Source organism: Schistocerca gregaria, chromosome 6 (assembly GCF_023897955.1).
Source record: "Schistocerca gregaria isolate iqSchGreg1 chromosome 6, iqSchGreg1.2, whole genome shotgun sequence".
Lineage (NCBI taxonomy): Eukaryota > Metazoa > Arthropoda > Insecta > Orthoptera > Acrididae > Schistocerca > Schistocerca gregaria.
The window spans coordinates 201,580,632-201,724,810 of NC_064925.1; the positions used below are offsets into that span (position 1 = coordinate 201,580,632).

The 144,179-nt window shown below is 40.3% G+C and overlaps 1 protein-coding gene across 4 annotated transcripts; it reads left to right on the forward strand.

The window, feature by feature from the left end:
- Positions 1-12,698: 12,698 nt before the first annotated feature.
- On the forward strand, positions 12,699-96,963 carry LOC126278370 (ribosomal oxygenase 1). 4 transcript variants are annotated; one of them, XM_049978441.1, is made up of 10 exons: positions 13,613-13,698; positions 13,856-13,934; positions 14,679-14,793; positions 39,672-39,906; positions 39,989-40,417; positions 40,499-40,712; positions 71,083-71,332; positions 96,201-96,321; positions 96,434-96,647; positions 96,745-96,963. In XM_049978441.1, the coding sequence occupies exons 2-10, from the start codon at positions 13,893-13,895 to the stop codon at positions 96,796-96,798; spliced, it is 1,674 nt and encodes a 557-aa protein (XP_049834398.1). In that variant the 5' UTR covers positions 13,613-13,698; positions 13,856-13,892; the 3' UTR covers positions 96,799-96,963. The 4 variants fall into 4 exon arrangements, with proteins under 4 accessions (XP_049834397.1, XP_049834396.1, XP_049834398.1 ...); XM_049978440.1 differs by lacking the exons at positions 13,613-13,698; positions 13,856-13,934 and adding an exon at positions 12,699-12,927; XM_049978439.1 differs by lacking the exons at positions 13,613-13,698; positions 13,856-13,934 and adding an exon at positions 12,867-13,342.
- Positions 96,964-144,179: the final 47,216 nt, after the last annotated feature.

Below are 144,179 nucleotides of genomic sequence, written 5' to 3' on the forward strand. Positions count from 1 at the left end.
TTATGTAGAGATTTGATGGTTGTAACCGGGGCAGAGGTTATATTTTTATTTATTTTTTCGATTTCACCCAACGTTACCATTTTTAGATTTTTTCTCGTTTCTTGGCGGCTGTATCTCCTTTCGTTACCCTTAAAATTTCTCATTGCGTCGTTCTGCTACCGTTAGTCGTCGTTAAAATGTGAATCCTCGTCATAAACCCCAAATCACCAGAATTACTTGTCGCTACATCGTCGCAGGCGAAACGGCGCTCAGAAAAGTTTGTCGTAAATGTCGTAGATTTTGCAGGAAAACTGCGTCGTCACGTCCCAGGCGTGTCCCCAAAATTTTTAGGGAAAACGTTTGCTGATGTTCATGAAGAACTATTTATTAATCTCCAAATTACAAAATTTAGTACTGAACTGTCAAAGAAACAAAAGAAATTAATCGACAAACTCGTTTTTTTACATGAGTATTGTTTCTCGATGAACATACAAAATTTTCGTTCAATATTCAGCTTCTCTGTCGTGTCACTAATCTCGTCAGCAGGTAATTCATTAAACCATTGATCTGGATCTCACATTAGTAATATGACTGTAGACTTTTTGTCTAATACAGGATGGAGAGGGAATTATGCCTAATTTTAAATTGGTACTGCAGAGAAAGAGACGGCAATGGAAGTGCGGAGATGGACTTTAAGTTCAGGGTGGCAGTGGAAGTACACGTTAGTGTCGTTGTCAGGTCAGTATTACACTATCATATTTCTATCACAAAGAAATATCATCAAATATTAGTCAAATTTCTTTGACAAAGATATTTGACGTGGCGCTAAAAAGGGGTATTACACCATCATCATATTTTTTGTCTTATTTCAAGATGGCGGATAATAACCTGTTATGCACTGCAGTTGCTAGTACTGCAATTGCATTGTGTGTGTATTTGGAAGAAAAACGGGGGAAAAAAGCAAACAACCTTGGATGAAGCCATTGGCGTTACATCGAGATAGTAAAAGCATCCAGCAAAATTTGATGTGAGAGCTGCGAGTGAAAGATATCAACTCTTATATGTAAATTACTTACGAAAGGATGACAGTGTGTTTCATTATTTAATCAGTAAAGCGGCTTTCCGTATTACAAAACAGAATACTCTCTTGAGAAACATTATATCTGCAGGACACAGGCAAACTGTGACCCCTGTATTTTTTGATACAGGAGAGAGCTACTCTAGTTTACAACACAGCACTCGAACATCACATTGCACATTAACCAAAATAATTCCATAAACGTGTGAAGCAATTTATAAAGCGCTGAAAGGGGAATATGTGAAGGTAAATAAATGTTTAGTACACTATATTGGCAATAAGAACTATTTTTATTTTTGAATAATTTAATTAATGGGGTTAGTGTTCCACAACTTCGAAATTAATAAAAAGTACAAAACAGATGAAGCGCTTTTTAACTTGTGGCCCCCAGAGTTCAAAAATAGACAAGTAGGAAGGAAAGCTAGAAAGAATTTCCTATTTTACAGAGTGACCGCATATTCTATTCAGGCTTGCTGGAAAGGTGACCGAATGTTTCCAGATGTGGAGTTGGATGGCAGTAACTGTGCTTGCGGATATATGTTGCCTGCAACATATTCCACCTGCCCATGAACACACAATTAATAGCATACACTGTGCCCCTTGCTCACCTCTCTACCCTAGTAGAAGCAAGTTTGAGTCGAAGGAGCACACCAACTTTGAATCCATGTTTACGAACTCACTACAGATACGTCAGATAGTTGTAGCGACACCGACGCTCTAAGAGGTTACATTTCACGTTGCAGTGAAAAGAAGACGAACGACTTTTATCATCAAATCTACGGCGAGGCCCTATATTTGATCATATTTATTTGGCGACAGGCGAGATTTGACAACGTTCCCTACTACGGCATCAGATTTATTTGACATAAATATTTGACATATCAACTTTGACAGATATGACAGTGTAATATCGGCCTTAGTAGCAAACATAGTGTTGTGGAACAGACAATGTGGTTTTACTCTCTAAACCTATATATCCGAAAACTGGTCCATAAATCGATTCTGTCATTGGTAGAGAATGTTCGTCGATGTGGCTATGTTATGAAAAAGAGATCTGGGGCGCGGAGGACCGCAGAACTCCTGAAAACATGACGTGTAAGAAGGTCTGTATTTCGGTTCCCTAAACGTCCTGCTCACAAACGTCTGTCTTTGCTTGCACATTCTAGTCGTACTGTGCGTCGGATTCTCTGCAAAGACCTCCAATTTAATCCGTATAAAATGGTTATCGCTTAAGAATTGTCACAACAGGACTGGCAAAATCGACGTTCAGCTTGTGAAGATTTGACTGAAAACGTTCTTCAAGATTCGCACATTTTCTTCGGTGATGATGCACACTTTCACCTTCCTGGGTGTGATAATAAACAGAATATGTTTTATTGGAGTTGTGTTAATCCTGGGTAAATTCATGAGAGATCTCGTCACAGTGATGGTGTCACAGTCTGGTGTGCAATTAGTGCTGAGGAAATCAGTGGAGCTTATTTTTTTTAGGAGAACAACCATGCTATTACCGTCAATAGTGGATAGTTTGTGAACTTGATCAAAAACGTTTTTGACCCACAATTTCAAGAAATGCATATGAAACTCGTTTCATTTCAGCAAGATGGTGCCACCGCCGATCTTTTGAAGAAAATCTTTGTCACTCATTTGCTCTCTGTTTGACGACATTACATGTCTTTATGCTCGCCTGATTTAAATCTGTAGTATTACACTACTGACCACGAAGATGACGGGCTACAGACGCGAAATTTAACCGACAGGAACAATATGCTGTGATATGCAAATGGTTAGCTTTTCAGAGCATTCAAACAAGGTTGGCGTCACCTTCAACATGCTGACATGAGGAAAGTTTCCAACCGATTTCTCATACACAAACAGCAGTTGACCAGCGTTGCCTAGTTAAACGTTGTTGTGATGCCTCGTGTAAGGAGAAGAAATGTGTGCCATCACGTTTCCTGCTTTGATAAAGGTCGGATTGTAGCCTGTCGCGATTGCGGTTTATCGTATCGCGACGTTGCTGCTCGCGTTGGTCGAAATCCAATGACTGTTAGCAGAATATGGAATCCGTGGGTTGAGGAGAGTAATACGGAACGCCGTGCTGGATCCCAACGGCCTCATATCACTAGCATTCGAGATGACAGGCATCTTTTCACATGGCTGTAACGGATCGTGCAGACACGTCTCGATCCCTGAGACAACAGATGGGGACGTTTGCAAGACAACAACCATCTGCACGAACAGTTTGACGACGTTTGCAGCAACATGGACTATCAGCTCGGAGACCGTGGGTGCGGTTACCCTTGCCGCTGCATCACAGACAGGAGTGCCTGCAATGGTGTACTCAACGATGAACCTGAGTCCACGAATGGCGAAACGTCATTCTGTCGGATGAATTCCGGTTCTGTTTACAGCATCATGATGGTCGCATCGTTGATTGGCGACAGCGCGGTGAACGCACATTGGAAGCTTGTATTCGTCATCGCCATACTGGCGCATCACTCGGCGTGATGGTATGGGGTGCCATTGGTTACACGTCTCGGTCACCTCTTGTTCGCATTGACGGCACTTTGAACAGTGGACGTTACATTTCACGTGTGTTACGACCCGTGGCTCTACCCTTCATTCGATCCCTGTGAAAGCCTACATTTCAGCAGGATAATGCACGACCGCATGTTGCAGGTCCTGTACGGGCCTTTCTGGATACAGAAAATGTTCGACTGCTGCCCTGGCCAGCACATTCTCCAGATCTCTCACCCATTGGAAACGTCTGGTCAATGGTGGCCGAGCAACTGGCTCGTCCCAATACGCCAGTCACTACTCTCGATGAACTGTGGTATCGTGTTGAAACTGCATGGGCAGTTGTACCTATATACGCCATCCAAGCTCTGTTTGACTCAATGCCCAGGCGTATCAAGGCCGTTATTACGGCCAGAGGTGGTTGTTCTGGGTACTGATTTCTCAGGATCTATGCACCTAAATTGCGTGAAAATGTAATCACATGTCAGTTCTAGTATAATATATTTGTCCAATGAATATCCGTTTATCATCTGCATTTCTTCTTGTTGTAGCAATTTCAATGGCCAGTAGTGCAAATTCCAACTAATTTGCAAGCTGAAGGCTCCATGTATAGAGCTGAAATGATGGCTGAATGCATTGGCAATCCATTGATGTCAAAATACCAACAGATATACTTCTAGGTAATGGATAATACAGGGTGTACATGAAGTCTGGGAACACTTTCAGTTATTTATTGCACAAGAGTTGAACATTGTACAGATGTCATACATATTGCACTTTGAACAGACATTCGATATGCGAACCATGAGTAACCCGGCAGATGTCAATACGGTAATCGAATTCTTGCTATATCCGTCCCAGCAAGGTATCGTCGACTGTAGCACTCGCTTCCCATATTCCCACCCAGAGCTCTGCACCATCATGTGGTAGAGGTGGTACATACACCAGATCTTTAATGTGTTCCCACAGAAAAAGTCACACAGAGTGAGATCTGGTGATTGGGGAGGCCATTTCACGAAACAGCTGACTCCGCTGAGTCAGTGTTGATCTGAGGTAAATTTTAAGTCATCTCAAGGCGCTGAATGACCTCCCAGAGGATGCTGACGATACTGGAACTGTAAGAATCAGAATGATAAGGTGAATACCTTCTTGAAAGACTACTATAACCCTACCAGGATCAGCAATAAGTTTCTTCCAATACAGGATACATTATATAGTTGCATATCAGTAGCAAGGTTTAGCAGCATTTCGAATTGTGCATGAAGCCTGTCCAAGTTAGAATCTGTTGTATGTACTCCAAGCAATTCTTTCAAACGTCATGTAGGTGAAGGATGTGTTTGGAGGGCGTAATAAGTGTCTCTTCAAGATGGGATAGTCGCTTTACATCGTCTTGGTTGAACCTTCAATCAGTCTCATTCAGAAGATCAGGAATTTCAAACAAATCTTTCCTAAATTTTCGTTCTTGAGACAATACTTTGGGAACAAATGGTGTTTCTGTATGTTACAATTTCGCTAGCAATTTTCTTGGGCTTGAGATATTTGGGTCTTTCGTATTTAGGTTCTTATAATAATCTTTGGGTTTCTGTTACAGCATATCAAATGCTTCTGTAGTCCTAAGATTTGAGAGAACTAATTTTAGAAGGTCTAAAGAATGTTTCACTCCCGCTGATTTAAAATTCGGATTACCTAGGCATCCGGCCAGTTTCTCGCACGGCCCAAACACTTCAGTTGCTGCTGTCATAAAGAAAATAATTTCAAACTTTTTGAGCCAATTCGCATAGCCCCGCAGGACTGACCTTTCGTCTCTAACTGAGCTTGGTAATTTCAGTATTGTAGTAACCGTTATCTGGACCCGCTCGTAGTTTTCCCTGAAACGTGTCAAAGATTTTATTCTTACAGTCCATTGGATGGTCCACATTGGACTCAGTCACTGAGCTTTGGGGGTTTGGATTTGTATCATCGACACCAGATAGTAGCACAGTATCTGCATACAAGTTTTTCCTTTTAACAAGTTCCAGAATTATGCTTGAAACGCTTTTCACAGTTGCCAGAACATCGCACAATGGATCACAGCTCCTTGAAATTTCCTGTAGCTCAAGATCCAAACAAAGAATAGTGCAGTGGATGAAGCAATTCTTTGGCTGGTCTTGAAGAAAGATTTCCTTCACACCTTTCTTCCGCCTAGACATATTAGCTGCACCATCGAAACAGAGGGCGTGTAGAAACTCAATTTCTGGTTAGAGTCTTAGAAGGATGTCTTTAATGGTAATTGCCAGCGTTTGCGCCTTAGAGTCCTGCGGACTAAAATAAACACAGAAAAAAATCTTTTATTTCTAGGGCCTCAGGGTCAACACAACGTACACAATGAGTGAACTATTCCTAGCTAGCCACCTCCGTCGTTGAATCTTCCATAATTCTGTAAAATGGGGACGTTTTTATTTGCTGCAAAATTTCTCGCTGGATCATGTGAACCATAATTTCCAGTACTTCGTTTTGTATCTCTGGTGCCAACCAATGTCACGGCGTTCCAGACATATCTTCAGTTCTGGCACATCGTTCTTCCTCTCATCGAGAAGTGTCATGCGATTCCCAGATACCATTTCATGACCTCTCAGCGCATTTTCTGTTCGGCTCAAGAACCTGAGTGAACTTACAATTATTAGCAAAGCGGTTCTAGCTTTCTCCTGATCGATCAGCAGATATCGCACGACTTGGACAATCACAGGTGTGCTACTTCCACGTTGCTGAATAAATGCGAGAGATTCTCGATGAAAAAGACTGTCTCGTGTATCTTTAAACTTTTCCGTAGTTTTTTTACAGTTGCAGAAACTTTCTTTGAGAAAAGCAGGCTTTTTCTATGCTGTTCTATTCTTCACTAAGTGCATGGATCGAATGCAGTCTTAGCAGAAAACATCACCACTCTTTTCATCGTAATGTAGCCATGGATAAGCCACAAAACATTCCAATTTACAGGATCTTCTTTCGTGGAAACTTATGCTTCTCTGATGAGTGAAATTTTGTATCAAAAATAGGAATACTTGAAGTAGAGCCCATTGTGTTTTCAAATGAGAATGCGATGTTTACATGCTTTGACAGTTCTATGCCACAACTTTGATGTCCATCGCCACTACCTGAAATCGTTAAGTATAGAAACGTGCAACATGACGTATCTCGCACACATCATACAAACTTAAAATTGCTTTCAACAATCCAGGTATGTTAATGGTGAGCATATAGTATAATAGCACAAGCATAGGAAGAAAAATCCATAGTTGACCATAAAATATTAAGCTTAAAAGTATCAATGCTTGTGCTTTCTTGTATCTTTGGCTAGTATTGCTGCTATCAGACTGAGACTGGCCACTCTCATGAGTAACTCTAATACAAATGATATGATATTTTTAGTACTACTACCACCTCCAAAAAATTCCTTGATACATTTTTGTGACATTGTGCAGTACCACACCTAAAACAACAAAATAGTAATAATCGTATATAAATATTAGCCATGACCCATGGATCGATATATACATAAAAAGGGAACTAAAAGTTACATACTGAAATTTAAAAATAACACTATAACTCACCAACTATATGTGTTGCAAGTAAGAGGAATCACTGTAAACATTGTTGAACATCTATACAATGAATTACAAAAGTAGGTGCAAATCAGACCTTAAAGTGCTGCTGTGTAAATGGAAAAACATTAACATCAAACGTGACAAACAAACTTTCACAATTCGTACCAAATCGATTGCAACTCATGATTTATTAAAAGGAAACTCACGTGGTAAATAAAGGATTTTCAGCTGTAAAGATAATGTGTGCTACCATATTTCTTTGATAATAAACTGCCATGTAAAGCATTGCATTTTTGTGTTTATTTGACATTAAACTTTCAGTTGTTAAATCAATTTAAGTAAACTGAACAACGTTTGTAATGTTACATGGAATATTCGTGATGAAACTTATATGAAATACAGAGAACTCAAATCTCGTTTTCTGTGTACAAATGATTTTCTCAATTGCTGTATAAGAGGCAGGAATGAAGCCGCACTCACACTATATTAAAATTTCTAGCCAGAGGTGAGTGTATATTTTTATATGATGGTGTTTTTGCGAAAAGTTTTATAGCAAACATTGATTTGCATTATAGCACTGTACTTTTCCTTTCATAAGCTAATGAACAGCATAAATATACTTCCACATTATGATAGATAAAAACATCTCAATATTTATTGTACAGAGAACTTCTCATCTCTTTGTGTACTATTATTTGCTGAAAACCTTGTTTCAGTATGCTGACCTGTTTATGAGTAGTGACTTGTCTCTAAGCTCTCTGTGTGACGTGCAGGAACTTGTCATATTCAGCATATCACCAACACATACAATCCATTTACTCGTCACTGGAAGGAGTCAGCTTTCTTACGATGATAAAAGACTACTTCGGTAAGTTAGTTACATTTGGTACGGTGGTATACACTACCTAAAGTGAAATAGCCAGTAAGGTCATTCTTCACTGCAAATTCTTCGAATTACGTTCAATAAGTTATGGTACTTCGTTTTTCAACATCGTAAAAACTGTGACTAATAATGAAAAGGTAGCCACTTCACTGCCAAGCACGAATGTTCGGCTTTAATATATCAGATTTTTTTATGAAATCACATGAGAAACTTTGCACAGTAAAAAAATCATGCAAATGCAAAAAAAGTATTTTCTTAATTTTTGTGTGCAAATAGTAAAACGATTTCGTAACTAACTAATTTCAGAAAAGAAGTAACTTTGCCTCATTTATATAAAACAGTGATCCACATGGCTGAAAATTCGGTTTCTTCTTCGACTCTTTTGTGTAGCAGTGTGGGAAAGTTTTCCACAGTTCGCGACAGTAATACCGCGTCTATGAGCCGTGGATAATGAATTGCAATAATGAGCCTGGATAATAAAGCATACGCCACGATAAAATTATCTACAATGCCTTAGTAAACTGAGGGCTGCTTTTAGCATGAAAGGCATTACCTAAGCAATAGCTGCCACGACTTATTGAGTGAATTGAGTAGCTACTATCGCAGAGCTGACTATGAGAAATTTATCCCCCAAACAAAGTGGCATGTGTCAAATCATAAATGTATTATGTATTCCTATGACATATAAATGGGAGATATCATGATTAGCAAAATTAATTAAAATTTTCATACTGAAATGTGGATGTAGTGAGTGTCAGAACTATGTACTTCATAACAGCTTGCTACATATTAATGTTTTGGAACATACATTTTACTTTTCTGATCCTGCTGCAGCAGTGGACTTTATCTTGCTGTGGCATAAAAGGATGGTGTGAATATATGCCTAATTTAATACAATCTGCAAGGAGTTATGGAAGGATTTTCTTGTAATACTACACCTAGCTCAAACGCATGCGTCCAGTTACTAGTTTTCGTGCAACTTTCAAGAATTATTACTTCGTAGTTCTCAATACAATGTTATATGTACTTAGTTTGCACCTTTCTGTACGAGTTTACCCTATATTGTTACATAGTTACCATCAACACCTTTGCTGATTGAGCCTCTACTTGCTTTGTTGTAGTGGTAGGGAATGCTTTTTCACCGATGTTTGTTAATTATTTGTTAAACATTTCTTCGCTTTTTCCTGCATGAATCCTTGAGGCTGACCTATTTCCCACTGATATGGATAGTCAAGCGAGTTCTGAGTATTCTAGATGGAGAAATTTTTCTGTCGTTTTTGCATTGAGGTTTGGTGCCCCCTTTAAGTCAAAAGCATTTCCACTGTATCGAAAATAACTGACATCTTTCTACAAATACTTTCGGGTTCGCCATAGCCCTCCACTCCCACCTTCCCATAAAAGTCTTAAGGAGGAATGTGGGAATATAATTAAACTTCCAATCTTGAATGAGCTACTGAGAACAATCAATATTGAGCTAGGAGATTTATGACAAATAAATCACATAAAATAATATATTTTACCACAAAGGATCACTCATATCAACTCGAAACTGCACATCAAATGTGTCTATCTCTATCTTTGTACGGAAAACTGGAGAAAAATCAATGGCTACACTGTACACGTTTCACGCTTATTACCAGAGCAACAATGCATTTCGATGTAGCTACGGCATGAAGCTATGGTCGTCAGTAAGGAAGGGAAAAAGGGGAGAGTGTTAGAATACCGCCTCTCCTCACATTTAGATTATCAAGTTGTTTCTATTTCCTTAAATGTTGAATTATTCGTAGATTCCGGTAGACATAGTCGTAGCGGCAATCTAGGTCAGGCGTACAGACTGCTGTTTGGACATTGTTGGCCGGTGTTTGTCATTTTCGATAGCACCGCACGTGGCTTGTGCCTGCTCGGCCACGAGACTAAACTGATCAAAAAAAGCTCTGCACCAGCTGCAGATCTGCGAGCGTATGTGGGCTTAGATTAAAGGGGAACTGAACAGTAAGTAAAGAGGGTTGCAGCAACACTTGTTTTGGACAGTATATTACACTACTGGCCACTAAAATTGCTACACCAAGAAGAAATGCAGATGATAAACGGATATTCATTGGACAAATATATTATACTAGAACTGACATGTGATTACTTTTTCGCGCAATTTCGGTGCATAGATCCTGAGAAATCAGTACCCAGAAGAAGCACCTCTAGCCGTAATAACGGCCTTGATACGCCTGAGCATTGAGTCAAACAGAGCTTGGATGGCATGTACAGGTACAGCTGCCCATGCAGCTTCAACACAATACCACAGTTTATCAAGAGTAGTGACTGACATACTGTAACGAGCCAGTTACTCTGCCACCATTGACCACACGTTTTCAATTGGTGAGAGATCTGGAGAATGTGCTGGCCAGGGCAGCAGTCGAACATTTTCTGTATCCAGAAAGGCCCGTACAGGACCTGTGACATGCAGTAGTGCATTATCCTGCTGAAATGTAGGCTTTCGCAGGGTAGAGCCATGGGTCGTAACACTTCTGAAATGTAATGTCCACTGTTCAAAGTACCGTCAATGCGAACAAGAGGTGACCGAGACGTGTAACCAATGGCGCCCCATACCATCACACCGAGTTATGCGCCAGTATGGCGATGACGGATACACGCTTCCAATGTGCGTTCACCGCGATTTCAGCAATCAAGGATGCTGTAAACAGAACCTGGATTCATCCAAAATAATGACGTTTTCCCATTTGTGCATCCATGTTCGTCATTGAGTACACCATCGCAGGCGCTCCTGTCTGTGATGTTGCGTCAAGAGTAACAGCAGCCATGGTCTCCGAGCTGATAGTCCATGCTGCTGCTAACGTAGTCGAAATGTTCGTGCAGATGGTTTTTGTCTTACAAACGCCCTATCTGTTGACTCAGGGATCGAGACGTGGCTGCACGATTCGTTACAGCCATGCGGATAAGATGCTTGTCATCTCGACTGCTAGTGATACGAGGCCGTTGGGATCCATCACGGCGTTCCGTGTTACCCTCCTGAACCCACTGATTCAATATTCTGCTATAACAGTCATTGGATCTCGACCAACGCCAGCAGCAATGTCGCGATACGATAAACCGCAATCGCAATAGGCTAAAATCCGACCTTCATCAAAGTTGGAAACATGATGGCATCACATCAACCTCTCACCAGGCAACGCCGGTCAGCTGCTGTTTGTGTATGAGAAATCGGTTGGAAACTTTCCTCAAGTCAGGAGGTTGTAGGTGTCGTCACCGGCGCCAAACTTGTGTGAATGCTCTGAAATGTTAATCATATGTATATCACAGCATCTTCTTCCTGTCGTTAAATTTCGCGTCTGTAGCACGTCATCATCGTGGTGCAGCAATTGTAATGGACAGTTTTGTATTAAACAGGTGCAAAGGATAACTGTTAACAACGTAAAGAGACAGCAAAACCAGTTTTTTTACAGTCAAGATTTCTGCCTTAAGTGTGGCGCTCCTCTCCTAAAATCGCTGCACTGGCTAGTCTGTAGTTCACACATACGATTTAAGCCTTACGGCTATACGACCCGAGGACTGTATCATCTCAACTATTGTTCGAAAGTGCTGTGCAGAATTTGTTACACAATCATACAGAGGTCCCATTAGGAGCCAGACTGAAAAATGGGACGAAGGGAGAGTACAAAACGTAGTAGACGTTATAAGATGCTTCAGTCAAAAGCAAAAATTGTGCCAACAAAAATAATGGTCCTGCGTTTCTTGACGGCAACAGTTTATTCACTGGCTCTGCCTATAGATCTAAGAAAACTCCAAATTAATTATTAATTTTGAGGGGGGGGGGGGCAGAAACAGTATCTCACTCTCCAGAGAGTGGTTTCACTCTCTCAGTTTGGGAAACATTATCAAACGAAATTTCATTATTAAAAGACTGATTGTGAATGAAATGGACCAAATTCTTCCAGAAGCTTTCAAACTATTTGCCTAATTGTTACCATTCCTTCAACAAGTGTTTCAGTTCAAAGGAGTTTTGCTTATCTAAAACATGTAAAAACTTATTTGAGCAACAGTGTTCCCTAGAATTGCTGATCAGCTCTTGTGTGTACTTCCACTGGAAAGTCAGTACTGAAATGCTTGAAGACCAAGGCACATGGTATGACGATGTCATCAAAAGATTCGAGAAGAAGAAGGACTAATGAGTTAACTTGTTTTACAAGTAAAAGTGCTTAAACACCCAATCTGCCAGTAGTAGTGGTGGTGGGGATGGTCGTTATAAACGCTAGGTATGCACATTTTAAAAGAGAAAAAAGGCGATTTTCCAACTTGTTTCTCCAGAATGTAGGCCCATGATCCGCTACTAGAGGGACGTCACTTGCCCTTGCCGCATTTGGTCTTCAGAATCAAAACTTAATAAAATTAAACTTCTAATGAACTTTATTGAGGTAATAAATACATTTTTCTAGCATTTTTCGTTTTTGTTTTATTAACTTTTAGCGTTAGGGGTAATTCCCTACCGCTCGGGGTACCACACCTCATATTTTTATTCAAATAGTCTTTAGAAGCTGCATTCCATATACTTTTATTAGTCTGTAATCATCTATAAAAGTTAGCGAGCTTCCTTTGGAGTCAACAGTCTTTATTGCACATAGATTGCTTCACAGCATAACCTCGATACGGTACACTGCAAAATCACACATGGGCCCCATCTGCCTGTCGTATGCTAAAATGCGCAAAAATTTTCACCGACAGAGGGAAGCTAGGCGTTTCACGCATGGTCTCCGTTTGCAGAAAAGCACAAATGCGCATGTGTTGTTCCACTCCTGGAAATTTATGCGCATGTGCACAGTTAAACACGAAAGATGCGTCGTGCGGACGAACCTATGAACCGCTTACAAACTGAATATGAGGTATGATACAAACAATGGTAAATTAAAAATTTAAACAGTGCACAGCACACTAATGCCGTGTGGCTGGTTCATGAGAGTCTGTCAACATCTAAATGGAAAATATTATCAGACCGTCAATACTTGACTTCACACGTTCAGCATGAATTTCTAGTATTGGCAACAAGTAAATTAAGCTCCATCCGACGGTCAGTACATTGACAGTTTTACAATATTATTGAACGTGAGAGGACCCCTGATGTGTATTGGTTTCGACCATTTAGTATCTATGGTCGAAGTGTCCTAGCTATTTTTGAAGATCTTAGGACATTTGTTTGCACACTACAAGAGCAGGAGCGCGTGTTGTTATGGTTTGGAGATGGCACCTGTGAACGTGAAGAGAGCGGTGTCAGCTTTTTCTGTTTACTCCAAAAAAAATGTAGGTTACTTAGATGAATGTGAAAGGCTGTTGTTTATATGACTGGATTTTTCAAGCCAGTGGATAGTTCTGTAAATAATTTTGAAGCTTATAACTTTCCTGTTTATGCGTTCAAGTGATCACAGAAATAATACCACAAATTTAGAACCAATAACAATGCCATTAACGATCATTCAGTGGTAATTAAGCAAAACTTGTATCGTGAATGCATTTCAAAATTCTACCTGTCGTACAGAATAATTCCGCAGAGAACTCTGTGCTAGTTGTCAATTGTTCACCTCTCGAAGATTTTATTTAAATTTACAGTCAGGGCGCACATGATTTGAGTAGATATCAGGCTTGTTTACATAATCGTGGTACGCATTTATTGTCTGTTTTATTTCCCACTACCTTTAATGAAGCACCACAATTCATATCCGTTTGTAATAGAGGCTGTTAGTGAATGATACAGTATGTGATTTCAAAGTGAAACTAGTTTATTCTATATCTAATTAGTTGGAATAATTTTTTTAGATGGGGAGCCTACAGAGATAAACCTGGTATTCTAGAAATGCCTCGTGAACAACTGTTTGCAGGTAGATTACATATCATGGTTAGTTTCATTTTTCTTCACAAATATTTCTCATTTTTAAAGAAATGTCTGCAGCGGCCTCAAGGGATTAAGAATAAATGGGTACACATCTATTCAACAACTTTCCAGATGTGTTATAGTGATGTGATCAAATTTAAGATTAAAAAGACGTTGTTGGGCAACTCTAGTGAAGGGTATCTTCACAGAAACTCTTACTTTTAGTTTATTATATTATAAATTTTAGCCCTGTAATACAGTTATGTGTTTTAATGTTAAGTCTTTGCATCGTACATAAAGAATGAGCATAGAACCTGTGGAATATGATTGATGTAATGTAAAATATTATCATGATATTCTTCATAATGTGTTTTATTGACTGTAATACAATAGTGTGATGTCAACTAGGGTAGTGGAAAAGTCAGTTTTCATTGAAACATTCCCAGGATATGAATTCACCTTTCTTACCTCATGTAACTGTATTACAGGCAATGGTATTGGCTTCACATGAAAGTTTATTTTCTTTGCTGTAATGCCATCCCTTTTTTGGGGTGTGTGGGGAGGGGGACATAGATTTCCATCTATGTGTATTCTCTCTTCCCTCAAACTTTCACAAGGAACTTGGACTTAGTACAGGAAATAACATATTTACGTGGGAACATTTCTTTGATGACCTGATTTATCCAGTATAGAACTGTGGGATTTGTTGCATTTCTTACTGGCACTTACTCCCAATTTCTATAAAACATATAAGTTTTCAAATTTCAGGTTGTGAAAAAGAAGAAGAAACTAGATGTACTTAAGAAAGACAACAAAAGACTAGAAGTGCCAATTCAAGGTACCTTGGAAGACATCTCCGTAATCACTAAGAGGCCATCTGCTGGTAGGTATGAAATGCATTTGTGTATATTTAAGCGCCACCATGAATTTGAATTTAAAGTTCTGATAGCACAGTAAATTGAAAAAGTGACTGCCGAGATTGCTCGAACCACAACAGTAAGGTACTTGAGCCGTATTAGGCATGGTTCTGTGAGAGGTGGTATGCCCTTTCCTTCTCTGACATGAAAAATTAGCTAACACATCCACTGTTTGTCTGAATTGTCTAACTTGGAACTTCAATCATATGTTGAGCAAGCTAGTGCAGTAGTTGCCTCTGTATATGTCATAGACGAGTGAGTTTAAACCCTCTTCTAGTTTTCTAGGTTTTTGTGGTTTACTGGACAAGACAAGAACCAATTTTCCATTCCAAGTTTGTGCTGTGATGATATCATTGCTGAGACATTACAATCTTACTTCCTTTGTAGTGTCATTTAATATTTTTTGTAACTTAAGTTAAGAATAGGGCTGTGCAGCCTGGGCACTTTTCTTGTATATTACGTAAGTCTGCAGTGTGTCAGTTTTGTATAACTAATGTGAGGATAGTTTTAGGCAAGAAAGTGGGCAAGATATATTCTTTATGACTCGATGAAATGCATCTGTAAACTTTTTATTGCTTCAGATTGTTATTGTTGAGCAATTTACAGTGTAATGGGAATACAGTGGATTAATATATGCAGCCTGTATTTATCAGAAACAAGTGAAAGTGTGGCAAGTACACTGCAAACAGTTAACAGTTTGATGATGTTGTTCTGTTTCACACAATAGAACTAAAAAAATGGTACAAATGGTTGTGAGCACTATGGCACTTAACATCTGAGATCATCACTCCCTTAGACCTTAGAACTACTTAAACTTAACTAACCTAAGGACATCACATACATCCATGCCCAAGGCAGGATTCAAACATGCGACCGTAACAGTCACGTGGTTCCAAACTGAAGCGCCTAGAACCGCTCGGCCACCGCGGCTGGCCACAATGGAACTGATATGTAGTGAAAGGTGTGAGGTTAGTTGTGTATTGTTTAAGCTAGTCAATTTACTATCATGAGAAACAACTTCGCTACAGTTAGTGAATAGTTCAAGTAGTGATTCAAAGGAAAGTCAGTATCAGGGGTTACATACATTTCTTGTTGCTCTCCATTGCATGTTTGGCTTTATATACCATGTGACATAATTATATTCAATGCAGTGACAACATGCACTATGTGATCAAAGGTATCCAGACACCTGGCTGAAAATGACTTAAAAGTTCGTGGTGCCCTCCATCGGTAATTCTAGAGTTCGATGTGGTGTTGGCCACCCTTAGCCTTGATGACAGCTTCCACTCTCACAGTCATATGTTCAGTCAGGTTTCTTGGGGAAAACAGCCCATTCTTCATGGAGTGCTACACTGAGGAGAGGTATCAGTGTCAGTTGGTGAGGCCTGGCATGAAGTCGGCGTTTCAAAACATCCCAAAGCTGTTCAGTAGGATTCAGGTCAGGAGTCTGCGCAGACCAGTCCATTACAGGGATGTTATTGTCGTGTAACCACTCTGCCACAGGCCATGCATTATGAACAGGTGCTTGATCATGGTGAAAGATGCGGTTGCCATCCTCGAATTTTTCTTCAACAGTGGGAAGCAAGAAGGTGTTTAAAACATCACTGTAGGCCTGTGCTGTGATAGTGCCATGCAAAACAACAAGGAATATGACAAACATATGTTTTTGGCGATGTCCAGGTACTTTTAATCACATAGTGTATATCTTGTGAACTACCGGGATTTTGACTGCCATTTATTTGAATAAATGGAAATATGGAAGCGTCCGATCCCGCCTGTCTGCTTTGACCCATGACATCACAAATATGGCAGGAACGACAATAAACTACTATTCCAATATGGTGCATATAAAGTTGGTACGTACACATTATGAGGACGAAAATACATTGAAAAACACACACACTTTCCACAAAAAGCCTAATGACACTAACGGGACAAGCACGGGAAATAAGGTGTTTTGGGTGGGGGCAAACTAAATGTAAACAAATTTAGACACCCATCCCATACAAAACCACACAAAATGACGAAAATAACGGACATCACAAAACTCCACAAATACCACTAAATACAATATCATCTGGAATCTTACACTTCCCTTGGCCTATATAGCTCAAAAACATCTCCTGATACCAGTATCAACATACACAGCTGCATATTGGGATCGAACTCTTCCCTTGACCTGCGCACTGTTAATTTTATCCGTCATATCCATTCCTGAACAAAAACAACAACCGAATAATTTTACTAAAATTACCACACGATGTACAGCGAACAACACTAAATTAACCTTCACACAAAATCGTTAACTCACTGAAACGAATTCCACTACAAACAGAACCGACACTTTAACAATTCTGGATAATGAACAAAAGCAAACTGAGCCCATTACACCACACAAATGAAAACCCTGAACATAACACGTGAGAGCACAACACAACGACATCTAGAAACACGCCACACTCACAAACCAAACTCCGCACTGTCATGACATCACACACGACAGCACCCTTACGTCACGGGTCAAAGCCGACGCGTGGGATCGGACATTTCTGTCAACCCGAATATATTGTGCATTCCATGGTTATTTTCCAGTCAATATTTGCTACATCAGAACTGGCCACTCCTGGACTACTTACAACTGCTGGTTGACACAAACGGTTGTTCATATCACATTTCATGTTGGGTGCTATCAACACTGCTGTGCAAAAAATGTGGTAGAACTGTCCCTATTCTAACCTCTTACTGTTATTAATTATGAAAAGTTCAGTCCAAAGATGAAAGTCACTTTATAATTTCACAATCAGGTATGTGCTAGCCATCGGCAGGATTACACTGTTGTGTAATGAAAGTAAACAACTGCAATAATCTGTGTGCACCATGAAGTCAAATGTGTAACAAAACAATATATATAACTACTTACTCGATATTCATTTCCACACAGAAGAAGGAAAATGAGAAAATAAAAGTCAGAAGTGCTCTGAATTTCCTAGATCTCATGTAATTCCTCAGTGTACCATTGTTCTCCAAAGTAAACACTTCAGTTATCAAACTGTGTGTTAGGTTATATCCTTGGACAGAATAAGGATTGATCCTAAAACCATTTGTGTGTTTGGATCAACTTTGTCCCACCAACTCACATCACTGAAATATTTTTCGCGAAGTGCATAACAAGCACTATATTTTAAGTTGTCAAAAACAAATCTGCCATCAAACCACACTGGTTTCTCTTTTGATTAGATTAGATTAAGATTTGTTCCATAGATCATGAATACGACACTTCATAATTATGTGGAACACGTTAGTTTAACAAAAGGTTTCTTTACATGTCCCAATTCAATTTTTTCATTATTGCAAAATTATAAATTTATATCAAAAAGTTTGTCTATTGAGTAGAAGGAGTTGCCATTCAGAAATTCTTTTAATTTGTTTTTAAATTCTGGTTGGTTATGCAACAGATTGGTAAATGAATAAAAACTTTTGTGGCAGTATAATTCACCACTTTCTGTGCCAAAGGTAGACTGAACACATACTAGTAAAGATCAGCCTTTCTCCTAGTTGTAGTTACGTGCATTGCTATTGTTTTTGAACAAGCAGTGATCTCGTAAGTGAATATTATATTTCAAAGCTCCTGTGAATACCCCGTGTACATGTTTGCAAGATGATCTTGGGTCAGCTCCAGCTGTTATCTGATTATATGCTTTTGTGTGGTGGGTTACCCCAAGATCTATTGCCATACGAAAGCAGTGAGGCATAATAAGCCAATTTACTGGTATGTTTATCTCCAAAATTTGCAATAATCCTAAAAGTAGCTGAACTCAAATGTTTCAATAAATCATCAGTGTTTCTTCCAGTTCAATCTCTCATCAGTACACACACAAAAAAATTTTGAATATTCTACCTTAGCTACAGACTCGTGCGCAAAGTTTATGTTTATTAATGGTGTTGTTCCATTTAATGTACATAACTGTATGTGCTGTGTTTTATCAAAATTTAGTGAAATATATTGCTTACAATTTCCTCAGTTATTTTTTGTTGTTGGCTGTGGTCAATATATTTGTAACATCAGCAAAAAGAATTAGCTTTGAATCTTTGTGTGGGGTTTCTCCAGGAACGTCATGTAGAAAATTCTTCACACAGTTAGGAATACTGACAGCAAGAAGTCAGTACATACACTCTCTGATGAATTTTGTCATTAAAAACTATGCTCATCATGAAATAAATTGTTCATACCACAACTATAACAGTAGGGGTAAAGATGATCTCAATTTTGAACTAAAAAATTGTCACTTGTACAGAAGAGAGTAATGGATGCTGCTATTAAGACTTTTAATGCACTGCCTAATTATACTAGGCCTAAATGTGCAAGGGAAAATGGAAATGTTATTCAGATGTATGTTAAAAAATCCTGCTTAACCATCCACTGTACTCCTTGGATGAATTCTTTTCCAGAAATAGTTAAAAGTTCCGATATACACTTTTAACGCACTCCTTGAAGAAAAAGATATACCTTGTTATTTAGGTATTAGATAAAAGATACTATACTGTGTTAATCTTAGACAGTGAATTACAATACTAGATAAATGTTAGCTAGTAAATAAGAAAAAGCTATACTTATATTATCCTACCAAGTTGTTGTTATTTTGTAGTATTAATTGTATTGACATGCTCCACATCCAAGTGAATTACTCGCATGTACGGATCTGTGAAATATGCATACTAATTACATAAATAAAAATATAATTTAGCAAGTCATTAATGTATGCACTGATGGGGAAAAAGTCCCCAACACTAAAAAGTAATTAATGCTGTAATGAAACGCCAGGAATACAGTTGACTAGATGACGTATTTAAATGAGCCATAAAATTTCTGGCATGCAGCCGTATAAATTTGACTTCTTCTTCTGGTTTTCATACACCCACACTTGGCTTCATTTGTAATGCCCAAGTGCTGTGGAGAGTACCTGTTGGCTTCAAAAACTCTTCTCAAGTGTAGAAGCTCTTCCTCCAAACTACTCCCGTCAACAATGATGTGTGCTCTGTGTACCAGAGTTTTGAGTACACTCATCGTCTGCAAAGGTTGGTGGCAGCTATTTGCACATAAATATAAATCCTCATGGAACGGTTTTCGATATACTGCATGTCCCAAAGTGCCATCATCTTTGCACTGTAGCAACACATCCAAAAATGGAAGGCACCCATCTTTTTCGATTTCCATCGTGAATTGAATTGGTTGTGAATGGAATTCAGATAATTTAAAAATTCTTTTAACTTGTCTTCACCATGGGGCCACACTACAAATGTCATGAGCATACCTCCAAGACAGGGTATACTTCAAGCTAGCAGATTCCAGCGTCTTCTCTTCAAAGTCCTCCCTAAGAAAGTTGGCTAGCAAAGGCGACAAGGGACTACCCATGGCAATGACGTCAGTCTGTTCATAAAATTCGTTATAGAATAAAAAATATGTTGAGGTCAAAACATGTTCAAACAAAGCTGAAATCTCATTATTGAGAGTTTTTTCAATGAGAAACAGTGATGCTACATTGAAACTGATGAACATATCAGAATTGCTCCGTTTGAGTGATTTCAGTTTGCCAATGAAATGAAAGATTGCCAGTTGCAAGTCTTTTGAGGTTACGCCACTTTTGTGACTTGTGTGTCAATGAGAATGAAAGAATGATGATGAACACGACACAAACACCCAGCCCCTGAGTGGAGAAAATCTCCAACCCAGCCGGGACTCAAACCCAGGCCCACTGGCATTAAAAGCTGGTGCGCTGTCCCCTCAGCTACATTGGCAGACAGTTTACCAATAATTCCACAGAGGTATGTATGTCATGAATGCATTTTCCCCATCATGGAAATTAATAATGATGCTAAGTGTTTGCACAATCATAGGTATGAGAGCCAATGTTACTCACTATCGGATGCAGAGGAACACCATTCTTGTTGATCTTAGGAAGTCCATAAAGTCTTAGAGGAACCACACAACTTGGTTTCAATCTTCGCACAACTTCTGGTGCAAGGGAGGAGGTGTTCAGAAACAAAGCAGTCTTCGTTACCACCTGGTTGGTGGGGTCTTTACTGATCTTCCAGTAAACTGTTCATTTTATCATAATAGTCATCATGTGACATTAAAACAATGGCATTACCTTTATCAACTGGAAGAGCTACCATCATGGTATCTTGGCAAATTTCACGTAGTGCAGCCCTCTCTGCCAGATATATTACTCCTTTGTGGGCGAGCCTTCATAACTGCTAGTCAAGATTTGCATCCTATTTCTTATGCTGATTCCATAGAAAGAGGATGAACAGCTTCTAGAACAACATTGATGAAATCTGGTATTGGTAAAACCTTCGGTGTGAGTGCAAAGTTCAGTCCTTTATTTAAAACGATCATCTTATTGTCATCCAAATATTTATCCATCATACTAATGACGGAGTGTCAAATAACAGTTTCTTGCTGTGAAGATGTCTCATACCGGCTAAACTTTTCCTTCTGTCTCGATGTGTGTACCTCACAAACCCAGTCTGACTTGGCCCACGTTGTACCATCAATTCAGTTCCATGAATTGTAGGTTAACTCCACAGATAACCTTAGATGTAGGTGATAAAGTTGTTTCATAACCAGGTTCTGTTAAAGATGATTTGGAGCTTTGGAAGCTTGGGGTTTACAAGATCCCCTGTGAATGCAACCGTTCATACATCAGACATACGACACGTACTGTCCAGGAGAGATGCATGTACACCTGACTCTTACAACCTAATAAATCAGCGGTTTTGGAGCACTGTATTGACACTGGGCACTCTACGGTGTACAGTAGTGTCACAATTTTAGCCTCAACTTCATCTTTCTGGGACTTAGTTGTGAAGGAAGCAATTGAAAATCGGTTGTCAATCAATTTAATTAATAGAGATAGTGGCTTCAGCTTGGACAAGTCATGGACTCTGGTAATTTCTGTAATAAAATCACAAAGACATCGTGACAGTGCAGCTCACGGTGATACATCGATGCCACCTTGTGGATCAACTGCACAGCAATAGTCTAATTCCATGCATATGTCATACCTCTTTGCCACTGATCAATGTCTCTGGTGCCTCGTGCACCTTTGGCCGCATGTGTAGTGGTGCAGTCTGCTGGTTTAAAAGGATGGAGCAAGTGTTGGAGCGTCAGTCACCTCGGCTAACACTGAAGAAGGCTGGACGGTATTCACCCAAAATATTAGAAGAAGAAGAAGTGAAGAAGTCAAATTTATGCAACTGCACCCCCAAAATTTTATGGATCAGTCTTTGCCATATGAAAATATGAAGACATATTTTAAATGATCAACATTGCAAGATCGCAGGTTAATGTAAGAGCAAGATAAGCCATTGCAAATTTGAAATGTTGGTATACTAGTAACTGGTATAACCACTAGAATGTCGAATGCAAGCATGCAAATGTACGTGCATTATGTTGTACAGTTGTCAGATGCCAGCTTGTATAGTGGCGTTCAACACCTGTTGCACTTGGTCGACCAATAAAGGGATGGTTAATGCAGTTTGTGGATGACACTGGAGTTGTCACCTCATGATGTCCCACATGTGCTCAACTGGAGACAGATTTGGAGTTAGAGCAAGCCAAGGCAACATGTCGACACTTTAGAGCATGTTGGGTTACAATAGCGGATTGTGGGCAAGCGTTTTTCTGTAGGAAAACAGCCCCTGGAATGCTGTTCATAAATGGCAGGTTGAACTACCAGACTGCCGTACAGATTTGCAGTGAGAGTGCATGGGATAACCATGAACATGCTTCTGCTGTCGTACAAAATCGCACCCCTGACTGTAACTCCATGTGTAGGTCCAATATGTCTAGCACGCAGACAGGCTGGTTGCAGACCCTCAGCTGGCCTCCTTCCAACCAACACATGGCCATCACTGGCACTGAAGCAGGACCAGCTTTCTTCAGAAAACACAATAGACCTCCACCTTGCCTTTCTATGAGCTCTCGTTTGACACCACTGGAGTCACAAATAGCAGTGGTTTGGGGTCAGTGGAATGCACGTGACAGGGTGTCTGCCTCAGAGGTGATCTTGAAGTAACCAATTTGTGACAGTTCATTGTGTCACTGTGGTGCCAACAGCTGCATAGTTGCTGCTGCAGATGTGATATGATGCACCAGAATGATATACCGAACACAATGGTCTTCCCTCTCAATATTGCCACGTGGCCATCTGGAGCCTGATCTTCTTGGGACTGCACGTTCTCATAATCACCGGTGCCAGCAGTCATATTCAATGGCTGCATTTCTGCCAAGTCTTTCTGTAGTATCGCAGAATGAATATTGTCTCGTAGCCCTATTACACAACCTCATTCAAACTCGGTGAGGTGTTGATAATGGCATCTTTGTCACCGTAAATGCATTCTTGACTAATATCAACTCACCACATCCAATCTCAGAGGTACGTAACACTCTCTACTGTTACAACGTATATTTAAAGGTAACCTGATTTGCATCCTCATAGTGGTGCTACTAGTGCCACTCTTATGCGTTTGGCACTAAATTTTGAACGATGTAGGAAAAGACTGATTGCTACTTACCATAAAGAAGACATGTGAAGTTGCATACAGGCACAATTAAGACACTTGATGTGTCTTATTTACGATATATAGCAAATTGTCTTTTCATACATTGTTTATATTCTCACCTGTAGTTTCCATGTTTTGATTGGCTTAAAATTTGAATGGATATCATCTTTTGGATGTAGAAATACACCTAACAACACAACTTCATCTTGGCGCTGCAATATAATTTATTGACTTTTCTGTCAGTCTGTTAAGTACAATAAGGGACCAAAGACTAATTCATGTGGGACCCCATTCTTGATACCTCCCCAGCTTGAGGAATCTGCAGATCTTTGCAGATTAAATGAACTTTCTATTTCAATATTGTACACTCTCCCAGTTAAATATGAATTATACTGTTTAGGCACTGTCCCAATTGGATCACAATGTTTAAGCTTATCTAGCAGAATTTCATGATTTACACAATCAAAAGTTGTCGAGAGATCACAAAAAATCCCAATGGGCGATGTTCAGTTATTCAGAGCATTTAATTTTTGATCAGTGAAAGCATACATAGCATTTTCTATTAAAAAGCTTTTCTGAAAGCCAAATTGATATTTTGTTAGTAACTTATTTTTATGGATTTTTTAACTAGTCTTGAATACATTACTTTTTCAAAAAATTTGGTTAAAGCTGTGAGAAGTGGGACAGAGTGGTAGTTGGCATCAGTCCACTTCCACTTTCTATGCAATGGTTTCAAAATAGCATATTTCAGTCTATCAGGGAAAATTCCCTCTTTCAGTGAGCTATTATGTACACTGATAAGCCAAACGTTATGATCACATACGTAATAGCTGGTATGTCCACCTTTAGCACAGATAACAGCTGTGACATGTCATGACATGGATGCAGTGTGTCATTGGTAGGTACTTGGAGAGAGCTGGTACCACATTTGCACACGCAAGACACCTAATTCATGTAAATTCAGTGGAGGGGGCAATAATCTCTGATTTCACATTCAATCACATCCCAGATGTATTTGGTCAGTTCCACATCTTGCGAATTGGGGAGCCAGCACAACAATTGGAAGTTACCACTGTGTTCCTCGAACCACACCAAGACACTCCTGGCCTTCTGACAAGGCACATAATGTTTAAAAATGCCACAGCCATCGGGAAACAAGCTTGTCATGAAAGGGTGTATGTGGTCTGCAACCAGCATACAATACTCATTTGCCGTCATGGTGCCAAGCGCGAGCTCCACTGGAACCATGGACGCCCACATGAATGTTTCCAAGAGCATAATGAAGCCACTGCCAACTTGTCTCTGTCCTGCAGTACAGGTGTCAAGAAGCTGTTCCCCTGTAAGAAAACAGATTCGCATCCTCACATCAGCATGATGATGAAGTTATCAGGATCCATCAGACCTTGCAGCACTCTGCCAATGCACCAACATCCAGTGACAACAGTCACATGCTCATTTCAGTCAAAGTTGCCAAGTGGTGTTAACATTGGCACAAGCATGGGTCATTGGCTGTGGAGGCCTATTGTTAGGCGTTTTCAGTGTATTGTGTGTTCAAACTCTTTTGTGCTCTGACCAGCATTAAAGTCTGACGTTATTTCTGTCACATTTCACCACCTGTCCTGTTTTACCAATCTGTCCAGCCAACAACATCTGACATATGTAATGAGGGGTGGCCGCCCAACCCCATGACCTCTGGACTTGATTTTACCATGTGTTGAAGACACTCACCACAGCACTCTTCAAATACCCAACTTGCCGTGCACTTTCCAAAAATGTATGTTCTGCCCTCAGTCAAACTCAGATAGGTCACACACCTTCCGCATTCGAGACACGGACAGCATGCTCCCTGATACTACTTGCACCATGCGTGTGTGTGACTAGCAGTCATTCCTCACCAGGTGACGCTGCTGTTGCCTGGGCAGAGTTATATCGATAGTAGGTCAGTGGTCATAATGCTCTGGCTGATCCGTGTATGTGGCTGAGAATGCTACTTGTCTGTTTGGAACAAGCTTTTAGTACTCTGTTGGAATTACTGTCAATTCCATGCAAGCTTTTGCTTTTGAATGAGCTTATTAAGTTTATTATTTTCCTAAATGGAAAAGGAGATGTGGGTAGAATTTCAGTTTTATCAAATTGCATAGGTATTGCCTCTTTCATACAGAGCCTTGCCTTTTGTAATGAACATTTGGACCCCATTTTCTCCACAACATTTTATAAAGGATTATGAAAAGTATTTTCAACTTTTGACTTTTTATTGATAAACTTTTCATTCATTTTGTTGATAATTCAATTTTCATGCGCTTTTGGTTGCCCTATTTCCCTTTCAACAATGTTCCAGATTGTTTTAATTTTATCAGAGGTGCTAATCTCAGACATAATATGCGTACATGCAGACGTAATACGCGTGCCTCTGACCATCTTAATGTAGTACAGAAGTTTTTATAATATTTGAGTCTTTCCGAGTCATCATACTTCTTTGCTATTAGATACATTTCCAGTTACAACATTGTTTGTCCCTTTAGTAACCCATGGGTTTTACATGGTTCATTACAATTACATTTCACTGTTTTGTTAGGGAACCTGTTTCCAAATATACCCAAAAATGTGACATGAAGTGAGTTTATTTAAAATTGGTGTCAGGCTCCTGGTACTCCTAATCCCAATCTAACTGCTGCAAGCTCTTCTGAAAATTTGCAATAGTTAAATCATTAATTGAATGCAACATTTTAGAGAACTGTTTCTCATTACTGTATGGAGCCATATCATGCACTGTAATTAGCTGTGTGTTGTGATCAGAAAGACCCTTCTTAATCCTAGTTGATTAAATTTATCTTGGTCTATGAAAATATTATCTATCAGTGTGCTGCTTTTCTGTACTACTGGACTAGGAAAATCAATAACTGATGTCAAATCTGAAGAACCATGTAATACTTCAAGGTATCAGACTCTTTCAGAAAATCTGCACTGAAATCCCAACAAATAATAATTTGCTTCCCATGTCTGACAGATAGCCCAACAAAGAATCCAAGTTTTCAGAAATAGCTAAAAAATTCCCAGTAGGGACCTGTATGTAGTTACAATTATAAAAGTACCATTATTTTGTTTAAACTCACAGGCATCTGCTTCTAAATGTTCCTACACTTTTTTTTCCATAACATTTAACATAACATATAACAAGTCATCCTTCATCCATATTCTCTCTTCTTATACGTACCATATGATGTTCAAGGCCCCCTACAAAACCTTTCACCTGACTCCATCAAACTCCTGACCCCACCGACACCTCGCACTCCTACCTTCTACCTACTTCCTAAAATTCACAAACCCAAACATCCTGGCCGCCCCATTGTAGCTGGTTACCAAGCCCCCGCAGAATGTATCTCTGCCTATGTACATCAACACCTTGAACTCATTACATGCAGTCTCCCATCCTTCATCAAAGACACCAACCACTTTCTCGAACGCCTGGAATCCGTACCCAGTCTGTTACCCCCGGAAACCATCCTTGTAACCATTGATGCCACTTCCCTATACACAAATATCCCGCACGCCCAGGGCCTCGCTGCAATGGAGCACTTCCTTTCACGCCGATCACCTGCCACCCTATCTAAAACCTCTTTCCTCATCACCTTAGCCAGCTTCATCCTGACCCACAACTTCTTCACTTTTGAAGGCCAGACATACCAACAATTAAAGGGAAAAGCCATAAGTGCCAGGATGGCCTCCTCGTATGCCAACCTATTTATGGGTTGCTTAGAGGAAGCCTTCTTGGTTACCCAAGCCTGCCAACCCAAAGTTTGGTACAGATTTATTGATGACATCTTCATGATCTGGACTCACAGTGAAGAACAACTCCAGAATTTCCTCTCCAACCTCAACTCCTTTAGTTCCATCGGATTCACCTGGTCCTACTCCAAATCCCATGCCACTTTCCTTGACGTTGACCTCCATCTGTCCAATGGCCAGCTTCACACATCCGTCCACATCAAACCCACCAACAAGCAACAGTACCTCCATTATGACAGCTGCCACCCATTCCACATCAAACGGTCCCTTCCCTACAGTCTAGGCCTTCGTGGCAAACGAATCTGCTCCAGTCCTGAATCCCTCGACCATTACACCAACAACCTGAAAACAGCTTTCGCATCCCGCAACTACCCTCCGACCTGGTACAGAAGCAGATAACCAGAGCCACTTCCTCATCCCCTCAAACCCAGAACCTCTCACAGAAGAACCACAAAGTGCCCCACTTGTGACAGGTTACTTCCCGGGACTGGATCAGACTCTGAATGTGGCTCTCCAGCAGGGATACGACTTCCTAAAATCCTGCCCCGAAATGAGATCCATCCTTCATGAAATCTTCCCCACTCCACCAAGAGTGTCTTTTCGCCATCCACCTAACCTTCGTAACCTCTTGGTTCATCCCTATGAAATCCCCAAACCACCTTCCCTACCCTCTGGCTCCTACCCTTGCAACGGCCCCGGTGTAAAACCTGTCTTATGCACCCTCCCACCACCACCTACTCCAGTCCTGTAACCCGGAAGGTGTACACGATCAAAGGGAGAGCCACGTGTGAAAGCACCCACGTGATTTACCAACTGACGTGCCTACACTGTGACGCTTTCTATGTGGGAATGACCAGCAACAAACTGTCCATTCGCATGAATGGACACAGGCAGACAGTGTTTGTTGGTAATGAGGATCACCCTGTGGCTAAACATGCCTTGGTGCACGGCCAGCACATCTTGGCACAGTGTTACACCGTCAGAGTTATCTGGATACTTCCCACCAACACCAACCTATCCGAACTCCGGAGATGGGAACTCGCCCTTCAGTGTATCCTCTCTTCTCGATATCCGCCAGGCCTCAACCTCCGCTAAGTTCAAGTTGCCGCCGCTCATACCTCACCTGTCTTTCAACAACTTCTTTGCCTTTAAATATGTCTGCTTGTGTCTGTGTATGTGCGGATGGATATGTGTGTGGGTGGGTGGGTGGGTGGGTGTGCACGCGCGCGCGCGCATGCGCGCTTTCCCCCTAAGGGAAGTCTTTCCGCTCCCGGGATTGGAATGACTCCTTACCCTCTCCCTTAAAACCCACATCCTTTCGTCTTTCCATCTCCTTCCCTCTTTCCTGAATAAGCAACCACCGGTTACGAAAGCTAGTAATTCTGTGTGTGTGTTTGTGTGTTTTGTTCATTGTGCCTGTCTGCCGGCGCTTTCCTACTTGGTAAGTCTTGGAATCTTTGTTTTTAATATATTTTTCCCATGTGGAAGTTTCTTTCTATTTTATTTACACCATATGATGTTCATATAGACATAGTATATTTGTTACATCCTCAGTTTCTAAATCTTCTGAACAAACCAGAACCTCATCTACTTTGTTTTTTAAACCTCTTACAAGAGTCTTGTAATGTTTTAAGATTACCTGCTTGCCTGAGCTTCGTATTAAGCTTAAATTCTTTTCAATGTTGAATCTCTAAAAATTTTGCTATCACCCAGCCAATAAACCCTTTCCTTTCCTGTTGAGAAGCAGGCCATGCCTAGGGAAATCCCATCTACCAATAGTATCAGCAGAAACCAAACCAATATCGGTTTATACTTCTTAATTATTCCTCGAGTGCTGGCAGCCTAGACTTTAACTGGGTACTGAATTCATGATTAATTGCAGGTGGATGTTCAGGAACATGTAAGAGGAGACCATCTCAATGAAGTTTGGGAAGGTAATAACTGTGTGTAAGGGGGTGATGCATCTAATCATCCATACTTAGGTCTCATTGCTCTTGCCAAGTTGCAGAAAAATTAAATGTAGAGATTGTTAAATGTAGACATTGTTTTAAAAATGAAGCAGCTAATTTAATAAGCTGTTATTGTCCTACACAACTTGACTAGAAGAAGGGATCGGTTGGTAGGACATGTTTTGAGGCTTCAAGGGATCACAAATTTAGCATTGGAGGGCAGCATGGAGGGTAAAAATCGTAGAGGGAGACCAAGGGATGAGTACACAAAGCAGATTCAGAAGGATGTTGGCTGCAGTATGTACTCGGAGATGAAGAAGCTTGCACAGGATAGAGTAGCATGGAGAGCTGCATCAAACCAGTCTCAGGACTGAAGACAACAACATTGTCCTACTCATGTTTGTGCTCCTTCTTTAATGACACCTTCATTGGCATTATGTTGAACTACAATCTTCTTTCAATTAAACAATGTGTACATAGTTTAGTTGTACACCATGATTTGGATTTCCTGTTATGCCACCAACAATGTAGCCATGGCCACTTTCTATGCTCATAAAAACTTGGTGTTCAGAGTTATGCAATATTAACGTAGTCACCACCCCAAGCTTTACTAGCCACTGTAGGAGACTAGAATTAGTTGATCCGAAAATCTCACTAAATGAGGGTGTGAGAAAATGACAATTGTCCAACCATAAAGAACATATGTTTCAGAGATGATTATCAGTTGATACTTGTGTCTGCTTGAATTGTAATTGATTGAGTGCAGCTGGCATCTGACCTCGCAGCATTCTCTGCGCATTTTGTAACAGGGCAAACTTTGTACAGAAGGCTTCGGCAGAGTGAGCTTTACTGTCACAGACTTGCTGTATGTGTACCTCTGTCACATCTGCACAGAAGTCAATGTCTGGAGTGGAGCTGTCAACAATTCAGCTGCACAGTTGAACATTAGGCCAATGTTCTTTCGACTGATGAGTCCCAGTTTGGTCTTAGGAGTGGTTCTTGATGTATTTGCATCTGGAGGGAACATAGAACACAATTTTGGGACCCAAACATTGTGGAAAGAGACTGACATAAAGGAGGATCATTAATAGTGTGTGCAGGGATTGTGTTGACCACTCAAACACCTCTTCTTGAAATTGTACACGTCAATCAGCAAGACTAAACTGCTGTAAGGTATCAAGACTTCCCAGGAACTCGCATGCAGTTGTTGTGAGGTACTGTGGGTCCAGTCTTAGAGCTGGTGGGCAATAACGCTCAACCTCGTAAAGCACAGGTGGTTGATGTTTTCTTGCTAACTTAATATATTGCACACATGGTGTGGCCTGATTGCTCTCCCGATTCAAATCCCATAGAGCATGTTGAGGGATGCACTAGGCAGACAGGTTTCATCTCATCAGCATCCTCCACCTGCGCTTAAAGACTTGTGAGCAACTCTGCAGGAAGAATTGCTGTTATTGGATCAACATGAGATTGATGACGTCATTCACAGCATGCCCTGTCGACGTAAGGTCTGTATTGCCGCCAGAGGTGGTCACAGCCCATACTACTGAGCACATTAACCAGTTGTCAGAATGTGTGTGCAGTCTGTTAAGTTGGGGAAAAAAAGAACAAAATTTTTGTGTACTATTATGCATGTCACAGTTGCTTATGTTCTATGTTCTTCATTTCTGCTTCACCATCACCCATTTATACTATTTTGTGGCAAAATAAATGCAACCTTCAAAATTTCTGTTTGTTGCTTTAGTATTGGATGCCAGTGTATATTGATGATTGGCAAATCCATTTACAAACAAAAACTGGCTATTATTTCCTCTTAATAGAGCTCACTGCACAGCAACTCTACCCCCTCCACAGCACTGTATTACCTCTTGGCTGCCCCCTTTATGTAAAATGTTCCCATCATCTGCTGTGGCAGACTTATCAAGTCATATCATCAACTACAAAGTGTGGTGTCGTGTCCTTGATTATACACTACTGGCTATTAAAAATGCTACACCACGAAGATGGCATGCTACAGACACGAAATTTAACCAACAAGAACAAAATGCTGTGATATGCAAATGATTAGCTTTTCAGAGCATTCACACAAGGTTGGCGCTGGTGGCAACACCTACAACGTGCTGACATGAGGAAAGTTTCCAACCAATTTCTCACACACAAACAGCAGTTGACCAGTGTTGCCTAGTTAAATGTTGTTGTGATGCCTCATGTAAGGAGGAGAAATGCGTGCCATCATGTTTCCTACTTTGATAAAGGTCAGATTGTAGCCTATTGCAATTGTGGTTTATCGTATCGTGCCATTGCTGCTCGCGTTGATAGAGATCCAATGACTGTTAGCAAAATATGGAATCGGTGGGTTCAGGAGTGTAATATGGAATGCCGTGCTGGATCCCAATGCCTCGTATCACTGCCAGTCGAGATGACAGGCATCTTATCCGCATGGCTGGAACAGATCGTGCAGCCGCATCTCGATCCCTGAGTCAACAGATGGGGGACGTTTGCAAGACAATAACCATCTGCATGAACAGTTCGATGAAGTTTGCACCAGCATGGACTATCAGCTCGGAGATCATGGCTGCGGTTACCCTTGACGCTGCATCACAGACAGGAGCACCTGCGATGGTGTACTCAACAACGAACCTGGGTGCACGAATGGCAAAATGTCATTTTCTCAGATGAATCCAGGTTCTGTTTACAGCATCACGATGGTCACATCCGTGTTTGGCGACATTGCGGTGAACGAACATTTTACAGGCATTTCTGGATACAAAAAATGTTCGACTGCTGCCATGGCCAGCACATTCTCCAGATCTCTCGCCAATTGAAAACGTCTGGTCAATGGTGGCCAAGCACCTGGCTCGTCACAATACTCCAGTCACTACTCTTGATGAACTGTGGTATCGTGTTGAAGCTGCATGGGCAGCTGTATCTCTACACGCATTCCAAGCTCTGTTTGACTCAATGCCCAGTCGTATCAAGGCCATTATTATGGCCAGAAGTGGTTGTTCTGGGTACTGATTTCTCATGATCTATGCACCCAAATTGCATGAAAATGTAATCACATGTCAGTTCTAGTATAATATATTTGTCCAATGAATACCCGTTTATCATATGCATTTCCTCTTGATGTAGCAATTTTATTGGCCAGTAGTGTATGTGTGGGGTGTTTCCAGCAATTACAATCTTTTTAATTTCTCATATTCCTGTATTTCATTCTTTTACAGGTTCCTCTTTTTTAGCTTGTCATATATATTTGTGTTGTATCAGTTCTGCTCGCATTCATCACGTAAATTATGTCATACATTGCATTCTACTGTGAAAGTTATCTGTAAAAGATACAAAAATAGTTTTTTTAAGCAGTAAATGATGCACTAATGTGCTAATATTTATCATGATGTGTGGAAGGTGTCCATGATCATTGATCAAGCTGTTGTTATTCTCATTTGCTACCCCCTCTGCAGGAAGTACAGTATCTGTCTTTACCCATCTACCTGACTGCGAGTGGCATGTGAATGGTAGATCTAGGTGTCCTGGGGGGCCAAGGAGGACTGAGGATATTGTACCGATCCCCGTAACCAAAGAGTTTGAGGTGTTGTCTTACTCACTTCAGCTATTCTGGGGAAACCTGTTTTGTCAGGAGGAGGGAAACACACAAGGGTCGGGGTCTATTAATCATCAATAGGTCAAATGTATAGTGACTGTTCAACCACTTAGGGAAATGGCAGAAGGGACAGGAAAAGACACTGGGCACACTCAGTGTGTATGCCTGGGGACCTCATACAACTTGTCGAAGAGGCTGTTCTGGAAGCCACTAAGGGAAAGGATGCTCCAACTGCAGTTTGTGGCAGATGTCAGAAAAAATTATGCTTGTCATGTGGGCTCCAAAGTCAATCATGCATCATTCCAGCGACTGGCAGAGAATGAGGAGACCAGTCTTGCATGTGGAGTTTCAACAAAGTTCACAATTTTCAGTATTGTCCCCAGAACTAATCATGGTCCTTAAGTTCTGAGTCAAGTGGAAGGACTGAACCAGAGGCTTCTAAGGTTCTGCAACATGCTAGACTGTGACTTCCTGGACTTGCACCATAGGGTTGAGAACTGTAGTGTCCCCCTAAATAGGTCAGGTGTGCGCTACACAGCAGAGGCTGCATTTCGGATAGCTGACTGTTTGTGGAGAGCACACAAGGTTTTTCATATTAGATGGCTCTCCATCCAATCCAGACAACAATAGCTGTAGGAAACCTAGAAGTATCAGTGTAAGATAGAAATAAATTCCTCCCACAGGTGAAAGTACTAAAATCCTAATGGTAAACTGTTGAAGCATTGGCAACAAAGTGCCATAGTTTGAATCACTCCCCAAAAGGAGTGAATACTAGGTACAGAAAGCTGGTTGAACCCTGAAATTGATATCTGTGGTACCGCGCGCCGCGGAATTTGAATCCGCGCCAGACGTCATGGACGTTGAAGACCCATAGAGATCTCTGCACCATAAGCTGTGGCGGCGCGCACCTCCTGGCCCGCTTTTAGTGTGGGGGTGCCACAGTGGAACACGTGGTCCCAGTGGCCAATAGCGGCGCCCCTGAGAGCGTACTTAAGCGCCGGCCACTCGCTCATCCAGTCAGCCTAATCTCTTACGTCGGTTTACACCTTGCTTGTGTTAGACTGCTTTCTTCCTGGTTCATGTATGAGTTTGTTTCCTGGTGACTCTGTTGTTCGATCTTGTCGTATTCGTTCTGTCCTAGGTTGGTCATATTCGTCCTTTTCCGTTGTGTTGTTGTTCGCAGGCCTCTCTGCGGGTCCCGCTGCGCCTTCCTTCAGTGCTACCCCGCGACCGTCCTGGTCGCAATTACAACAACAACAGTGAGATTTTTTGGGAAAATTTAAGCATATATTGAAAGGACAGGCAAATGGGAAATGGAGGTGGTATTTTTGTCACAGTGGACAAGAAACTCAAATCCACAGAGGTAGAAAATGAAGCAGCATGTGATATTGTTTAGGCAGGAATTAGTATTAGGTGTGGGCACAAAATCAAAATTGGATCCTTCTGTCACCCACGAGACACCTCTCCTGATGTAACCGAAAACTTTAGAGAGAACCTCAGTTCACTTGTATGTAAGTTCCCCAATCCTACTATAATCATTGTTGGAGACTTTAATCATGCAACAGTTTATTGGAAAAATTACAGTTTTGTTATTGGTGAGCATGATAAAACAACTAAATGCCTTCTCAGAAAACTACATAGAATAGATAGTTGGGAACCTCACTCATGATGGAAATATATTGGATGATCTAATGGCAACAAACAGACCTGACATCCTTGATGATGTCCACATCAAAACCAGTACCAGTGGCCATGACATCATTGTGCCAGCAATGATTACCAAAGGACAACTAAAACAAGCAGAAAGATGTATATGTCAGTAAGCTAGATAAAAAATCAGTAATGTCATGTCTCAGTGAGGAACTTGAAACTTACACCACAGGTTGGGAGCACGTACAACAACTCTGGCTCAAGTTTAAAAGAATAGTTGACCACATACTGGATACATTTGTACCCAGTAGAATAGTTCATAATGAGAGAGAACCTACATGGTATACACTCACTGTAAAGAAACTTCTAAAGAAATAGAGATTACTGTGTAACAGGTGTAAAATAAAGTGTAGGGCCATAGATAAAGAGGTGATGAATAAAACACTTTTGGCTATCAAGGGAGCTATGCGTGATGCCTTCAGTGACTACCATAACAGAGTATTGTCAGTGATCTTTCGCTTTTGCAGAACCCAAAGATATTCTGGTCATATGTAAAGGCTATTAGTGGCATCACAGTTAGTGTCCAGACTCTGGTGAATGAGACAGGAACTGAAACTGAAAGTATTAAGCAAAATCTGAAATGCTTAACTCCATTTTCAAATGTTCATCTACAAAGGAAAACCCAGGAGACTTGCTTCCAATTAATCCTCCTCCTGCTAAAAAGACAAATGAAATAAATATTAGTGTCAGTGGCATTGAGAAATAGTTGAAATCATTAGTATTGAACAAAGCTGCAGGTCCCAATGGAATCTCACTCAGATTCTATACTGAATTTGCAACTGAGTTAATCCATCTTCTAACTATAATTTATTGTAGATCATTCTAACAAAAAATTGTGCCCATCTCTTGGAAAAAGGACAGGTCACACCACTCTGCAAGAAAGGTAGTAGAAGTGATCAACAAAACAACCGTCCAATATCCTTGGCATCTATTTGTTATAGAATCTTGGAACATATTCTGAGCTCAAACAGAATGAGGTATCTTGAACAGAATAACCTCCTCTCTGCCAGCCAGCATGGATTTCTAAACCATTGATCATATGAAACCCAACTCGCACTTTTCTCACATCACATACTAGAAGGCAACCAGGTAGATGCAGTGTTTCTTTATTTTCATAAAACATTTGATTCAGTACCCACTTTTGCTTATTGTCAAAAGTACAGTCATATGGAGTATCAAGTGAGGAACTTTTGGTAGGGAGGACATAGCATGTTATATGATGGAGTCATCATCAGATGTAGAAGTAACTTTGGGTGTGCCCCAGGAGAGTGTTGGGACCCTTGCTGTTCTTATTGTATATTAATGACTATGCAGACAATATTAACAGTAAAATCAGACCTCTTGCAGATGATGCAGTAGTCTATAATCAAGTTCTGTCTGAGAGAACCTATGTAAATATTTAGTCAGATCTTGATAAGATTTCAACATGGTGCAGAAATTGGAAATTTGCTCTAAATGTTCAGAAATATAAAATTATACACTTCACAAAATGAAAAAAAAAGTAATATCCTGTTGCTGTTGTTGTTGTTGTTGTTGTCTTCAGTCCTGAGACTGGTTTGATGCAGCTCTGCATGCTACTCTGTCATGTGCAAGCTTCTTCATCTCCCAGGACCTACTGCAACCTACATTCTTCTGAATCTGCTTAGTGTACTCATCTCTCGGTCTCCCTCTACGATTTTTACCCTCCACGCTGCCCTCCAATGCTAAATTTGTGATCCCTTGATGCCTCAAAACATGTCCTACCAACCGATCCCTTCTTCTAGTCAAGTTGTGCCACAAACTTCTCTTCTCCCCAATCCTATTCAATACCTCCTCATTAGTTACGTGATCTATCCACCTTATCTTCAGTATTCTTCTGTAGCACCACATTTCGAAAGCTTCTATTCTCTTCTTGTAAAAACTAGTTATCGTCCATGTTTCACTTCCATACATGGCTACACTCCAAACAAATACTTTCAGAAACGACTTCCTGATACATAAATCTATATTCGATGTTAACAAATTTCTCTTCTTCAGAAACGCTTTCCTTGCCATTGCCAGTCTACATTTTATATCCTCTCTACTTCGACCATCATCAGTTATTTTACTTCCTAAATAGCAAAACTCCTTTACTACTTTAAGTGTCTCATTTCCTCATCTAATTCCCTCAGCATCACCCAATTTAATTTGACTACATTCCATTATCCTTGTTTTGCTTTTGTTGATGTTCATCTTATATCCTCCTTTCAAGACACTGTCCATTCCGTTCAACTGCTCTTCCAAGTCCTTTGCCGTCTCTGACAGAATTACAATGTCATCGGCGAACCTCAAAGTTTTTACTTCTTCTCCATGAATTTTAATACCTACTCCAAATTTTTCTTTTGTTTCCTTTACTGCTTGCTCAATATACAGATTGAATAACATCGGGGAGAGGCTACAACCCTGTCTCACTCCTTTCCCAACCACTGCTTCCCTTTCATGCCCCTCGACTCTTATGACTGCCATCTGGTTTCTGTACAAATTGTAAATAGCCTTTCGCTCCCTGTATTTTACCCCTGCCACCTTTAGAATTTGAAAGAGAGTATTCCAGTCAACATCGTCAAAAGCTTTCTCCAAGTCTACAAATGCTAGAAACATAGGTTTGCCTTTTCTCAATCTTTCTTCTAAGATAAGTCGTAAGGTCAGTATTGCCTCACGTGTTCCAACATTTCTACGGGATCCAAACTGATCCTCCCTGAGGTCCGCATCTACCAGTTTTTCCATTCGTCTGTAAAGAATTCGCATTAGTATTCTGCAGCTGTGATTTATTAAACTGATAGTTCGGTAATTTTCACATCTGTCAGCACCTGCTTTCTTTGGGATTGGAATTATTATATTCTTCTTAAAGTCTGAGGGTATTTCGCCTGTCTCATACATCTTGCTCACCAGCTGGTAGAGTTTTGTCATGACTGGCTCTCCCAAGGCCGTCAGTAGTTCTAATGGAATGTTGTCTACTCCAGGGGCCTTGTTTCGACTCAGGTCTTTCAGTGCTCTGTCAAACTCTTCACGCAGTATCGTATCTCCCATTTCGTCTTCATCTACATCCTCTTCCATTTCCATAATATTGTCCTCAAGTACATCGTCCTTGTATAAAACTTCTATATACTCCTTCCACCTTTCTGCCTTCCCTTCTTTGCTTAGAACTGGGTTGCCATCTGAGCTGTTGATATTCATACACGTGGTTCTCTTCTCTCCAAAGGTCTCTTTAATTTTCCTGTAGGCGGTATCTATCTTACCCCTAGTGAGATAAGCTTCTACATCCTTACATTTGTCCTCTACCCATCCCTGTTTAGCCATTTTGCACTTCCTATCGATCTCATTTTTGAGACGTTTGTATTCCTTTTTGCCTGCTTCATTTACTGCATTTTTATATTTTCTCCTTTCATAAATTAAATTCAATATTTCTTCTGTTACCCAAGGATTTCTAGCAGCCCTCGTCATTTTACCTACTTTATCCTCTGCTGCCATCACTACTTCATCCCTCAGAGCTACCCATTCTTCTTCTACTGTATTTCTTTCCCCTATTCCTGTCAATTGTTCCCCTATGCTCTCCCTGTAACTCTGTACAACCTCTGGTTCTTTCAGTTTATCCAGGTCCCATCTCCTTAATTTCCCACATTTTTGCAGTTTCTTCAGTTTTAATTTACAGGTCATAACCAATAGATTGTGGTCAGAGTCCACATCTGCCCCTGGAAATGTCTTACAACTTAAAATCTGGTTCCTAAATCTCTGTCTTACCATTATATAATCTATCTGATACCTTTTAGTATCCTATGACTGTGACTATGACTATAATATCAGTGAGTCACTGCTGGAATTGGCGACTCATACAAATGCCTGGGTGTAATGATTTGTAGGGATATAAAATGAAATGATCACATAAAATCAGTAGTGGGTAAAGCAGGTGGTAGACTTTGGTTTATTGGTAGAATACTGGGTAAGAGCAATCAGTCTAAAAAAGATATTTCTTACAAATCACTCGTCTGACTGATTCTAGAATATTGCTCAAGTGTGTGGGATCGATTCCAGGTAGAAATAACAAAGGATATTGAATGTATATGGAGAAGGGCAGCACGAATGGTCACTGGTTTGTTTAGTCCATGGGAGGGAACTGCACTGGCAGATTCTTCAAGGTTGACATAAAATATCCCTAGAAAGTCTATTAATGAAGTTTCAAGAACCGGCTTTAAATGATTACTGTGGGGATGTGCTACAACCCCCTAAGTATCGCTCACATAGGAACTGTGAGGATAAGATTAAAGTAATTACTGCACACACGGAGACATTCAAGCAATCCATTCTTCCCAAACTCCATTCATGAATGGAACAGGAAGAAACTCAGATAACTGGTACAATGGGGCATACCCTCTGCCATTCACTTCACAGTGGTTTGCAGAGTGTAGATGTAATGCCCAAGGCTTGTATCTTTTTAGATTCTGCTTTATCCTTCTTTTTTTAAATGAAATTCCAAAACACATTACCTGTTAATTTGATCATTTTGTTCATAAAACTTTGCCAAACCAGTAATAAACTGCAGATCCCCATAACAACTTCTTCCACCTGCACCTACAACTACTACTTAACAATTCTCTCTCTGTGATTAGCCCAACATCGTCCCTTATGTGTTTATTTACAATGTGTGCTTTCTGACAGTATAGTTGTAATAAAGACTTTTCATAATTTACAGTGGATAGAAACTAGTTCAAATGAATTTATCTGTGCAGCATGGGAAGCAGAAAATACAAATATTTTACATAAATTGTTTTGTGAAATGCAGAGTTTTGCAATGTCAAACTTCTTAAGATTAATATTTTGACATCAATAGTGATCAATGTAATTGCAGTAATGATGCTTGTTAATGCTAAAGCTTTATCATTTTATACGAAATACACTGTTCCTGTGTGTATAAGAGTCTAGTAAATTGAAGATTGTTCACAGTGCAAACAAATAATGGCCTTTGATGAAATTGTATAGAAGTTACTTTCCTTTGTAGCATGATTATTACTGTTCATGGCATACAGTGATAGGTGTAAATTGAAAATTATTACTTTATATGTAATGTAATTATTGTGTGCCATGATGTATGTTAGTTGTATTTTACTGGTCAACAGGCAAATCTGTTTCATTACAATGTACACTTAATAACATTATCTGGACATACGACTTTTCACATATTTAAGAATTATAAGCAGCATTAATATGATACTGTTTGCAGCAAACACTGATAGCCTTAAATCAAAGAGAAAAAAGAAGAAGAAAATCTCAAATCGTACTATAGAGCTGGAAGAAAGAGATGGAGATGAAAACAATGAAGAAGATACGGCTGTCAGTGATCAGTACCTTGAAAAAACAAATGGGCATGAGGAGTCAGAAAACATGGGAAGCATTGAGGAAGGAAAAATAATGTTTGAATGGCTTGTTCATCCTCTCCGTTTTGATGAATTCATGAAGTACGTATGTATAAACACACTAGCAGTCTAATGTACATGATAGTCCATTGCTTAATCAAAGCAAATTTCTTTTTGTCACTAGGGATCCATGGGAAAAGAGGCCATATCATGGACAACGAAATAATCCATCCTATTATTCAGCTGTGTTATCTACAGAGATGATAGATAAAATGTTACGTAAACACAATGTTAAGTTTACGAAAAATATTGATGTAACAACATATTCAGATGGAGTTAGAGAGACTTTGAATCCTCCAGGAAGGGCAACTGCAGAAAGGGTGTGGGCATACTATGAAAATGGATGCAGTGTGAGATTATTAAATCCTCAGTCATTCATTCCACAGGTTGGAATGATGGTTGCAACACTCCAGGAATTATTTGGATGTATGGTGGGTGCTAATGTGTATCTTACTCCTCCAGATTCACAAGGATTTGCACCTCACTATGATGACATAGAAGCATTTGTCATGCAGATAGAAGGCAAGAAACACTGGCGTGTCTACTCACCCCGGTTGGTTCTACAATCACTGTGGATTTTACAGAAAGTTCTGATGTACTGCCGAAAATTTTCAGTCAATATTTTATGTTGCAGGTCTGAAAAAGAAGTACTTCCACGGTTTTCAAGTCAAAATTTGACTCAGGAGGAACTGGGTGAACCCCTACTCGATGTGGTTCTGACTGCAGGGGACATTCTGTACTTCCCTCGTGGCTTCATTCATCAAGCAAACACTGTTCCAGGAGAACATTCATTGCATATCACATTATCAAGTTACCAGCGACATTCATGGGCTGATATTCTTGAAAAGGTACTTTTTTTTAACTACCGCTGTTAATTTTTGTCCCTGATTTGTACTGTATATTAACGGTGCAGAAATATTCACACATTCAAACTTCACAGTGTGATTCCTTCTCTGCTGGCTGTACAAAAAAATCCGTTACAAAATTACATCCGCTGCATATTTTGAATAGAAGATGGGCACCAAAGAATAGTAATTTGCCAGCAGTGTAATCACATGTATGTTAAGTATCTTAATTCATCTTAGGATGACAGTACTGCCCAGCTAGTGCAGTGGGTTAGAATACTCGAGATGGAAGGATTGATTCCAGATATAGGTGTAATTTTTCCTCATCATTTGCTAATTTTAGACTCCATGGTATGGTATCTGGCTTATTGATTATTATATGACACAGCAAGTCTTAAATAGCCACAACACCCACCATTTTAACCAGCACACCTACAAAAACTGTATACATCAGTTTTGCTTTAATGACAACATGTTTCCTGCATTAAAACAACTCCTTGTTTGACAGTATTTTTGGAGCTTGTTTATTATACTCCATCGACAAATGTCGAAGAAACTGGTAGTGCCCTTGCTGATCCTGTAACTGTGGATGCATACATGTTGTGAGGAATTCAGAACAGTATGATGTAGCAAATTGCTACATGTTTAGAGATTAGGAAGTTTGTTTAGAGCATCTGTTTTGAAGTCAGTGTATGTCTTGTGAAGACATGGTGTCACTGATAGTGGATTTTAAATATTTTAGGAGATTTCTGATGTATTACATTTGGCCAATCATACTAAATGTAGCAATGTAATGAAAAGGATGGTTGCTACTCACCATGTAGTGAAGATGCTGAGCCACAGAAAGGAACAACAAAAAGACTGTCAGAAAGTTTGCTTTTGGCCAACAAGGCCTTTGACAAAAAAATTCAACATGCTCACATAGAACAAAGATACTTATATCTACTTTATGTTCAAAAGTTTGCATAATCACTCTGTTTAGATGCTACACAACTTTCAGAAGACTAAAAGCAAATTTGGGAAATCGTTTTTTGGTCCTCATGGTTACACGTTAAGGGCTGAAGTGGTTTTGCTAGACAGGTCAAATATGTATTTCCTTTGGAAATCAACTGTTATGGTTTTTGATATAGTCTGCACAAAGCTTGCATCTGTTCAGTGAAATATTAGAAGTAGACAGCTTCATATTCAGTCTAATGTTTCGACTTTTTCTTCATTGGACAAATGTGCACACCATGCACATTAGCTGAAATTTTTAACAGTTCCTAAGCTCATAATCCAAGAATATTTCAAAGTTAGTTGTATGTTTACTTGGGAGCAAAAATTGATTGTGGAATTAGAAATCCGACAACTAGAACCACATTTCCAACATTGACATTGGAGTATTTACAGTTCATTAGAGTAAAGATATCATGACCAATCACAAGTATTTTCAAACTGTCTGTACCACGCAGCTAGGTGGTAGTTGTGACTGTCATGATATCATTGCGTTGCACACACACATATTCTGTTTTTCATTGTTTGGCCACCTGCAGTGTGAACCTTCTTTTGATGCCATGGTGGATTTCGTTGTTTTGAAGCTAAAGTGCCACATTTGGCTATCAACATATTATAATTTGTATATTAAGAAAATATCATGAATAATGGCACTTACACATAAAAGATCTATCAAAATCTTATGGTCACATGATTTTTGGCGCAACATGTGGTAATAAAAATTTAGAAAAGCCATGTCGATGTATAAATGTGTTATCTTCATCTGCCAGATAAAAAGCTACTTTTAAAACTGTAAAGCCTGTTTCCATAGTTGCATGTGTACAGTAGTCATAGAATAGCTACAGAAAGCAGGTACAATTGCAGCACAATTTTAACAGGTCAGAACAATGTTCAAAAACACATTTTCTTTGTACTGCTATTTCTCTTTTGGTTCTCCAAATCGTTTCCAAAAAGATATGCACACCTTGATGTACACAAAGTGTGCGTATTAATATATGACAGGTGTCACAATAGATGAGTGATTTCATGTGATGATAAATCCATAATATTCATGGAGCAAACAAGATATCACATAATTACATAAAAGACAACAATTTTTTACATAACAGAAATTCACTCACATAGATTTTGTACAATTGCTTATATCATTTATTCTTGCATTTGCTAATGTCATATTTCTTTTATCTTACATGTCAATAAAGATATATTTTAAAAAGAATCAACAAGCAATAAGGCTTTAAGATTCTCACTAAAAAAAGAATGTATTTTATTTATTTTGAGAAGTTGCAAATTTTTATTTTTGGTTGAAAAGGGCTATTTTTATAAAGATAAACATTTCTCTTGTGTAAAGATGGAGATTCATTGTATAATTTTTACTTTACTTTGGGCATTCAGTTGATTGCTATTATTTCCAATCACTTTAAATGTTCTCAGTATTTACACACAGCCAGGATATGAAATGTGAGAGTATTGAATGAGAGATGCACTATGTATGTATATATGTATGTTGACCTTGTACTGGTCATTGTTCTCATATTTCTTTTCTTAGTGAGGTGATTATCATCATGATAGAACACTATACATTACCAATCCATAATTCATCAAACAACGACATTCTGTATATTTAAGATGTAAACAACTCTAATTAAGAAGTAACATGAGGCCTAGAAAATATAACATACAGGTATCAAAGTGTGTCTCGTGAACGGTGTTTTATTCCATGTTGCTGACTAATTTTGACTACTTGGTCACTTTCAAATAAACTTGTATCCATGTTCTTACATGCAGTAGTAACATCTTGCATGTCATACAAGAAACAGAACTTGAGAGAATACTGCAAGAACAGTGGAATTTCAAGAACCACATTAAAAAGCACACCAGTAATTCAGGTTAAAGTGTGCATACATATGGACAAATTCACAGGAAGGTGAGCTGTCTGATACTGTGCTTTACATTGTGGTTTTTGGAAATATTCTCTTATAATACTTCATTATTTATTACAACATCACAAATGACATGTTAATGCCATATGAATGAAGAAATGAAAATGGATACTTGAAACTGAATGAACTGTTGAAACTGAGGAATAGTGCAGAATGTAACATTGCATTTCAAATTGACAACCTGAATAGGTCATTTTAGTTGATTGATGAAGCCAAGTATCAAACAAATCAAATTAGTAACAACACAATATCATTACCTACTCTGGTTTTGGCTCTTGAGGAAGAATGGGCAGCCATTCCTCCACAGACATTCAGATACCTCACTGAAAAACTGTAGGGGACCCACCATTCTCTGGTGAGTCTGTTCTTGGCTATCACTGGTCCTCAGATTTTGCAGCACCTCATCTCTTTCTGTTCTTTAAGTCTATCTTCATGCAGGAAAACATGTCCTGGGTATTTTTGGGAATACATTCAAAGTTTCGATAGCCCAGCATCAAAACAGTCCTTCATCTGTTTTTTCCTTCTTTCTTCATTCTCCATCTTTTCCCCATCCTCCACCTTGCTGCTTGAGGTCTCTCTTTGTATCTTCTTCCTCCTTGTGTGCTCCAGAAGAATGGCTCATGCGTTTGACACACAACGGGTGACAGGGTAAGGCATAATTCCCAGCTATGGGGTAACTGGTTGGGATTACATGTACCCGCTGGTACAGGCCAGGCCCAGGGAGGAGTTGTTACCTGGGCAGTTACCTTCCCAGTTGCCAACTGGTCCCTCTGTCTGGAGTTCAGAAGGTGTGAACAATCACCTCAGGTGGATGAGGCCCCCATATGAGGGGTATCCCCAGACAGAAGGTGCGTGCCATTGGAGATGCTGGCAATCGTGGAAGATTTTTTTCACAGTGAGCCAATCATCTTCATCTCAATCCCATTGAATAAACTTAAATGGAATGAGGCTAAAGATTCAATTGTTCTCCCAGGTGCACCTCAATTCTTCTTTGTCACATACCAAAGGATGTCAGTCTTCCATTACAATCAATCCGTTTTTTATTTGGAAAGATGTTGATACAAGTACAAGCTCTGTGAAGTCCTGCCCTCGCTTATGTAATGGGACTTTGCTTTTGGAGATCAATTGTGATTTTCATGCTCAACTACTGCTTATTTTGCTTCTCCAAGTCTGTACTGTTTGTGTTGATGTCCATTGTATGCTGAATTCTCTTCATGTGGTGTTACTTATACTCTGGTGCTTGATGGTGTGACCGAGGGTGAAATTCGACATTATCTCTCTCATCAGGGCATCACTGTAGTCCATCAGGTAGCAAAAAAGGTTAATGCAAACTTAGTGTCTACAAGCACTCTTCTTCCCACATTTGATCAAGTAGTGCTTCCATTGAAGATTAAGGCAGGCTATGAAGTCATCAAAGTTTGCCCATATATTCTGAATCTGATACATTGCTACCAACATTATAACAACACTTGCGTGTCCTGTTAAAATATGGCCAAATGTGTTAGTTATGCTAGAGATGCTCACAAGACGCAATTGCTCACCCTCTCCTCCCCGCTGTATCAGTTTTAATGACAAACATGCTGCTTCATCCTGTGAATCTCTCTCTATCTCAATAAGCGGGCCATTCAGCTGGTCTGAGTGAAGGAAAAAGTACCTTACCCTGTCACTTGCAAGCTGATGGTTAGTCGAAAGCCCTGCATTGTATCATGTGGCACTTAGTACTGTCATTGATATGTCTCAATCCACAAAGGAGCTCCAGTTCAGTACTGCAGTTATGAAATCACCCAGTGTCCTGGTAGCATTGCAGTCTCCTCCTCCAACAGCTGCACAACCAGCCCCCAAATCTTCGCTCCCGATGGAAAAATCACCTGCTGCACAACCTTTTAAGAACTGTGATCTTCTTTTAAAATCCACAGCCTTCAAACGTCTACCTCGAAAAGCCAAAACTTGGAAACACCCTAACGCAATGTTTGGAGAATTCCAGCTGAACCATGTAGCTATTTCTAAAAAAATCCACCAAGGAAATTTTCAATGTTAAAGTTTTTAGCAGTGACGACATTAATTCTGATCATTACTTGTCTCTGGTAAAAATTAATATCATCCCAGATAACCGAAAGAACCTTTCCAGTATTTCAAGAAAAAACAGACCTCAACTGAAAGAGTCAACAACAGATTTACAGAAACTCTACAGAGCAAACTAAATAAAACAGACTGCAACATAATTAAAGAAGCCATGGTACAATCAGCCACTGAAACTATACTGACCAATAAAAAATACAAACACCCGTGGTGGAACGAAGATTGTAATCAAGCAATTGAAAAGCAAAGACAGGCTTTGATAAAATGGAATAGCACGAAAACCTCTGAAAATCATGAAAACTTCTTGAAGGTTAGGAAAGATACATCAAAAGTCATTGAGAACAACTAAGAGACTCTTCAACAAAAACCAAATCGATGAAATAGAAACAAATTTTGGAAGACATCACACTCGGGAATTTTATAAAGCCTTTAAATCACAACTATTGCAGTTTAAACCTCCTACAGTACATATAAGAGGACTTGATGGAAAACTAAATTTGAATGACAAATCATGTGCTGCAGCTTTTGGAAATTACTTTTCATCCCTACTGAATGCTGAAAATACAAATGAAAAGCTTGATATTTATCCTACAGTTCCTCCTGCAGATAGTCATCCTCCCACATCAGATGAAATCAGGAAATCTGTACAAGGCTTGAAAAATAACAAATCTGGATGTGAGGATCACATCTTTGCTGAAATATGGAAATATTCAGCTCATGATATAATAAAACATCTCCATGATATCATAGTGAAGATTTGGGAAACTGAAACTCTACCTCCAGATTGGACCATAGCAATTATTCACCCACTTCATAAAAAAGGCGATAAGCGTGATCTGAATAATTACCAAGGAATCTCTTTGCTACCAACGACGTACAAGATCTTTTCCAGGCTATTGTTAAACAAAGCTGAATCAGTCTTAGATCAACAGTTGGGTGAATATCAAGCTGGTTTCAGGACATCAAGATCCTGTGCAGAGCAAATCCATAACCTGAAATCTGTTATATCATACGCCAAATTAAGATAAAAAATGTTTGTTGTGACCTTTGTCGACTTTCAAAAAGCATATGACTCAATTGATCAAGAAACAAAAAAGGACACACTTGCCGAATTTGTTTTAGATAGGAAAACAATCAATCTGATAAGTGCCACTTTAAGTAACAAATTGTCAAAGGTCAAGTTCAGAGGCGAACTATCAAAACCATTTGAAATCTGTACAGGGGTGAGACAAGGTGACCTGCGCTCTCCATTGCTTTTCAACTGTGTCCTGGAAAAGATAGTCACAGTGGAAAACAACCGTGCCGCCAGGTTATGGGATTCAAATTGGACACAAAAGAAATGGCCTCAGTGGAAACTGTTTGGCTTTTTCTGATCATCTGGCATTCATTGCAAATAATATTGACGAAGCTAAGGTTCAAGTGTCCAGCCCACAATCAATTGCTTCCAAGTCTGGCCTCAAAATAGCATTTAACAAAACTGAATTCGTCACAAAAATCAAATACGCTCCTCCTCATATTGAAATACAACAACAGAAAATCAAGCAGATGACGAAATTTAAATATCTTAGAGAAATAATTACACCTGATGCTTCAGAAAAAGCAGCTGTAGAAAGTAGGTGTTCTAAACTAGAAGGTGCTTTTCATCTGTGCAAAGGCTTATACAAAAGCAAAAGCCTGTCTTTAAATCTAAGACTTTGTCATTGTAACATCGTAATTAAACCATGAGCTTTGTATGCTTCAGAATGTTTAAATGTGACAAAGAAAGGACCACTATGACAACTTGAAATAAAAATCCGATAAATTTTGAGAAAAATCCTTGGCCCTATCAAAGAAAACGGAGAATTCCGCCGAAGACACAGCTGTAAATTACACAGGCATACAGTAGACATTGTTACCAGCATGAGGAAGCAGAGAATGATGTTTTATGGTCATCTGGAAAGAATGAACCCGCAAAGACTTACTCATTGCATACATTCATCAATTTCAAAAACAAAAACGCATTCAAAATGGGCAAGCCAAGTTAAAAAGGATTTACAGGAAGCTGAAATTTCATTTGATGACATTCAGGATCGAGAAGTTTTCAGAGAAAAAGTCAAAATTACTAAAAACCTTATTTTGCTTACTACACCAGTTCCACGTCCTGCCTGAAAATGGTCAAAACAGAGAAAAGAAGCACAGTCAGCCAAAATGAAAAGCTACTGGCAAAGGAGGAAAACACTATCACCAGGGAAGAGATAAAAATCTTCGTGGTCTGAAGCAGGCCGAAACAATACACTCCAATGAAGACTTTTTATGTATCTCCAGCCAACAAACATCTGGGTCTTCGTCTGCCCTCTGTAAGGGTCTAAGAAATCAAATAAAGACAAACGGTCTTCTTCTTTCCCCGCTTGTAGATTCTCTTCGCCGCATGATACCCTTCCCCGGCTGACCTGCATTTCACCGGTGCACACTGCGAACTGTTTTTCTGCCCTGGAGTCTAAAAGTCAACCAAGAGAGAATGCACGCCTCTGTTGATTTCATGGAACACGACCCTCCGACCTCCTTGCGCCATAGCATAGTCTTTGAAGGCTAGCACTTGGCAGCTGTCGAGGTGACTGCCCTACATTTGTTTCGATTAGATTAGATTAGTACTTGTTCCATAGGTCATGAATACGACACTTCGTACTGATGTGGAATGTGTCAGGTTAATAAAAGGTGTCTATACAAGATGTTACATTAGACAAAATATTACATGACATTCAATATTATTATTATTATTATTATTATTATTATTATTCTTTCTTTTCTCAGACGTAATGTCTGGTCAAAAATGGAAAGTGACGCGGACCTTGATCAAGCGTGACTTCCTTTTAACTGTACAGTATATGTTACATTGCATTTAGGAACTTCCGGGTAATTGAACATGTATCAATAATTACAGATTTCTGTAGTTGTATATACAAGTTTGGATGTTGATGTACTGGTGGATATTGTGTGGTGTGACTCCTGTAGTTGATAGTATAATTGGTATAATGTCAACTTTATCCTGATGCCACATGTCCTTGACTTCCTGAGCCAGTTGGATGTATTTTTCAATTTTTTCTCCTGTTTTCTTTTGTATATTTGTTGTATTGGGTATGGATATTTCAATTAGTTGTGTTAATTTCTTCTTTCTATTGGTGGGTATGATGTCAGGTTTGTTATGTGGTGTTGTTTTATCTGTTATAATAGTTCTGTTCCAGGATAAATTGTATTCATCATTCTCCATTACATTTTGTGGTGCATACTTGTATGTGGGAACGTGTTGTTTTATAAGTTTATGTTGTAAGGCAAGCTGTTGATGTATTATTTTTGCTACATTGTCATGTCTTCTGGGGTATTCTGTATTTGCTAGTATTGTACATCCACTTGTGATGTGCTCTAGTGTTTCTATATGTTGTTTGTAAAGTCTGCATTTATCTGTTGTGGTATTGGGATCTTTAATAATGTGCTTGCTGTAATATCTGGTGTTTATTGTTTGATCCTGTATCGCAATCATGAATCCTTCCGTCTCACTGTATATATTGCCTTTTCTTAGCCATGTGTTGGATGCTTCTTGATCGATGTGTGACTGTGTTAGATGATACGGGTGCTTGCCATGTAGTGTTTTCGTTTTCCAATTTACTTTCTTTGCATCTGTTGATGTTACGTGATCTAAAGGGTTGTAGAAGTGGTTATGAAATTGCAATGGTGTAGCCAATGTATTTATATGAGTGATTGATTTGTGTATTTTGCTAGTTTCTGCTCGTCCTATAAAGAATTTTCTTAAATTTTCTACCTGTCCATAATGTAGGTTTTTTTATGTCGATAAATCCCCTTCTTCCTTCCTTTCTGCTTAATGTGAATCTTTCTGTTGCCGAATGTGTGTGATGTATTCCATATTTGTGGCATTGTGATCGTGTAAGTGTATTGAGTGCTTCTAGGTCTGTGTTACTCCACTTCACTACTCCAAATGAGCAGGTCAATATTGGTATAGCATAAGTATTTATAGCTTTTGTCTTGTTTTTTGCTGTCAATTCTGTTTTCAGTATTTTTGTTAGTCTTTGTCTATATTTTTCTTTTAGTTCTTCTTTAATATTTGTATTATCTATTCCTATTTTTGTCTGTATCTTAGATATTTATAGGCATCTGTTTTTTCCATCGCTTCTATGCAGTCGCTGTGGTTATCCAATATGTAATCTTCTTGTTTAGTGTGTTTTCCTTTGACTATGCTATTTTTCTTACATTTGTCTGTTCCAAAAGCCATATTTATATCATTGCTGAATACTTCTGTTATCTTTAGTAATTGGTTGAGTTGTTGCTGCCAGTAGTTTCAGATCATCCATGTATAGCAAATGTGTGATTTTGTGTTGGTATGTTCCAGTAATATTATATCCATAATTTGTATTATGGTGGATAGTGGGTTCAGAGCGAGACAGAACCAGAAAGGACTTAATGAGTCTCCTTTGTATATTTCACGCTTAATCTGTATTGGCTGTGATGTGATATTATTTGAATTTGTTTGGATATTAGGTGTGGTTTTCCAATTATTCATTACTATGTTTAGGAACTGTATCAATTTAGGATCTACTTTGTATATTTCCAATATTTGTAGTAACCATGAGTGGGGTGCACTATCAAAAGCTTTTGGGTAATCAATGTATGCATAGTGTAGTGACCTTTGTTTAGCTTTAGCTTGATACGTCACCTCTGCGTCTATTATCAGTTGCACTTTACATCCTCGTGCTCCTTTGCAACAGCCTTTTTGCTCTTCATTTATAATTTTGTTCTGTGTTGTATGTGTCATTAAGTTCTGTGTAATGGCTGAAGTTAATATTGTGTATATTGTTGGTAGCCATGTTATGGGATGATATTTAGCTGGATTTGCTGTGTCTGCTTGATCTTTAGGTTTCAGATAAGTTCTTCCTTGTGTAAGTGTATCAGGGAATGTGTATGGGTCTGCAATGTAACTGTTAAATAATTTAGTTAGACGTGAATGTGTTGAGGTGAACTTCTTTAGCCAGAAATTTGCTATTTTATCTTTTCCAGGGGCTTTCCAGTTGGGAGTAGAATTAATTGCTTGGGTAACTTCATGTTGCAAAATTATCGCTTCAGGCATTTGTGGTATCACCTTGTATGTGTCTGTTTCTGCTTGTATCCACCGTGCATGCCTGTTACGTTGTACCGGGTTTGACCATATGTTGCTCCAGAAGTGTTCCATGTCTGTTATGTTTGGTGGCTTGTCTATTTTAATGTGTGTGTTACCTATTGTCTGGTAAAATTTCTTTTGGTTTGTGTTGAATGTTTGGTTTTGTTTCCTTCTATTTTCACTTTTTTTGTATCTTCTAAGTCGTTTGGCCAATGCTTGTAATTTCTGCTTCTTTTCATGTAATTGCTCTATCGCTTCTTGTTGTAAGATTTTACCTAACCTTTTTTGGTTTTTTTCTGATATTTCATTTCTTATAAATTGTGTTAGCTGTCCGATGTCTTTTCTCAGTTTTTCTATTCTGATCTGTAGCCTGTGTTGCCATGCTGGTTTTGTGGGTTTCTTCTGTATATTGGTTGGTTCTGATCTGTGCCTAGTGTGTATATTTAGTGTAGTGAGTGCACCTATATAAACCAGTAGTTGTATTTTCATTTATTTTGTTGTGTATGATTGTGTTGATAGTTGTTATTGTTCTTTCCACTTGTGGGTTATTTGGTGGTCTGTGCAAGAATGGTCTAATGTCGGTATTTGTGTCTTAGTATTCTATATGTGTCAACTGAAATTTTTCTTCTATATCTGTCAGCTGAAATTTTTCTTCTATATCTAACATGTGTGTCACTTCGTGTTCTATTTGTGCTTGTTCTGGTGGCTGTCTTAAGATTTTGTTCTCCTCTGATTGTTTAATTTATGCTTGTTGTTCTTTGTTTGTTTGCTCTGGGATGTTTGAGTTCATACCTGTATTTTCTTCTTCTTCTGATTGCACATTATTTTGTTCCAGTATTTGTTGTTTGATGTTTTCTAATTCTGATGGGGGTATCCTGTTATTTTTTGTTATTACACGGATCTGATCAGCTAGTCGTTGTTCTGTTAAAAATTTTAATTCCGGGTGTCTGGTAATAAATGTTGTGTATACTTGTGATCTGTATCCTAGGTTTGTTGCTTGGTAATAACAGAACATGAGGTGTCGGTTAACTTCATCTGACCATCTCATCCTCTGTCTTTGTTTTCCTTCTAGAGTGGTTGGAGGAAGCATATCCTGCAAAACACCTCTATTTGGATTTAAATCATTTTCCGTGTGGCTAGCGGTGTCGTTACCATTGTGGACGGGCATAGGGTTCAAGCGTCATCCCCGACCATGACAACGCTTGTCCGATGCTTCAATAGTTCTGTCCTGAACCAACCAATCACACTAAAAGGGTGGTTAGCCCTATTAGTGGTTTGTTCTTTTTGTCACCTTTTACGACTGGTAGAACATACCGGAAGCATATTCTTTTCCCGGGCCTAGAGAGAGAGGGGGGGCAAACATTCCATGTGCGAGAAATATATCTAAAAACAAAGATGATGTGACTTACCAAATGAAAGTGCTGGCAGGTCGACAGACACACAAACATACACACAAAATTCAAGCTTTTGCAGCCAATGGTTGCTTTATCAGGAAAGAGGGAAGGAGAGGGAAACATGAAAGGATGTGGCTTTTAAGGGAGAGGGTAAGGAGTCATTCCAATCCCGGGAGCGGTACCTTAGGGGGGGGGAAGGAGGACAGGTATACACTCTCTCTCTCGCGCGGCGCACACACACACACACACACACACACACACACACACACGTGTCTGCTTGTGTCTGTGTATGCGCGGATGTGTGTGTGTCCTTTTTTTCCCCCTAAGGTAAGTCTTTCCGCTCCCGGGATTGGAATGTTTCCTTACCCTCTCCCTTAAAACCCACATCCTTTCGTCTTTCCCTCTCCTTCCCTCTTTCTTGATGAAGCAGCCGTTGGTTGTGAAAGCTTGAATTTTGTGTGTGTGTTTGTGTGTCTATCGACCTGCCAGCGCTTTCGTTTGGTAAGTCACACCGTCTTTGTTTTTAGATTATTTTTTTTTTATTTTTAGGTTGGGAAATTACCCACTTACTATATCCAAAAATTCATCTAATGAGTAGGAGTAGTTGCCATTAAGAAATTCTTTTAATTTCCTTTTAAATGCTATATGGCTATCTGCCAGACTTCTGATGCTATTAGGTAATTGTCCAAAGACTTCTGTGGCAGAAGGGGGTACCCTTCTGAGCCAAAGTTAGATTTAACCTTGAGTAATGAAGATCATCCTTTCTCCTAGTGTTGTAGCCATGTACATTGCTATTACTTTTGAATTCATTCGGATTGTTAATAACAAATTTCATAAGTGTATATATATATTGTGAGACTACAGTGAAGATTTCTAGCTCTTATAGACGTGGTAAGCTAATTTACTCAGATGTATATTACCAAAATTTGCAATGACCCTAGTAGCATAAGTAGCTGAACTCAAATGTTTCAGCAGATCATCAGTGTTTTTTCTAGTTCAACCCCTCATCAATGCACACACCTAGAAATTTTGAAAATTCTACCTTAGCTACCGATTTCTGAACAAAGTCTATATTTATTAATGGGGTCATTCCATTTACTGTATGGAACTGTATATACTGTGTTTTGTCAAAGTTTAATGAGAGACCATTTGCAGAGAACCACTTAATGATTATCTGAAAAACATCATTTACAATTTCACCAGTTAATTCTTGTCTGTCGGCTGTGATAGCTATACTTGTATCATCGGCAAAAAGTACCAGCTTTGCATCTTCGTGAATATAGAATGGCATATCATTAATATATATTAAGAACAGCAGAGCACCCAAGACCAAACCTTGAGGCACCCCATTCTTGATTGTTCCTCAGTTTGAGAAATCATGAGGTTTTTGCATAGTATGTGAACTGTTTATTTCAACTTTCTGCACTCTTCCAGTTAGATATGATTTAAACCACTTGAGCACTGTCCCATTCATACCACAGTACTTGAGCTTATCTAGAAGTATTCCATGATTTACACAATCAAAAGCCTTTGATATATCACAAAAAATCCCAACAGGTGACTTCCTACTCCCATTCCCCATTATGACTCTTCTCCAGTGGGAACATTAGTGGCATTAGATTCAACAAGGAGGAACTACAGTTGCTCTTGAAATCATATCGTCCAGTTGTTTTCTGCTTCCAGGAAATGAAGCTGCATCCTCACAACTGCTTTAACCTCTTGCGTTTCCTTCCAGTATGCTTTGACCTTCCCCCCGAGAATGGCGTTCCACCCCAGGAGTCGTCATGCCACTAATTCGGGATGATGTCCATAGCCGAGCCATCTAATTGCACACCCAACTGCAAGCTGTCACAGTTCACATTTTCCTTCCTCATTTCACCTTTTCTCTTTGTAACGTCTACATCCGTTTGTCATTTGCTGTCACCAGAGCAGACTTATTCCAGCTTATCAGTCAGCTACCTCACCCTGTTTTGCTCCTTGGTGACTTTAATGCCCACCATCCCCTTTGGGGCTCTTCGAGAAGCTGTCCAAGAAGTTCCCTCTTGGCTGACCTTCTCAAATGGTTCAAATGGCTCTGAACACTATGGGACTTAACATTTGAGGTCATCATTCCCTTATAACTTGGAACTACTTAAACCTAACTAATCTAATGACATCACACACATCCATACCCGAGGCAGGATTCGAACCTGCGATTGTAGCAGCTGCGCGGTTCCGGACTAAAACATCTAAAACTGCTCGGCCATCGCGGCCGGCAAACCTTCTCAGTCAACTGAGCCTCATCCATCTTAATACTGGAGCACCCACATTCCTTTCAGACTCCGTGCACACCCATTCTCATTGGACCTCTCATTCTGCACTGACCACCTTTCCCATCATCTTGAGTAGCCTTTCTCTCTGACACATACTCGAGTGGCTATTTCCCATGCACCATCCATTTGCTGACTCCTACCCTATCTGCATGTAAACCCAAGTGGCAGCTTCATAAGACCAATTGGTGGCTTTTCACCTCCCTGACGACGTTGGACAAATAACATTTCCCCAGTTGTGATGACCAGGTAGAGTGCCTTATGAATATTTTCCTTTCTGTCACAAAATATACCATACCTCGCACGTTGTCTTTACTGTGTCATGTCCCGGTCCCCTGGTGGGTTGAGGCATGCTGTAACATGATTCACGCACGCACACACTCTGCAGTTGTAACCGTCATCCCCCTGTTGACGAACTGTATTCATTATAAACAGTTGCTTGCACAGTATTGTCGCATTCTTTGGGATTCCTCTTCCCCCATACGGGGCAACCTATGACAGCTTGCTGGGACCAAGGTTCATTCCCCGATTTTGTGCTAGACCATAGAAGATGATGTCATGGAGGACCTTATTGCTATATGCCAACACTATTTTGCGGAGATTTCGAGCTCCACCTGCTGTCACCCCACCTTCCCGGGAAATGTGTAGAGGAGCCTCGGATGATGTCCTTCTCCTCTCTGAATCATGAATGCTACAATAGCGCCTTTACTATGAGGGAGCTTGACCATGCTCGCAGTTCATCCCGATCTTCCACTCGCAATGTCCACATGTTGATGTTGTAGCACTTCTCTCTTCCTGGCAAGCACTTTCTCCTTCATATGTACAGTTGCAAATGGCACTTTTCCCTGATGCAGGCATGAAGCCACTGTCATACACATACCTAAGCCCTGTAAAGACAAACTCCCAAACACCCCATTTCCCTCATCAGCTATGTTTGCGAGATGGTGGAACGTATGATTCACTGTCACCTGGTATGGTGGCTTCAGTATCACAGTGTATCAATCACTACACAATGCACATCTTATGCGCGTCATTCTGCAGTTCACCATCTCATCAATTTGTAAATCCATGTCATGAACGGTTCTCTGCGGAAATGCCAGACTGTGGCCATATTTTTTGATTTGCAGAAAGCCTAAGACAACTGCTCAAGGACTGATATCCTGCGTACTCTATACACAAAATATCCTCTGTACTCTGTACACAGGGGGCTTCCAAAGCCACCTGCCCATTACCTTCACAAACTTTTAAAAGACCAGCCTTATCGGACATCTTTATCCAAGGGAATGGAATGCCTGAAACTGGCTGTGCTGGAACATTGTTCTCTTTACTACAGCCATTGACCCTATTATGGCCTCTACCCGCCAGGCATCGCTGGCTCCCATTTTGTGGGCAACTTTGCAATCTATTACAGTTCTCCATGGACTTGTCTTTGAATGGTGTCTTCAGCGAAGTCTCGATCTACTTTACTTGTGAAGAGTCGACAATGGCTTTCACTTTCCCACTGACAGAACAGGAAATGAAGCTGCTGTCCTGCTCCCAAGGTTGTAGTGCTCCTCCCTCAGCCTGCTAGTTCTTCCATTCCTTCAGATAATCGCCGTGTTTCCATCTGTTGGCAGATGGGGTCACTTTGGCATCACTACTGGTCTTCTCTTCATGGGAATGAGCTACGGGGGATTAAACCTCTACCAATGGCTTGGCTGACCACCTCTCGGCCCTCAAGTCACAAGGAGATCATTTTAGCTAATTTGCGTATTGGACAGTCTTTTCAGCCATACCAATTTAAGTGGTGATCCCCCACCACTTTATGCTCATTTTCATCAATATTTCACAGTTCGCCATATCCTGACCCAGTGCTCTTTTTTTATCCACTTACATTTCAGTGTGTGTTTGCTGTCTATTGCATTTTAATTTTTATCCATTCTAGCAATATGGCAAAGGACATTTAATTTTTGGTTTTACTAATTGACATTGTAAGGTTATAACATAGGTGTTTATGGCCTCAGTTGCCTAAAAGAAAAAAGAAAAATGTATTTTCCCCATCACGACATTCGTCCATGGCATTGTCTAGTGGTGGGAAATGGTCATAATGTTTTGGCTCATCCGTGTGTCTCCAATGACAATATCCTTGTTTCTTTATTCCTCCTGTACATTACAAAGTGGAAGGTCACAAGTGTTCCTGTGACTGTTTACGTTGAATAAAGTGGAACTAACTGCTGTGCAATCCCTTGTATAAATTTTTTATAATATTATGATCATGCTCGTCCAGTACTTTCCGTATTTTCTAGCCTTTTGTTTCAGTTTTGGGGGAATGCTTTTCTGAAAATGGTACCTGTCTTGTTTTGCAGGTAAAGATCATGAGTCACTTTATGCAACAGTGTCCAGTGATTTTAATAACACTGGTGCTAATTCGCTCACTTTTGCTGACTTCTTTTGGCTCAGATCATTACATTCTCTTCCAGACTTTGACCATTTTATTGAATCACTATTTATTCCATGTAAATGTCCTTTTCCTCTAGCAAGCTTTCATGGTAGCTCACCTCAGTCCTACAGACTTTTGGTGTGCTAGTGCTAGTGCTAGTGCTAATTGCCTCAGACTCCAGTGTCTATGCTGAACAGAGGCTTTCTGTCTAGTTTAACACCTTTAAATTAATTTTTGAGAAACAGTATGTGTACATTGTTAATTCTGTCAATTACAATATCTGTTTCACTTTCTTTGCAGCTCCCTGAAAACTATTCTGGCTATGTTTATTTCTGATTCCTGTTGATCTCATTCCCAAGTAATCTGTGCTGCTGGATTTAGATTGTACTTTGCTTTCTTCTAGTTTCTTATAAAATGGAGAATGAAATATCCATGATTTCTTTCTGTCCTCCTGTGGTTTCTGTACCAGTGGATCTATTTGACCTAAATTGTTCCCATCTGTATTATATTCCACACTTCTGTTATAGTTTTACTTGGCTCATTGGTCTTTGCCTCAAAGCATTCCCACTTCATCGCAATCCTTTTTGAGTTTAAAATATAACTCTTTGTAATGATGTTAAAGTTTGGGTGGAATTCAAGTAATCAAACAAGTAGTCCAAATTGAGATATGAAGTTCCCATATAAGTGAGCATTGTGCTGAAATTGAGGAACAGTCACAAACCAGCCATTGTCATGGTGCAACGTGATACATATAAGATCTGGTCAGCCCCCGTCTTCAACCACCAATCTCTTTTCTAGACAGTCAGTAGAACACCCATCTCGAATGCATAAAAAAGGACTTTGTCTGGAAGCTAAAAATATTTCTAGTGCTCTTTTTCTTTGTACCTTTCTGTGACTCAAATACTCCTCTGTGGTGTGCAGCCTTTCCATACTGTTGTTATTCCCTTATGGACTTTCCAGTGCAAGAAACCAATGAGGCAGTTTAAAGTTCAGTCCCAGGAATAAGACATCTGTGTTTGACAAAGCTGAATTTTCAAGATAGAATTGGAGCAAATATCCATTTTTCCTACTAGTGAGTTGAAGGTTGTTTCTGACCTTGGCCAAGTGCAAGAAACATTATATGCCAGGCTATTATCTTTAAACAAGGCTGTGTAGATGTTTCAGAACAGAAGTACATGATGAATAGCAGAATTAAGTCCATGCAACTGGGGACTCAGATGAAGCATTCCTCTTGTGCTGTCTGTTGAGTTCTCAGTTGATAAATAGACAAAGGTACTCTTATTGAGAGAGGAGAGCTGTGAGAGAAGGTAGTGATGTCCAAATAAGTGACCCATGAGGTATCACAGATGGGGCTGAAGATTGGAACTGATACCTAACTTCCTTTGCTCAAAGTTGATAATGACAACCAGTTCTGTTGCCTATCCTACAAAATCAGAGGGCAGTGGAGTATGAGGTTGTTTGCATGCTTGAGGCCCCCACCTATACCCAGAGCATGTCCTCTTGTGACAGTGAGGGGCAGCACCAGAGTGGCAGGTATGTGGATATGTGATACCATGTCTCCCATACTCAATCCTGTAATGACCAAGAAGGTAGGGTAACTTGGGCACGACTTCAGGGCTGATAGTGGGTGGGCCAGGCCAATTCAAATCCTGTGTTACCCTCAGTCTGTGGGTTCTTTGATAGTGCTACATCCTCGCGGTACTCCATGCTCATCTTTTAGCAGTTTTATGATTACCAGGTGTGACTAAACATGCTCCTCTTTTGAATATGGTTTTTTTTAAAGTGACAGTGAACAGACAATTACCCAAGATGAGCTATTTATAAAACTATTTAAATTGTTTGGACTATTGTCTCATATGACATTCAGGGGAAGGGAGGGGAAAAAAATCAGTTGTTTCTGTTTAAAATTCTGTCGACATTCTCTAATTGTGCTTGAATCCGTATTAAGTCTTAGTTCCCCATGAAAAAGTCCAAAGAAACTGTGCAAAAGTTGTTTAAGCAAGTTTTTAAAATCACAGTATTGTCTTTACTGTGTACAGTTTTCATCTCCAAAGTGAGCAATGATGACTGATAAAATTGAATGCTATTGAGGCCAGGTGAAACAGTCACTGATATGGCACTGTAAGGTTTTGATAGCAATGCATTTTTTTCCCCCGAGCATGTTGCAAAATGTAAATAGTGTGAGTGTGATATTGATAATAAGACTCTTTTTAGAACTTTGTAAAGTAGCTGTGGAATGCAGTACTATGGCAACATTCTTCCTTTGGGTAATACAGGGTGATTCAAAAAGAATACCACAACTTTAAAAATGTGTATTTAATAAAAGAAACTTAATATAACCTTCTGTTATACATAATTACAAAGAGTATTTAAAAAGGTTTTTTTCACTCAAAAACAAGTTCAGAGATGTTCAATATGTTCCCTTCCAGACACTCGAGCAATATTAACCCGATACTCCAACTTGTTCCACACTCTCTGTAGCATATCAGACGTAACAGTTTAGATAGCTGCTGTTATTTCTCGTTTCAAATCATCAATGGGGGCTGGGAGAGGTGGCCGAAACACCATATCCTTAACATACCCCCATAAGAAAAAATCGCAGGGGGTAAGATCAGGGCTTCTTGGAGGCCAGTGACGAAGTGCTCTGTCACGGGCTGCCTGGCGGCCGATCCATCGCCTTCAGACGATAAGGTTTCATAACTAACCTTTTTCGTAGGACTCTCCATACAGTTGATTGTGGAATTTTCAGCTTTCTGCTAGCTCTGCGAGTCGATTTTCCTGGGCTGCGAACAAATGCTTGCTGGATGCGTGCTACATTTTCATCACTCGTTCTCGGCCGTCCAGAACTTTTCCCTTTGCACAAACACCCATTCTCTGTAAACTGTTTATACCAACGTTTAATACACCACCTATCAGGATGTTTTAACACCATACTTCGTTCGAAATGCACGCTGAACAACTGTCGTCGATTCACTTCTGCCATACTCAATAACACAAAAAGCTTTCTGTTGAGCGGTCGCCATCTTGGCATCAACTGAGCTGACGCCTAGTCGACAGCGCTTCAAGCGAACAAATGTACAACTAAATGAAACTTTATAGCTCCCTTAATTCGCCGACAGATAGTGCTTAGCTCTGCCTTTTGTCGTTGCAGAGTTTTAAATTCCTAAAGTTGTGGTATTCTTTTTGAATCACCCTGTATATCACTAGGGACCTGAAAAAATCCCATTTGCAATAAACTTGAATATAGATGCAAGTTCTGCCTCAAAATGCAAGAATGCGAGTTTACCTAATAAACAATCAGAAATCCAAGGTGGAATGTAACAATGTTAGTATTTCAATCTATTTCTGATAAAATAATTCATCTGAATACAGTCTGCTATGAAATATCATTTATTAGGTAAAGGATAGTTGTTACCATATAGCAGAGATGCTGAGTCGCAGACAGGCACAACAGAAAGACTGTCAGAAAGTGAGCTTTCAACCAACAAGGTGTTTGTTGAAAATAGACACCCCCCCCCCCCCCCCCACACACACACACACACACACACACACACACACACACACACACACACACACACACACACACACACACACTCTCTCTCTCTCTCTCTCTCTCTCTCTCTCTCTCTCTCTGGTCTCGTGTGTGTGTGTGTGTGTGTGTGTGTGTGTGTGTGTGTGTGTTTATTTTTCAAGAAAGGCCTTGTTCACCAAAAGTTCACTTTCAGACAGTCTTTTTGTTGTGCCTATCTGCGACAGCATCTCCACTATATGGTGAGTAACTACCCTTTACATAATAAATGCTATTTCACAGCAGATTGTATCCAGATGAATTATTTTATCAAGGATAGTTTGAAATACTTCTATTCTCTGTGTATAAAATCAAGAAACTAACCAGTTTTCAGATACTTGTATTGTCACGTCATCTGCCAAAGCCCAATTCTGAAAGAAAATGTGTGTAAGATTGCAAAATAAAGAGCACACCTGTACATAAACACAGTGATGTATTACTGAGTCATTAAACTATGCTCTGATGCCACATCAGCTTTGCCCATTGAATCATCAATATAGGACCCTCGCATGCTCAATCATTACTACACAGTATACTGTACCATGTGAGTGCAATATTGTGCAATGCATGTCAGTTGCGTCACCAAGGGAAATTGTGTTTGCTCCAAATAAATTTCCCCAAAGAACTGAGAAAAGGAAACGACAAAAGATTAGAAAGTGGACTGTAAAATGTATAGAAAAGTACCAGGTCATACTGTGGAGAGATTAAGTTTGCGATTAATCTGAAAATGCCAAATGCCTCATTGTCCTCAACAGCAGAGGAAACTGTAGATCATGATGTTATGGCAGTTAGCAGAAATGTCTGCTTTCTTGAAACTGTTGTTACAGCACAGGCATAAGATCATGTAAGTTATCAATCAGCACAGTTGTAACAACAGAGAAATACATAGAAAATGGTATACATGCAGAATAATTTATACAGTTCATTTGTTTAATTTTTAATTAGTTGTTGCGGTTATGATTCTTTCCTGCCGTGAGTGTGTTCCTGGTCCATTGAAACGTTCACAGAAAGCTTCTCAGACTAGTTCACTCGTTCTGCGTAATTTCTCCTGTGTATTGCAAGGCATAATATTGTGCCCTTCTTGGCCTTGTAATTTCACAAAATACATTGACACACCATCATCATGTCAATAATTTGAGCCTGCAAGGGCCCATAAGACACATGTGAAGTATGGTTATGTGGGGCTCAGCTGTGGGATCTCTACCTGTGTGAGAATAACAATGTGACTGACAACTAGCCATGAAAAAGTGAAAAAGGACGGTGGTTATAATTCATTGTTATCCTACGCCAAAATGGGCACAGTAGCATAAGATGTACAGAAGTCCACTGAAAGTTTACCATTAATTAGCAGTGATAAGTTTCTCTTGCCAGATCTTAATAGCCTTATCACTCTGCTTCTCATTTTGGCTATTAGCTGCAGACATTCTTGTGCATATTATAAAGAAGTTAACAAATAGAAGCAAAGCACAGATGAAAGCTAATCACAACAGCTACTGTGCATTAGCAGCCATGATTGTCGTCCACAGAGTGATATTACAAGGGCGAAGCTTACTGGGAGGTGATGTCCAAAGCATTGTGTATCTCTCCAACTCATTTGTAGACTACTACCGAGTTTTGTGGTCTCATAGAGTTTTATAAAAGTAAGTTGTGTTAGTGGACCATCAGAAATTGTGACATTTTCAGGGAAAAAATAAAGCTAAATGTTTGTGACAAGCAAGGATGTAATTAACATTGCTGCACATTCCAGTCACGTTTTGAACTTACATTTTTTAATCAGACTAAAGTTACAAAAAAGAACAAATACACTTTCCTGAGAGAGAATAATCTTGTATGTAAACAACATTGAATATTGCAGGATATACCTGTGTTTCAAAAACAAGAAAGTCCTAGAATCTTTCAGAAATGTAAAGATGTATGAAAAAGTATTTGAGTATAGCACAACACACAACCACATTTTGCAGCTTCGTAATTCCATATCTCTAATCGCACACCACTGTGAACACACACAACACCCATCAACAGTGTCTTTCACCATAGAATATCCAGATGGCTTTTGGTACTGATGTGTCATTAACTGACATCTAATTAGAAGAAGTAGTACCGTGAGTGACATTATTGTGATAAATCTACAATGTATCGTTACCTTGAAATGAAATGGCACACTGTTATGGCACACAAGTTATAACATGAGAATAACAATATCCAATAAGAAGTCTCCAAGGTTAATTACTTGAGTGCTATGGATTTTAGTGTTCATATTTAGTTCTATGGAATCATGTCATTTTGACATCACTTCACAAGGAGCATTAAGTGGCACTAGTTTCCTCTGCTACAGCAATGAGGAAAACAGATAATGTGACCAAGCTCGTTCTCTGGCCAATTGTTGCTATGATACCTGTAGTGTAAACAACTTGCTGCCTGATTGAGGTATAGCATTCTAAAACAAATGACTATATATCTTTGCTAGTATGCATGAAAACATGGAAGGTTAAGGGTTGGAGAGGGATGTTTTGAACTAAGATGGAAGTAGAAAAGGACAAAAAACTACCACTTCTAGATGTGCTGGTCACAAGGGATGGTGAAAACCTGGGGCACAACTTGTATCAAAAACTGACATACAAAGACCGATACCTGCATAAACTATCAATACACCACCTGAGCCAGAAAAAGAGTCAAATTAATACACTCGTAACATGAGCAAGGTGAATAGGTGCGCTGCAGCACCTCAGATGCGAAATACAACTCTTGGAAAATGGTCTGAGGTGCAACGAGTACACCACAAGTTATATGAGAAGTATAACAGCCAAACACTTGGTGAAGTGAGAAAACAGAAGGAAAAAAGGTCAGGTATGGCCTTTCTGCCATACATTCCCAGTGATGGATGGAATCGGCCATATGTTGCGCAAACATGGCGTAAAGACTGTTCCCAAATCAACAAAGATCAAAGAGTGTCTCAAATCAGCAAAGGAGAAAAGAGACCCACTTGCAGTGTTGGAAATATATTGCATACCATGCACATGTGGAAAATTTTATTGGAATGACTAGACGATCAGTTAACACCAGAATCATGGAACATAAGTGACACTGCTGATGGGGCAGGTGGAGAAATCAGCTGTAGCAGGGCACCGACCACATAGTAAAATTCACTGAGATGGAAGTTCTGACTGTAGAGAAGAAATATCATCACACCTGCTTGTTCAGAGAAGCTATAGAAATACATGAACACGAGAATAGCTTCAACAAGAAAGTAGAAAGCCTCCTGTGCTGCAGCGTATGACCATTACAGGTAGAAAGAGAACCACGCCGGAATTGACTGAGAGAAACACTTGGACTTGGCGTGCCAGATGCATATAGTCTGTCGCTGCTAGCCCGACTCCAGTCCACAACCAGAAATCGAAGGTGAAACTTCGACAATGCCAGCCACTCATGCTGGCAAAACGTCAGAAAAATGATTAGACAAACGTCAGCCGAAGAACCCAAGACAGAAGCCAACAGGCAGTTTGTCAACAAGTGGCCACAGAAGCCTTAACTATTTTGTATACTAGTAGAGGTTGTGTCTGAACTATATCATTTATGTCACTGCCAACCTCAGCAAGCAGTCAACCTGTAACCATTACCAAGTGCTTTGTGCACTCCATTTTACCATGGGTTGTGCATTGCTTGTTGTTTTGTTATTTCAAGTTCAATGCTCATGACACCAGAAGGGATCAGTGATCCCTATGGCAATGTGTCGGCTGTCGGCTCTGCTTTCACAGAAAAATAGAACGTTATTTTAGGCCAGCCGGCCTGCGAGAGGGAGGCTGGATTTGTTCTCCCGCACTGCTCTTCTCACGTCAGACGATCAAAATACTCATTTGTTTACGTTTGTGGCTGACTGGTATGTTATAGTGTCTGCACTGTGACCAGAAAACAAAATTAGTCAACATTCTTCAACCAGCTGAGGATTAAAGTCTGCTTCTCAAAAGGAACAATCAGTTGTCAAAACCTTAAATAGAGCCTAAAGTAGACGAAAAGCAAAGACCATTTTGGAAAAAGCTCTTGAAGTTGTAACAAAAGCAAACATTCCACACATTATAAAGATGAAAACTGTTTAGCCTCTTTCATTGTTAGTTTTTTATCTCCAATCATTTTTTATGGCCAGTTTCATCTTCAGGCACATAGAATGACAATTTTTTGAATTTATACCTTCAATTATTTACAAAAATGCTAATTTTGCCAAAAATAGTTGCTATATTTTCAGATCCCTATATCAGCAGTTGAAATTATTCCTAATTGGAAAAGGTTTATAAGGAGTCAGTTCTGTGATATTCATCATTTCAAAATTGGGCAACTGAATTCATCATGGCTGTATACGTCTTGAAGATATTCACCTGATAAATGTCCCATAATGGTAACCAGAGATGGGAATATCAACATAGTGCACAATATTCTGTTCGAAAATGGGCAATTAAAGTTCTATGCAGTAAACAACATCACATGCATATCAAGATAAAGATTACAATACATTTTGCATGGTGTATTAACTAAGAGGAAGCATCACGCAAGGTGGGCACTGCTTCGTTGCGTGATGACCAAAACCAAATGTTTATGCTATTTGTAGAAGAATCCAGTTGTATTTTTGATTTGAAATGTTACTGTGGTAGGTATGCTGGTCTACTGCTTCACATTAAAAGGAACTTGTGATACTAATGATTCATGAAAGCCAGTCACTCTGTGCCAGAAAATGAGTAGTAGATTTCATTTGTCAAAAAAGATGGCTGGTGTTTTCTGGGATGCTTTAAAATCTTTGTTGTTTACCTTGCAGCGCCTAAAGCAAGTGGCAGATACTATAAAAATGTTTCCAACTAACTATGTTCATTAAAAAGTTCAATGGAAGGCATCTGCATTGCATTAAAAAGAACACAAAAATCATCATTCATGATAGAAATTAAGATACCTCACCATTTAAAATACTGAGAATTTGAAATAAAAGTTGTTAGGTACATCCACTCTATTCACTTGACTTGGCACTTATTGCTTTCCAGCTATTATTAAGCTGAAGAACTTGTCAGCTGTATGTGGGTATTTTGCATAAGTAAACAGCTTTTATACAAGTGTAGCAAGCACAATTTATTTGATGTCGTATGTTCCTTAGATTCATAGTGAATTCATACAGTGTCCTAAAAATAAACTACTCTTTGTGTTCACAAAATACTACTAAAAATGTAGTCATTCTTAGTGCCAGCCTATGTAATATCTGAAAACCTGTTCAGAGTGATGTGGGTGGTATGTACCCAAGTGACCCAGACCAAATTGGCAGCTTCTGCTCATTTCAGTTATGGTTTACTTGTGATAATATGGGCTACTTAGAATCTTTCCTTAGTAGAAAGTGCTTGTAAGCGGATAATGATAAGCTACATGTGTGTTTGGAGTCATGCCAAATGCAAAGGACCTCACAGAGTTCAGTCATTGTTATCCTTATTCAAGTTTGGAAAAATTGGGCTTTCTGCATATGCCACCAGTCCATCATTGCCACAAACTCTGGACATGCTTCAGTGATCACTGCGTACCTGACACAGTCGTGTAATATTTTGTCACAGAGAAGCTAGATGTATGCCTACACTGTAAGTATATTACAAACCTTTAAGAAAGTATTAATTTTAAAAAGGAACCTCAGAATAAGCTACATTCTGGTACAGTGCCATACGTGACCCATCATAGCCCCAAATGTTGCATCCTTGTTGGTTTAGGCTTACTCAAGTATGCGTGGATTTACCATTGGTAGCTTATATATATATCTCATTTCTGTAACATCAACAGAGTCTACTGTTCCAAACAGTAACATATCAAAAGTGTTTACTATTATTACATGAGAGTAGAGTTTTTGGGGGGAAAAGCAATCTTTCTACATTTGGAAAGTGTTAGTGGCACATGCTCACTCTGAGGTTATATGAAAGTAAACAATAAAGTAAGTTTTCAAGTTATATGAGATTGTCTACTCCTGCCACAGCAACAGGGCAAGGATGTGTGATTCTACTGGATATAGGACCATATAAGAATTTTTGAAAATCTTTGGGAGGAGTGACAACCAAATCACCATTCAAGATGGTTTGTAGAATCTGCAAGCATGGAGACGTATCATCAGGTTTTTGGAAACAATCCACAAAATCTCGAATGTAGCAAGGACCTTATATAGTCAATAACCTCTTGGGATGGAATGAAAGATAAAAATTTTTAATCTTACTTCGATAGGCACAGAACTCATATTCAGCAAGTTTTGTCTTCAGATCACATGGAAAATCCTTCGTAGAAGGGATAACTGCATCTGTTAGATAAAGCTTCATTTTGTACAATTCCCAATCAAGTTGAGGGCTTTTGTAGAACCTGTTAGGGGAAAATATGATAGTGTGACCCACCTGCTCAGGCTTGCAATTAATGTGCCAAATGAGCTACTATTCACTTTGCGAAATGTAAATAGCGTGAATTAAACTTTCTGTAATTGTCTTCCATAATATGGAATGTGACAAAAAACATAAACCTCTTGTGAATCATACAGACATTCTATATAGGCAGGTGATAGTGAAGAAACTTGTAAATGATATCTAGAAATAATTTCTGTAATTATCAGTGTGAATGAATCAGCAGAAGGTGTAATTTGTTATAATAGGCCAGTAGAGCAAATTTTTTAAAAAAAAGTAGATGAGTCAGAAGTAATTGCTACCAAAGGTTTTATTGTTTTAATGCCTTCATTTGTGGTCCAATTTGACTACGTGAGTTTTCGCCCTTGGCAGAGTTGTGTTTAAGTGAGAGAGCGTAAAAATGTTCCCCCAGAAGGGATATTTTTGCGGTTTTATGGTTATATCTTGTAAAGAACTCAAAATATCAAAAGCATGGTCCTATTAAAATTGGTAGGGCATTAAATTCTGCATTGAGTGAGACCAGACACATATTTTGTGGATCACCTGTTCCCATACTAGTGCTCGTCAAAGTTGGACAAATATTACATATTTATGAAAAATTTTCATTTTAACTTCTTGTCTTTGGTATTATCATCTGAACTAACCCATCTATCAGTGGTCTTCACAAAAGTTATAGAGAAATAAATTCTGTGTTCAATGAGGCCAAAAGTGAATTTTTTGGACGACCTGTTTTGGTACAGCTCCACCTTATACTTGGACCATTTCCTATCGTCAATGAAGACTGTTTAAACTGTAGTTCTTCAATAAGTATTATTTACCGTGTATTAAGCATAGCTGTAGCACTCCATGGTACTTGTATTGTACTTAGTGAATATAATAATACAATAAACTATTAAAATTTTAGCATATATGAAAAGATAATATTAAAAAATAGTTTCGTATAGAATGTGATGAGATCTATTCAATTGATGTGAAGATGGAGGCAGAGAAAGAAACATAATTATTGAAATCAATTAGTGATCGTATTTTGTAGCAACAAAAATTGTAGTTAAAGATATGAAGATGAAAAGAGAAAAAAATAGGCAAGTACACAAATTTCACAGATGTCAATATTTGACTGTCGTTGCATCACTGGATTCCTCAAAGTCTGTTATTTCCTATTCGGAGTCTGTCACCCAATCACTCAGTTCCTGAAGGTCTGTAATTTTCGCTGCCCCATACATGCAGTCCAATGTCTGGGTCATCAATTTCATCTGGTTTGGAGGGAATTTGTACAGGAATTCCCCTTGTAGTTGGAACAAATCAGTGAACACTTAATCCCAGCCTTCCACCATCCACAACCACCTGCACACCCATTGCTGCATTTGCAGAAATTTGTGGAGAGCAGAGACTGTGGAGCTGGCACCTTGTAGGTAGGAAAGGGTTAAAGACCACTCTGTAAAGCCTCCCATCCGCAGAGGAATGAATTCATATGGTGTCCTAACCACATGTGCACTTGTGGGTAAGTTCGCAAGCAATGTTGGCGGGCTGCTTCTGACGTTGATGGTAGGGATACCAGATTGAACTTGGATTTCTCGAGATCTTTGGAAAATAGGTCGAATCGCTATTTATCTAAAGTACCTCATGCCCTACCTCCATAGAGGGTTGTTAGTCTTAGCCCAGCTTTGGCAATAACTTCAGGTCAAGTGTCGTGCTCAAAGAATGGTTTGATTTCTTTTGGAAGACATTTATTTTCAACCAACAGCTTGACCACCTACTTTGCCCTACTTGAATATTGCTGAGGTCATACCACATCCACTCATGGTGTGGAGATATGTAAGTGGCCTTCTGATGTCTGCCAGTTTGAAGCTTTTGCGACCAAATACTTGTTGTACCTCTTTCAGCTTATGCGAAATATTTTTGTTGATGGTGTGGCTAGGGCATTGAGCATGATGAGAAGTCTGCATCCTCATCAACTGTCACAACTGTCTCATGCTCCTGTGATACCTCAAGAGCTGTGGCAGAGTTAGCTGGTATGTGTCTTCAGTGGCTTGCTTTACTGAGAAGCCTTTACTTTCAGGCCTCTTGATAAGCAAGTTAACGAGAAGCACTTTATTTCTATCATTGGTATGGAATTGCTCCTGCGACATGGTCAGCATCATTAACTCGATAAAGATGATCTCAGGAGTAGTGTGTCTTTGGCTTTGAGAGAGATGCTCAGCTTATTTGATGCTCTTGGTGGGCAGGTCTTCTGGATAGCCCTCAAACACCACACTTGTCACACTTCGTTTGTAGTATCTTTTTAGGTAGTCGACATATTTGGTTAAGATTAATTGGAATGTTTCACCATTCTTCCACACAACTCTGTGGAGAAGAAATCCATCATTGATGACAAAAGCTGCTCCTTCCCCATTTACCTCACTCAGGGGTGTCATATAACACTGACTTGGAAGTTTTACTCGGTCCCACTGCATCAAACAGAGAGAGGGAATAGAGTGTTAGCTCATGACGGAAGAATTCTTTAAGCTATTCATTGGTTTTCTTGAGGAGCACTATGTAATGGAATACTGTTTCAGTGTTCCCTGGTACATTCCCCAATCAATGGTCACCTGAGATTTGAATCATTGTTTGTTTTTTTCCCCTTTTTCTTTTTTCCTTTTTTTAATATACAAACTTGTCAAAGGTTTGGCCAACCAGATTGAACATTGAGGAATTACCAATTTCAAAGGCTCTTTGGCAGTTGATTGAGTCATCGCTGACAATTCCTGTACTGATGGACATAACAAAATTAGTAACAGGGGAATGATCCTGGGATTGAAACCACTCAGTAAACTTCTGGAGGTCTGCATTATCACTCTGCACTCTAGCATTCCTCACATCAACATGTTGCTCTGAGGTCGTGAGTGATACGGCACAAAACTCTTCCACTTGGCGAGTCACAGTAGCAACAGTTGGCATGGTCAGAATCCATCTACTCAGAGTACTGTCTGAAATGCTGCTATTATGACTGGGCCCTCTGGTACGTTACAGTGAGTGCATTAGGGTCTGCCCATCATAATGTCAGACCACAACCCACGCCAGACCTTCTGACGGAAGCCACCTGTTGAGTGCAAACTGTGTACAGTCTTCCTGACATATTTACTTTTCAAGGCCCATCATGTCTTGTGAATAGATCTTCACAGATTTAGCATACAGAAAAAGCCCACTGGCCTGAAAATAGGGAAGCATTTTCTTATCAGTGGTGAAGTGCAGTTCCCAGTTGCCACTCCACCCAGCCTGGATGAATTGCTTCATCGGAGTAGTCATGTCAAAGTAGAGAGTCCATTCAGCTCCAGCTCTTAAAGTTCCTGTGCAAAGTTTCATGATCAAGGGCTTCCAAGAGACTTGTTGAGGTAGACCCCTCTTCAAGGTGCTGATCTCTTCTCTCATTGTCATTCACTCTTGTGAGGATGACACGTTTTACCCTTTGCCTGACTTCAGTATGAAACAGGCTGCAACAAAACAATTCCCTATTTTTCATTACAACCTATACAATCAATGTGAGTTGGTCCAAATTTAAGGTAGAGCTATATGGAAACAAGCAGTCCAAAAAAATCCCTTTTTGTCTAGTTGAATGCAGAATTTACTCCTCTGTAACTTTCATAAGAACCACTTTATGGATAGGTGGGTTAGTTCAGATGATGTTACCAAAAAATAGAAGTTAAAACGATAAATTTTCATAAATATATAAAATTTGTACAACTATGATGAGCACTAGTGTGGGAACAGTGGTCCAAAAAATATGCATCTGGTCTCATTCAATGCAGAATTTAATGTCCTACAACTTTTAATGTATTCTTTATGAGATAAACCATAAATACCCCTTTTGGGGGTACATTTTTACCCCCCCCCCCCTTTCCCCATCCCCACCATTTAAACACATCTGTGCCATGGAGGAAGTCTAGGATAGCCATATTGGCCCAAAAATGCAGTCATTAAGACAATAAAACGTTTTGTAGCAATTATTTCTTATTTGGACTTTAAGCCTACTGGCCTATTAGTGTATTTTTTAAGTGACTGATTTTCTTGTGACAATGTGTAACATGAAATGCTCCATATCTCTGAAATTTCTCCTTCATGATGAGATTTATATGTTGATATTCCAGATGCTGCCTGCAGCACTTAGCGTTGCTACTGAGGAAACTGTAGATTTTCGGCGAGGCTTACCAGTTGATTATCTGCAGTATATGGGAGTTGCACACAGCGATAAAACTGGAGATGAACGTAGAGAAGCTTTCATAACACAGCTGCATCAGCTGTTTGATAAATTGTGGGAACATTTGCCTATTGATGCAGCTGTTGATCAGATGGCAAAGGAATTCATGCATGATGCATTTCCTCCTGTTCTAACAGAAGGTGAAGTTCTAGTCCACACATCATTGATGATTCATTCATTCATTGCGCTTGTCTTACGGTGTGGTCTATTACCAGATCACAAGATATGATGATAAGTCAGCTCTGTGTTGTCGTGAATACAGTTTATCAGCTGATGACATAACTTTTCTCTATAAATACTTCTATTGCAAAGTGTTTTGGTACAAATATCTTGTTGTTTTCCGCTGTTGTTGTTTCTGTACTCTTGGAATGTGATTCATCTAATGCACCTAAATAAAGGCTGTTTGTATTTTGCTGTACACATTTTACATCGTTTTATCTGTGAAGCATCTGCAGGTGCCTATAATACAGTTTGTTCATGTGTATAATATTTGTTACATAATAATTATAGATTTGTTACTACATTACAGTTTTTTGTTATTCTGTTGTAGTTAGGTGAGAAACAACTTTTTGTAGCACAAGTTTTGTTCTGTTAAATTAATATTTGTTTCATTAAATGCCAAAAATTGGACATCTTGGGTACACAGACCACCTAAGCGCAACTCCAGTGCTACACATATGCACTAATAAGATCACAGATTGTAAGCAGATATAAATATTAATTTAACTTCACAAAACTTGTGCAACAAAAAGTGGTTTTTCACTTAACAACAAAAGAATAAGAAAAAAAACTGTAATCAAGCGACAAGTCTGTAATTATTATGGAACACAAATATTATATACAAACTATATTACAGGTCACGGAAGATGCTTCATAAGTAAAAAGAAGTGAAATATGTATGGCACAATAAAAACAGCTTTTCATTTAGTTGCATTAGATGAACCACATTCCAAAAATAACTTCTGTCCACAAAAAACTACTAGATTTAATTTTATAACTAACTGAAATACTCATTGGTAAGATGATCAGCATTTGTAGTTAGACTTGCCTTTGACTTACAAACTACTTTCAATTTGTTAACATGCTACTATTTTGCATTCTTTCAATCCTTGCTCTTTCACGGAATAATTTTCTAGCTAAATGCTGCACAAGCCAGTAGAGTATCTATTCTGCAAAAATTAATGAGAAGAATATTGTTTAAAGTCAATAGTGGATTTGAAGAGGTGTCTTCAAGAACATCGTGATTTGAAAATGACATGCTCATTGTTTATTTTTTTAATACAATTTGTTGCTAATAGTGAGTTAGTATCATATAATCTGTTGCATACAATAACAACATTCTTTATAAATATAATTTTAAATTTTAACAATATGTACTGTAGAAGAGAGGCAGCTACACATCAAATGTCATGAAAGGAACTGTCGAAATTGTGCTGAGCAACGAAAGTTTAAAAAGTAACTGAAATTGTTGTTTTTGTCGTCGTCGTCGTCGTCCCCCCCCCCCCCCCCCCCCCCCCCAGCTTTGAGAATAACGTAGCAAACAAGAAGTAAAAAGATAATATCTGCAGACACCAAAGGAAGAAAGTCTGTCTTAAAGTTTAGCAGTAACAAACAGTCTTAATTGGCAGCAAATTCTATTTTCATGCATAATGTTTAGCATAACAGCCAGGGTACTTCATAAACCGTTAAAATCATTTGGGCCTGCTCCCAGTACTGTGCTTCCCTACTCAGGAGATTTGTAGCCTCTCTCAAATTATATTTTACTACTGCAATCGATATAAGTTCAATTTACTCTAGTTTGATTTGCTCCATTCTTTTCCAAAGGCTTCATTCCTCTAATTTTCTGTTTGTATTCTGCATACTTTTCCCCATCTCTTCACCATTGTTATGTTCCTCTTCTATATGTTTGTATCTTATGTACAAATTGTAATTTCCATAGCTTCTTCTTTGTATATTTATTTGCTATGGCAACTGCAAATATAAAGAAGTCATTCATAAGCCGTGTAAAATTTACATACTCAAATTACCAAGGATCATAACATTGTTTTCATCATAAAAAGATAGAAATTAGAATACCAATATGTGTATTGTAAGACTGCCTTGAATTCACAGAAGCCATTGCTACTGTCATTACGTTTTCACCAGTTGTAAAAGGGCATACAAATATTTTTAACTGGGGCTTGTCAGTGATGATTAGCAGTCACTTCAACCACTAAATAAAACTAAGACAGTCTGAGAAGTGTGCTGTCTCAGAAAACAACATGACAAAGGAGCACAGAATAGTGTTTAATAACACTAAATTCCTGCGATTGTCACGCACCTAATATCAGCAAAATTTAGTAATTGCATTAGAGTGCGAAACTAGAGATACACCTATACCAGCAACCCCAAAAGAGATAGTCTGCTTGTGTTACATGGAACAAATAGTTTGGTATAGTAAAGCATCAGAGGGGGCAACATGAGACTTAAATGATCCTGGTGGTTGTGGCCCTGATACTGCCTCTCTGTCAGGACTAAGCCATATTCTTCGAGCTCAAGTGCCCACCTGTGGGCACATTTGGTCAGTCAGGAAACTAGGCCATAGCCTGTAAGATTGTATGTACCAGCCATGTGCCCACTGGCAGGGATGGGCAAATGGCCCATACGCACAACAGAATAAGATGTGAACATGATTCAGTAGGGTGATGTGGAAGATAGTCTGTCTTCTGCACCTGCCCTGTGAGTGAGCTGTGGGTGCTTGCAGGCATCTCTGCCTCATGGGGTATAGTTGAAACAGCCTGGAGTGAGATGTGGGCATACTTATATGGATATGCTGTCTGTTCTTTCAGACTTGTCTGACACAATATCCATACAAGTATACAGTTCTGGCAATACCGGCCATGACCACCTCCTTCTGTGCGGGTGCACACACATTCCCGAACTCTTAAGGGACTTGGTAAGAATGTCTTCCATGAATAGTGAGTGTGTTGGCGTGGAACACTAAGTGTGTAGTGTGTGGACATAAAAGGTGAGAATGTGGGTCTCACGGGAGGCATGCATGATATAGTCCCTGCAGTCGCTCTATACTCGGTGGCTCAGATGGATAGTATGTCTGCCATGTAAGCAGGAGATCTGGGGTTCAAGTCACGGTTGGGGCACACATTTTCATCTGTCCCCATCAGCAGCTGAAGGTATTAATATAATTCTAATTTTGAGCTGTGGGTGGTCATATATGATAAATCACAGTGTAAACTGGCAGCAGAAATTTGAGTTTGGGAAGCCTATGGATTCTGTGGCCTCTCTCAAACATTGAGTTTTAAATTTGACTTGTATTATATTCAGAGTTTATCCTGCCCCATCCCTCCCCCTTCCCCAGTTGACTGTGCCTCCCTTTATTTTTCTGCATTTAATTATGATTTGTTTCTGTTTGCAATTCATTATTTCTTTAGCATGTCATTTATCATCTTTCGACCTATCCGCTAAAAGCATTTTGTCATGTGTAATTCTTAATATTTACTTTCAGTTCATTATCACACCCTTATTGTTTCTTATGTTAGTCTCTGTCATGATCCGTAATTTTGGGGCAATTTAATCCCTCTCGTAAGCACTTATGCAGTTCAGAGTTCAGCTTTACTATGTTTATCATATGCCTCATTAGTTTGTTTATACAGCTCATATGTTGTCCTCTCTCTCTCTCTCTCTCTCTCTCTCTCTCTCTCTCTCTTTCTTTCTGTGTGTGTGTGTGTGTGTGTGTGTGTGTGTGTGTGTGTGTGTGTGTGTGTGACAAATCTTGGACGTCATCATCCTTTACTTTAATTGCAAATGAAAGTATTTCCCTCCCTCAGTGTTGATCATGGTGTAAAGTTAAGAATAGAATTCACTGTTGTGACGAAATAAAACACCTACATCCAGCCTTATGATTTTATTTTATTTTGCTGCAACCAGTTTCAATGCATACAGTAATACTGGCAACTGATGTGATGTATATAGGGATCGTATCAACCCATACCGCATCGACGACGACCTGAAGATGATGCATTGAAGCATTGAAACTGGTTGCAACAAAGTGAAGTAAAATCATAAGGACAGCTGTAGGTATTTTATTTTGTCAAAATAGTAAACGGCCATCAAGAAAATAAAATAAAATCATAAGGATGGCTGTAGGTGTTTTATTTTGTCACAATAGGAAACGGCCTTCATCCCAGGGACCTCCTTCCAAAAGGATGGACATACAAAGAATTCACTATTGTTATACCTCTCCAAATAAAAGCAGAAAAGTATTTCAATTAATTGATCATTTCACACATAACTTACTTAAGCTTATGTGAAATGGTTTGTACTCTTTATAAATAATACTGACCGATATCAGTGATAATTGGTTGTTTATGTAGAATTCAGATACAGTTGATGGTAGCTTAAGTCATATCTATTTTGCCCATAAAGGACAACATCATTACAACAGCAATGATAATTGAATATAAATAATACAGTTTATTGCTTTACACACTTGTGACCCATCAGAACTTGTAGGCATTTTAATGATTCACAAATCATATCCAGGTTGAGAATTGTGGTCCCCCGGCCCACAATCCCGGGTGGCCAGCTGCTCAGCTGTAGTTTACGCAGTCTGCAGCTGGTGGTCTAGTGATTAGCATTGCTATCTCTGGATCATGAGGTCCCGGGTTCAATTCCCGGCCAGGTTGGAGGATTTTCTCTGCACGGGGACTGGGTGTTTGTGTTGTCCTCATCATTCATGAAAGTGACTAGATTGGACTGTGTACAGATTAGGAATAATAATAATAATAATAATAATAATAATGTGTGGTTTCATTCCTGGTGTTAGTGCAGAATACACACACCTGCTACTGTGACATCAGTGCTGTGCACTAATGCCAAAAGTGAAACAAAACAGTTCTTCATATGAAGATGATTGTGTGGACCAACGAAGCACATACCGGTACAATAAACGAGTAAAAGACACAGTAACTGTTTCATTTGTAGTTTGCTACATCCTATATCTGCAGTGTGTGAAACAGTGTATGATGTTAAGAGTGCCAAGGAAGCAGCTGCTACTGTTGCAGTTGGACTATTGTTGTTCGTTTTCCAGAATACCATTATCTTGCTGGCATCGGAAAGTGGATTCACGCGTGAGGGGAGCAGGTTTACAATTATTACATTGAAATCGTGATTTAAATTTTTGCTCTTCAGCTAGACCACAAAAGATTCCTACCACCACCTCTCCCAATAATAGTTATTGATTTATGGCAAGCTTTCTGCTCGTTTTTATGTGTACAGTAACTTCCAATATCTTGCTGGTAGTTAAAAGCTGAACTTATTCTAGAACTTAGAATAGTGATAGTAGAATAGTAAATATCGTTATTGTATGATTGTTGACTTTCTCCCAGCGTATTTGATAATCAAAATATCCACAGGTGTACTGCCGGTCTACAGTGTCCAATGGGCACAATATTTCGGCGATCATACATGTCGCCATCATCAGGAGAACTGACAGACTGAGCTCCTGTGAACGTGCCGGCACAGATATCTGTACGCTATGGCTGCTCAGAGGGAACTGGATTCGGTTGCGGCGGCGGCCGATTTAAATACCCTCCGCCTGCAGCGCGCTCCCTCCACAATTCGCGCACCGCGCCACGGTTGGGCTGTGGAACAGATTGCGATGGTGTCTGAGATGACGTCGGTGTGATGGCTCTGTCCGCTGTGGTCATCACAACTATACGTTTGTTCGATTTACTCTTGATCAACCCAAATCCCTGGTTCCCAAGCCTTGCTAAGATTATAGCAACAGTCACGGTTTATGAGGTCGTCATTGGTGCGAATTTCGATGGCCTCTCTAACAACGCTGTCCCAGTATCTCGACGTCTGTACCAGAATCCTCGTGCGTTCATACTCCATAGTGTGATTTTCTGACAAACAATGTTCAGCGACCGCTGACTTGCTCAGCTACATCAGTGGAGTGTGCCTCTGGTGTTCACGGCATCGATCCTCGACGGTACGCATCGTCTGACCAATATACGACTTGCCCCATTGACACGGAATCTGGTACACGCCGGCCTTCCTCAAACTGAGGTCATCTTTGGTGCTCCCCACCAGTGCAAGAGTTTAATTTGGAGGACAAAACACAATGTGGGCAATTTTCCCCGAGAGTGCGCCTGTATATGGAATAAACGCAGTGCCTACCTCCTCCCTCGTGATTTCATCAATCTCGACAGGTTGTGCTGTAGTGGTTGGATGGAGAGCACGTTGAACCTGCCACTCTGAGTACCCATTTTTTCGAAATACAGTTCTCAGATGTTCCAATTCCTGGGGTAGACTCTCTGTGTCAGAGATAGTGCATGCCCTATGTACTAGAGATTTAAGTGCCCCATTCCTCTGTGAAGGGTGATAGCAGCTGTGTGCTTGGAAATACAGATCAGTGTGCATTGTCTTCCGATACACCCCATGACCTTGGGTGCCGTTAGCCCTTCTCTTGACCAAGAAGTCAAGGAAAGGAAATTTACCCTCCGTTTCAGTCTCCATAGTGAATTTGATGTTGGGGTGTATGGAGTTTTGCACGCAGACAGCTGCCACCATCCTTCACAGGGGAATGGGGTACTTAAAATTCTAGTACATAGGGCATGCACTATCTCTGACACAGAGAGTCTACCCCAGGAATTGGAACATCTGAGAACTGTATTTCGAAAAAATGGGTACTCAGAGTGGCAGGTTCAACGTGCTCTCCATCCAACCACTACAGCACAACCTGTCGAGATTGATGAAATCACGAGGGAGGAGGTAGGCACTGCGTTTATTCCATATACAGGCGCACTCTCGGGGAAAATCGCCCACATTGTGTTTTGTCCTCCAAATTAAACTCTTGCACTGGTGGGGAGCACCAAAGATGACCTCAGTTTGAGGAAGGCCGGCGTGTACCAGATTCCGTGTCAATGGGGCAAGTCGTATATTGGTCAGACGATGCGTACCGTCGAGGATCGATGCCGTGAACACCAGAGGCACACTCCACTGATGTAGCTGAGCAAGTCAGCGGTCGCTGAACATTGTTTGTCAGAAAATCACACTATGGAGTATGAACGCATGAGGATTCTGGTACAGACATCGAGATACTGGGGCAATGTTGTTAGAGAGGCCATCGAAATTCGCACCAATGACGACCTCATAAACTGTGACTGTGGCTATAATCTTAGCAAGGCTTGGGAACCAGCAATTGGGTTAATCAAGAGTAAATCGAGCAAATGTATAGTTGTGACGACCACGACGGACAGAGCCATCACACCGACGTCATCTCAAACGCCGTCGCAATCTGTTCCACCGCGCAATTGTGGCACGGGGCACGGACGGTGGAGGGAGCGCGCCGCGGGCGGAGGGTATTTAAATCGGCTGCCACCGCGACCGAATCCAGTTCCCTCTGAGCAGTCATAGCGTACGGATCTCCGTGCCGGCACGTTCACAGGAGCTCAGTCTGTCAGTTCACATGATGATGGCGACAGGTATGATCGCCGAAATATTGTGCCCGTTGGACACTGTAGATCGGCAGTACACCCATGGATATTTTGATTATAGTTATGGTAGTTGTACGACAGCCAAGAATTTGGCACATGAGTGGTGCGCCTGTTTGCATCCTGTGGCACTCTCACCTGGGTGCACACTTCCCCCACCTCTACACTGCACTATCTGAGTGTGAGGAAGGAAAGACGGGAAAACTACAAAAGCACCACATTTAAATGGCAATGGGTTCACACTATGTAAGACTGGTTTTATATTTCTCAGCAACTTAGATCCAAAGAAAAACAGTTTTTCAGTATTATTTATTTTTTTCACATGGAAGACAAAATAATTTTTATCTGCTACAGACTGTCAGCATACAGACAGACGAAGACAATTTAACCATTTTTCGCACTCAGGTTCTGCACTAATCATGACTTTTTTATTTTGATAGTCAAACAAAGCCTTTCGTATGCATAACTTGAGTGAAATATTTTATCATATTTGCAACCTCATCATTTGGACAGTTTTAATGTAAAAGACTTTGTCTTGTAAGCAGGAATTACACTATAGATAAATCAGTTCCAACTGCAGATCACAGGGTCTATTTCAGCTAAAATGGGCTTGAAAACAACTTGAAAACAAATGTAGCATTGGCAGTGTCCTAAAAACATTTAGAAAAATGTTCTTGTAATTCTTTCTGGACCACAATGAATTATTCAAACTTGTGTTAATGCCATTGAGCTTAGAGAAGTGGACAGTGTTCGTTTTCAGAATTTATTCCTTCCATTGTACGATTTTTGTTTTAAATGTATCCCCTTCAAATAAGAAGTAAGTTGTTTCCCACCTTACAATGTCTGACTGTGGGCTGTGTAGTGAAGTCTTATTTAAAATTTGAAGCCTACAATCCATTCCAGATGTCCTAATTTTCATACCTGCTCTCCTTTTACCTTTGTAAATTAAACTGTCCTGGGTTTTAAATTGAAAAATCGTTCCAGGTGTGCCACTTGACTTAACCAATGCGCTTCACAGAAATATATAAAGTCTCCTTGCTCCATACTTGATCAGTGCCTCCAAAAAGTGTTGCAACTGGCAGTGGAACAATGCTGGTAACCTCAGAAAATGTGCTATCTGTTTCACCAATTTCATCATGTGCCTCATACCTGCAAATTTAGCACAAAGTGCTTCTTGATGTTCATAACAGTGTGAAGGATTTACAGTTCTGTGTCTTCTTGTCAACCTTGGCTGATGCTTCGTGCCAGTGACATGGTGAAATTCCTCTGACTCCCACTGTCAGCTCGACTGACAAGGCTGCTACTCCAAGTAATCCAGTTGAAGTCTTGCAGGATGACATCTGCAGTCTGCAGGCAAAGCCGTAGCAAGAGATTATGCCCCTACACTGCATTAGAGAGTCCTCTATCTTGCTCCTGAAGAAGAAGAAGAAGATGGTGATGGTGATGGTGATGACTGTGGTGAACCATCAGGATGTACTGTGTTGTCGGAAGTTATGTAGTCAGCTGATCCTGGTCCCACTGGACAGGTAGGCTCCGCTTGCTCACTCGAGATCTCTGGCTTTCTGAGACAGGTGTTCATGCAGATTAAGCAGCAAACTGCTGTTCCTGTAGGGGTCTAATATAGGAAATAGGGACCTCTCTCATTGGATTGGCCTGTGTGAACGTCAAGAGGCATTTCTTTGCATTGCCACTTTGCTGCAAGAGGCACTTTTCCCGCAGCAGGTCAGGCCAACGTCTGGTCAGCCTGTGGAGAGCCTGGTGGTCCAGCTCCCTGAATAGGTAGGTGTCAGTGTGTTCTGCCATGGCATAGAACACCCTGGTAGTCTGTCAGAAGTGGTACCACAAGAATGGGATTCCAGCCTCATGTAGCAGCTTGGTTGGGTAGTGAGGCGGCTTATACAACGTGAGTCACTGTAGTGTGTGAGAGTGTGAAGCAGCAACATTACCCCACATGACGGCTGCGTACTCAAGTGCCAGCTTGAAATGGGGCCAGGTGCGTGGAGAGGCCATGCTGTGGGGGGGGGGGGGGGGGGGTGGAGGAAGGTTTGAGCAGCGGTTAGAGCACACAAAAGACATCCCGTTGCCCTCCCCATGATTTCTCTAACGTGTGGCACCTGTCGAGCATCACCTCTAGGTATTTGCCAGTCTGCAACAGTGGCAGGTCAGGAGCCAGACTCTTCCATGAGGAGGTAACTACCTGACTCTTTGCTGCACTGAATGTAAGGTGCCATCTGGTGGATCAGTCACAAGGACATCACATTCAAGCTGTGGAGGTGGCATTGAATCGCGACCACGTTCATGCTGCAGGTGAACAATTCTGTGTTATCAGCGTAGAGTGTAAACTACACGTGTGCCACCCGTGCTGCATTGACCATGTACAGGGAGTAAAGCAAGGGGCCAAGAGTGGAACCTTGTGACACCCTCATATGTACTGGCGGCTCGGTGGAAGTCCCTCCATCTGCTCAGTCATAGAAAGTGCATTCTGAAAGAAATGAGCACAGCAAGACCACAGGCAACGTTGCGTACCCCATCCACAAAGAGTTCGTATACAACACTGTCGCGCCACATGGAGTGGAAAGCCTTGGAGATGTCGAGGAGCAACAGGAGTACCCATAGGCACTCCCTCATCTCCAAGGCTCGCATCACCTGCTCCAGCAAGCGCAGCAGCTGTTATGTTATAGAATAGCCACTCCAGAAACTGAACTACTCCTTTAGATTGAGCTGTTCAGCCATGGCATGGCATAGCAGAGCAGCCACCCTGCGTACATCTTCTCAAAGACATTGGTGAGGGGCGCGAGCAGGCTGATTGACCAGTAGTGTTCTGCCAGTCAGGGGCCCTTGCCGCTTTTGGGGATGGCAACCACTTCCGCATGTTTCCACATAGAATGAAAGAGTCTGGAGCTCAGAATACTGTTGAAGATGTCCACCAGTGGCTGATAGACCTCTGGCAGCAGCACCTGCAACAGACAGTTGGCAATACTTTCGGTGCCACCCACATTCTTCACGTTGAGGTGGCAAAGTTGTCGATCGCCTTCCATGGCTGTTATCGGTACGATCATGTCATCATCACATCTGCCTGCAAGGAAGACCGGCAGTCAGTTCTTGACAAGATGGAAATGATCGACATCAACCACATCCATGGGTGACTGGAAGTTTTTGGCAAATACGTTTGCAAGGATGCTGGTCTTGGCATCAGGCTTGCAGGTGGTGTCACTCCCCGCATGGGCAGGCAGGACTTGCTGATGGCAACAGAGGAAACACTTGGCAATCGGTCAGGCGCTGCTGTCGGCTATCTGTGGGGTAGCCCCAAGACCGCTAAGTTGTGGTTTCAGTGGTCATCAGTGGTGGCCCAAATCTCGCACCATGCCCTGTTGTGGCAGTGTTTCATCATAGGGAGGCAGAAGAGGCGATTCTTGTCAGTAATCATCTCTAAGGTGTGTAGTGGAAGCTGGCATGACATCTCACCTCCTGGAAGTGACCACCTGTGCAGCACTGATCAACTGCCAGGTGAAGGAGGCCAACACTTCATTGATCTCCTCCAGGGCAGGATCAGGCTCATAACTACGTTAGCCAAGCATTTTGGCTCTGAATCTGTCCTTGTTGACACCACGAAAGTTGAGACAGCCAGCTGGCATGGATGCACAGATTACCTCCATGTCGAAGACCACCAGGAGATGGTTGGATGACAGGGCACATCGGACCATGGCCAACGTAAATTGTCTGACACCTTTGAATATGGTAATGTTGAGCACATGGACTGGCCTCGAGCGAGGAGTACCATGTGGTCATAAGTCCCCAAAACCATCGCGTAGAGCAGCAGGAAGCAGGTGACACCCATTGGTGTTGGTGAGGCAGGAGTTCCTTTGCATGCTTTTGACATTGAAATTGCCCACAGTGAAAAGTTTCCCACACAGTGATAGCAGGATGATGTGGTCTGCTTCCTGTACCAATCCCATCGGTGGCCACAGGCTCCAATAAAGTTTATTATTCCTGCTGTGGTGGTAACAGCCAACCCAGCAGCCTCTATCATGGCGAGAGGCGACATCTGGACCTTGTAGTAGGCAGCAGTCCCTCCACCGGCAATCAGTTCATCACTGCGATGGCACCAATAATTGGCTACCCTTACCCGTATTTCAGGTATCAGGAAGGTCTCGCACATGAAGTAGGTGTCAGTTTCCTCATCCCACAAGAACTCCCCGTATTCTCTCTGCTAGGACACCAAACTGTTTGCATTGAATACGCAAACGGTAAGACCATTGTGACTCTTCAGGTTTTCCCGGCGGATATGTTGTAAATAGTCTTCATGGGTGTGCCACCAGATGACGTTGTGCAAATCCCACAATATTTCTTCGGGGCAACTGTCCGACATCATCAGGTGGTTGAACCTCACTGGTGGCTAGGTATGACTGACAAGATCCGCATGTCGACGCCGCTGTATATAGAGGACACGCGTGAAGATTGTGCAGACACGGAAACCATGCATGCGCAAAAATTGGCAGATAGATGGCGCCAGACTCAAATGCCCTCTGCCGGGAGACCCAGAGCGGCCGTTCTGCGTGTGCGCTGACGCTGTGTTTACTAACATGCTGCGAAAGTTATTATGGGCCTATTATCGAAAGCTCTTTGCTTTCTCGTCATGATTTAACAGCAGCCAATGCAGGGTTCCAGGATGTACTCAACTGAAATCCCGCATCCCTGTTGATAAGGTTATTAGCTGTGCGTATATGTATTGCCTCCTTAATGATGCAATCCCAGAAAGAGGATGCTGGGGATAAAACTTCCGTCTTTTCATAAATCATGTGGTGTGCTGTGTTCAGACAGTGTTCTGCAATTGCCAACTTCTTTGGTTGGCGTAGGCGTGTATGACGCTGATGTTCATCGCAACGTTCTTGCACTGTGCGACATGTCTGACCTATATATGCCACCCCACACTGACAAGGAATCTTGTACACACCACGTTTTCTCAGACCGAGATCATCCTTAACCGAACCTAACAGGTTCCTCAGTTTCGCAGATGGTCGGAAAACACACTTGATGTCATATCTTTCGAGGACTCTGCCGATTCTTGACGGCATGGCACCAAAGTACGGCAAGAAGGCCAAGGTGGTGGGTGTCTTCATATCTTCTTTCTGCTCCATATATTGAACTCGCTTGGGCCTGAATGCATTATGTATTTGTCTCTCAGAATAACCGTTTTGCGGAAGACTGTCTTCAAATGTTGCATCTCACTTGGCAGGCTTTCAGAGTCAGACACCACTAGCACTCTATGAACTAGCGTATGTAATGCACTACTGCATTGTGCTGGAAATGGCAGCTTGTGGCCTGCAAATATAGATCTGTATGTGTTGGCTTGCGGTATACGCTGTGTCCCAAGGTTCCATCTGCTTTCCTTCGTACCAAAACATCAAGAAAAGGTAGAGTGCCATCTTTTTCCACTTCCATAGTGAAGTTAATATTTGGATGGGGTGAATTTAGATGTTGAAGAAACGTAGGTAGAGTATCCAGTCCTTGTGGCCACACCACAAACATATCGTCAACATACCACAGAAAACGAGGGTTTGAGAGTGACTGACTGTAGTGCTTTATCTTCAAAGTACTCCATTAAATAATTGGCCACCACAAGAGAAAGAGGGCTCCCCATGGCGGCACTGTCCACTTGTGCAAAATATTGGTCTTGAAATAAAGAAGTGTGTTGAAGTAAGCACATGTTTAAATAGTGCCACTATGTCCCCCTCAAACTTGTTAGTAATGAGCTGTAAAGAGTCCTGCAAGGGCACCTTTGTAAATAAAGACACAACATCAAAACTTACTAAGAGATCCGATGATTGCAGTCTAAGAGTTTTCAAGTGACCTATGAAATCCTCAGAGTTGCGAATATGATGGTCACACTTGCCTATGAGAGGTCCCAATAGTGACGTCAGATATTTGGCAACAAAATAAGTAGGTGCTCCAATGTTGCTCACGATAGTGCGCATAGGCATGCCATTCTTATGGATCTTGGGTAGGCCATAGAGTCTTGGAGGAATTGCAGCTTGTTGACGTAAACCCTTAGCGACTTGCGCTGGGATCGAGCTCTTCCTGATGAGTTCCAAAGTCTTCCTCTGGATCCTACCCATCAGATCACTTTTTAATTTACTGTATGTAGGATCGTCGAGCAGTCTGTGCATCTTGCTGTTATATTCTGTGCGTGAGAGGAGAACAGTAGTGTTTCATTTGTCAGCAGGTAAGATGACAATGTCTTGATCTCTTCTCAGATCTTGTAGTGCAGTTCTTTCAGCTGCGGTAATGTTAAAGCTGATCTTCTTAGGTGGCACCCGAGTCAGGATGCGGCATGAATCACGTCTGATCTCTTCAGCAGCTTCCTTAGGAAGTTTCAAAACAGCCTGTTCTATTCCACTAATCACGTCTCGGATAGGAATTGTCCCAGGTGTAGGAGCAAAATTCAGACCTTTCTCTAGCACCGAAACTACAGCGTCGTCCAGCGTCTTTTCTGTCAGATTAAACACGGTGTGTCTTCTTGGCATGTTTTCTTGCGTTCGGGCTTCAAGTCGATCATATTTTCCTTTCGACAAACTTTGGCTTGCTGTTCAGTCCAATCAGTTAGCGCCCAAGTGGCGCTCTCTACCCAGTTCCAGGATACCGCTGAAAGGTTCGCTGAGATTTTCAGATGGAGTGATAGTAATCGTCTGGTCACCGAGCACAATTCCTGACATGTATAGCGTATCCTTTCTCTCACAAGTGCTGCACTTGCTCGTCGTTTGATTCTAATGGCAGCCTCAGAGTTTATATGGTGTTTAAATTTAGCAAATGCAGAGATGGTTTGCTTGTCACGGCATCTCAGTAAAAACGCGAGGGTGCTTAGCAGTCTACCTCTCTTGAGACGTAACTTGTCAAATTCACATGTTTTTTGCCATCTCCTCCTCATAAAAGTGCCAGATGTGACTCTTCAGGCTTTCCCGGCAGATATGTTGTAAATAGTCTTCACGGGTCTGCCGCCAGATGACGTTGTGCAAATCCCACAATATTTCTTCGGAGCAACTGTCCGACATCATCAGGTGGTTTAACCTCGCTGGTGGCTAGGTAAGACCATTGATATGTAAATTATCAATGTTGTGTCTCGGAAGCAGCGGCGGATACAGATTGGGGGCACACGCGCCCCACTTGTGGAGCTGCCCACATTGCCACCTGCACCACCCCCGGCAGTCAGGACTGAATCGAGTTATCGAGTAGTTGTACTTTTTTATGTAGCATGTGTGTCCGTGTCATTGTATTTTATACATTTCCGTAAAATACATCGTTTAAGGAAGAGAACCACAATTGTAGCTTTTTTATATCATAAGATGGCATTGTCTTGTATATGTGTATAATCAGTTTAAATAAAACATTCGCCTGTGACTTCATTATTTATTATTATTGTAAAAGTGAAGGCAGCTCAAGATATCTTTAGTGCCCCTCCTTGAGGTTTTTCTGCATCTGCCACTGCTTGGAAGTCACAACGTAGGCCTTCAGGACCATCCTAGCAGCAATGACTAGTGCCAGAAGCTGTTGGACCAGCTGGCTCAATGATCAAAAGACTGATCAGAACTCAGCTGCACCATGGGGGAAGCTGGTTGTGGCCACTCAGCATGCAGCAGCTGCTGCACAGCCTCAGAAGCCAGCTGTGGCACATCACGTGGAACAGGCCGCTGCCACAGCAGCGCATCAGTTTCAGACTGCCATGAAGGTGGCTTGCATTGCGTGACAGTGGCGCCTGCAGAGAGCGGCAGTCATGGCTGCGGGAATAGCCGCTGCCTCATGTGTAGCCTCAGACGCTGCAGGCGGCTGCCATGACTCATGCCTCTGGGTGGAGGGGTCAGGTGCCCCATCCTTAGTAGCAGCAGCGAAGCTAATGTGAAGCTGCACCCTCCTGTAAGATGCATCCTTGCCTCACAGTTGTGTTCACAGCCTCTGCAGAAGGGCAAGCACCCTCTTTAGCTGGCAACATGTGCACCGCTGCTGTCACAGCAAGTCAGCTTCTTCTTGCAAAAAAGGCCACGGACCTAAGCACTTGATGCAGCAGGCCAGGATAGACCAGTACCTGTGGATGTAGTTAAGCTGCTGGCAAGAGTAGCATTGTACTGCATCGCCTTTGCCCCAGAGTGTCTTTACTGTCACATTGAAATGTCCAACATATTGCACCCATAAAATTTTGCAATTTTCCAGGTTGTCAGTGAGGACAACCTGGCACAGCAGCATTTCTTGGTGTGCGCACAGTGACTTCATCAAGCTGGTGGACCCGATGCCAAAGCCCAAGTCCTCAAATTTGTCTTGGAGACAGGTAGACTCCTGGCACCCAGAACTAGTACCTGTAGTGATGGTCAGGAACAGGGTGCTGGATGGCCTCTCATCCAGCAGTGATTATGTTAGTACAGAGAGCACCACAAGACATATTGGTGTTACAAGGCCCTCAGTCTACCTCTCAGTGTCGTGTTAAGAGGCTAGTGTGAAGTTCCACAAGCAGCAGATAGTGGTTACTTGGATGTTGTTATCTCAGGAATGGCAAGCAGTGTGTTCACAAGAAGTGGTGGAACACCTAATACATGGATGTCGCTACATTGTAACAATCATTGAATTGTGTGCTTTGGTATGAGTGCCATCACTCCTAATGACAAATTGAAATGAGAGCTAGAGAACTGTGGCATTCATGGAGATAGGTAGAAGGCAATTAGGTGAGGCTCTGTTTGTTATCTACAAATGTGGCATGCTTTTTTACTAGTGGTCAGCGACCCTCATTCTGCTGTCTTTGCTTAACAATTTGTTACAGTCTCTTAATTGCTCTCTCAGGTCTCTGATAGGTGTTATTGCATCTGAGATATAGCTTGTTTCTCCACATTAATAGAGTTAATGAATATCTCTCTCTCTCTCTCTCTCTCTCTCTCTCTCTCTCTCTCTCTCTCTCTCTCTGTCAAGGTTCTACTGAATGTGTAGCTTGTGCCTGGGAATTAGTGCAGATGTAGCATTGTTTGCTCACGTCCGCAATTGATTTACAGTGTTGATTGTTTCTTTCTGCTGCATTGCTAAGTCACCACCTCTGCCTAGTGTTGCCTGTGGCTGTACCAGCGTGAACTTCATAAAAATTTGATTCCTTCCCCTTTTCTACTCAGTGGTGTAACAAATGGTCTCATCTCTCAATAGTTGCAGTACCCATCAATTATGCAACGGTATACAACACAATAGATGTTGAAAATTCTTATTGTTCTCTTCTGTCAGTCCAGTTCATTTTTAAAGGCTTGTAACAATAGGTCACCAGACTGACACTTTTTGTGCAAACAGTCACTTGACCTGTGACATTGATTTATACCATGAAAAAGTAGCGAAGCATAAACAGCGTTGACACGATGATTGTGCCAAAACAAACAAGGTCATAGCGATAGAACAATGCCGCACTGCAGTGTTAAATAAAATGTCATGCTGTACTGTGTACTTCATAGATGTACCAAGCAAAGACAAGACAGGCCGAGCCTTAGCCTGCACATCATACTCATGTCCAGTTTGGTGCATTGTGAACTATCCTATTGTAGCTTGTTATGCTGTGTATTGCAAAACTTGCCCAAAATTATTAGGTTGGCAAACACAGCATGCACTGTTGCAAGATGTTTGTTTCAATCTGTACAGTGTCGACTTTAGTTTACTAACAATGTATATAATTATAGCTCATTTCTTCGGTTTCGCAGAACAATATCCTGTAAAACAACAGGAAATAGGAAAATATTTCATGTTACAGATCAGTCTAAATGTCATTTATGGAGTATAGTTTCACCTATGGTTACCATGTTTGTTTTAAAGAATACAGAAGTGCAAAGTATTAATTCAGTGCCTGTATGTTTTCACCAGTTTTTGTGCTGGTAATCATTATTTAATTTTTGAGGTTAAAGCTTTAAAAAATCAATGAATGCACAGCTGCTGTTATAGTAAGGTGCTTTGAAAATTCCTGCTTTTGCACTATTGAAACTAAGGTTGCACATTATATTTCTTGAAACCTGCTTGTTCCTTGTGGTTACTCCCAAAGGCCTAGCATTGAAGGCATCTGTTTCTGGATGTAATCCTACTCCACACCTGCCTCTTTTTGCAGTTTCAAATACAGTTATCTTTTGCACATAACCAGCTAATCTGTGACATATATGCTCTGTCTGCCAATTTTCACTCCACCAGACTAATCTCATTCTACAAAATCCTCTAATTGTGTGCCCCTCTTGTTTCCTGCCAAGCCAATTTCAAACTGCAACAACATGCCTGACTTCTACTCAGTAAGCTATCTCACCTTCTCCTAAACTACCTGAACAGTGGTGTTTCCCTTCCTGTCCCTTTGCAGCTCCATAAACTGCCACATCACCAGTCACCACCCCTCTCCTACGAACTGAGCTAGGCCAGCCTCCATAACATCCCTCAGCCTTCACCACTGCTTCCCAGACCAATAAAAACTCATCATCATAACAACAAGTCATAACAGTACAGTATTCTTAACCTCTCACCTAAAGCACTCTCCCCTTATGAATTATCCCTTTTACCCAAGGGTCTAACTTTCAGCCCTAAAAATGTGTTTAATCATGCTGCTTTGGTGAAGGATCAACTTTCATTCAAATATAATGTCAACTGAGAATATCACTTTCCAACCCAATCCCAAAACCATTCTCACAGCAAACCTGATATTGAACGCTCACAATCCCACATTAATCCACCATCAGTACCTCAGAATCATCCCTTACAAATCTTCCAAGAATTCCAAACATCTAGCATTGCTTCACAGCCCTTCAAGTTCCTGCAACATGACCCTAACCTGTCCTATCCAGAACTCCAGGCTCTTCATTCCTTAAGAGCTGATGACTCCATCACTATCCTCTCTGCAGACAAGGATCTACTGCTGTGGTACTTGACCAATGGGGGTATGTAAGTGAAAGTCTCTGCCAGATGTCTGACACATCTATGTACTGCTCTTGCCATCAGGGTCCCATTCCCATGGTTGAAACTGATCTGCAACCCACTCCCCCCCCCTTAAAATCTCAGGACCTTCGCAAGGACTTGAACCTCAATCTATACTTCTTACCCCCATCCAAACCATGTATCCCCACCTTTTACCTTCTTCCTAAGATCCATAAACTCAATTACCCTTGCCGTCCTATAGTTGCTGGCTTCAAAGCACCTACCAACTATATATCTACCTTAGTTGGTAAACACCTGCAACATTATTCCAAAGATTTCCCACCTATACTGAAGACATCAACCATTTTGTAGATCATCACAACTCTGTGCCCATCCCACTTCCACCACACATCTTGCTTGTCACCAGTGATGCCACCTCCCTCTGTACCAACATCCCCCATGTGTGCAGTTTGTCTGCTGCTGAACATTTCCTCAGTCAGTACACACTCGATTCAGAACCTATGTCATACTTCCTGCACATGTTAATCAACTTCATGCTTACCGACAAACACTTCCCCTGTGAGGGGCAGACGTACAGACAGAGGCACAGCTATGGGAACTAAGGTGTCCCCTTCTACTCTAACCTTTTCATGGGTCAAATATATTAAAAACAAAGATTCCAAGACTTACCAAGCGGGAAAGCGCCGGCAGACAGGCACATGAACAAAACACACAAACACACACACAGAATTACGAGCTTTCGCAACTTTAAATATGTCTGCTTGTGTCTGTGTATGTGCGGATGGATATGTGTGTGTGTGTGTGCGAGTGTACATCTGTCCTTTTTTTCCCCTAAGGGAAGTCTTTCCGCTCCCGGGATTGGAATGACTCCTTACCCTCTCCCTTAAAACCCACATCCTTTCATTTTTCCCTCTCCTTCCCTCTTTCCTGACGAAGCAACTGCCAGTTGCGAAAGCTCGTAATTCTGTGTGTGTGTTTGTGTGTTTTGTTCATGTGCCTGTCTGCCGGCGCTTTCCCGCTTGGTAAGTCTTGGAATCTTTGTTTTTAATATATTTTTCCCATGTGGAAGTTTCTTTCTGTTTTATTTACATCGTCATTAACTTTTCATGGGTCACTTGGAGTGGGCTTTCTTGAGATCTATAAGCCTTCAGCCCCTGGTTTGGTTTAGATACATTGATGACATGTTTGCCATGTGGACTCAGGGCAAGGCTGACCTATTAAAATTCCTGGAATCTCTAAATAATTCTCCCAGCTAAATTTCACATGGTCTTATTCCAGATCCCATGCCACTTTCCTTGGTATTGATCTCATCCTCACCGAAGGTCAGATACACACTCCTGTTCTCATAGAACCTATTAAAAAACAACAGTACTTACATTTTGACAGTTGCTATCCTTTCCATGTCAAACGTTTTCTTTGTACACCCTCGGAATTCTGGGCAAACATATTGGTTCAGATGCAAACTCTTTACAACAATACACCACCATTCTTACCCAAATGTTTTGGATCATCACATACAATCCTGATACTGCTGATTCCTCCAAGAAACAACTTAAGAGTACACAACTTATCACTCAGTATTATTGTGGTCTTGGAAAGTATTAATCAGCTACTTAAACAAGGCTTATCCTAAAATGAGGTTCATTGTGTCAGAGATTATGCCCACCACATCTAGAATAGCTTTTTGTCGCCCTCCCAGTCTCCACAATATCCTTGTCAGACCGTTTGCTCCATCTGCAACCATCTCCCTACCCTATGACTCCACCCCTGTGACCATACTCACTGCAAGACTTGCTCTATGCACCCCCCTACCACCACTTATCAAGTTATCAAATTGAGTGAATGGGCATAGGCAGAGTGTGTATGCAGGCAGCACACAATATTCTGTTGCAGAGCATGCTATACAACATGATAGTCATGACGTTGATGCGTGTTTCACCACACGTGCCATCTGGGTTTGCTGATTGTTTTAAAGTGGTCTTAAAGTTTTTGTCTTTGGATAAGATTCTAACCATGTGAGTTAAATATGCCATTAATTCCATAATGTTGGGTCACATCAAATAACATTTAGGCTGTAAAAGTCTTAATTTAGTAAATAAAGATGGAAGTAGGATTTAATTATTATTAATGACGATGTAAGAGCAGTTGAACGGAATGCACACTGTCTTGAAAGGAGGATATAAGATGAACATCAACAAAAGCAAAACGAGGATAATGGAATGTAGTCGGATTAAGTCAGGTGATGCTGAGGGAATTAGATTAGGAAATGAGACACTTGAAAGTAGTAAAGGAGTTTTGCTATTTGGGGAGAAAAATAACTGATTGTGGTCGAAGTAGAGAGGATATAAAATGTAGACTGGCAATGGCAAGGAAAGTGTTTCTAAAGAGGAGAAATTTGTTAACATCGAGTATAGGTTTAAGTGTCAGGAAGTCGTTTCTGAAAGTATTTGTATGGAATGTAGCCATGTAGGGAAGTGAAACATGGACGATAAATAGTTTGGACAAGAAGAGAATAGAAGCTTTCGAAATGTGGTGCTACAGAAGAATGCTGAAGATTAGATGAGTAGATCACATAACTAATAAGGAGGTATTGAATCGGATTGGGGAGAAGAGAAGTTTGTGGCACATCTTGACTAGAAGAAGGGATCGGTTGGTAGGACATGTTCTGAGGCATCAAGGGATCACCAATTTAGTATTGGAGGGCAGTGTGGAGGGTTAAAATTGTAGAGGGAGGCCAAGAGATGAATACACTAAGCAGATTCAGAAGGATGTGGGTTGCAGTAAGTACTGGGAGATGAAGCAGCTTGCACAGGATAGGGTAGCATGGAGAGCTGCATCAAACCATAACAACAACAATGATGATGTTTATTATTATTAGTAGTAGTAGTAGTTGTTGTTGTAGTAGTAGTACTGTCATTATTATTCTTTAACTAACTCAGAACTCAATGACTGATATAAGATTCCTCTGTTTTGAGACTGATATTGTGAGAACTGGGCACAAACCCCAGTCTGGGCATTGAAATTCTCTGTTTTTGAAAAACCACAATGAGAAAATTTTCTGGTGCTTCTCTATAAAATTATCACCAAGTTCTTTGTACAAATGTTACTGTTGTGTCTCTGCTGATCACATGGTCATCTTCTTCAGTCCAAAAATTGGTTTGATACTGTTCTCCACGCTAGTCTGTTCTGTCTCAATATCTTCTTTGTTGCGTACCTACTGCAACCTGCATTCAGTTGAACTTGGTTGTTGTAAGCAGTGCACTGCAACCATATTTCATTTTATCTTCAATGATTTCATCCCTACTGATCCATTGTTTTCATTTCAGTGCATTTAATCCATTTGGTATATACCCCTTGTCACAGGGAAAGTCACAATCTTCTAACTCTGTTCTCACAATGAATTCCTGAAGAACCTCTGTTAGTAGTGTTCAAAAACCATTGTGGAAACATCAGTTACAGTGAAAGTTTAAATAGGGTCTAGGGCATACTCAGATAGCTTAATGGTTAAGAAAGCTGCTCGCAGTAAGAAGGCAATCCAATTGCAAGCCTGTTTGGCACAAATTTTCAGGGTCTAGGGCATACTCAGATAGCTTAATGGTTAAGAAAGCTGCTCGCAGTAAGAAGGCAATCCAATTGCAAGCCTGTTTGGCACAAATTTTCAGCTGTCACAGTAGGTTTATTGTTAGGATTAAATGTATTAAATATGCAGGTGTCAGTTTGTCAATAGATAAAATCACCATGTTGCGAAAAGGGTCCCGTTACAACACTGATTTTCGTGATTAGAAAACTTTGTTTTTCGGTTGTCATTAACATATGTAATTCCCAAGACCTAAAACAAGCTATCTTCAGTTAACATTTTATTGAATTTGTGATCCCTGATTTTGACTATATTTGTCATGTGCTTATTCTCCCTTTGTTGTTGCCCGTGGTGTGTCTTCACTGCCCCTCTTTGCCCTTTTCCATACATGATATTATTCAACATCTGATGAATCATAAACATGTTTTCTCATTGTTTCTTACTTACAGTACCCTACATATAAGCTTATGTATTTCGTATTCAGTTTTTTAATTGTATCTGCTACCCATTGATTTGCCAAAGAACACTGTATTGCCTTATAGTACAAAATCTGACAAAATAACAAGTGTGCTTACCTAGGAATTGTTTGTTGTTTGATATTTGCACATGTTGCATTTCTGATATACTGAATCCTTTCACTGTGGATATGTTTGGGCTCAGATTGGTTTCACTTTGAAGATAATGACCATGAATTGAACATATTTTGTAAGTAAACATGATCAGTTTAAATTTCTGGGTCAGACCTCAAACACATTTTCTTTTAGAATGCAAGAACACAATTGCTTGTATGCTGCTGCTGTGGTGGTAAACCAAAGTGAAACTTGTCGTAGCACGAAGACACAGTTCAAAGTTGAAAAAGTCATACTCCAGTGCTCGAAGACAAACAGTTTCGACTAATGTACATAGTCTCATTTCTGTTTTGTCAGACCTCACATCATTATATTTAACTGGAATTGTTAGTATTGTGTGTTTATGAATTATGTCAGTATAATACTGGGTGTTCATACTTAAACTGAGGGTTTTGAGAGTGTGACAGTGCAGGCTGTATAAGACGCTGAAACATTGTAGGTATGAAACTTCCTGGCAGATTAAAACTGTGTGCCCGACCGAGACTCGAACTCAGGACCTTTGCCTTTCGCGGGCAAGTGCTCTACCATCTGAGCTACCGAAGCACGACTCATGCCCGGTACTCACAGCTTTACTTCTGCCAGTGCCTCGTCTCCCGCGAAAGGCGAAGGTCCTGAGTTCGAGTCTCAGTCCGGCACGCAGTTTTAATCTGCCAGGAAGTTTCATATCAGTGCACACTCCACTGCAGAGTGAAAATCTCATTCTGGGAGGATTGTAGGTATGTTTGTTAATAAGTGTATTCATGGAGTAAGTAGGAGAAAAAAAATAATATTTCCACTTTCTGTCACAAGATGAAAATATAGCACTGTAAGCAGTCAGAATACAAAATGTTTCAGTTTTGATGTCTCTATGTTCTTGGTCACTTGGCGATGTTTGTTGATTTCTTTCGTGAAATGTCTGTTAGTGAAAAGGTTTAAGGAGGTTGAAATTTTCCATAGGAATGTAATGGCTGTTGAGAAGAAAGACCGTGCACTCCTGGTAAAGTTGTTTTATAAGAACGGCAGCAATAGCAAATCTGCATTGCAGGAACATCACCGAAAGAAACAGCTGCAAAGAGTCCCCATGTCAGTAAATGAGCTAAATAATATGATCAAGAAGTTTGAAAAAACAGGTGAATTAAGTTGTGCAGCAGGGAGAGGGAGACAACTCATTCCCATGACAGTTGTTGACAAACTTTCTGTAGCTGTGGGCAATGGTGCAGCACGTGCCTCAGATTCAGATGCCAGTGCTTGAACTGTGTCACAGGAAATCTCTCTGCCCTGGTCAACAGTTCGAAGGATTTTGTGGCACATTTTACACTGGTATCCCCCCATGAATATTCTTTGGATGAACTGTCACGTATGAGGTTGTACTATGCCACATGTTGTGCAGGAACATCCACTTCAGTCAGTGTACATGACTGTGTGGTGTGGTTTCACAAGCTCCTTCATTCTCAATCTGTATTTCTTCAAGGAGATGACATCTCGTGGGCCTGTTAGGTGTACAGTGACATGTGCATGTTATAAGTATCTCCTTATGCAATACATGATTCCAGGTTTGCAAGAATACAACCATGTCTGCACCACTATTTTCATGTAAGCTGGGGCAACAGCACATGTCGTGTGACAGGTGAAAGATTTGCTTCAAGAAACATTCCGAAATGACCACATCATCTCTAGAGAATTTCAAGATGTGTGGCTCTCCAAATCCCCTGACATAAATCCATATGATTTCTGGTTGTGGGGATATTGTGTCCATTAGGGATGCATCTGTACTATTTCTGATCAGAAGGAAAGCACACAACATATTGCTCTGATTACACCAGATATGCTGCGAGCAACTGTCAACCACACCATCTTATGGATGCAGCATGTTGCCAAGTCAGGGGCCGTATTGAACATATGTTGTAACTTGCGACCATATCCTGACAAATGTTTAAGAACCACCGTTATCATGTGTTTATTTCTTCCCTTTTCCTGCAACCACAGCACATTATGATTTCTTACAGTGCTATATGTTCACCTGGTGGCAGAAAGTGGAACTATTCCCCCACCCAACATACTCTGGGAGTGCACTGATTTATGAACTTACCTAGGATATTTAGGGTTAAGAATTTGGCAGCTGTAACGTTAATAAGTGTTTTATATATTTATCAAATTTACTTTTTAATTTTTTTATGCAATTTCAAGGAAAAAAAGAAACATATTACCTCTTCTCTACACTCAGAATATTGTTTTCCTGTTAATGAAAGACAACACTGTTATAACAGAGTATTAGATTTCAAATCGTGTTTCTTTAAGTTTTCTTTGTAATGCTCTGTTCACAATGAATCACACATTCATTACAATAATAAAAGTGAAGCACTCTCTAGTATTTGCATAAATTAATTTTATTTCTGAATCATGTTTACAGAGGAAGTGAAACAGACTGTAACAGGTGGAGGGTTAAGAATGTTAAGTGATGGGAAGATATCAAAGGACACCAAACTACAGCTTACAACAAAAATAAAACTGCTCCGTGCACACATACTAAGGTAATGTAAGTTTAGAATATGGCAGTACTGATAATAAAGTACTGGTTGAACCTGTGAGAGGCACTGAAAGTTTTATTTGCATATTGACTCAGTCAAATCATTATTCTGGCAGGCTAGTAATGGAAGATGACAATGATGAGGATAATGATGATGAAGATACTGTTGACATTTTTCATTATGCTGATAATTCTATGGAGTACCATGGAGAAGATCCACAATCATTCAAAATTTCAGCAGACTTAGCGCCAGGTGTTGAATTTCTCATCAGCTGTTACCCACAGTTTGTCAGTATTTCAGACATACCACTGGATACTGACAGTGAGAAGGTATGCAGTTGCTCTCAAGGGCATAAAATTGTGTTGTATTTGTGATTCACTTATTTTATACTGCATAATAATTAAATTATATGCTTTTTTCCTTTAGATAAGCCTGGCTTCAGACCTTTGGCAGCGTGGGCTCCTACTCAAGTCTGATTAGAGTTCCCAACTGGTTACTTGTAAAACATTTCTGATCTGTGTTTTTGACTGAGCATCTTAGAAAGTGTGGCAGATTGTGACATCCTACTCCACCTCAGCTTGTGATGCTTGTCCTTTCTGTAGCCAAATTAAATTTTTAATAAACTGACTTCACTTTGTTGCTGAATTATTATCTAGGTGAATTTGTCATCATTACATTTTTCCAGTCTGTTTACTTTATCCTGTAATTATTTTATGATAGCATCAGCATGTATCTACTGAGAAAGAAATTTAACATAACAACTTGCAGTTATGAATGTTGATGATGATCATGATCATCATCATCCTGCTGTGGTAAGGAACTTTCTCAAAAGAACTCACAAGCACTGCAGAATGTTAGAATCATTCAGGAAACAAACCTTAATCTGTGACCATTACCCCAGCCAGGTATGAAGCTGAACTGCTCAGAAGTTTCAAAACTAGAAGAGAGATATTGGCGGAAAGTGTAGGATGACAGATTGTCCATTTAATGTGGATACTTGGTTGCTTAGACATTGTCCAGTAGATTTAAGAGTGTGGGCTGAAGTTCCATTGCAGTGTACAGTTTTAATCTGTTAGAAAGTTTCACTACAATGCCCACACAGCTTTAGTGAAAGGTTCATCCTGAAATTTGGTGGGAACGTAAAACTGACTCTAGCAACAGTATAGTAAGAGATGTGGCAAAACAATAAGAATTTTTATGACAAATAATGAGTCAGTGAAAGGGAATATGATTATTTTTTTTTCTAATTCTTTTGCAATAAAACTTATTGTCATAGATATAGTTTCGGTTGTTACAACTAAAAGAATTCCATGGTCATTTCTCTTCTTGACTTACTTTTGCTATGGCTACTCATATGCCTGATGATACTATGTTAGTAAGTTATTGTACTTTAATAATTGCTGGCGTTTATTAATTTGATTTAGCTTTGTGCTTGATACACAAAATTGTGTTTGATAATTGGTAGTGGGGAAATGTTTGTGGTTGGCCGTTGTGCTAATTTTGAACTTGATGTGAAGAAGTTTATTACTCTTCCTATATTAAGACAGTTTAGTTTAATGATAAGAATTTTTATTGTAGATATGCTAGTGGGAAGTTCTTGATGGAATATAAATATTGAAAGGAAGACACTGAACCACCAAAAGGCACATTATATGTCAACACCTACATAAACACTCCGCAAGCCACCACGGAGGAAGGTACCCTGTACCACTATTAGTCATTTCCTTTCCTGTTCCATTCACAAAAAGTGTGAGGGAAAAAAGACTGTCTATATGCCTCCATCCTCCATATGAGCCCTAATTTCTCATGTCTTATCTTTGTGGTCCTTACAAGCAATGTATGTTGTAGGCAGTAGAATCATCCTGCAGTCAGCTTCAAATGTTGATTCTCTAAATTTTCTCAATAGTGTTCCTCGAAAAGAACATAGATTTTCCTCCAGGGACTCCTTTGAGTTCTCGAAACATCTGTGTAACACTAGCATGTTGTTGGAACCTACCAGTAACATATCTGGCTGCCCCCTCTGAATTGCTTCGATGTCTTTCTTTTGTAGTTGTGAATTCTGCCACAGAATGTATCAGGATGACCAAATGTAGTGGGAAGAGGTAGAAGACACCATATTAAGACTCATCCGAACTTTGCAAATGATTGACTTGTTTCCACTACAGTGCCCCATTCACCTCGGTTCACGTCGCAGGTCCCCGATGCTGAGGCCACCGACCCAGTGCATCGCACTGCTGTGTGTCGGCCTTGTAGGGCCGCGTCGTCAGGGCTGCACTGACAGATAGCTCAGCAGTCTTCTTCCCCATTGACTCAGTGCTGCTCCGCTGGGAGCCGCTGAGCGGCCCGCTGCTTCCTTCCTTGCTGGCGTAACTGAGATCACTTTGACCACAAGTGCCTGCGATCCGGCACCCTAATTTGCAAACCTTGCTTTGGGATGCCTCCGGCATGTGTTGAAAACCACGACGATTGCTCGCGGTAGTGGACCATGGAATGGCATGCCGCTGGCTGGCTGGCTACAGACCCCATGTCGGCCTCAGAGGGTCGAACCAGCAACCCACCGTGGACTGGAGCACTGGCGCCCCATATGCTGCTGTGTGTAGTTGGTGGTGTGACACGCTCTGCCGTCCAGGAGAGCTGCCACACTTGAATGAATCTCATTAGAAACCCGCACCTATTTATATGGGGCTGTGTGTCTGTTTTGCTAAAGTGCCACTCCAAGTCCTGTACTCACAACACCTAGGTTGCAGCAGTGGGTCCCTTCTGCCTGTAACTTGCGGCATGCATACCACTGTGTTTATTCTTTTCTACTTCGCAACCACTGGTCAGCGTCACTGACTTTCAACAGGCCAACACCTGGCTGTAACTTATGCAGTCAGAAATGTTGCACCGAATCTAACTTTTCTATCTTAAACTGTGGTGCCGCTACATTATTCCCCTCTTCGGAAAGTCCCGGTCCCTGGGTCGACCATTAACTAGCTCTTAACTTGTTGGGGTCAGCACCCATGGTGTATTTCCTTACTATTGGAAAACTTAAATGTGGTCTAGTGCCCCCTGAAACCATGACATGAAACAAAATGTAAAAATTCCTTACTGGACAACCACTGCTCTATCAACCCCTTGCTTGCTCATCTCACGCCCTCGGTATCCAATCCACTGGGACTTTGACAACCCTTGGTTCCCTCTTTGATTTAGCTCTCCACCTGATTAGAAAGAAAACAACATATAACAAAGTTAAGGCTGCGATGACACTTGGCACAGAGGTGCTCAAAATGATCGTTCTATGCCGTTGCCTTTCCCCTATACTGAGCAACATTTTGCACAAGCTGTTAGGCTGTTATGTGCCCTCTTGCTCTAAAATGAACTGGTTTATGGATCTCAACATACATGGCTCCAGAGTATGTTTTAACAAGGTCAAATTCTACCTTGGCAAAAATCTAAAGTGGCATCTGGCAAGTACAGCTGTGGCTGCGTAACATTCAATTGTGTGACACCTGAAATTGACACTGGACAGTGAAAAGGGAGGCGTGTTTATAGCGATAAGAAGTGCAATAGCATCAAAGGAAATTGACGGAGATCTGAAATGTGAAATGGTTTGGGTGAAGGTCACGGTTAAAGCAGGCTCAGACATGGTAATTGGATGTCTCTATAGGCCCCGGGCTCAGCAGCTGTTGTGGCTGAGCACCTGAAGAATAATTTGGAAAAAATTTCGAGTAGATTTCCCCACCGTGTTATAGTTCTGGGTGGAGATTTTAATTTTCCGGATATAGACTTGGAGACTCAAACGTTCACAACGAGTGTCAGGGACAAAGAATCCAGTGAAATATTTTTAAGTGCTTTATCTGAAAACTACCTTGAGCAGTTAAACAGAGAACCGACTCATGGCAATAATATATTAGACCTTCTGGTGAAAAACACCCGAACTATTTGAAACAGTTAATGCAGAACAGGGTATCAGCGATCATAAAGCGGTTACTGCATCGATGATTTCAGCCGTAAATAGAAATATTAAAAAAGGTAGGAAGATTTTTCTGTTTAGCAAAAGTGACAATAAGCAGATTACAGAGTGCCTGACAGCTCAACACAAAAGTTTTGTCTCAAGCACAAATAGTGTTGAGGATCAGTGGACAAAGTTCAAAACCATCATACAATATGCGTTAGAGATGCGTAAGAGATGGGAAAGAGCTACCGTGGTGGAACAGCCGAGTTAGGAAACTGCTGCGTAAGCAAAGGGAACTTCACAGCAAACATAAACATAGCCAAAGCCTTGCAGACAAACAAAAATTATGCGAGGTGAAATGTAGTGTGAGGAGGGCTGTGTGAGAGGCGTTCAATAAATTCGAAAGTAAAGTTCTATGTACTGACTTGGCAGAAAATTCTAAGAAATTTTGGTCTTATGTCAAAGCAGTAGGTGGATCAAAACAAAATGTCCAGACACTCTGTGACCAAAATGGTACTGAAACAGAGGATGACAGACTAAAGGCCAAAATACTAAATGTCTTCTTCCAAAGCTGTTTCACAGAGGAAGACTGCACTGTAGTTCCTTCTCTAGATTGTCACACAGATGACAAAATGGTAGATATTGAAATAGACGACAGAGGGATAGAGAAACAATTAAAATTGCTCAAAAGAGGAAAGGCCGCTGGACCTAATGGGATACCAGTTTGACTTTACACAGAGTACGCAAAGGAACTTGCCCCCTTCTTGCAGCGGTGTACCGTAGGTCTCTAGAAGAGCGTAGCGTTCCAAAGGATTGGAAAAGGGCACAGGTCATCCCCGTTGTCAAGAAGGGACGTCGAACAGATGTGCAGAACTATAGACCTATATCTCTAACGCCGATCAGTTGTAGAATTTTGGAACATGTATTATGTTCGGTATAATGACTTTTCTGGAGACTAGAAATCTAGTCTGTAGGAATCAGCATGGGTTTCGAAAAAGACAATCGTGTGAAACCCTGCTCGCGCTATTCGACCACGAGACCCAGAGGGCCATTGACATGGGTTCACATGTAGATGCCGTGTTTCTCGACTTCCGCAAGGCGTTCGATACAGTTCCCCACAGTTGTTTAATGAACAAAGTAAGAGCATATGGACTATCAGACCAATTGTGTGATTGGATTGAGGAGTTCCTAGATAACAGAACGCAGCATGTCATTCTCAATGGAGAGAAGTCTTCCGAAGTAAGAGTGATTTCAAGTGTGCCGCAGGGGAGTGTCATAGGACCGTTGCTATTCACAATATACATAAATGACCTGGTGGATGACATCAGAAGTTCACTGAGGCTTTTTGCGGATGATGCTGTGGTGTATCGAGAGGTTCTAACAATGGAAAATTGTACTGAAATGCAGGAGGATCTGCAGTGAATTGACGCATGGTGCACGGAATGGTAATTGAATCTCAATGTAGACAAGTGTAATGTGCTGTGAATACATAGAAAGATAGATCCCTTATCATTTAGCTACAAAATAGCTGGTCAGCAACTGGAAGCAGTTAATTCCATAAATTATCTGGGAGTAGGCATTAGGAGTGATTTAAAATGGAATGATCGTATAAAGTTGATCATCGGTAAAGCAGATGCCAGACTGAGATTCATTGGAAGAATCCTACAGAAATGCAATCCGACAACAAAGGAAGTAGGTTACGGTACGCTTGTTCGCCCACTGCTTAAATACTGCTCAGCAGTGTGGGATCCGTACCAGATAGGGTTGATAGAAGAGATAGAGAAGATCCAACAGAGAGCAGCGCGCTTCTTTACAGGATCATTTAGTAATCACGAAAGCGTTACGGAGATGATAGATAAACTCAAGTGGAAGACTCTGCAGGAGAGACGCTCAGTAGCTCGGTACGGTCTTTTGTTAAAGTTTCAAGAACATACCTTCACCGAAGAGTCAAGCAGTATATTGCTCCCTCCTACGTATATCTCACGAAGAGACCATGAGGATCAAATAAGAGAGATTAGAGCCCACACAGAATCATACCGACAATCCTTCTTTCCACGAACTGGAATAGAAGGGAGAACCGATAGAGGTACTCAGGGTACCCTCCACCACACACCGTCAGGTGGCTTGCGGAGTATGGTTGTAGATGTAGATGTAGACGCTGGCAGGTAGAAGGTTGGTCCTATTATGTTACACTTAGTTCCATAGATTAAAATGCTGCTCCCCTCTGGCCAGTACAGCTGTGGCTTCGTAACATTCAATTGTGTGACACCTGAAATTGACGGTGGCAGGTAGAAGGTTGGTCCTATTATGTTACACGTAGTTCCATACATTAAAATTCTGCTCCCCTCAAGCTCTGTACGTTTCACTTCTGCAAATACTCCCCACTCAAAACAGTTTGCCACTACTACCAAATTCACGTAGGTGGAGAAGATCCAATGCATCCCGACCCGTTGCAAGTTCAATTTTTGCTCCATGACGTTCCTTGGACAGTCTATTACTTTTCCCCTGGCTAAAAATAACTGCACCATGCATGTGTCCCATATTTGTAGCTTCACAGATTTTCCTCCAACATTCACTATTTTTTATCCAAACTCAACACCAATTGTGTGACTAATTTCATCCTTAAATTTACATTATACTGACTGGTGCAATAAACACGACTTTCCTGACCCAGCACTGTCAATAACTAAAAATGTAAACAGGAAATCATATGACTCTGACATCGTTCAACACTTATTTATTACAACTTTGTGGCAAAATGTACTCCGACGCATTTATTTCTCCAGACCCGCTTTTGATTTCGCCTCCAACAACACTCTACATATGTCAGACGCTACACTTCCCTTTTCAGTGACATGAGGACAGGGATCACCATCACCGTTCCCCCCTCTCCAAAAAGACTGCTGCCCCTCTTAGGCCCACAAAACTCGAAAACACATACAACATATGTAAATACAAAGCCTAATTACTCTACGCAAACCCAATGATACATGACAAGAAAACAAAACAAAACTACAATTATCATACTCCTTTCTGGATCGCAAAGCATACGGTACTTCATGCAGTACTCTATCTTCCTGGTTTTCTCTGTGCTTATACCCTCTCTTCACTCTCTCTTTCTTCCTCTTTACTTCATGTGACACACCTGGAATCACATCCGGGCAATCCTCAAATGGCCGTAACTGCCCAATGTGTACTACAGCTGTTCTAGTTGGCAGCTGAAGCTTAACATTAGTGGAAGATGTGGTTTCAACAACTTGTTATGGCCCTGGATACCTCGTGAGGAACTTCTTCGTTTTCCCTTTTTGCGTATGGGGGCTGGACAGAATTTCCAAATTATTTATTTGTTTCAACTTCAGTGCCCTGTTCACCTCAGTCCCACAATGCTGAGGCCACCGCCCCAGCGACCCAGTGCAACACGCTGTTGTGTGTCAGCCTTGTAGGGCCGCGTCATCAGGATTGCGCCAACAGCCAGCTCAGCAGTCTTCTTCCCCATTGATTCAGTGCTACTTCGCTGGGAGCCACCGAGCTGCCCGCTGTTGCTTCCTCACTGGTGGCCTGTTTGCCAATTTTAGTGCCATGTTGTCAAGAATCTGTAGAGTCCTCGGAAGATACGGAATTAAGTGTGTTTTTCAACCATCTGCAAAACTGATAAACCTGTTGGGTTTGGTTAAGGATGACTTTGGACTGAGGAAATGTGGTGTGTAAAAGATTCCTTGTCAGTGTGGGGCATCGAATATATGCCAGACATGCCGCACAGTACAAGAACACTGCGATGAACATCAGTGTCATACAAGCCTTTGTCAACCAGAAAAGTCGGCAATTGCGAAGCACCGCCTGATTACAGGACATTGTATGATTTATGAAAAGACGGAAGTTTTAACCCCAGCATCATCTTTCTGGGACTGCATCATTAAGGAAGCAATACATGTCCGTACAGCCGATAATCTCATCAACAAGGATACGGGATATCAGCTTAGTACAGCCTGGAACACTGCATTGGCTACTATTAAATCACAACGCAAAAATCAAGAATCTTTGATAACAGGCCCGTCATGTAACACTGGCCTAGTACGGCAGTTGGTGAGTAATGTCTGGCTACACTGTTGACAAACGCAGTGTGTTGTGCACGTGCGGGAGAGCCGCTCTGTGATTTTCGGCAGAGGGAGTTTGAATAGGGCAAATCACCGCATGCACAATTTCCGCAGCTGTGCGTTCTTCGCACTTGTGTTATAAAAACGGGACATCGGTGTGCGGATTCCCTTAATCATACTTAGCCTCGAGCAAGGTTGAACCACCTGAAGATGTTGTCGGACAGTTGCTCGAGGAAATATTTTGGAATTTGCACAACGTGATCCGGTGGCAAACCCGTGAAAAATATTTACAAGATCTGACATATTTGTAGCTACAAGGTCTAAGATATTTCCATTACGTGTGGACAGCTGAACTAGCTGCTCAAGACATCTTTCAGAAAACTTCTTCAGAAGCACTCCACATGACTGTCTGTTATGGGATGGGGGCTCGCTGAGATTGAGGTCTGAAGGACTATGGGTTGAAGGAAAAGTGTTTCAAGGAAAATTTAGAAAAGCTGATACTGGAGGAAGAATCCAAAGGGCACAGGTTGTGAAGCAACCATTGAAGTTGAGAATGCTGTGCTCAGCGCTATGTTCCACTGCTGACTGGACAACTCTGATCTACCCCACAGGTGGTTGTGACCATGCCCACATAAAATGTGCAGAAGTTATAGCAGATCTGGTGTATGATACGAAGTAATATGGCAGCCAAGTCAGTCACAGGGTGCTGTGGCTCCGTATTCAGACGTCATATTCATAAGTTGAAACTAATTGCAGAAAGTTCCAGTATTTATGTTTGTGACTGCTGGGAATGTTTTGTGACTTACTGCATTTCTTGTTTATCCCATAAGTAGTGTAATTTATAAATAGTGTAATTTACACAAAGTGAATGGTTATAGTTTTGCAAAGCATTCATCTGTTGGCACTTGTACGACATGTGTTGCTCTTGCAATCAGCATCTCAGGTCATGTCAGTTCTTGTGTGTCTGTATATAGCACAGCACTACACTCCCATCAGCAGTGGCAGCCAATGTAGCAGGAGCCATCGTTCATTACCCCTAGTGGCTGTGCCCACCTTGACAGCTACCTCAACAGACAGAGGCAACCTGTGGTCTTCCAAACAGTGCAGCTTCGTACTGCTGCTTTGCTAATGAAGATCCCCACAGAAGATGAGTGGACCTTCAATCTGTAAGCATGGCCACTATGGAAGTGTCAAGTGCTCTCTACCACAGATCTGAGGAAAGACTGTCATAGGCAGAATTGTAGAGGAAGTGTCCAGGGAACTTTAATAGAGAAATCTGAGAAAATTGAGCATGATACTTACCACAAAAATTAAGAATTAACTACCCTATGCACTTGAAAGAGGCAAACTCAAAGGTAATGATGAGGAACTCTGAGCTGAGAGTCATAGGTTGAGGAACATGCATGCATAAGTAAATGTTCCAGATGTGGTCAAAAAATGTGAAATCTACAAGCCAAAATTGACAGACGGGTAGGAAATGAAAAACTGCAAACATTAGTAAGCGAGCAGGTTCTCTCCTTTGCTTTTATAACAACAGAAGAAAAGAGCAAAGAAAAGACTAAACAGGATGTGAATGTTTTGCAGCTCTAGGCCCATCTGGAAACCATCCTCTTTATAAAATTTGTTGATGATAGGAACACAAAGACAATGAGGGAAATACTAAACAGCCAAATTAATTTGTGGAAGGAGAAGTTGAAGATGAAACACCCGTCTGCAGGAGAATTCTTGCATCTACTCTCAATTCAAATACAATAAATTACCTTGAGATGGAAGACCTTCTGTTCAGAAATGAGCACGGATTTAGAAAGCATCACTTGTGCCTCACCTAACTGTTTTCTCACATGATATCTTGCAAACTTTGTATGTAGGGTGACTGAAAGATTCTATATTACTAAATTTCCAGAAAGAATTTAAAATGGTACCCCACTGCAGACTGTTAACAAACAAAAGTAAAAGTATATGGAATAGGTTCCCAGATATGAGAATGGCTAGAAGACATCTTAAGTAATAGGACCCAGTACATTGTCCTCGATGGCAAATGTTCGTCAGACTCAAGGATATTGTCAGGAGTGCCCAGGAGAGTGTAACAGGACTGCTCTTAGTCTCCTTACATGTAAATGATGTGACAGACTGGGTAACCAGCAATCTGTGGCTGTTTGTTGACCTTGCTCCTGTGTATGGGAATGTGTCTTCATTGAGTGATTGTAGGAGGTCTCTTGTTGCTGGTAATTTCTTAGCAAGAGTTGAAGTTTGAGAGGAAATTCTGGAGTTCTTCTTCACTGTGAGTCCAGATCATGGAGATGTCATCAATAAATCTATACCAAACTTTGAGTTGGCAGGCCTGGGTAACCAATAAGGCTTCCTCTAAGCAACCCATAAACAGGTTGGCGTACGAGGGGGCCATCCAGGTACCCATGGCTGTTCCCTTTAATTGTTGGTATGTCTCACCTTCAGCCCTACTCCCAGATTCAACCAAACAGTCCTCGTCAAGGATTTACAGTCCTACACTCATACACTCTGCTGGAAATATCACTTTGCCATGAAGAAAAATGATCCTAATCCTACTCCTAATGACACACACACACACACACACACACACACACACACACACAAGGTTGCTTCATCAGGAAAGAGGGAAGGATGTGGGTTGCAAGGGAGAGGGTAAGGAGTCATTCCAATCCCGGTAGCGAAAAGACTTACCTTAGGGGGAAAAAAGGACAGGTATGCACTCATGCGCGTGCGCGCGCACACACACACACACACACACACACACACACACACACAGGCAGACATATGTAAATGGCATAAGAATTCAGTTGCTACGGTGACTATTGTGGATACTGGAAAGGTATTAGATTGCCAGATTTTAACCAAATGTTGTTATAAGTATAAATCAGGGAATGAAGATGGCACATCTGTGACAGAAATTATGAAGGAACAAGTGGTGGTAGAGAGGCCTCTGCAGCTATTGAAATTTTTAGTCTATCTGTGAATGAAAGGGGGAGTGTGTTACAGTAAGTTCTTAGGTGATGGAGACTCTTAAGCATATGACAGTGTAGTAGCCATTCAGCCTTATGGTGAGATTATTATCACAAAACTGGAATGTGTTGATCATGTCCAGAAGATGATGGGCACCAGGTGGAGGAAGTTGAAACAAAGTTTGAGAAACAAGAAACTTTCTGATGGTAAAAACTCTTAAGGGGCAAGCTGACAGACAAAGTGATTGATGAACTACAGAAGTATATGGAATGGCCATTAGAAATAACACTGAGGATTTGTTGAAAATGAAGGAGGTAGTATGGGCTACCTTCTTCCACAGACTGTCAACTGATGAAAAACCAGTACACCACCTTTACCTTCCTGGACCTGATTCATTGTGCAATTACCGCAATACCCAGTACTCAAACAGTTCATACAGCCATAAACATATTATTCCAGCAGCAGTCATGGATATCATACAACCTATTTACAGAGAGCTGGCAAATCCTGAATTACTGAAAAAGTGTCTTCATGGTCAGACTCAAAATCCCAATGAGAGTCTTTCAATAATCTTACATGGACTCGCTTACCAAAAAATGTTTTTGTTGGAATGAAGACACTAAAGTGGGCAGTCAGTGATGCTGTTATTGCTTTTACTGATGGCAACATTGGTAGGGTGAAAGTGCTACAGCATACGGGAATTAATCCTGGAGCAAACTGCATCAAAGAACTTGAACAGATGGACAAGGTTTGCATTGATTAAAGCAGAGTCTGCAACACAGTTGGCCACTAAGGAGTCAAGAAAGAAGAAAAACTCCAAAAAAGATCAAGAGGATGATATACAGTATGGTGCAGGGTGCTACTGAGTGACTAAAAATAAAAAAAATAAGCATGCATTAAGTGAGTTACAGTCTTTTGAAACTTAAGAAGCTGTTCCAGGAAATTTACATTTTCTGTTGCATTTTTCCCTAAATCTCAGAAATCACTTTGAGTAGAGTATTCAAATTTTCAGGGAGTAATGACATACATATCCTGAGTCTACAGAACTAAAAGAACAACATAATGTTGTGTATAATTAAAATTATTTAGGATAACATACAAAAAAGTGCACAAAATTTTAACTGTGTAATTAAAAAACTGTATTTCCAAAAGCAGTGGCTGAAAAGCAATTATTGTAGTTCAGCAGACTCAGAATATACAGTTTAATGTCCTGTAAAAGTTTCATGTCAATGGCTACAGTGGTTCCTGAAATACAAGTAAGCGAAGTCACTAAATTTAACATTGTTGGGATAGTGTGTTCCATTTCCCCTGAACCCGTCAACTGCTCTGGACGTGTTAATGCGCACGCCTTTGTACCTGTCCCTGTGTGCTCTGAACATGTTTATGCGTGCCACCAGTCCCTTGTACATGGTACTTCGACGTGTCTGCACGTAGACACGTTTAGAGTACCAGGTAGGAGGACTGGTGGGGTGCGTAAACACGTTCAGAGCACACAGGGACAGGTACAATGGCGCGCACGTTAACACGTCCAGAGCAGTTAAAGGGTTGATAATACCACAGTTGAAGACTGCTCCACTCATGTTTTTGCATCATTGCAGAATTAATGGTTTTGTTGCCTCTGGATGTTACATGCTGCATCACATGTGGCACTGGGAGGTGACAGAGGGACTCACCCAAAGGAATTACAGTTGATCCTAATAGATATAAATTCTTATACAGAAATTCAGATAACATCTGAGCTACATGTTCATCTGTGCGAGGCAGATGGGGCAAAGCTCCATGACGTAATATCCTCTTTCCCAATGCATGAAATAGAAGATAGTGTAGAGTAACAGCAACACATTTTCAGAGGTGACAGAAGACACATTTAATGTTCTGTTGAGCCAGAATTCCGCTGATTTTGTTTGATACCAAGGGCTGAGAACACTGCTTTACTGAACCCATGATACTGAACCAAATCAGCAGAATCCTGGCTTGATGTAACATTAAATGCAATTTCCGTCCATCTCTGAAAACGTGCATTGTTAGGTATGGTGAAAGTTGACATGCGGCTCCATGAAAAAGATGTCTACAATATCCAGTGCAAGTATGGTATGGCTTACTTAGAGCTGACTGTAAGTTATAAAACATATGGCATCATTAAGAGGTATTTAGAGACGTTTACAAAATCACATTGTAGACACATGAAGCAGCTGTACATAATACAGTGGTACATTATGCATCCATTTTTGTACAACTATCTCATAATTTTAAAGGTGTTTTCACGAATGCATGGAAATGAAATACAAACTTCACATGTTGTACTCAACTGCTGTAGGATGTACATACATGCCCAAACAAGAAATGACTGGGATTAACCTAGAACACCTTGGAGACCATTATTCAAGTCTGCCTGAAGGTCAATGTGTATTTGAGTAATGAAGGTAACATGTGGTATGCTAGCATCACATTAAGGATGTAAAATAGGTAATTATTTTGGATTGTCACTCAATACATACTTATAATAAAATAGTATACCGATAACAGTATTTCACAAAACTAATGTACATTCAGATTATTAATATTAAAACATGAACTTTCTATACAAAACTTAATTACAGTCCTAAAACAGGATAGAGTAGCATGGAGAGCTGCATCAAACCAGTCTCAGGACTGAAGACCACAACAACAACAACAGCAGCAGCATGTGTATCTGTTATGTCATTTAAATCTTGTTGTTTCATACAACATAGTAAAATATTGTACAGTACCCATATGTAACCACAACACTGCAGTTTAGTTACAGGTATGTAAAGACTTCCAAACAGAATTGATTGCAGAATAAATCAAACACTAGACATTTATTAAACACTTGCTAGGTGCACTTTACAGCACGCGTACAAGAAATTAAACTTGGTAGCAGAGATCCCACCCTACACTCTTAATAATCGATGTTTTGATTGCCAAGGTAGCTACACCAGCTCCCCCCTCCTCGAAACCTGGAGCACCAGGAATGGAAGAACTGGTAACTTGATGGACCTGCCAGTCCATGTGACAGCGAATGCTCGAAGCATTATCCTGTTCTTCGGAGTTTGTAGGCATTTGAGGTTTAGGAATATGTGACCTGTCAGTATTTGGAGGAGTCTGCACTAAGACTATGGGTGATTGGTGTGTGGCTATTGTTTCTACATGTGCTGGTTTGAGGCATTCAGTTGATACTATCTTTTCTCTGCAGTTTACTCTATTTTGGTGGAGCACTTTCTAAGGTCCTATCTAATGTGGCTGCAAGAGCTGTCATACACTATTGTCTCTCACTCAGACTTGCAGTGTCGACTGCAGCTCTTTGTGTACAAAAACCCATTTAGTCCCCATGATTCTGCAGCTTATGCCCTCCTTTTCTGTAGCAGTTAACTGAATTCCATTGTGGCTTCTGGGGTTGGGAGTTGCTGGGACTTAGTGGAGACAGACTTGGCTGGAACTCATAATCTTTTCACCATGCACTAGTTCTGATGGCTGTCGTTGCACATTAAAGCCTCTTTGATAGTTTTGTGGAACCGTTCTATCATCCCATTACTAATGGAATGGTAGCTGGTGGTTCAGAACATTTGTGGAAAAACACCATTCCTCTGACTTGCTGCTGCAATGGCTTTCTTACTGGTGTCTACAATTAATGCCAGTGGTGCGTCATGATGCAAGTGCGTAAGAAGCACAGCATGAGTTTATGGAGTCCGTGTAATGTCATCTGTGTTACTTCAATGTCCTTCTTCCAGATGTATGTTTTCCTTCTAAAATGTCCATCAGTGGTGCTTGCAGGTCAGTGGCTTTGAGCATGTACCAATGGTAGCAGATCAGCATTTTTTTTAAAAAAAAGTCTCAGTTGCTTGTATGTTTATGGAACTGATGTGTTTCAAATGCTTTGCACTGTCTGTAGCAGTGGCAAGATACCTGCAGCTGGCACTTGGAGACTGAGGTAGTCCACTTCTTCTTTGCTCAGAGAGCATTTTCTTTGTTTATGACTATTCTGTAGTGTTTGAGTTGCTTGAAAATTTGTGTGAAGTGCTTTTCACATTGCTCTGTGATCCTGAGAACATTAAGCTGTCAAAATGAAAAGTCCAAACCTCTAAGAACTTTGTGGAAAAATAGTTGACAGTATTTGCCACATACTTAAATCCATTTTGCAAGAATTGGTAGTTGAACAAGCCCAATGGCATTACAATGGCTGTTTTCTTCACATCTATGGCAACTGGTATTTATTTAGTAAACTTTCTCACAGTCGATGATGCTAAATATCCAGACATGTGCAATTGTTATTGAAGTGTGCTATATGCAGAATCAGGTTGTGTCCAGCACAATCTTTGCATTAAATGCTCTGGAGTCACTGCATATGTGCCATGTGATGCAAAAAGAAAGGTAGGAAGTGGAAAGATCCCTGAGGTGCCCTTATACTGTCCTGTATTTGATGACTTATGTCCGCACCTAGAATTGGCTCCATGATTTCAGCTACTAGGAAGTTCCATTAAAATAAACAACGTGTGAATTTTCAGCTCAGTCCCATTAATTCCTTCCATACATGGAAATAGATGAGTTGTTAGCTGCTGTCGGCATCTGTGCTGTTGTATCCTCTGTGTTAAATGTGTGTTGAAGCAATTCAATTAAGTGTCACCCCCTGTGACCAGAAATGTGGTTCCTGAAAAGTTTTCTGTCACAAAAAATCAGTATGAGATGCCCTCGGCTGCTTGCTTGAAACTGACGCACTGTCAGTTGTTTGCTGTCAGGAGTTTTGTGACTGAGCAGTAGCCATATGTTCCATCACGGCGGCTTGGGCATTGGTGAGCGTTAGTTGCGATGAAAGCATCAGTTACTGAACACGGTTCCTCATCATTTCATTTCCATGATGGTTTACCACACCCTGTGCAGCCTACCCCTGATGTTGCTTATTGCGAGTGTTTTAGGGCTGTTAACTATTATGCTCACCTCATGTACACTGGTTGTCGGCTGATCTTGTGTTGGCATTAGCTACAAACTGTGATACACTGTAGAAACTTTAAGAGAACCTGTGCAGTTACATAACAAAATGGCATGAGCATACATATACTCTGTATTAACAGCGATAAAAATAAATATGCAGGGTGATTCAAAAAGAATACCACAACTTTAAAAATGCGTATTTAGTGAAAGAAACATAATATAACCTTCTGTTATACATCATTACAAAGAGTATTTAAAAAGTTTTTTTTCACTCAAAAACAAGTTCAGAGATGTTCAATATGGCTCCCTCCAGACACTCGAGCAATATCAACCAGATACTCCAACTCGTTCCACATTCTCTGTAGCATATCAGGCGTAACAGTTTGGATAGCTGCTGTTATTTCTCGTTTCAAATCTTCAATGGTGGCTGGGAGAGGTGGCCGAAACACCATATCCTTAACATACCCCCATAAGAAAAAATCGCAGATCAGGGCTTCTTGGAGGCCAGTGATGAAGTGCTCTGTCACGGGCTGCCTGGCGGCCGATCCATCACCTCGGGTAGTTGACGTTCAGGTAGTTACGGACAGATAAGTGCCAATGTGGTGGTGCTCCATCCTGCTGAAATATGAATTGTTGTGCTTCTTGTTCGAGCTGAGGCAACAGCCAATTTTCTAACATCTCCAGATACTGTAGTCCAGTTACAGTAGCACCTTCGAAGAAAAAGGGACCAAAAACTTTATTGGCTGAAATGGCACAGAAAACTTTCACCTTAGGCGAGTCACGTTCATACTGAGTTGTTTCCCGCGGATTCTCAGTGCCCCATATACAGACATTGTGACGGTTGACTTTCCTGTTAGTGTGGAAAGTTGCTTCATCACTAAACACAATCTTTGAAATGAAAGATTCATCTGTTTCCATTTGAGCAAGGATAAAATCACAGAAATCGATTATTTTAATCATATCAGCTGCAGACAGTGCTTGAACCAATTTCAGACGATAAGGTTTCATAACTAACCTTTTTTGTAGGACTCTCCATACAGTTGATTGTGGAATTTGCAGCTCTCTGCTAGCTCTGCGAGTCGATTTTCCTGGGCTGCGAACAAATGCTTGCTGGATGTGTGCTACATTTTCATCACTCGTTCTCGGCCATCCAAAACTTTTCCCTTCGCACAAACACCCATTCTCTGTAAACTGTTTATACCAACGTTTAATACACCACCTATCAGGAGGTTTAACACCATACTTCGTTCGAAATTCACGCTGAACAACTGTCGTCGATTCACTTCTGCCGTACTCAATAACACAAAATTCTTTCTGTTGAGCGGTCGCCATCTTAGCAGCAACTGACGCTGACTCCTAGTCAACAGCACCTCAAGCGAACAAATGTACAACTAAATGAAACTTTATAGCTCCCTTAATTCGCCGACAGATAGTGCTTAGCTCTGCCTTTTGTCGTTGCAGAGTTTTAAATTCCTCAAGTTGTGGTATTCTTTTTGAATCACCCTGTATATTTATAAATTTATTATACTGAAACAGAAATGTCTGACATCCCATTGAGTAGTGAAATGCTGGAGAGGGGAAAGGTATGGGGCGGGTTTTCTAAACATAGTATCACTCATTCACTACATCATACTTCTAACGTAATATGGGGAGGGAGGGGTACATATTGTGTACTTCAGTGCATCAAGTCTGACCATAGGTTATAGGAAACTTCATTTCAATTGTTAGCCTATGTGTTTGTAAGGCTTTATTATTAACAGGTGCAAATCTAAAATAATTTAAAGGATTGTCATGGTATTTGTTTCAATCAACCAATTGTTGTTGTTCTGTTTGTTTTCACATTCAGTTTTCTCACTGTGAAATTTAACTTAGCTGGGTTTTATTCAAATGGTTAAATTCTTGAAATTGTTTATTTGATTGAAATTTGGATGAATAGAATTTTTATCCTTGTAAGACAGCTGAAGATACCTAAAACAATTGAGTGAAATACATTTGCTTATAAACTAAAATAAGAATTAAACTGCAAATGATTATTAGTAGTTAATTTTATGGTTCTTCAGTTTATTTTTGTGTACTTGATGGCAAAATAATTCATGAGATTATTTGCATATGAACAAACTGTGAAGAAACAGCTATATGCAAAGATATATTTTCTGAATGTTTACCCCAGTACGCATGTTACTTTGGCTAGTGTGAACTTAACTTAGCTCAGAGCTCTCCAAAGACTAACAAAACTGCTGGAGGGCATTCAGATTTCCTTAAAGCTTTAGGCCCCTGCACAAAACAATGGCTCCTTGAATTTTTCAGTGAAATTTTGCGAACTCAAAAACTACCTATGATGTATAAGAGAACTGACGTAATTGCAATTCTGAAATAAGGGGAAAAAAAGGAACTGATGTGGCTAGGCTGTTGGCCATCTTTACCGATCATGACATAAATTATTGGGAAGTCTAATTTTCAATACATCCAAGAGGTCATTGATAAAATAATACCTCAAGCTAAGAGTGTAAAAAAAACTGGAGTTGCTGCAATCAAGTGCTAATACTCACTACATTGGCTGAATCTGGATTTCAGAAAGGTGTCAAATTGACTGCGGCATACCAAGATCTGAAAGCAGCTTTTGTCAGAGAGAGGTAGCCTCATGCTCAAGTTTGTTGTAATAACTTACTTAACAATATGTGCTCTGATCAGCTGGTTTCAGTCATTCTACATGTAAAGTCCAATTGATGGAGAACTCTGAAAATGTACATATGAAAGTAAATAAAGAATCAGTTTGAAGAGGCATGGACTAAAACAGCTGACAGAAAAATTTTGTGGTCTCTGAGGGCAGGTAGCAGGAGGAACTGCATGTTTGTGATAAGGGTACTGTGGGCTACATGACCAGTTGATAGAAGCTTCTGAAAGGAGCTGAGGTCAAGAGGACAGAGCATGATCAAGTGGGAGGCTTATCATGTGAGCCTATATAAGCAGCATTGCCAGTGCTGATGGGGATTCTGACTCCGATCTCAATCTGCTTCAGATGCTGGACTTGCGTTACTCTGCCCTCGGGACAGGACATTGTTTCTCGTGGCTCTTAACTGCACAGGGTGAACGCATGATTGCACAACATAGCCAGTGTGTAAGTACCTAGCCAGTGTGTAAGTACCTTGTAGGATTCGACAGTAGTTTCCAATCCTACTTTGTTTTACTGTCTCAATTATTATTCAGAGTTCCTAGCCCTTTTCCCAATGAGTTTCCTTATCTGAAATAATTCAGCTTGTATTCTCAGGCACCAACTCTACAAGTTGGATGAGCCACTTCATGACTGGAGACAGCGTCAGCTCCTGTTCTGATCCACTCACAGGACACTACAGATGTGACAAACTAATTGGTGGCGTTGGCAAAAATAGGCACCCTGTTCTGTGCTCTTAGCATGCATTAGGCATCCCTTCTGTCACACTGTGGTTACAGATAGCCAAAGCCTTACTGTGTTTCTGCACAGTATTGCAGTTGGCCAGGCCACAGATTTGAGAAATAGGTGTAGGATGTTGTCGACTTCTCATGGTGCTCATCCCGAAGTCAGGAAAAGATTGACAGCTTTGGTAACTAAAACTGAGACGAGGTGTAGCAGGCGTCTTGAGGTGAAGAAAGAATAGAGAACAATGAAGAAAATGATTCTGATGACCAGGGAGGTCCATTATGTTGCGGGTTCGACTACGTGAGAGGCGGGTCGATGACGAGACGTAATAACACACCAGTCTAGAGAGGTAGCCTTGCACGAGACCTTTGGATGGGCCAGGGAGGTCCACCATAATGTGGGTTTGACTTCATAGGAGGCATGGGAGAATACTGTTCCAGAGAGGGAGATGGTAACATCACTAAGCAGACAAGCCAGAAGAGTCTGACAGCAGCAAGAAAGCAGGTACTGTAATTGGAGTCGCGTGGCAGACAGGTCTGGGCCGACAGTGTTAACAACATGGCTGGGAGGTGATGTGACAATAGAGGTGGGGCAGAAGGCAGTGCAGACTCCAGAAAAAATCAAATAAGGTAAGAAAAGTTGTTGGTATAGCATGCAGTCACACGAACAGACAGAAGTAAGTGGTAGTAATGTTGCACAATCATCACCAGTTAGTCAGTACATTAGTTTAAGTGGTGCTCTGAAATTATTGCCATAATGTTTTGATGGTATTAAAGTGCAGTTACATGAATTTCTAGATAACTGCGTCAGTGGATTTGAGTTAGTGGCCCCTGATCAACATGATGTATTGCTCAATTTCATTAAGGTACGAATAATTGGAATTGCCGGGAGTAAATTGTTATTCAGGGATCGGACAACCACTTTGACAGGTGTATGTGCTATTTTGGTGGAAAACTAGGGTTGCAAACAGATTTTAGATTATTATGTTTTTAAACTGTTTGCAAGCAGACACGGACATAGCGAAAGCATTGCACAGTGGGTTTCACACATAGATGCCTTGCAGCATCATTTTAGAAAGGCAACTGGAGATGTAATGACCAAAACTGAGTTAGCTGGTGGTATTGCTCTGGTTCTGAAATTGGGCAGGGCAGTATTCATACAAGAACTTTATGAGGACAATTAAAACAATAGTAATGGCTAGAGGACAGATGGTAACACTCTCCGAGGCCATTGATTTTGCCTCTACGGAGGAAATTGCTATTGCATCAGCAAAAGAATAGCTGATGAGGAGAACTGTTGTTAGGATACCAAGGAGAACTGTTGTTAGGATACCAAGGATACACAGACCTAAAAACCTGACTTTCCTTAACTGTGGTAAGCCAAGTCACATGGTGAAAGATTGTCAACTGCAAAAACAAGTAAGAGTAATTGAGACAGAAGTGGAAAGAAAACGTAAACAGGAAAAAGAAAAGGCAGAGAAGCTAGCAAAATTAGAATGATAAAATGCAGAAAGGCTAGCAGAAATTGAATGAGAATTCATAGGCCATTGTAGAGAAACAGGGTCTAAAGCCAGTAAAGTGTTCCCAGTGCAAGTTGTCGGGACACAGCACTCAATGTGCACAATCAAGTAATGCAACATCCTTTAAGTGTAACCAGAGAGGCCATTATGCCAGGCATTGCAATGAATGTGCATGGTTAGCAAAAAGAAATAATAAGAGGCTGAAAACTGAAAAGGGCACAATAAGACAGTCGCTTTGCACCTTCTCATGCAAGATATTTACAGTCAACTGCATAAATAAGAATAATTTTGTAGAATTGCTGTGTATGATAGGAAAATGGAATCCGATGAGGTTTTTAATAGATAGTGGCACACAGACCAGTTTAGTTAAAAAGGAAAGTTTATGAAATGTTGGAATGTGTAATCCAGAGGCAGGTATTAGGATCAGAGGGATGGTTAATACCATTACTAAGATGGAAAGTACCGGTACTACAACCACTGAATTACAAGTCGCAACAGATCTGTTAGAAAGGCACACAGTTCATGTTACAGGGGCAGAGGTAGATCTTCCATTTGAAGGCCTATTAGGAAGGGATTTCCTAATCAGACAGAATACTATGATAAATTATGGTACAAAAAACGTATGGACTTGTGGGAAACAAATTGAGTTGTGAACTGCAAGGAAACGACAGTTCCCGAAGAGAGAATTTCAAAGGAAAAACATAAATGATAGGGTACAGAACCCATGAGAAACAGTTACTATAGTGCAGATGTGGTATGAGCCACTAGTCAGCGATGCGTTTGCTCATTTGTGATTGGAGCCACAGAATAAGTTAAAGGTGTGTCGAACGTAATAGGTGGCTGCTCAATGGCGGTTCGGAGCCACAGAGAGAGAAAAAGTTATGTTGAATGTGGTTGGGGCTGGTTTGATGGTGGCAGGAGCCACAGAAAAGTGAAAGCTTAACATAAAAGAGCAATACTAGAGAGCAATGTGTTCGTCCAATTGTGGTTGGAGCCACAAGACAAAGAATAGTGTTATCGAGCATGGTTGGAGCCAGTTTGATGGCAGCAGAAGCTGCAAAACTAGGTGATGATTCAGCTGCAGTTGTAGCCGCCAAAGTAGGAAAATGTTGGTGCAAGAGAAAATTTACAAGAACAGATATGAAAAAAAGGCGAAGAATAATAATGAGACCAAGAGAAGAGACAATCTTTAAATCGAATGTAGACTTAAGGAATATGTCAGAAGTGATTATCCCTAAGCTAGAAATTAGACCAGGAGTGTACGTACAAGAAGCACTGGTATCAGTAAATGACGGCACATGCGTAACAAATATGCTAAACACTGCAGAGGAGATATTATCAATGAAGTGTCCAGTACTGATGGCTGAGTATGTGCCACCTGAAGAGGCATTTAGAGTAAGGCCAGAGATAAAATCCAGGGCAAGTAAGTTAAAAGAGAATCTTAGAGTAGAGTGAAGAAAGAAATTCCATAATGGAAATACATATATAGCGTATAATGATATATTTCACTTGCCAGGAGACCAGTTGATGCAAACAGAAGTGCTGAGGTGTGAAATAAAGTTAACACCAGAAGCAGAAGATCAGATAATATGTTCAAGGTCATATACAATACCCAAAAAGCAAAAACAGTTCTTGCAAAGGAAACTGATAAAATGTTATAAGATGGTACATAGTTCCAAGTAGCAGTGGTGAAATTTTCCCCTTATAAGGATTCCAAAGTAAATGGGTGCTAGCAGGAAACAAAAATGACAGATTTTAGAAGACTGTAGATGCCTGAACGAGATATCTGTAAATAATGTGTATCCTCTTCCTAGGATAGATGGAATTTTAGATGGGCTACAAAAAGCCAAGTATTTCTCAACACTTGATTTAGCCAAGGAGTATAGTCAACTGCTATTACATGATAAACACAAGGAGAAAACAGCATTTAGTATGCCGTATGGGCATTATGAGTACAGTAGAGTGTCAAGGGTTTGAAAACAACTCCTAGTACATTCCAGAAGCTAATGAATAACATTCTAATGGGATTGCAAGGAGAAAAGGTATTCATTTATCTAGATGACATGTAGTATTTGGCTCCTCACTAGAAGAGCATAATTGTCATCTTGAGGAGGTATTTGAAAGATTATGAACTTACAGTTTAAAATTATAAGCAGATAAATGTGAATTTTTGTGTAAAGATACTACTTTCTTGGGGCATGTTCTTACAGCAGAGGGGTTAAAGTCTGATCCAAAGAAGGTTGAAGTGGTATAGCAGTACCCCCAACCATAGATGACTACACAGTTAAAAGCCTTTTTAGAGTTAGGTGGGTACTACCATCATTTTATAAGCAATTATAGAAAAGTGCAAAACCCCTATATGATTTGCTGAAGAAACGAGTAGCTTACAATGGCAGGGGACATAGCTGAGAAGGAACCAGCTGCTAGGCTTGAGTTCAGAGGAAAGAAAGTGATTCTAAAAGATTTTTCGTGATTCACCAGCTGGTGTTCATCAGGGAATAGTTATAACATATGAGAGGATAATATGAAAGCATATATAGAACAGTATATTTGTCAGTGTGAAAGCTGCCATAAGAATAAGATTATCCTTGGAAATAACAACACCCGAGTGTGTTTTTGAAAGATGTGATGTCGACCTCGTACGCCCCCTTCCACAAAGGTAATAAGTACATATTTACCTTTCAGGATGCACTGATGAAATTCCTAGTTGCAGAACCTATTGAAAAGCAATATACCAAAATGGCAGAAAGAGCTCTAGTGGAAAAGATTATTTTAAAATTTGGCATACCATCCATACTACTAAGTGATATGGATAGTTACTTTATTAGTGAAACAAAGCAAAGAGTATGCAAACTACTGAGTATAGAGAAGATCCAGATGTCTTAGTACCACCCATAGAATAATGGTGTGTTAGAGAAAATGCATAGAACCTTAACTGAAACACTCGGACACCTTATAGACAGAGCACTGATGAACTGGGAGTCTTTGATTCCATATGCGATATTCATATTTAATACAACACCACATAGTGCAATGGACTATACACCTCATGAGTTGTTCCTTGGAAGAGTGTGTAATACACCAGAAATTTTGCAAAAGAACTCAGCAGAGGTAATTTATAATTACAGTGATTATGTACCTGAATTTAAAGAGTGTATGAGAGTTATGACCTCATTCTAAATTAAAGAATGAGAAATACTATGACAAGACCCAACACCCAAAAGAATTTCAACCAGGGAATAAAGCTCCACCATAGGAAGATTAAAGAAATTAGATAGTCATTGGTAAGGCCCATATGTGGTAAACAGCGTTAAAGGACCAAACATGGTCATACATTTAAGAGGTAATAAGTATCTGACAGTACACACTTTTTTTACAAGATGGCCACAACATATCTGGGAGTGGCAGTTGCCATACTATCGTTTGAAATTACATTGGTTCAAATGGTGACACATCATCCAGGTTTACAACTTACAAAATTCCAGTTGTCCCCAGGATTATATTATGACAACATGGGGAAAGTCAATCTATATAGTGTCAGATGGAGAATGATAAGTTATTTCAGTTTAGTAGAATTAAAGAATAATTTTGAAAACACCAAAGTATTAGCTATCAGATCTGTAGAATTCTGTCAGAGAACACTCACTTTACTTAACATGACTGCTTCAGAATGTGCCAGTGCAAAACAGGCTTTGCTGTTTGACATAGGTAAAATAGAGACATCATAAAGACTAATTCGACAGTTAGTTCACCATGAAAAAAGATTACAAAAGTGTGGACTACTAAATTTTGTTGGGGTAATGAGCAAAATATTTGGAGTTCTGAATGACGATGATGCATTGTATTTTAAGGCAAAAACTGATGTATTGGAAGGAGAGCAGAAACAGCTATTAAGCTTAAAAAGAGAGCTGATTACCACAGTAAAAGCATTGCTAATGAGTTTTAATCAAACAGTAAGCTCCATAACAAGAAATGAATGGGTTATTAAACAGGGAATGAAACGGCTTAGTCAGCTCACAATACAGATCAAAAATAGCACTGTGAGAAGGTTGCAGAAGGTTGTTATATTGATAACCATTAATGAGCACCTAATCCAGCAGATGTGTATCTTTAACAGTTAGAAAAGTAAATTACTGCAACTGCAAATGTACAAAAACATATTTTAGAACCACATCTCATTAATTCTATGCAAGTAGTACAACATTTAGAACCGATAGAAGGTGACATTAAAGATAAGAGATTCCCAATAGCACTTACAGGGTACAATGATTATCAGTTGATCAAAGTAACAGACATTGATATGTTCACAGCCGGCAATATTTTAAGTTTTGTCTTGAATATTCCCCTTACAGTCTCTAGTGTCTCTGACACACACAAAATCTGGCCACTTCCTGTTGAAGTAGAGATGTAAAGAAACAATTAGTTACACATTTAGCACCAGAGAATGAAATACTGTTAATAGATTATGCAGAAAGACAGTGTGCTCTCTGCAGGTAGAGCAGAGTCATAGAATTTGTAAGCAAACATTTCTTCTTTTGTCTATCCATGACCATGAAATGTGTGAAGCCAGGATGTATTTCTCTTTTCTTAATTAACAATCCAATACTATGTCCATATTCAAATTCAGATCTATACCATTATTTGTTACATTTGTTCTAGTAATATTTTCAGACTGTACTAATACGTGACCACCGTATTGTCTACACCTTTCCATAAATTTCAATTTTCCTGTACGACGAATAACTGCATCAGTAGGTTTATTAACACTACGTGACACTGTAATGACTTCATCTGTTACTGCTACAAACAACCATTCATTGCCTCTTATTTGTTTGCAAACACTTTTATTTAACACTATGTACTTTTTAATGTCTTTAAGTATTTTAGTTGCAGGCTGTAAAGTTATTTTTGCTATGAAATGGGAATCTGATGCTGGGCAGAGCTCAAAATGCATCTTTTGGAATAAGTGCACCAAAAACAGCTAGTACCTGTTTGTTTGTGATTACTCAACTTTTCTAAAATCCAGTCAATTGTATTAATAATAATAGTAGCATACCTCTACTGACAGTTTCAGGCTGACGTATGTAAAGTTTGTGAATATGATTCTCACAGTGATTGATAAGGGAGGACTTGATGTTGGTTGCATCTGGTTCACAAATAAAACACACTTCCACCTGAATGGCATAATGAAAAAACAAAACTTGCAATTTTGGTGTTCTGAAAACCCTCATTTGTGTGAAGTTAACCCCACTACTGTATCCTCCTAATGTTACTGTTTGGGATATGGTATGCACCAGAGGCATTATAGGCCTTTTTTTATCTAAGAAACAATAACTACTGGCCGCTACATTGCAATTTTGGAATAATTTGTCTCCACATAGCTAGTGTTGCAGAACAGACCAGGCACCAAATGGTTCATGCAAGATGGGGCTGGACCACATTGTACTGAGCAGGCGTTTCACTTTCTTGATGAATACTTCAGGAGCAGAATGCTCCATTTGATTACCGGAATTTTCAGGTGCAGGAGGTAGATTAGCCTCTGTATTTGCCTGGTCCGACTCCTTGTGACTGCTTTTTGTAGGGCACATTGAAAGACACTGTCTCTTGGAACTACCCCATTACGCTGGACAAGCTTGAGTCACCAATCTATGTGGCATCTGAATCCATTTCTGTTGAGACACGACAGCATGTGGTGACAAATTTCATTGTTTGATTGCACCACCTCTGCTGTGGCCGCACACTTTTGCATGGGCATCCCACTCTATGTCCGCCCATTGTGGGATGCCTGCACCACAGGGTGTATATTCACTAGGAAAATCTATGTTGTTTGTCTTGTCAAAACAAAGACTTACCGGCGGCCACAACACACCACACCACCAAGTCTGCACCCCAGACTTGGCCCGTAACCTCCGGTGCCTCTTCCAGGTTCTTCTGGATGCTGGCTTATGTTGCAACAAGGAGAAATGTCTTTTTTTTTTTTTTTGTTTCCTCAGGTGATCTACCTCGGCCATGTTTTGAGTGCTAATGGCATTCAACCAATGCCCCAGTATGTTGAGGCTATTCAGCAGCTGCCATCCCCAAAGGACATCTCCCAGCTCAAGTCAGTGCTGTGTCAACTCAATTACTACTGCTGTATCATCCCACATGCCGCAGCTCTGGCAGAACCACTTCACCGCCTCCCCCATAAGAATGTTCCCTGGGACTGATTACCGGCTTGTGACAGGGCATTGTGCTGTCTGAAGTCTTCTCTCCTGTCGCTGGCATGCTTTGTCCCTTATGACCCCAACAAGCCTCTCACCTCAGCTGCCGATGCATCAGACTATGGTGTGGGGGCCGTCTTCTCCCACATCATCAACAGAGTCGAGTGCCTGGGGGCCTTTGTCTCCAAAATGTTTTCCCCAGCTCAGTGTAACTACAGCATTATTGAGGAGGAGGCCTTGGCCATAGTCTTTGGGTTTAAGAAATTCGATGATTTCATCTACAGCCGTCACTTCACGTTATACACCAATCGCAAGCCTCTGGTCTTGTTGTTTAGCGCTATGATCACCATCCACACAAGGACTGCTCACCGCCTCCAGCACTGGGCATTGTTCCTTGGGCCATGGCTCTCCATGTCAATGTGGATATTCTCTCTCGTCTCCCAGTGAGTGCTGACCCGGAGTTCGATGCTGACCCGGAGTTCGATGCTGGACCCGGAGTTCGATGCTGGACCCGGAGTTCGATGCTGGACCCGGAGTTCGATGCTGGACCCGGAGTTCGATGCTGGACCCGGAGTTCGATGCTGGACCCGGAGTTCGATGCTGGACCCGGAGTTCGATGCTGGACCCGGAGTTCGATGCTGACCAGGTTGCCTGTTTCCACCTGTATGATCCAATTGCTGAGACAGTCACTGATTTGATATTGGATGCCAAGCTAGTTGCATGTCACACGGCAGATGACCTGACACTCCAGGTGCTAATGGACCACTTTAAGCATGGGGGGGGGGGGGCATCAGACCATTGTCAGCTGCTGCAGCCAGAGGTCCGGGCATACTGGCACCACCGCCAAGACCTGTCTGTCAGAGATGAGGTCCACCTCATCTTGCGTGGTAATGATCACTTAGGGTAGTGCTGCCACCATCTTTCCACCAGCGGGCCTTGGAGCTCCTGGATGTTGGTCATTGGGGCGATCGTCCTGACGAAATGACTTGCAAGCCAGCATGTGTACTGGAGGAGGTGGATGCTGCCATCACCCACATGGTGGCCTCTTATCCCTCTTGTCAACAGCACCAGTTGGCACCCCTTCGCCATCTTTTCTCGTGGTCTCCTGCTCCTCCTCCTTGTTCCTGTTTGCACTTGGATTTCGCGGGGCCGTTCCTCGGCTTCTCCTGGCTTATCCATGTGGACACCGGCAGTGAGTTTCCTTATGTCTCCCACATGTCCTCCACGACCTCCACCCATACCATCCAAGCTCTTTCCCACATATTTGCCGTCGAGGACCTTCCAGAGACGTTGGTGACTGACAACAGCCTTCAATTTACATCTGCTGAATTTACCTCCTCCTGCACCTCCCAGGGCACCCAGTTGATTTATACTGCTCCCTTTCATCCCGCATCTGACAGATTACATGAATGATTTGTCTGGACATTCAAAGTCCAGATGTCAAAATTGCGTCCCCAACACTCCCTAGATGATGCCCTTACCATCTTTCGTTCCTCCTACCAATCCACTGTTCGGGATGGATCATACCAGCTTGAGAACTTCATGGCTTTCCTCATCGGTCCCCCTCATCTCTCCTGTTTCCTTCTTCCCCCCACCCAGCTCCTCTGCATTCAACATGGCCCACTTATTCTCTACAGGATCCAGCCTGGGCACTGGCGTTTACCTGGCATCATCCCCAGTGGGTTCCCACAAGGGTCTCATTGCTCATTGGCCGCTCTATGGCAGCAGCCACCCTCGACGACAGCACAGTGTGCCAGAAGTACACCAACCAATTTCACCCCAGGTGTGGTCCATCAGCATCTCCTCTGCTGTCTCCAGAGCTGTTGGCCCTTGTGGATGATGGTGCTTCTCTCCCTGCCCAACATACACCTCCACCATCGATGCTGGTGACACTCCAGACAGACCCTCCAGCAGAGGGCCCTACGCCCATGGAGGTGCATCCTGCGCCTGCAACCGCCACTGGTCTCCTGTCGCCCACGTCCCCGGGGCCCGACATTGAGATGGGCCTTCTGCCACCCCATGGGGGAGGTCTGCTGTGGCCGCACATTTCAGACATCATAATGCCTACTGCATCAGCATCCCACTTTATGTCCAACCATCACAGGGTGTATATTCACCAGTAAATCCTACATCATCTGTGTTGTCAAAACAAAGACTTACCAGTGGCCACACCACACCACACCACCAGGTCTCCACCAAAGGCCACCAGGGACCACTACCTGTTTGCGGAGCCTGAAGAACAGATTCACCAGAGGTCGCAGCTAGCCTATGAACTGCTTTGCTATGCCAGGCATGTTATCCCAAATAGTTCCAGCAGATACATCCAACAGGCTTCATAAGGCAGTGCACTGCCAGCAAAAGGCAGTCTGACACACCTCAGAAGGATACAGAGCAACCATAGCCAGCAGCCACAGCCAGACACCTCTTCTAGGTGGCCGATCTCTTGGTATAGTTGACGAACCTCTTGATGTTGTAGAACTGGTTTGTGTTCTCTCCCCTTGAGGAGTCAAGTCTTTATTATTATTATTAGTAATAATAATAATAATAATAATAATAATAATAATAATATCATTATTTGTTATTTTGTATTTGTGTTGATCCACAGTTGGGATCGAGTCGGTTGTTCTTTGGGATACTGTATAATTGATTTGTTTCAGTGAGTTCAATAAATTGTTTTTGGACTTGTGTTTTCCACTTTTCTATTCTGCTAGTGCAAATACTTCAACCTCTGTACTGTCTTTGGTGGACAGTTCAATAAGAGTACGATGTGACTGCAAAGACTGCTTGTGTAGGATGGATTCAATTATGCATGCTAGTACTGTATGAGCTCTTAACAGCTTTTCTAACAATTTTGAAACTTCTGTACAAGTTCTTTGTAATATTCTTACAGCATTATAATAAACATAACTTTTGTTGCACTCGTCTATCAATCTTAGTTTTCAAGCAACAGGGTGGGACAAATAAAAGTGGCCCAGATGACTAGATACAATTGGACATGAATGTACACATATACCAACACCCTAGCTGGGTGGTGTAACTGCCCATACACCCAGCCAAACCTGGAAGCACATTTACACAATCTTCATACCTTACAGAGCTGTTAGCAGAAATCAGTCTGGTTGCCACCCTAGTGGCCACCTGGGTCACCTAATCTGTCAGTGTGCAATTATTTTGTGTGGGGACCCCTCAAGTAAAGTGTACTGCAACAACCCTCATAGTCTTCCAGATCAGTAGCAGAACATTTAGGGTGAGACTGCAGCAATTCCAGTAGTCCAGATTTGATTTGCCTTCAGCAACCTGCTGACCGAGGCCCAAAAGTTCCAAGAGATGAATGGTGGTGACTTTCAACATCTACTACAGTCAGGTTAGTTCTGTATTTCATCTCACCTGCTGTGTTTCTTTGCACACAGGAACTCTGTTTCTGGGCTACTTTTATTTGTCCCACAAACAAAAGCAAAACGAGGATAATGGAATGTAGTCGAATTAAGTCAGGTGAGGGAATTAGATTAGGAAATGAGACACTTAAAGTAGTAAAGGAGTTTTGCTATTTGGGGAGCAAAATAACTGATGATGGTCGAAGTAGAGAGGATATAAAATGTAGACTGGCAATGGCAAGGAAAGGGTTTCTGAAGAAGAAAAATTTGTTAATATAGTGTATAGATTTAAATGTCAGGAAGTCATTTCTGAAAGTATTTGTATGGAGTGTAGTCATGTATGGAAGTGAAACGTGGACGATAAATAGTTTAGACAAAAAGAGAATAGAAGATTTTGAAATGCGCTGCTACAGAAGAATGCTGAAGATTAGGTGGTTAGATCACATAACTAATGAGGAGGTATTGAATAGAATTGGGGAGAAGAGGAGTTTGTGGCACAACTTCACTAAAAGATGGGTTCGGTTCGTAGGACATGTTCTGAGGCATCAAGGGATCACCAATTTAGTACTGGAGGGCAGCGTGGAGGGTAAAAATCATAGAGGGAGACCAAGAGATGAGTACACAAAGCATATTCAGAAGGATGTTGGCTGCAGTATGTACTCGGAGATGAAGAAGCTTGCACAGGATAGAGTAGCATGGAGAGCTGCATCAAACCAGTACCAGGACTGAAGACCACAACAACAACAACAACAACAACAACAACAACCCTGTATTTAATTTTGAAATGAGGACTTCCTCACTGGACACCCTATATATTAGATATAGAGTAATAAGAACAAAAAAGTAGAAGAGTGGGAATTGCTGCCTGTCATCTCCTAATTAATTTTATCATTATATTGGGTGGAGAACGTAACTAGTTGTACAGCATTGCTTAAGAGTTACCAGAATCATAAAATATGAGATGAATCCTGTGTGGAAAATGAGACTACCAGAAAAGTTACTAAAGCAGTACTTTTGGCTGTAGCCTGTCTTTCATTGCTTGTCAGATATCACATAAACTGATCGGCCAGAACACGCTATCAATATAAACCCGTCCAGATGATAGCAGTGTCACCTGGTAAGGAATGTTTGGTGGTCTCTCTCTCTCTCTCTCTCTCTCTCTCTCTCTCTCTCTCTCTCTCTCTCTCTCTCTCTCTCTCTCACACACACACACACGCACACACACACACACACAGTGCATGTGCAGTGTCAGTGAGTTTTCTGTACATTTGTAGAATGAGGAAGGCGCACGATCTATGTGAGTGTGATCGAGGGCAGACTGTGATGGGCCAGGGGCTCAGCTTGAGCATTTTGGAAACTGCACTATGTGTCGGGTGTTTGAGGAGTGCTGTGGGGAGTGCCTTCAACACATTGTGAGGTTGCTTGGCCAGCCCTCATTACAGATGTCGAACAGCAAGTTGTTGTGGAACTAACATCGTACTTTAATGCTGGGCAAAGTACAAGTGTATCTGAACACACAGTGCACTGAACACTCCTAACAATGGGCCTCTGTGGCTGATGACCCATGCATGTGCCAATGTTAACACCACGACATCAGTAGCTACGATAGAGTGGACACGTGACCATTGGCTCTGGACATTGGCACAGTGGCAGAGAATTGCATGGTCTAGTGAACCCCAATACCTTCTTCATCATCATGCCTATGTGAGTGAGCAAATCTGTTGTCTTCCAGGGGAACAGCTCCTTGACACCCATACTGTGGGATCGAGACAAGCTGGCAGCAGCTCCATTATGCTCTGGGGAATATTCACATGGGCACCATGGGTCCAGTGGAGCTCATGCAAAGCACCATGACAGCCAAGGGGTATCATACACTCTTTCATGATGAGGATGTTTCCTGAAAGTAGTGCCATTTTCCGACACAATAATTTACCATGTCACAAGACCAGGAGTGTGATGGAATAATTCAAGAAAGACAGTGGTGAGTTCCAATTGATGTGTTGGCCCCCCAACTCACCAGATCTGAATCTGTTCACACACATCTGGGATGTGATTGAACGTGACATCAGAGCTCAATGCCTCTCTCCCCAGACTTTACAGGAATTAGGTGACTTGTGTGTGCAGATGTAGTGCCATCTCCCTCCAGCGAGCTACCAAGACCTCATTGTTTCCATGCCACTGTTATCCATGCCAAAGGTGACATATCAGCTATGAGGTAGATGGTCATGATGTTCTGGCTGATCAGTGTGTGAAGTCAAGGATTATGATCTTTCATCAAGAGAATGGAAATGCAGAGATTTCATCTGTGTCATCTGTATGAAGCCATACTGCAGTCCAGAGGCTCAGATTGATTGGGGGAGGTTCAAGGAAACTGAAGAAAAACCCAGCTGGACATGTTACCTTCAATGCTCATCATAGTGGAGAGGATACAACTGCATGAACAGAATGCAAAGGTCCACCAGTGCAACCATTCATAGGACCATTGACAAGATCTAGGTCCAGGGTTGTGTTGTCAGCTCCAATGAAAACTTCTGAAACAGCAGCTCACTGTTTCTCCAGGAGCAGGAGCACTGTCGTTAGCTGTCGTGCATGCAGTATGACATTGTGATTATCATCACTGGCTCACTTCTGAAAGATTCTTGAAATAACTTACATTTGCAATGGTAATACATTCTGGAATATTCAATGACTGTATAAGAAACAGGATTCTGGAATATTCAGTATTTGTATAAATAGCTACACTCTCCGTCCAGAAGTTCAGTTCTGTTCTGGCTGCATTTTGGTGTCAGTTACAACAGTGTGAAAACTCTAGCTGTTGAGTCCAACCTCCATCCCCCTCCTCCAACGACAGAGTAAGAGAAACCAATCCATCTACATCTAGAGTAAATTCTGTAGCCAAGTGCGAGAAAGTGTTCTGAAAGTTTATGCAGTGAGTACTTTGAGGTGGGATGTTGGTATCAGCTGGATATTCACGTAGCAGCACGTGAGAAGCTGTCTAAGAACCTCATTCAGACTGGCTGGCTGGTGTACCTTTATCATTAGTCAGCCAGGCAGGTTCAAAGCAGGGCTGTCTGAAAGTGCATGGCTGTCTGGGCAGGTGAATGACTTGGAAATTAACTTTTTCCACTAAAAAATACACTTTTATGGCACAACAATTTTATTTCACAGGAATAAGGAAGACATCAGGCAGGTCGCATCAGAAGAGAGATATGATATCTTAAGCAAACACTGAGACATGTGAAAACATGCAGTATCGTGCATGAAGTTTTAATAAATATTTTCGGCACTACAAAGACACTCCTACAATATGAGTCAACTTAAGGAAATTGCTGATACCTAGCATCACTTTTGACAGCCTTTTACTGTGAAGTGCAAACAGCTGTAGGCAAAAACAAAAGCTGTCAATAGAGCCTTGATGAGGCATTGCCTTATATACAAAATCACGTTGTAGGTATGGGAAGCAGCTGCAGCCAGTATACAGATACTGTGTGGAATATCATACTACAAATGAATTTCATTTTTAGTTTGCATTTTTTATGGAAAACTGGGAAAATAGTACCTGGCAATGCCAGATTTGTTCAGCTAGAAATAATAATAATAATAATAATAATAATAATAATAATATATTTATTTAGTATCAAATGATACAATGATAATTTTTCCTCAGTTTGTCAGTTCATAATAAGCAAACTGGATATGACAAGACAGATTACAAATAATTTGCTTATAGGTTAGGCTTGGCTTGAAGGTAGATAAAATTTAACCTTAGCAACTAAGACTTTATTTAGATTGTTTATTTCTGAATTTCCTGAAGACAAAAGCTGAATGTTGTATTAAACAGTACTAATAATCATGTATAAATCTCTCCAAACCTTTCATTAAACAATGGAGAATCCAGGATGGAATGTAACAATATTAGAGAAGGAAAGTTGCTACTTACCATATATCGGAGATCATGAGTCATGATAGGCACAACAAAAAGGTTCACACAATTACAGCTTTCAACCATTAAGGCCTTTGTTAGCAATAGACACACGTACACACATACACTCATGCAAACACAACTTGCACACACATCTGCAGTCTCAGACAACTGAAATCACACTGCGAGCAGCAGCAGCAGTGGTGCATGATGGGAGTGGCGACTGGGTGAGGGTAAGGAGGAGACTGGGGCAGGGAGGGAGAGGGATAGTATGGTGGGGGTGGTGGAAGTGAAGCGCTGCAGTTTAGATGGAGGGCAGGAGAGAAGGTGAGGAGGGGGGGGGGGGGGGGGGGGGGGAAGTAGCAGAGGAGAGAGAAATAAACTCCCGCCAATATAATTAATCCTATACTTTCAAACTGATCACTCTCCCTGCATCAGTTACTGCATTTTTGCATGTTATCTGCTGCATCTTTCTGGTGCCACATGATCTTGTATCTCTACCTACAAACCCCCCAACCCCCCCCCCCCTCCACTTTCTCTGTTCTGTCCCTGTTCACACCCACTAAATGTGCCTCATCCAGTCATATCCACCATCCTCCTTCTTCAAGCTTATCCGCCCTAAAACCTGCTACCCACAGTAATATACATATATTCATTAATTATTAGTTATTCTCTACTTTTATCCTTGTGACTTTTCGCCAATTTTAGTGAGTTTTCGCCTTCCACTATCATTGTCTTCCTCAGATTTAATCCCATTTTTTCCCCCTTGTGCATCCATTTTGTCCTTTTTGTATTTTTCACGAGTATTTGGGTGTCTTTTTGCCTAATTTTTCAGACGTAATTCTACTTTTTTATGTAATTTTTCGCATTTTTTTTCTTCCCCCACTCCCATGGATCCTTGCTCCTTTCATCTGCATCAATACAGAAAAGTTTCCTTATCCCTAGCCAGATCCCAGTCCCGCATACAGTTCCTGTGTTGTTGCTTGGCTCATGAAATCCCCCCTAATGGCCTTACCATCAAATTACCCATCTCTGGTTGCCACCCCTCCTTCCACAATGACCTCCAACTGTTCAGATTCCATCAATCCTTAACCCTCACCAACTTAGTCCTGCAAAACCATATCAACCAAGCCCAATCCTCCTTGCAGTACCTTCTCTCCATCTGCAAAATTCTCTTGTTATGTAATCCCAAACTCCTGGAACCCATAACACACATTGAAACTCTTGCCCTGCAGGAACTTGAGAAACAAGCACAATGCCACCTCAAATGTCTTCTTCCAAAAAATCATTTGGACGATGAAGAGCTACAATTTTCCTGCCATCCACTTCACTATCCACTGTTGTTTCCGCTGATATTCTTTACCCAATCTGTTCATGTATAGTCCGTATTGTATGTCCGTATTGTATATTACTCACATCAATGTATTTCACATTTTTAAAATATCTGTAGATTTTAGCAGGCTATTTACTGGCAACCTTTATTAACACATATCATAGGATATTGGCAATGTGAAATATTCACAATTATGACATTTGTGTATGTGAGATTTTTCAAACACTGTTTAAGATCACACATAGTACTCAGCATTTTGCTTTTGTATACATTATTAGAACCCCTTAAAAGTACAACTAAGTCTTTATTGTGTAGATTTTCTACCTCTGTAGATGCAATCATCTCTTTAATATCACCACGTGGGGCTCCCAGTTTCACTATACCACATGAATATATATTAGTTGTTTCTCTTAGTTTATTTGAAAGACCATGACTATGGCTAAAAATACTGTAAAATACCCCAGTGGATTCAAAAATATTTATGCAGTTATCACTGATGGGTATTCCTGCAACTGCTGTCAAGAAATGTGTGCACACTGTTGTTGGACCAATAACTCACCTCTGTGACTGTTTTTCCAGGCAGGTACTTTCCAAGAACCACTGCAAATCTCAAAAATAACTCTCATTTTCAAAATGCTGAAAAAAGGAAAAATTATTGGCCTACCACAATTTCACTGTGCTTCTCTAAAATATTTGAAAAATTTAAGCACAAAAACTCTGATTACCTTTGTTTAGAAAAAAGATGTACACTGAGTATATCTCACCAAGGATCCTTTAGCATATGGCACTAGGCATCGTTGGACAGCATCACATACCACCAAGAGGGTAGGCATACATTCCATCTGAGCCGCCATGTAAAGGTTGGCTTATTCATGAACTGAGTTAAATATTCACATCACAAGTTTGAGTTGCAGTCTCTCAAATAGTCATAGAATTTAAGTTTTAATATTAATATAACTTTGCTTGACTTTTATAGTGATTTTTGCAAAGCCTCAAAGGAATAATGGCTTTCATAATTAAAACAATTAAAATGTTACTTTGTTGCCTAAAGTCCCTGGACAAGGAAACATCAGGCTTTGATATTTAAAAGATATAGGTTGCTGGTCTGAAAGACACATATTATAATACAAGACGACTAATAAAATGTAACGGCCATTATCCTTTGTCATTTATCTTTGCACTGATTGCTACAAAATATTACTATATAAATACAAATTGTTTATGACAGAAACAATTGTGTTCAGTATACTGTCGTTTTAAATAAAATGCCAACACTTTTGATGACTTACTTTACCAACTAAATAATTGTAAAGCATCTGGTAGATTAAGCTTAGACGCCACTATCAAAATTCTAACAGACAGAAAAGAAGAATAACAATTGATAGATTTTGTTTTAGAAATAAAAATTATCTGAATTATTATCTCTCATGCCTATCACAATATATAAAGTAATTCTTTGCCACTACTCGACATACTCACATTTATTCCATGAAGGATTTTTCTTTCCCCTTAAAAGTTCTATTACACATGGTAGCAGGTCTGCAGGGCAATGTTTTCAATGTGCATGTGACAGCAAGTTAAAAGAAACATCAGGTTGAAGTTATAGGACCTTTATTTGCAAATGCTGTAGTCGGCACATTATGGGTTTTCCCCTCTTACTGGCTCATCAACACGCCACTCTTGGGACTATTGGGCAAGGGGAAAATCTGTAAGCTGTAGCACTGGTAAATTTTGTGTGAATGTCTATACAATAGTTGTTGCATATAGGGCAGCACATGTGTATATTGCAGAGTCTGACTCAACCTGTGTCAGTTCGTCATCAAATGGAGACACTCTTGTGTTTGTTACTGCTGTGGAGAAGACAGGAAATGAAGCACTATTCTTGGGAGGAAAGGGCAGACCAGCGCTGTGCTAATTGGAGGGGGGGTGAGATTAATGGAAATGGGAAATGCTGACACTGCCCAATGTTTGTACATTTGCCTGTTTTTGAATTGTCCAGTGCCAGATCCACGCACATTTACTGCTAAATTAAGAGAATATGACTGTGGGAAGAAGGAAACTCATAAGAATATTGCTCTATCCCATAATGACAGTTGTAATCTTACCCTCTCACACATCACCATTGATTTTCTCTTAGGCTCTTCATTATTTTCAAAAACTTCGAGAGGCATAAGATATACGAAATAGAAATTTTTTACTTATCTTCTTTATCTCGTTGTTGTTGTTGTTGGCTTGTGTGTAAGGGTACTTTCTTGCAGCTGAGATTTTCATTTAACGTTATGGGTTCCCGATGACTGTATAACTCATGAAGACTTGCCTGTATATTTCTTGAATTTTATTCTGTCACATTTTCAACAACACACAGTCTTTACATTTTCCACTTTCAAAAAATCCAGTAATTACACTGTTGTTGACAAACTTAGAAAAACATCTACTTCCATCAGAGGCTACTACTAACATTCTGACAAACTTGCAATATTCCAAAGAGTTTCCAAAACAAAAGAGTTTACAAACTTTCTTATCAAAAGTAGAATCCTTACCACATTATATCGTTATGTTATAAATGAATCCAGAAATAAATTTAATAATTCAAGTTAGATTGTGCAATTAATAATATGAATTTTATATATACCAGAAATTTCATAATTTCAAATATTTTTAAAAGGAGAGTAATTTTAACTGTACATACAGAGTACTAACAAATTAATCCCTTTTTATATATTTTTGCCTGATATATAGTACACTGTATACAAAATCATATGAAGTTCATTCAGTTAAACAGATGATATAATGTTCACATACACAAGAATCGATAGAATACATGTGGTATCAGTTATTGCTATAAAAAATGAAAGGTAATGTTAGAGGAGTATACATGTAGTATCAGTTATTGCTATAAAAATGAAAGCTAGTGTTAGAGGAGGGTGTCCCATTACAATATCTGCTTCACAAAATTTACAGTTTACAATATTTTGTGACAGACTGTAAGGTTTGCCAAACAGTGTACAGAATGATGCCCCTGATAGATGTATAGAAGTATCTGATACACAACATATTCCAGAAAATGTAAGGAAAATATCTACTATATAAGTCATAATCTATACATATATCAGGATATATTCAGATTTTTCAGATCTGTGGAACATAGTGTCACAAGAAAATACTACAAAATCAAAAATACAACATTACACCACTAAACTATATAAATAATTACAGAGACAAAATAAATCACTAGAATTACAAATTTTAAGTTTAATCCATACAATCAGACCTTCAAAATCTTCTAAAGAGAAGAGAGAAATTTCAGAGTCTAAGTGAATGACGAGTGAGCTAAATCAAAAAACTTACAACGGGTACAGACCAGAAGAATATACTCAATCATGAGCAGGAATCTATCAGCCATATAAACCACAGTATTCAAGGAAATGTTGACTCATGAAGGCTTAAGTTTACAATGTGGGGATCAACCTATGAATCCAAACCACACCGAGTGCAAACCAGCAAAAAAGTTTCAACACAACAAAATTAATAAAGTTCATAATCATATCAGTAAGTTCAATCATCAGCAAAGACTAATTGTGAGAAGCATCTAGCTTCAATCAATGGTTGTACACTGTCCTTGAATACACAAGCACACACTTGTAATGACCAGGGTTACCCAAAACAGAGCTAAGCATGAATCAGTACACAACCCAAATTTCAATCAGATACAATATTGCAATACTCATGATAAATACAGGTAAACAGTCACAGTTAGCTTTGAATGGAAAAACAGCCCAGTAGCTTGAGAACAAAAATCAGTGTGTGAAAGCAGACATGTATACATCTTGTTGCCTTGTCCGTACTAGTAAACATCTTCCACACTATTTGCCAATTGTCCATACAAATTAACATACATAAAAGCCTAGAAGATTAATTTACAAATGATAAAAAATACATACTGATTTAAAGTTACATGAATTTTTGCTGAATAGCACTGTCTTTAACAGTCTTGGCTAAAACACAAATCCGAGTACATTACCCAGCACCACAATCTCTTGCAAGTTGATTGGTCCAGCAGAGTACAGCCATACAGCAGTGTGGGGAGTGGACCCGCCCGCATCTTTCAGTTTCCTCCTTAGAGTTCTTCTCATCACACGCTCCAGCGGATAGATAACTTTCTGTCTGGCATTCACATCAAATTCTGAAACATTGTTTTGTGTACTAAATATGCTGTTGCTGTTGAATACCTCCTTCACATCACATGAGATGTGCTATCATTGAGTAATTTTTTAAGTCAATTATATGGGATTTACATCAGTTGAGATTTTTTTTAATACTATATTCCAGACAACCAAAACACAATTATATAGTTTTGTGAATCTATAAATAGATTTAAACTCAGTCAATGGATAAGATAAAACTCTAAAAATCACATACTAAATTCATCACAGTGGAAAAACAACAACAAACAAAAATCAGATACTTATGGATCATGTCTATATGCTTTCAGGTCAGTGATATGTGGATTATGGATACACAAGTCTGTATGCATTAGGATATCGATTTTCAAGAAATTTGAATGGTCCAATACAAACATCAATAAAATTTCTTTATCTCAGATGTCAACACTTTCGATTTCTCTCTGGCTTTTGCCAACACAGGATCTCCTACTTCAAACTAGGAAATCTACCTCTACCATCATGTCTCTGCTTTCTCCTATCCCCCAGTTTTTTCATCATCTCCCTAACACATTCTTCCCTCTCTTGTGGTGACAGAATTTTACATGGTGGAAGCTCAACATTTTCAGAAATAGAGTTAGCTGTTCTGTAATTAAACATGATTTCAAATTATGAAAAACCTGTTGAAGAATGTTGTAAGCTGTTCATAATATCCACAAAATCACTGACACAATTTATCCAACTGATGTGATTCTTACTACAGAAGTTCTAAACAGACTTCCAATCTCTCTTATACAGGGTGTTACAAAAATGTACGGCCAAACTTTCAGGAACCATTCCTCACACACAAATAAAGAAAAGATGTTATGTGGACATGTGTCCGGAAATGCTTAATTTCCATGTTAGAGCTCATTTTAGTTTCGTCAGTATGTACTGTACTTCCTCGATTCACCGTCAGTTGGCCCAATTGAAGGAAGGTAATGTTGACTTCGGTGCCTATGTTGACATGCGACTCATTGCCCTACAGTACTAGCATCAAGCACATCAGTACGTAGCATCAGCAGGTTAGTGTTCATCACGAACATGGTTTTGTTGTCAGTGCAATGTTTACAAATGCAGCGTTGGCAGATGCCCAGTTGATGTATGGATTAGCACGGGGCAATAGCCGTGGCGCAGTACATTTGTATCGAGACAGATTTCCAGAACGAATGTGTCACGACAGGAAGACGTTCAAAGCAATTGATCGGCGTCTTAGGGATCACGGAACATTCCAGCCTATGACTCGCGACTGGGGAAGACCTAGAACGACAAGGACATCTGCAATGGACGAGGCAATTCTTCGTGAAGTTGACAATTGCCCTAATGTCAGCGTCAGAGAAGTTGCTGCTGTACAAGGCAACCTGGACCACATCACTGTATGGAGAGTGCTACAGGAGAACCAGTTGTTTTCGTACCATGTACAGCCTGTGCAGGCACTATTAGCAGCTTATTGACCTCCACGGGTACACCTCTGCGAATGGTTCATCAAACAATGTGTCAATCCTCATTTCAGTGCAAATGTTCTCTTTACATATGAGGCTTCATTCCAACATGATCAAATTGTAAATTTTCACAATCAACATGTGTGAGCTGACGAGAATCCGCACACAATTGTGAAATCATGTCATCAACACAGATTTTCTGTGAATGTTTGGGCAGGCATTGTTGGTGATGTCTTGGTTGGGCCCCATGTTCTTCCACCTACGCTCAATGGAGCATGTTATCATGATTTCATATGGGATACTCTACCTGTGCTGCTAGAACATGTGCCTTTACAAGTACAACACAACTTGTGGTTCATGCACGATGGAGCTCCTGCACATTTCAGTCAAAGTGTTCATATGCTTCTCAACAACAGATTCGGTGACCAATGGATTGGTAGAGGCGGACCAATTCCATGGCCTCTACGCTCTCCTGACCTCAACCCTCTTGACTTCCATTTATGGGGGCATTTGAAAGCTCTTGTCTACGCAACCCCAGTAACAAATGTAGAGACTCTTCGTGCTCGTATTGTGGACGGCTGTGATACAATACGCCATTCTCCAGGGCTGCATCAGCACATCAGGGATTCCATGCAATGGAGGGTGGATGCATGAATCCTCGCTAACGGAGGACATTTTGAACATTTCCTGTAACAAAGTGTTTGAAGTCACGCTGGTACGTTCTGTTGCTGTGTGTTTCCATTCCACGATTAATGTGATTTGAAGAGAAGTAATAAAATGAGCTCTAACATTGAAAGTAAGAGTTTCCGGACACATGTCCACATAACATATTTTCTTTCTTTGTGTGTGAGGAATGTTTCCTGAAAGTTTGGCCATAACTTTTTGTAACACCCTGTATATCTTTCTGCGGGGTTACTCAAAGGATGGTACACTGAGATTAGAATATGCCCTATTGTCGCATCATCAACAAAGTCTTTCCAAGTGTGTGATGTAAACTGATAACCATTATCAGATAAAACTGTTTTAGGAATACCCATCTGATGAAAATATGTGTTTTCAAACTTAGAGATGATCTGCTTGCTGGTAGCTTTATTGAGAGGAAACAGATGGATGAACTTCGAAAATACATCAACCACCACAAGAACATAACAAAATCCATTTTTAGATGTAAATAAAGGTCCATAAAAATTCACATACATGAGATCAAGATTACTATTAGGCAGTATGTTTTGCATTTGCCATCTACTTGTTTGGTTACTTACCTTCATTCTTTTACATCTGTCACAGCTGGTAATTTTATTCTTGACTCTCCTACCTACGTTATAAAAAACAGATGTTTTCCTGAATCTTTTGTGAGCATTTGGTTGATTCACAATGACCAAAACTCTCATGTGTAGAAGTAATTAAAATATAAATACACTGTTCCGGCCAACATTGTTTCCAATCCTGTGAGTCAGTTTTATGTCTTATGAATGAAATACCTTTGCGTACATTGTAATACTCTTCTGTCTTTTCTCCTCCTTTCTTACCAAACACGTTCTTAACCAATTTCCAATGTTGATCATGATTTTGATACCTCCAGATATCTTTGCAAATTTTCAAGATCTCTTTTTCCTCTTTCACACCTTTCAAGTACATAATTTTAAACTCTTTCTCACCTTCTCCAAAGTTGTTAGATGATTCACTTCCTAAAGGTAACCTTGTCAAAGCATCAGCAACAACATTATCTGTGCCTTTCATGTATCTGATTTCATAACTGAACTGTTGTAAAAACAAGGCCCAATGAGTTATTCTGTTTTGGTACAACTTACACAACTGAAGATAACATGATGCTTTATGACCAGTATAGATGATGACTTTGTGACCCAGTAAGTAATTTTTAAATTTGTTGAGTGCCCAATGTACAGCCAAAAGTTCTTTCTCAGTTACAGTATAAGTTTTTTCATGTTGCTGCAGTACCCTACTAGCAAGTGCAAGAGATCTATGTCCAATAACACCATCAACTTCAACCTCCTGAAATAAATGAGCACCCAATCCAACATCACTACTGTCTGTCATAATGCAAAAAGGAAGAGACAAATCTGGTCTGAACAATATCTGACTTTCACAAAACTGTGGTTTGATCTCATCGAAAGCTTCCTGACACTCCTGATTGCAATCCCAACTGATATTCTCCTTCAAAAGTTCACACAAGCACAGAACATTCAAAGCTTGGCTGCTACAAGATTTTCTATAAAATCCAGTTAACCCAAAAAATGATTTACTGTTTTTTCTTGTGAGGAGTAGGAAAATTAGCAATAGCATAAAGTTTCTCTTTATCTGCTGCAATTCCTCTTTCAGATATAACATGACCTAATAATTTAACTCCTTCCACACCAAATTTATACTTACATACTTTCAAAGTCATGCTTGAAAACACATCTCTTAACAGATTCAAATGTTGTTCCCAAGTCTTTTCAGGGACCAGAATGTCATCAACATGCACAATTAATTCTGAACTCATCTCACTTCCTATGCCACAATTCAGAGCTCTTATGAATTCAGCTACAGATACATCTAGCCCAAATGGCACCACACAATATTGAACACACTTACCTGCACACAAAAATGCTGTGTACTTTCTAGAATTATTTCAGGTGTGATCTGGTGAAATACACAGGTTAAGTAAAACCTAATCATGTATTTTACATAATCAAATTTGTGTAACAGGTCATCCATGTTCTCAGGATGATCATTCTCTGATACGAAATTTTTTGAGAAGTCTAGAGTTCAAAACAATTCTCACTCCACCATTTCTCTTACTTACCACAACTAAAGGATTATTGTGAGCACTCCTCTCAGTTACAACAAGTGTTTTCATTTTCTGAATCTCTTTCTCTACATCACTCCTTTTTGAAAATGATATATAATAGGCTTAAGAAAGAAAGGTTGATGATCTTTAAACTAAAGCATGCACTGGTAGCCTTTCACTCTTGCTGGTTTTTCACTAAACACATTTTTAAACTCCAATAACAAATTCATAAGTTGTTCCTTTTGTATGTCTTTAAGAGTCATAGCTTCCCTTACTTTAAAATCGTCAAACATCTGGTACTCACCTTGGTTCACAATGTTTTGCAAATAGTTACAATTTTTCCCACAGTTTAAGATACAGAAATTAGTTTCCACATAAGCTTTACTTCTCAGTTCTAAAATAAACAATTCTCTAGCATTCCATCCAAAACATGACTCAAATGTTTGAGAATTATATTTTCTTCTGGACTATGGATCACTAAGCATCAATGTTCAAAGGTTTTGTCTTCTATACTAAACCTTAAAAGTATCTGAGATTTTACCAATTTGCTCTGCTTACCTGTAGCTCCTCTTATCTTTACACCTACGATTGGCATTTCCACAAAATTCTTATTATACTGGATTTTGTCTCTAAATTGTTCAGATATACCACAAATCAGGCTATCTATATCAATCGAACAGTTCCCTTCCCACTGATCAGTTTTAATCTTAATGTAAGGACATCCAAAATCTGAATCATCATCTGTCTTATTAGACACTTCATGTAAGAGATCACTTTCAGTTTCTGTTTTTGCAGGGTTTTATCAACTTCACCAATATCATAGCATTACTATGGTTACACATGTTGTCAGGTAAAGACTGAGCACACTGAATGGGTTCCACAGCACAACTAATATCACTTATTACATAAGGGAAAAAACATAGTACTGTGAAAACTACATTTCCTACTTAGATCTTTTTTCACTTCTTTTGAAGTTTGTATACAAATTTTGACTAACCACAACTAATTTACTCCAGAATGCACATTTATCTATGTTATCATCAATCGGGTTGCAAACTAATTTCAAAAAGTTTTCATCTTTATTCTCTAGGCTTGCAGATAACTCACCTTTACTGTTTGTATCATTACTCTGCATGACATTAATGAAAAACTGCTTTGACTGGACTGGTTTTCCATGACTCTTACTTACATCATCACAAACATCACTTACCTTACCTGTATTCACAAATAACTCTGAAACTTCATTATTCTTAAACTGATCGTCATCATTATCATCATATTCTTCCAAAATTACTTCATCAATAACAACATTAACAACACAAGTCTCTTATCCATTAAAGTCACACACCTCACCTACATTCATTTGCAGTAAGCTACCAGTCTCAGACTTACCAACCTCAAATAATGGTAAATCCAGGATGGAATGTAACAGTACCAGAGAAGGAAAGTTGCTACTCACCATATAGCGAAGATGCTGAGTCATGATAGGCACAACGTCATGTCACAGCTCTGATTCACATCTACATCAAAAATACCATCTAATTCAGATACACTACAGCCATCACCTGTTTTACATACATCAATGACACTGTTTTCTGACCAAGAGAAGAAGTCATTAGTACACACTACATCAGAATTCTCATTACTCTCACATTCTGGTTTGTGATTAGTATCTGCATTACTATAATTAAAAGTAGTATTCCAAAACTTTTTATCAATACATAAATGAGAAATCTGATGTTCCTCCTGTTCAGCTTCAAATACCTGTGCCACATGATCAGTACTGTTGTTATTGTCTAGTTGTAAGTGTAAATTGGGGGTCCTGTACTGTGGAGTTTCATTGAGGCAGTCTGCTGTTTCCTGAATAGTTACCTCTATGATTGTTTCTCTTATAAAATTGCCCATGGTTATCCCCATTGTTCCTGTTTTGCTGATGTTCAAAATTTCTGTCTCTACTACCATTTTGACACTGATAGAAACTACCATTATCTATGTTTCTGTAATTATTTACTTTGTGATCTCTATCATTTTGGGTGCTATGGTACATACTTCTTTTTACTGCTCTATCCAGCTTGTCAACATATCATAAAAATTGTTCAAGGCAGTTCATCAGGTCCATGTACTAAATCCCACTGCAAACTTTCTAGTAATCCCATTTTTAGTGCAATAATCAATGTCATTTTGTCAAATGGATTGTCAAGATGAGTTAATTTCTTATGTTGATTCTTACAGAACTCTTTCAGGGTACCATCCCTATTCTATAATTTGGACCATTCAGAAATTCACTTTTAATTCTCCCTTGTTCAGCTTCCTACCAAATTTTTTTAAAAACTTTTTTCGAAACTTTGATATGTTTCCCACTGACTTAAATTTAGATTTACCCATGACAGATATTCACCTTCAAGACAACTTTTAACAAAATTAATTTTTTGATCATCGCTCATGCCTGACACAAAACTGTCCCTACAGTCGTGCACAGACGGTTCTGTTTTCATTTCCTCTAATTTGGCTAAAATCAACTGCAAAATATCAGTTTTAACTGTTTCTTGCTGACTTCACTTTCACTTGGTTTAAAAATGTCTTGGTTGTGTTCTACAGTTTTAACATGTACATCCCTATCCTCATCTCTATTTGTTTTCCCAACCAAAACAAAATAATTTCACAAATAGTTTGTACTTAATTTTTGCTGATGTCCTTTGTCATATTTGTAAAGCCCTCTTATTGAAGTTCATTAGCATAAAAACTGCAAATACAAATAATTGTCCTTTCTTCTTCTGCAACAGTCAAAACTTCATTATCAGTCAACAGATCATGGCTGACAGCCACACTTGTAATCTTACCCTCCCACACATCACTATTAAATTTCTCTACTCTCCTCATTATTTTCAAAAGCTACAGGAGGCGTAATATATACAAAAGAGAAACTTTTTAATTATCTTCATTATCCCATTCCTGTTGTTGTTGGCATTGTTGTTGTTAGTTCCATGTCTTGTGTCCAGTGGTACAATCTTGCAGCTGAGATTTTGATTTAACATTGAGGATTCCTGATGACTTAATAACTTGTGAAGATTTCCCTGTATATTTCTTGAATTTTATTCTTTGTCACATTTTCAATATCACACAGCCTTTACATTTTCCACTTTCATAAACCAATAATTACATTCTTGTTGACAAACTTAGAAAAACATCTACTTCCATCAGAGGCATGCCCACTACTGATGAATTCTTCATTCTTCTTTGCCAGAAGATGGGTACAAAACTCATCGAAATGTTACAAGAAGATGATGCCACCCATTGGCTGATAATCAAGAAGAATTCATCTGTGGAATACGCCGAGAAAGACTGCAATCGCATATGCCCATTACTACTAACATTCTGACAAACTCACAATATTCCAGAGAGTTTACAAAACAAAAGAGTTTACAAACTTTCTTGTCAAAAGTAGAATCCTTACCACATTATATAATTATCCTATAAATAAATCTAGAAATAAATTTAATAATTCATGTTAGATTGTGCAATTAATAATGTGAATTTTAAGTATACCAGAAATTTCGTTATTTCAAATATTTTTAAAAGGAGAATAATTCTAACTGTATGTACAGAGTACTAACAAATTAATCTCTTTTTATACATTTTATCCTGAAATATAGCACGTCATATACAAAATCATATGACATTCATTCAGTTAAACAGCTGATATACTGTTCATCTGTACAAGAATCGA

Coding starts and splice junctions, on each gene's coding strand:
- LOC126278370 (XM_049978439.1), top strand. CDS start 13,283: ATGGCACCTGTGAACGTGAAGAGAGCGGTGTCAGCTTTTTCTGTTTAC. Junction 14,794..39,671: donor CACTAAGAGGCCATCTGCTG/GTAGGTATGAAA, acceptor TACTGTTTGCAG/CAAACACTGATAGCCTTAAA. Junction 40,418..40,498: donor TGGCGTGTCTACTCACCCCG/GTTGGTTCTACA, acceptor TTTATGTTGCAG/GTCTGAAAAAGAAGTACTTC.